Source organism: Lolium rigidum, chromosome 6 (genome assembly GCF_022539505.1).
Source record: "Lolium rigidum isolate FL_2022 chromosome 6, APGP_CSIRO_Lrig_0.1, whole genome shotgun sequence".
In the NCBI taxonomy this organism is placed as follows: domain Eukaryota; kingdom Viridiplantae; phylum Streptophyta; class Magnoliopsida; order Poales; family Poaceae; genus Lolium; species Lolium rigidum.
The window spans coordinates 343,300,663-343,444,841 of record NC_061513.1 but is presented as its reverse complement, the minus strand read 5'-3'; the positions used below and the strand labels follow the sequence as shown (position 1 = coordinate 343,444,841).

Genomic DNA, 144,179 nt, shown 5'->3' with positions numbered 1-144,179 from the left:
ATTCTGCCTTTTATTTCGCATTGCCTCTTTTGCTATGTTGGATGAATTTCTTTGATCCATTAATGTCCAGTAGCTTTATGCAATGTCCAGAAGTGTTAAGAATGATTGTGTCACCTCTGAACATGTTAATTTTTATTGTCCACTAACCCTCTAATGAGTTGTTTCGAGTTTGGTGTGGAGGAAGTTTTCAAGGGTCAAGAGAGGAGGATGATATACTATGATCAAGAAGAGTGAAAGCTCTAAGCTTGGGGATGCACCCGGTGGTTCACCCCTGCATATATCAAGAAGACTCAAGCGTCTAAGCTTGGGGATGCCCAAGGCATCCCCTTCTTCATCGACAAATTATCAGGTTCCTCCCCTGAAACTATATTTTTATTCGGCCACATCTTATGTGCTTTTTCTTGGAGCGTCTGTTTGTTTGCTTTTGTTTTTGTTTGTGTTTGAATAAATTGGATTACATCATGCTTGTGTTGGAGAGAGACACGCTCCGCTGGTTCAAATGAACACATGTGTTCTTAGCTCATAATATTCATGGCGAAGTTTCCTCTTCGTTAAATTGTTATATGGTTGGAATTGGAAAATGATACATGTAGTAATTGCTATAATGTCTTGGGTAATGTGATACTTGGCAATTGTTGTGCTCATGTTTAAGCTCTTGCATCATATACTTTGCACCTATTAGTGAAGAATACATAGAGCATGCTAAAATTTGGTTTGCATAATTGGTCTCTCTAAGGTCTAGATAATTTCTAGTAAGGTGTTTGAACAACGAGGAAGACAATGTAGAGTCTTATAATGCTTTCAATATGTCTTTTATGTGAGTTTTGCTGCACCGGTTCATCCTTGTGTTTGTTTCAAACAACCTTGCTAGCCTAAACCTTGTATCGAGAGGGAATACTTCTCATGCATCCAAATACTTGAGCCAACACTATGCCATTTGTGTCCACCATACCTACCTACTACATGGTATTTCTCCGCCATTCCAAAGTAAATTGCTTGAGTGCTACCTTTAAACAATTCAAAATTTATTACCTCTTATTTGTGTCAATGTTTTATAGCTCATGAGGAAGTATGTGGTGTTTATCTTTCAATCTTGTTGGGCAACTTTCACCAATGGACTAGTGGCTTCATCCGCTTATCCAATAATTTTGCAAAAAGAGCTGGCAATGGGATTCCCGAGTCCCAAATTAACAAACTAAAAATAGACACTCCTCCATGGTATGTGATTGTTGGACGGCACCCGAAGGATTCGGTTAGCCATGGCTTGTGTAAGCAAAGGTTGGGAGGAGTGTCATCATAATAAAACTAAAATAAAAAGGTACTCCTTCATGGTATGAGATTGTTGGCAGGCACCCGAGGATTCGGTTAGCCATGGTTTGTGAAAGAAAGGTTGGAAGGAGTGCCACCCAAAAATAAAATAAAATGGGAGCCGCTCTTTGAAGGTTTGTCTGGCAAGGGGGTTAGAGTACCCGCTATCATTCGTTGACAACAACATACACCTCTCAAAACTTTATTTTTTATGCTCTCTTTATGTTTTCAAAATAAAAGCTCTAGCACAAATATAGCAATCGATGCTTTTCCTCTATGAGGACCATTCTTTTACTTTCAATGTTGAGTCAGTTCACCTATTTCTCTCCACCTCAAGAAGCAAACACTTGTGTGAACTGTGCATTGACTCTTACATATTTGCATATTGCATTTGTTATATTGCTTTGCATTGACAATTATCCATGAGATATACATGTTACAAGTTGAAAGCAACCGCTGAAACTTAATCTTCTTTTGTGTTGCTTCAATGCCTTTACTTTGAATTATTGCTTTATGAGTTAACTCTTATGCAAGACTTATTGATGCTTGTCTTGAAGTGCTATTCATGAAAAGTCTTTGCTTTATGATTCACTTGTTTACTCATGTCATACACATTGTTTTGATCGCTGCATTCTCTACATATGCTTTACAAATAGTATGATCAAGTTTATGATGGCATGTCACTCCGTAAATTATCTTTGTTATCGTTTTACCCGCTCGGGACGAGCGGAACTAAGCTTGGGGATGCTGATACGTCTCCAACGTATCGATAATTTCTTGTGTTCCATGCCACATTATTGATGTTATCTACATGTTTTATGCACACTTTATGTCATATTCGTGCATTTTCTCGGAACTAACCTATTAACAAGATGCCGAAGTGCCGGTTCTCGTTTTCGCTGTTTTTGGTTTCGAAATCCTAGTAACGAAATATTCTCGGAATCGGACGAAATCAACGCCAAAGTTCCTATTTTCATCGGAAGCATCCGGAACACCCGGGAAGGACCGAGAGGGGGCCACAGGGCCACCAAACCCTAGGGCCGGCGCGGCCGAGAGGGGGCCGCGCCGCCCTATGGTGTGGCCCCCCGTCGGCCCTCCTCGCGCCGCCTCTTCGCCTATATAAAGCCCCTGGATCAGAAAACCCGATACCAATTGACGAAACTCCGGAAAAGTTACCGTGGCGCCGCCGCCATCGCGAAACTCCAATCCGGGGGACAGAACTGCGTTCCGGCACCCGCCGGAGCGGGGAAGTGCCCCGGAAGGTTTCTCCATCGACACCGCTGCCATCTCCATCAACACCGCTGCCATCTCCACCGCCATCTTCATCACCGCTGCTGCTCCCATGAGGAGGGAGTAGTTCTCCATCGAGGCTCGGGGCTGTACCGGTAGCTATGTGGTTCATCTCTCTTCCATGTACTTCAATACAATGATCTCATTGAGATTCATATGAGTTTGTATCACAATTTATCTATGTGTTACTCTAGTGATTTGTTATTAAAGTAGTTTATTCCTCCTGCATGTGTGCAAAGGTGACGATGCGTGCACCGTGTTAGTACTTGGTTTATGCTATGATCGTGATCTCTTGTAGATTATGGAGTTAACTATTGCTATGATAATATTGATGTGATCTATTCCTCCTACATATGCATGAAGGTGACAAGTGTGCATGCTATGCTAGTACTTGGTTTAGTAGCGTTGATCTATCTTACACTAAAGGTTACTTAAACATGAGCATTATTGTGGAGCTTGTTAACTCCGGCATTGAGGGTTCGTGTAATCCTACGCAATGTGTTCATCATCCAACAAAAGTGTAGAGTATGCATTTATCTATTCTGTTATGTGATCAATGTTGAGAGTGTCCACTAGTGAAAGTGTAATCCCTAGGCCTTGTTCCTAAATACTGCTGAGTTACTACCGCTTGTTTACTACTACTCTGCGTTACTACTCGCTGAGTTACTACTCGCTTGTTTACTTGTTTTACTTGCGTTACTACTGCTGCAATACCACCACCATCAACTACACGCCAAGCACTTTTCTCGGCATCGTTGCTACTCGCTCATACTTATTTATACCACCTCGTATTTCACTATCTCTTCGCCGAACTAGTGCACCTATTTGGTGTGTTGGGGACACAAGAGACCTCTTGCTTTGTGGTTGCAGGGTTGCATGAGAGGGATATCTTTGACCTCTTCCTCCCTGAGTTCGATAAACCTTGGGTATCCACTTAAGGGAAACTTGCTGCTGTTCTATAAACCTCTACTCTTGGAGGCCCAACACTGTCTACAGGAAAGGAGGGGGAACGTAGACATCAGGCTTCTCAAGATCGGTTCGGTGGCGGCGGTATGACATGATGGCGGTTGTTCCTGGCGGAGGGGTGGGCTGGCACGGCATGAGGCAGAGGGCGGCCACGGTGGACGGCTGCTTTTGGCGATGCAACCCTGGTTGGGACCAGGCGGGCCTCGTCCTGGGCTAGGAGGGCCTCAGTGGGGCCAACGTCGGCGGGCTCCTCCTAGTTTGAACCACATTTGGTACCAGTTCTGGGCCAGGTGGCCCCAGATCAGGCAGGCTTGGCAAAATAGTCGTGTGGTTCCTCCCCCGTTCGGGAGGGTCGAGGTAATGCTCTTGCTGCGTGCGGTAGCGGGTTCTTTGGTGCGGAAAAATTGACCGTCTTGACCGGCGACGTGGTGGCGTCAGTTTTAGCGCGGCTATGTCCGGGGGCATCACAATGGGGGTGCTTCTTTGTGGCGGTGTATTGTCTCGGCGGGGGTCGTCTTACGAGGAGTGAGGCTGCGTCGATAGGTATGGCACGGACCTGCTGGTGGATGGCGGCGGTGGGCTGGGCACAGCAGCGCTGCGTCACAGTTAATGGTGCTTGATCGAGGCCTGGCAGGCGGTGGGCATGTTCTAGCCCTACTCGGTTGTGCTAATGCATCCAAACGGCGTGTACCTCATGTGGCGGGGCGGATCCCTCTCCTCGGTTGACGTGTACTCTGCTGCTGGCTATGGTGAAGCCTTACCCTGTCCACTTCGTGTTGCGGTGTGCTGATCAAGTCATGGGCTCGAGTTTGTGGGGATGCCGAGGCAACGGCCTCGGAAGGTGGACTACACGGATGGTTCTACGGTGGGAAATGTGGCGGTGTGGTGTTGGTCTCATTCTTCGGTCATGGGGATGGTGAGGAGCGGACGATGGGGGATTCTGGTGTTGGCGGCGCTTCGGCTTTGGCACTCCTAGATCGTGTTTTGGAAGCTAATTTGGCGACAACAAGCGGCTGACTGACTTCACATATGTGGTATGCGGATGCTTCCGGATGAAAGTTCAACGTCTCGGCGCCAACGGGTGTGGTATGCGGATGCCTGCGGGTGTCGTAACCCTATTGGGGGCGTCGTTGTGGGTATCCACCCTGGGTGATAACCCTAGACTCCGCGGTCTCGATGGCGGCGGAGCAATGCGTTGTTACCGTCTTGGAGGCTTCGTCGTGGAGTCCCGACTCGACTCAGTCTCGTGTCAATGTCCTCGGAGGCAAGTTTAGGTTTGTGTGTTCTTTTTTGTTTTTATTCAATTTTCTTTATAAGATGTTCTCCTCTCCACCTCGTATCGATTTGGTTGTCGCAGCTTTATTTATCCAGCGGAGAGAAAACCTATTTCAAAAGGAACCCTTTCGGTTATATTCGATCCGTTTTGCGCCGGTATTGAAACGAAATCGAACACCCTTGCCTGGGAGTGCCGAAATTTCTCTGGCTACAATTTGATTTTTTTTTTTTTTTGAAACGTGGGCTACAGTTTGATTATCACTATTACGCCCAACCATATGTCAGCACTGGCCTATTTCTAAGACAATTTTTTTTTGGCGATTTTACGTGGCCTGACACGACCACGTCAGCTGAGATTGTTTGCTGCCCGTCTGTCTCGGGACTAGTATCTTTCAGAGGCGGCCCATGGCTAGTTAATACCTGACCATGGCCTGCACTGCAGGTGCAGGAGTAGTAAAACTGTGTGCACGGGTGAACAGTGTGGGATCGTGTGCAGCTTGTCTCGTTCGCTGCGTACACCACAGTCTAAAATTTGGCCTACTACGTCAGCTCCCTCCGTCCGTATTCTATTTCCCGCCGGGAATTAAGCCCTTGGCACGTGCCCCTGCCGCCATACACGGATCGACGCAATTGGCTTGGAGTGTTAGCAACCGCACGTCTTTACTCTACGTTTCTCCCGTCGTTTCTTCTCCTAAACGCAACGTACGTACGATCAACAATGATACGTGGCCTCATGTACGTGGCTTACTTACAACCCGACCCGCCATGTTTCGTAGCTAAAATTAGTTTGGTTAATTATGACATAGTGTGGGCAAAATCCTAGCCCAGCGACCCGCTGTAAATAGAGAAGTATGTCCGCGGTGATTCATTTGCGGCTTAAATTTGGGTTAACAATGCGTCGTTGCGGACACCGTGGCGAGGATGGGGACAAGGAGGAAGACGGAGGTCTCTTCAGCAACAACGGCAATGCTGATGGGCATGTCCATGGTGTCGTGGACCTTCAACGAACTCGGTGACGAGGACTAGGTGGCCATGGCGCACATCCTACCTAGCAAGGGATTTAATTTAGTCTACTTAATTTATGTTTTCCCCATCCCGATTTCAAATAACCGTACTATCAATAAAAAAAAATTGCATGAGGATGTTGGGGCAGCCTCGACCGAAACGGAAAGCACTTATTATATTGTGATCCAAATTCATACTAAGGGAGGCTAACTTATGACGAGCGGAGCGAGGCCCGTCGTCGGGTAGGCTTGGGACAAATCGGTACGGATCGATGCCACCGCCTATATATACCTCTTGTAAGCCGTCAGCTAGGGTTTATCAGATTATAAGATAACCCACAACGTTTGTAAATATTCTCCGATATAATGAAGTATTTGTTGGGTGGCGCTGTTATCACCAGAATTTGACCGGATCAGAGGTGGGCCGCGATTGAAGATGGGCTTGAAGAGTATACATAGAAGAAATACATGAATCGGCCTTGTATACAAAGTTTGGGCTAGTTTGCCCGTGTATCTGTAATATAGTAGGATACGTGTCGGTTAGATAGAGTTTGGGCTCGTGCCCGGTTGGGATTATTCCCACATTAGAGAGTCTACGGACTATAAATATGTATCTAGGGTTTATGAAATAAACAACAATCACGTTCACCACAAACCAATCTAGGCGCATCGCCAACTCCCTTGTCTCGAGGGTTTCTTCCGGGTAAGCATCATGCTGCCTAGATCGCATCTTGCGATCTAGGCGATGACACGTTTATTCGTTGTTCATGCGTTGCTCGTACTTGAAGCCTTTTTGATGGCGAGCAACGTAGTTATCATAGATGTGTTAGGGTTAGCATTGTTCATCGTATCATATGCTGTCGTCGTGCAACCCTTAGACGTCTAGCCGTCCTTACACCTATCTTAGGCGTAAGGGCGGCACCTCGCTTGATCATTATTTAGTAGATCCGATCCGTTATGGTTGCTCCTTGTTCGTCAAGGATTAGTTTAATATCTGCATAGTTAGGCCTTACAAACGGGTTGAAGGATCCAGTGGCGCGTAGGGTGTAGTTTGCTAGCCCTAGACGAGGATGTTCCGAGGATCAACTTCGTGTTGGTTTTTAGGCCTTGTCTAGGGTCGGTTTACGATCACCGTGCGTGGCCGCCGAGGCTCAATCACGAGTAGGATGTTCCGATTATGCGGTGAAAACCCTAAATCGTAGTAGGTCGTTTTAGCTTTATTTCGATCAAGCGGGACCACCATCCGATCGTACACCTCGTACGCATCATGGGTGGATCGGCTCTTTGAGCCGATTCACGGGACAACTCTGAGAGCCGATCGAGGCTCGTATTTAATGTTTACGTGTATGCCATGCGGGAAACTAAGCGAGGCAAATCCAACACCTTCCGACCGGGTATAGGTCAGGTGGCACGCCCTTGCACCGGCATCGGTCGTGCGTGCGCGAGTCTTTGCGGGCCATCGCTCGGAGGGACCAGGGGCCAGCCGCGATCCCGGGAGCCTCCCGGCTCTACGGTGTTGCCCGTCGCTGCCCGCCGGTGGGTTTCGACCGCAACACATTCGGCACGCCCGGTGGGACAATCTTCGACATCAACCGCATCGCCATCTACATCTGAGATGGCGGAAGGCACTCCAGTCACGTACGAGGATCTGACCGAGGAGCTCAAGAAGAAGTATGACGATGTCAAAGCAATCCTCGAAGCCGATCTCATCGGCTCTTTTCACAGAACCCGCTCACACGGCATCAGGTGGAAAGGGTTCTCACCTGAAGGCGCGCTCGATGGAGTGGACCTGTCTGCCCCGTCAGAAGAACGCACCAGGTCCCTGCGTCAGGAGATTAACTTCATGGTAGCACATTCGCTACACCGCCATTACGAGAGCCTCGGTGAACACTTTGGAGCGTGTCGCTCTTCGCGTGATCCAGGAAATCATGAGGCATCAGTACTCTCCGTCAGGACCAGCTCTAGGGACTCACCAAGGAGAGATGCCACTCCAGTCCCGTCCACCGCTGCCATTCGCATTGGCAGCACCAGAAGTGCTGAGTTCACCGGCATACGTCGTCTTCAAGATCGGTGGTGACCCCAGTGACAACCAGTTCTTGCATGAGGCGCCTAAGGAGATCCCTCACGGATACACGTGCACATACGTGCCGGAGCTGCGATGGCTCGGGCACTCACAAACCAGACTGCAACAGCAGGGATTTCTGGAACAGCAGGAGGAACTTCGGGAACAGACCTTGAGAAGCAGACGTGGCTAGCTAAGTATGCCACTCCGACAAACCTCCAGAGCCCAGCTCCTGCAGTTGGCTCAGAGCTGGAAAAGCAAACATGGCTGGCTAAGTATGCCACTCCGGCGAATCTTCAGAGTTCGATTCCTACAGCTAGCACCGCGGATCAGATTAGTACCATCTTAAAAGACCAGTTCGGCATGGTGCCGAAAAGGAGGACAATCGGCTATTCCAAGCCGTACCCCAACGAGTACGAATTGATCCCGCTACCACCCAAATATAGGCTCCCTGATTTCTCCAAGTTTAATGGATCGGATGGTTCCGGCTCCATCGAGCATGTGAGCCGATATTTGGCACAGCTGGGCACGATCTCGGCATCGGATGAGCTGCGTGTGAGGTTCTTCGCACGGTCCCTCACATGATCGGCTTTCGGGTGGTACACATCGTTGCCACCGGACTCAATCCGGACTTGGAAGCAGTTGGAAGAGCGAGTTCCACATGCGGTATCACTCAGAGGCTTCCGAGGCTGGCATTGCCGATCTAGCACAAGTACGACAGAAGCGCGGAGAAACAGTTTCAGAATACGTCCAGCGCTTCAGGACCGTTAGGAACCGATGCTATTCGGCTCGTGTGACTGAGAAAGAAGCAGTCGAGTTGGCGGTGGTGGGTCTCGCATCACCGATTAAGGACGTGGCCTCCCAAGCAGACTACCCTTCACTGGCGCACATGGTGCAAAAGCTATCGATATATGAACGGCGCCACCCGGATGTATACCGGGATAAATTCAAGCGTGCGGTGGTCCTGGTTGAGGCGGATGAAGATGAAGGCTCGCGGGAGATCAAGAGGTAGCAGTGGCTGAATGGACTCGGGGGCAAGCCCCGTGTCCCGTAAGTGGGTTAAGCCACAAGGTCCTCCAAGAGGGTTTGACTTCGATGTCACCAAGGCTGAGCAAATTTTCGACCTCTTACTTAAGGAGAAGCGACTAAAGGTACCCGAAGGCCACAAGATCCCCACGGCTCGAGGAGCTGAACGGAAAGCCATGCGCAAGTGGCATAACACGTTCACCCATGCCACCAACGACTGCAGGGTGTGGCGTCGGCGGGTCCAAATGGCGATAGAACAAGGGCGTCTAATTTTCAGCCAGTACGCCATGAAGGTCGACACACACCCCTTCCCCGCCGTTAACATGGTGGAGTGCACTTGCCCTGGAGGGTGCCAGCCAGGATTCTCGTTCAACATCAACATGGTAGGACCTGGGCACCACTCTGGTAAGGACGGAGACGAGGGCAGCTGCTCTCATAGCAAAGACAAGGAGGAAGCCGTTCCAAGCGATCGGCTCCGTCACGATGGCAAGCGCTATATCACGAGAGGGAGAAGTGAGGAACGTGAGATATCGGCGACCTCTTTCGATCACCTCCTCAACAAATATGTGAGTCAATACGACCAACGCCGACGATACAACGACGATGATGAAAGAGATCGTGCGGCTAGGGACGCCGAGGAGACACCGTCGGCATGATCGCGACGAGGAGAGATATGAGCGCCACGCCAAGGAAAAGTCGAGAGAGCAAGACGACGTGGATAGGCACCGGGACTGCCCCTTCTTCGGACACTGCTGGGATTCGGGAATGAGCCGATTGCCTGCAATCGGCAGCCGCCGAGAATGTAGACAAAAGAAGAAGGATGCGGCTAACGTGTCCGTGTTCAAACGTCTAGGGCCTCTCCCGCCTCGGAACAAGCACGCCGAGTCCTCTCCGGTAGAAGATCTCGAGGAACTAGAGGACGATGATGAAGAAGAAGATAAGTATCATCGGCCAAGGTGGTGCCCCGATGGACTCAGCCGTTCCCAAAAGCGTAGGGTTCAGCGACTACGTGGTGCGGAGGAAGCCGAAAGGTTATACCGCACACGTTAAGGAAGGCGCGGCACTGATCCGGCCGCGAAAATTCAGCGAACCACGGACGAAGAAGGTCGGCCACAAAGGAAAGAGTGGCGCCCGGACAGAGGAAAGCCGAGGATGAGACATCGGCTGGCACAAACATGGTGTTCATCCTTCCGACGGAGTTTAGTGCTCCGAGGATTAGACGAAGCACCCGTGGCACAACTTGATCTGCGGCCCACGGCCGGTTATCTTTGAGAAGCCACGAGAAAGAAGCTACGGACATCCGAAGGCCCCGTACTTGCGAGGCTATATCAATGGGCAGCCTGTCAACAAGATGTTGGTGGACACCGGAGCGGCAGTCAACATTATGCCATACTCCATGCTATGTCGGTTGGGACGCTCTAGCTCGGATCTGATCAAGACCAACGTGACACTGAGCGATTTCAACGGCCAAGCATCTGATGCACAAGGTGTTCTGAACGTGGATCTGACCGTAAGAAGGAAAACCATCCCTACGACGTTCTTTATTGTCGACAGCAAGAGCACCTATGCTGTCTTGCTAGGGAGAGATTGGATCCACGCCAACTGTTGCATTCCGTCCACGATGCACCAATGTTTAATACAGTGGGACGGAGATGAAGTAGAGGTCGTCCACGCAGATGATTCAGCCGAGATATCAACGGCTGGCATGAACGTTTGGGAGACAACATGCCAAGAGCCACTCTCAGGCATCAATTTGGACGACTGCGAGCGCATCGACGTGACAAAGGACGGGGTGAGGCTGGTCTTATCCACCGGCCTAACCGTGTAACAAGAGCAACATCTATGGACAAACGTGGCGATGCCGATCCGTGTGATCGGCCACGAAGAGCTATGGAGGAACATTACAAACCTTCATTGAGTTAGTCAATCAACATGGAGGCCGATTCCAGCAATCGGCCAAAATTATCCTCACAATACGTTTTGCCTGTGTTCAACGTCGATCTAATGGGCAGCGGATGTACGTCGGCTGATGAGCTGGAAGAAGTCAACATTGGTCCTAACGGAGCCGACGTTCAAATACAGTGCCTTGGCTAGCTACAGAGCCGATATCCGCAGTTACCTGGCAGATTCGGCTCGGGGGGCACCTAATCGGATGAACATATGCGATACATGTGCAGTGAGATATCATGTGCAGTGAGATATTGGGGGCCGATAGAAAAATCGGCCAGTAAATTTTTTTTTTCTCATGAGGTGTCTCATGATGTATAGCCGATGCACGGACATCGACTTTAGAGCTAAGGAACAAAGCCGATGCGCAGCCATCGACTCTGGCACAAATTCCATGGGATCTACCAGTTGCGTGTTCAAGACACGAGGACCTCCAACTCTGTGCGCAAGGTTGCCAGTTCAGCAGTGATGTCAGAGGAGTTTTGGCGTACAAGACAACCTTGTCAGAAGAATTTTGGCTCATTAAGCCGTTGGTGATCATCTGCAACATCGGCTTTCAACGGAAGGAAGGTGTTCGGCTTTGGCTGGCTCTGCATGGTGGTTTTTTCTGATTTGCTCGAGCTCGGGTCCATTGGTCTGAATTGTGTGTCCTCACCACCGTTTTCGCCTTGGCCGAGGCTCGGGGGCAGCTGACCTGGCAGATGATCTGCTTTTAGAAGCCGATTGGGGTGTCATCGGCTGACCCTGCGTCATAACCTTCTTCGAAGGCGATGAGTTGTTGCAAAAGAAGACCACCAGAACTGCTGAAAGGAGCCTGAAAGGGAAGCCGTCATCATCTACAGGGTCAGAGCCGTTTCTGTTGGCTTTGCTCGCGTTTCATGGCAAGGTCCGATGCGCTGCCATCGGCTCTTGATTTGCTAACTTATTTTAGCAATCGGCAAAATTGGTAAAAGGGCAAAATCAGCTGAGGAAATTCTTCTTCATTAATAAGGGGGTTTTTTACAATGAAGAGCCGACTGCTCAAGAAAGGAAGAACAAAAGAAGAGCCGATTGCTCAGGAGCTACTAGTCCTACATTACTAATCCTCGCTGGCCTCGTCGTCGGCATCGTAGCTGCCGTCGGCGCTGCTTCCGGAGAGTCCCTCGTCGCTGCTGCCCCAGCCCTCGACCGGGGCCTCTTCTTCCTCGTCATCATCATCATCCTCGCTGTCCGCCCAAGCGCGGAAGCGCTTCGCCGGCGGATACCCAGCGGAGGAGGAGGAATCATCCTCCTCCTCTTCTTCTTCTTCCTCTACTTCTTTTTCTTCCTCCTCCTCGTCGGAGGAGGTGAGGTTCGCCCAGGAGTAGAGGTCGTCTTCGCTCTTGCTCTTTAGCTCCCCTTCGATGAGGAACTCGAGGTCGTCCTCCCCATCGGTCAGAGGTAAGTCACCATCTGACCCGACGAGTGCTTCTGGTGGGCCGTCTGGCACGTGGTCGAAGTTCCACTCCTGCTCGCTCGAGGAGGAAGATTGGAAAGAGAGGCCTGAGGAGATGGAGGAAGAGGAAGACATTGCTACAGGGAAAGAGGGTTTTTTAGGTGCCGATGGCCGGAACAGAGCAAGAGGATGAAGTGGCGAATCGTTCGACACGGTTAAATAAAAGGAGGTACAGTGGAGATTTAATGCCATTGCGGTTTCCGAGGGAGAGATGTTAAAGCTATCAAATCTTGCAAAGGAATTGAGGAGGCAAGGCATCATGATGAGGGATACTGCGACGGTTCGGCTCTGCCACGACGTGACCCGACGAAAAGCATAATGGTTTTGGAATTGTCATTTCCAAAACCAGGGGGGCATGTGTTATCACCAGAATTTGACCGGATCAGAGGTGGGCCGCGATTGAAGATGGGCTTGAAGAGTATACATAGAAGAAATACATGAATCGGCCTTGTATACAAAGTTTGGGCTAGTTTGCCCGTGTATCTGTAATATAGTAGGATACGTGTCGGTTAGATAGAGTTTGGGCTCGTGCCCGGTTGGGATTATTCCCACATTAGAGAGTCTACGGACTATAAATATGTATCTAGGGTTTATGAAATAAACAACAATCACGTTCACCACAAACCAATCTAGGCGCATCGCCAACTCCCTTGTCTCGAGGGTTTCTTCCGGGTAAGCATCATGCTGCCTAGATCGCATCTTGCGATCTAGGCGATACACGTTTATTCGTTGTTCATGCGTTGCTCGTATCGAAGCCTTTTTGATGGCGAGCAACGTAGTTATCATAGATGTGTTAGGGTTAGCATTGTTCATCGTATCATATGCTCGTCGTCGTGCAACCCTTAGACGTCTAGCCGTCCTTACACCTATCTTAGGCGTAAGGGCGGCACCTCGCTTGATCATTATTTAGTAGATCCGATCCGTTATGGTTGCTCCTTGTTCGTCAAGGATTAGTTTAATATCTGCATAGTTAGGCCTTACAAACGGGTTGAAGGATCCGAGTGGCGCGTAGGGTGTAGTTTGCTAGCCCTAGACAGGATGTTCCGAGGATCAACTTCGTGTTGGTTTTTAGGCCTTGTCTAGGGTCGGTTTACGATCACCGTGCGTGGCCGCCGGGCTCAATCACGAGTAGGATGTTCCGATTATGCGGTGAAAACCCTAAATCGTAGTAGGTCGTTTTAGCTTTATTTCGATCAAGCGGGACCACCATCCGATCGTACACCTCGTACGCATCATGGGTGGATCGGCTCTTTGAGCCGATTCACGGGACAACCCGAGAGCCGATCGAGGCTCGTATTTAATGTTTACGTGTATGCCATGCAGGAAACTAAGCGAGGCAAATCCAACACCTTCCCGACCGGTATAGGTCAGGTGGCACGCTCTTGCACCAGCATCGGACGTGCGTGCCGAGTCTTTGCGGGCCGTCGCTCGGAGGGACCAGGGCCAGCCGCAGTCCTGGGAGCCTCCCGGCTCTACAGTGTTGCCCGTCGCTGCCCGCCGGTGGGTTTCTGACCGCAACAGGCGCTCATGGTTTTTCGCCCTCGGTGTTAGAGGGGTTTTTCACGTTAAATCTTGTATCTCCTCGGCAATTTCTTTTTTGTCCTTCGTTATTTGTTTGTCGCGTTTATAACAACGCTTATGTTTGACTCCTTTAGTGTCCAAGGTTCGATGTAAACAGATATATTTGGTATCGAAAATGGATCAGACCGCTGAAGATGCTCTTACAACGGGGAAGGAAAGACAGCTAAGGTCAGCTCTATTGCCTAGAGTATCATCTTCCACTGATGGAAGATGGAGTACATATTGCTATTTCTACAAAGGATTTGACAAATTACATTATTTCCATTATCAGAACTTTTGCATGGCTGTATACCAGCTACGTTGCGTTTGCGTACCAAGTGAGAATGATGCCCATTTTGTCATATCGATCATTGCCCGCAAAGCGGCCATTAGGGTTGCAAGTTAGTGGTGACGTCCCCCTCCATTACCCACCCCCCACCTCGGCACTTGAATATGTTATCTTGCTGCCATAGAATAATCGGCTTCCGAGCATGATTATACGTCAATCATGTGCGTGCGCGGTGATCACTAGTTAATTTTCGCACCAAAGAGGAACATCACATCAGGACAAAATAGAAGCAGGATTTTAAACAAGTGAGCTCAGCAAATTAACAGTGGTTTCAAACAGCTAGCAGCTGCTAGTAGGAGTACTGGAGGAGTAGAGAGTCCTAAGTAAAGTAATAATCACATTTAGGCCCAGCCCTTTAATTTGTCTTGAAATTAAACCCACCTATATAGTTCATGCTTGACTCCTCTAAAGCTTGGCAGAAACTGCAGTACACAACTTATATATCGTGTAGTTTCTTACTCCATGGCTCCTCTAAAGTTTGCAAATTACAGAACTCGACAGTGGTTTTCATCATATGTACATACAGAAAAGATCGATGAAGCGTGCGCGCGCACGTGCGCGCGAGAGAGATGCGCGGGAGGGAGGGGATCGAGGCTTAGCGAGATGGAGCTTGCGCTAGACGTAGAGTGCGCCGACCTCCCTGAGGCGCGGGACGAGGCGGCCGCTGAGGTGGAGCCCCATGAGGCCCTCGAGTCCGCCGACGGGCGCGCCGCCGACGAAGAGCGCCGGCACGGCCGCGTTCTGGCCCCCGGCCTCCGCCGCCGCGAGCTCCTCCGCGGCGCCCTCCAGCTCGATGACGGTGGCGTGGGCGCCCACGGCTGCCAGCAGGCTCTTCATGACGTGAGCCATGTAGCAGCCGCGGCGCGCGAAGATCACCACGGGGCTCTCCCGGACCAGGCGCCCGAACCGCTCCGCCGGGGCCTCCTCCTCCCCGGCCGGGTCGATGGTCAGCCCCCGCCGGATGCTCGCCACCGCTTGCATGCTCGACCCACCGACGCTGCCGTGAAGATGGATGGGATTAGTTAAGGACGGCCGGCGATCCCAAAGGGAACGGTGTGTGAGACAGGGCGGCCCCGCCGTGAATATGGGTGGATCCGGAGGAGGTGGAGGGAGACGGGAGAGGCGAGCTTGGCTCGGCGGGTTTATATATAGAGGAGGCCGGAGCGGCACATGGGCCGGGGTGGGGAGGTGACGTCAGGCGAGCGCGCGGTGACAGGGTAGCGGCGGGGCCTGAGAGGTTGCGTCACCACGTGGCTGGAGACGGACAGCGAGCGGGCATTAAATTCTAGCTAGCCGGAGTACGAAAGAATCCGAGCTAGCTGACGACGGTACCACGGCAACGGTGAAAGGAAATTGCTCCTATTCTTCTCCGGCTCCGACCTCCGAGATAGCAGCAGCAGTACGAATTCCAAGTGGCATTTTCTTCGGTTTTGTAACTTGCGATGGAATCCGTTTTGCACAGGTTCGACGTGCGATATTTTTGGGGGGCTGGGTTGGTGAGTGGGATATCCGGGGCAACGCGAACCACCCGTCGGTAGCTACGAGCTAGGAAGATTCTGCGCCAAGGCTGCCCGGACCCGGAGATGCCGGCATCGGAACTCTCCACGGTACGATCCATCCTCCTCCGTCGATGCCGGCTTCGTCAAACAAGAACACAGTGGCACTGCGTGACGTGGTGTCAAGTGTGAAAAACGGCTCCATAATTGCGACGACGAAGACGGGAAGAGTTTCTGACGCCGGAGCTGGCGTCACCAGCCATCGCGTGGCCGACGCACGCGACAGTGTCGCGGTTAGGGCATCTCCAGCGCCCGCCGCGAAATGGACACTAAGAGATGTCCAGTCGTGTCCCCAAACCGTCCCACAAACAGCACTAATTGAGCGTTTGGGACGTGTTTTGTTCGTGCAGCGATGTCGCTCCCCAGCCGTATCCTCCAAACGCCGCCTCCAAAACTTAAAAGTAATTTTAATAGATAGAAGAAAACTCTTTACTAATATTCAAATCGGTGCACCATAAATAAATTACATATAAAACTTCGAAAAAACATAATCAAATTACATATAAATTATTTTAAACTACTACTTCTTCTTCTTTGATGATGGCCCCGTCTCGTCGTCCTCATCACGGTGGCGCTTCCTACTTGTCACCTCTTCCGAATAGGCGGTGTCGGTCGACGCGTCGGAGGAACTTGTGTCCTCCTCGTCGTCGCCGGTGCTCGCCGGTTGCGCCTCGGCCTTGGCCTTCGCTTTCGCGTCCGCCTCCGCCTTCGCACGGGCCGCCGCCACCTCCTCAGACCCTTCCTCCTCCGCTTCCTCCTCCACGGCCTGTCATTCCTCCGCGCTGTCAAGTGGCGGCGGGGAATCATCACCGCTGCTAGGCGTCCGGACTCTGTCCCACCAATGGCGCCATCCTGGAGGCTTGCCCTCGCTGGAGGTGTCAGATGGAAGATCGGAGATGTAGCTCATCGTGAGGAGAAGCTTGGATGAATGGTGGCCGGTTGAAGATCCGAAAGCGCCTACGTACGGGCCTTATTGAGCGCGGATGAACGGCGGCGCAGAAGTCGAAGAGAGCGGCGGTTGCTCTTCTGAGGAGTTTGCGCTCCATTCCGGCGGTTGGCGCGTCGGTTGACGCGGTTGCTAATGCGACGGTTCCACTTCCCGGTAACTTCACCGTCGCTACGTAGGCGGCGGTTGAGCGTCCGAGCCGCTGACGCATCGGGCCCGCGCCTCCTCGCCTCTCATTTCGTTTTGTCCGGCGTGCCGGAGCGTCCCCTGTGTAGCGGGGATGGGCTTGATACGTCTCAAACGTATCCATAATTTCTTATGTTCCATGCTACTTTTATGATGATACTCACATGTTTTATACACATTATATGTCATTATTATGCATTTTCCGGCACTAACCTATTGACGAGATGCCGAAGAGCCGATTCTGTCGTTTTCTGCTATTTTTGGTTTCAGAAATCCTAGTAAGGAAATATTCTCGGAATTGGACGAAATCAACGCCCGGGGGCTTATTTTTCCACGAAGCTTCCGGAAGACCGAGGAGAAACGAAGTGGGGCCACGGGGCGCCGCCACACTAGGGCGGCGCGGCCTGAGGGGGCCCGCGCGGCCCTAGCGTGTGGGGCCCCGATGGCGTGTATTTCACACGTTCGTTGGGCAACCCCAAGAGGAAGGTATGATGCGCACAGCGAGCAAGTTTTCCCTCGGAAAGAAACCAAGGTTTATCGAACCGAGGAGGAGCCAAGAAGCACGTTGAAGGTTGATGGCGGCGAGATGTAGTGCGGCGCAACACCGGGGATTCCGGCGCCAACGTGGAACCCGCACAACACAACCAAAGTACTTTGCCCCAACGAAACGCTGAGGTTGTCAATCTCACCGGCTTGCCGTAACAGAGGATTAACCGTATTGTGTGGAAGATGATTGTTTGCGGAAAACAGTAGAACAAGTATTGCAGTAGATTGTATTTCAGTAAAGAGAATTGGACCGGGGTCCACAGTTCACTAGAGGTGTCTCTCCCATAAGACGAACAGCATGTTGGGTGAACAAATTACAGTTGGGCAATTGACAAATAAAGAGAGCATGACCATGCACATACATATTATGATGAGTATTGTGAGATTTAATTGGGCATTACGACAAAGTACATAGACCGCCATCCAACCGCATCTATGCCTAAAAGTCCACCTTCAGGTTATCATCCGAACCCCTCCGAGTATTAAGTTGCTAACAACGAGACAATTGCATTAAGTATTGCGCGTAATGTAACTAGTGACTACATCCTTGAACATAGCACTAATGTTTTATCCCTAGTGGCAACAAGCACATCCATAACCTTAGTGGTTCTTGTCACTCCTCCAGATTCACAGAGGCATGAACCCACTATCGAGCATAAATACTCCCTCTTGGAGTTACTAGCATCAACTTGGCCAAAGCATCTACTAATAACGGAGAGCATGCAAGATCATAAACAACACATAGACATAGCTTTGATAATCAACATAACAAGTATTCTCTATTCATCGGATCCCAACAAACGCAACATATAGAATTACGGATAGATGATCTTGATCATGTTAGGCAGCTCACAAGATCCGACAATGATAGCACAATGGGGAGAAGACAACCATCTAGCTACTGCTATGGACCCATAGTCCAGGGGTAGACTACTCACACATCACACCGGAGGCGACCATGGCGGCGTAGAGTCCTCCGGGAGATGATTCCCCTCTCCGGCGGGGTGCGGGAGGCGATCTCCTGGATCCCCCGAGATGGGATCGGCGGCGCCGGCGTCTCCGGGAAGGTTTTCCGTATCGTGGTTCTCGGTGCCGGGGGTTTCGTCACGGAGGCTTTAAGTAGGCGGAAGGGCAAGTCGAGAGGGGGCACAGGGGCCCCAGATGACGGGGCGGCGCGGCCAAGGGGGGCCGCGCCGCCCTAGGGTTTGGCTCCCCTGTGGCCCCACTTCGTTTCGTCTTCGGACTTCTGGAAGCTTCGTGGAAAAATAGGCCCCTGGGCTTTGATTTCGTCTAATTCCGAGAATATTTCCTTACTAGGATTTCTGAAACCAAAAACAGCAGAAAACAGCAACTGGCACTTCGGCATCTTGTTAATAGGTTAGTTCCAGAAAATGCACGAATATGACATAAAGTGTGCATAAAACATGTAGATAACATCAATAATGTGGCATGGAACACAAGAAATTATCGATACGTCGGAGACGTATCAGCATCCCCAAGCTTAGTTCCGCTCGTCCCGAGCAGGTAAAACGATAACACGAGATAATTTCGGAGTGACATGCCATCATAATCTTGATCATACTATTTGTAAAGCATATGTAGTGAATGCAGCGATCAAAACAATATGTATGACATGAGTAAACAAGTGAATCATAAAGCAAAGACTTTTCATGAATAGCACTTCAAGACAAGCATCAATAAGTCTTGCATAAGAGTTAACTCATAAAGCAATAATTCAAAGTAAAGGCATTGAAGCAACACAAAAGAAGATTAAGTTTCAGCGGTTGCTTTCAACTTGTAACATGTATATCTCATGGATATTGTCAACATAGAGTAATATAATAAGTGCAATAAGCAAGTATGTAGGAATCAATGCACAGTTCACACAAGTGTTTGCTTCTTGAGGTGGATAGAAATAGGTGAACTGACTCAACATTGAAAGTAAAAGAATGGTCCTCATAGAGGAAAAGCATCGATTGCTATATTTGTGCTAGAGCTTTGATTTTGAAAACATGAAACAATTTTGTCAACGGTAGTAATAAAGCATATGCATCATGTAAATTATATCTTATAAGTTGCAAGCCTCATGCATAGTGTACCAATAGTGCCCGCACCTTGTCCTAATTAGCTTGGACTACCCGGATTATCACCGCAATACATATGCTTTAACCAAGTTTCACAAAGGGGTACCTCTATGCCGCTTGTACAAAGGTCTAAGGAGAAAGCTCGCATTTGGATTTCTCGCTTTTGATTATTCTCAACTTAGACATCCATACCGGGACAACATAGACAACGGATAATGGACTCCTCTTTTAATGCTTTAAGCATTTGACAACAATTAATTATTTTCTCATTAGAGATTTGAGGATGTTTGTCCAAAACTGAAACTTCCACCATGGATCATGGCTTTAGTTAGCGGCCCAATGTTCTTCTCTCACAATATGCATGCTCAAACCATTCAACTCGAGTGTAGATCGCCCTTACTTCGGACAAGACGAACATGCATAGCAACTCACATGAAATTCAACAATGAGTTGATGGCGTTCCCCGATAAACATGGTTATCGCACAACAAGCAACTTAATAAGAGATAAAGTGCATAATTACATATTCAATACCACAATAGTTTTTAAGCTATTTGTCCCATGAGCTATATATTGCAAAGGTGAATGATGGAATTTTAAAGGTAGCACTCAAGCAATTTACTTTGGAATGGCGGGAAAATACCATGTAGTATAGGTAGGTATGGTGGACACAAATGGCATAGTGGTTGGCTCAAGTATTTTGGATGCATGAGAAGTATTCCCTCTCGATACAAGGTTTAGGCTAGCAAGGCTTATTTGAAACAAACACAAGGATGAACCGGTGCAGCAAAACTCACATAAAAGACATATTGAAAACATTATAAGACTCTACACCGTCTTCCTTGTTGTTCAAACTCAATACTAGAAATTATCTAGACCTTAGAGAAACCAAATATGCAAACCAAATTTTAGCATGCTCTATGTATTTCTTCATTAATGGGTGCAAAGCATATGATGCAAGAGCTTAAACATGAGCACAACAATTGCCAAGTATCACATTACCCAAGACATTTATAGCGATTACTACATGTATCATTTTCCAATTCCAACCATATAACAATTTAACGAAGAAGAAACTTCGCCATGAATACTATGAGTAGAAACCAAGGACATATTTGTCCATATGCTACAGCGGAGCGTGTATCTCTCCCATAAAGTGAATGCTAGGATCCATTTTATTCAAACAAAACAAAAACAAAAACAAACCGACGCTCCAAGAAAAAGCACATAAGATGTGGCCGAATAAAAATGTAGTTTCAGGGGAGGAACCGGATAATTTGTTGATGAAGAAGGGGATGCCTTGGGCATCCCCAAGCTTAGACGCTTGAGTCTTCTTGATATATGCAGGGGTGAACCACCGGGTGCATCCCCAAGCTTAGAGCTTTCACTCTCCTTAATCATGTTGCATCATACTCCTCTCTTGATCCTTGAAAACTTCCTCCACACCAAACTCGAAACAACTCATTAGAGGGTTAGTGCACAATATAAATTGACATATTCAGAGGTGACACAATCATTCTTAACACTTCTGGACATTGCATAATGCTACTGGACATTAGTGGATCAAAGAAATTCATCCAACATAGCAAAAGAGGCAATGCGAAATAAAAGGCAGAATCTGTCAAAACAGAACAGTTCGTATTGACGAATTTTAAAATGGCACCAGACTTGCTCAAATGAAAATGCTCAAATTGAATGAAAGTTGTGTACATATCTGAGGATCATGCACGTAAATTGGCATAATTTTCTGAGTTACCTACAGGGAGGTGGACCCAGATTCGTGACAGCAAAGAAATCTGGAACTGTGCAGTAATCCAAATCTAGTACTTACTTTTCTATCAACGGCTTAACTTGGCACAACAAAACTCAAAACTAAGATAAGGAGAGGTTGCTACAGTAGTAAACAACTTCCAAGACACAAAATAAAAACAAAGTACTGTAGGTAAAAACATGGGTTGTCTCCCATAAGCGCTTTTCTTTAACGCCTTTCAGCCTAGGCGCGAGAAAGTGTGTCAAGTATTATCGAAGGGTGATGCATTCTCAGCGGGGTGTGGAGTTTTCTCAACTAGGCATAGTATATTGGATACATAAGTTTCAGCATCTCCCTTTTCATTAGTCTTAGGCGTGCTACTCTCATCAAACAAATTTTCAGGAACTAGCCAAGCATAGTTATTTTCTAATGCATCATTCATAGCTAAGAGCTTACATGGTATTGGTGCTTTGATCTCCCCTCCATCATCAATATTATTAGTGTATCTTATTCTATCCATATCCATCTTTTCAAGGAGACTAACAAAATTAGTTGGAGAACCAAGCATATTAAATTTAGCAAACACCTTTCTAGCTTCTCTTGCTAGACCACCAAATTCTCTAAGAAGGGTTTCTAATATAAAATCTTTCTTTTCCCCTTCTTCCATATCACCAAGTGTGAAGAACATGTGTTGGATTATAGGATTAAGATTAACAAATTTAGTTTCCAACAAGCGAACTAAATGCGCAGCAGCAATTTCATAAGTAGGTGCAAGGTCTACCAAGTGTCTATCTTCAAAATTTTCAATTGTACTAACATGATTGAAAAATTCTTCTATATTATTTCTCCCAACTATAGACCCATGTCCTACTGGTATGCTTTTTGTGGTAAAATTAAAAGGAAACATGATGAATAAAGTAAATGCAAGTAAACTAATTTTTTTTGTGTTTTCGATATAGCAAACAAGATAACAAGTAAAGTAAAACTAGCAACTAATTTTTTTTTTTTTGTATTTTGATTTAGTGCAGCAAACAAAGTAGTAAATAAAACTAAGCAAGACAAAAACAAAGTAAAGAGATTGAGAAGTGGAGACTCCCCTTGCAGCGTGTCTTGATCTCCCCGGCAACGGCGCCAGAAAATTTATGCTTGATGGCGTGTATTTCACACGTTCGTTGGGCAACCCCAAGAGGAAGGTATGATGCGCACAGCAGCAAGTTTTCCCTCAGAAAGAAACCAAGGTTTATCGAACCAGGAGGAGCCAAGAAGCACGTTGAAGGTTGATGGCGGCGAGATGTAGTGCGGCGCAACACCGGGGATTCCGGCGCCAACGTGGAACCCGCACAACACAACCAAAGTACTTTGCCCCAACGAAACGAGTGAGGTTGTCAATCTCACCGGCTTGCTGTAACAAAGGATTAACCGTATTGTGTGGAAGATGATTGTTTGCGAGAAAACAGTAGAACAAGTATTGCAGTAGATTGTATTTCAGTAAAGAGAATTGGACCGGGGTCCACAGTTCACTAGAGGTGTCTCTCCCATAAGACGAACGAGCATGTTGGGTGAACAAATTACAGCTTGGGCAATTGACAAATAAAGAGAGCATGACCATGCACATACATATTATGATGAGTATTGTGAGATTTAATTGGGCATTACGACAAAGTACATAGACCGCCATCCAACTGCATCTATGCCTAAAAAGTCCACCTTCGAGGTTATCATCCGAACCCCTCCAGTATTAAGTTGCTAACAACGGACAATTGCATTAAGTATTGCGCGTAATGTAACTAGTGACTACATCCTTGAACATAGCACTAATGTTTTATCCCTAGTGGCAACAGACATCCATAACCTTAGTGGTTCTTGTCACTCCTCCGGATTCACGGAGGCATGAACCCACTATCGAGCATAAATACTCCCTCTTGGAGTTACTAGCATCAACTTGGCCAAAGCATCTACTAATAACGGAGAGCATGCAAGATCATAAACAACACATAGACATAGCTTTGATAATCAACATAACAAGTATTCTCTATTCATCGGATCCCAACAAACGCAACATATAGAATTACAGATAGATGATCTTGATCATGTTAGGCAGCTCACAAGATCCGACAATGATAGCACAATGGGGAGAAGACAACCATCTAGCTACTGCTATGGACCCATAGTCCAGGGGTAGACTACTCACACATCACACCGGAGGCGACCATGGCGGCGTAGAGTCCTCCGGGAGATGATTCCCCTCTCCGGCAGGGTGCCGGAGGCGATCTCCTGGATCCCCCGAGATGGGATCGGCGGCGACGGCGTCTCTGGAAGGTTTTCCGTATCGTGGTTCTCGGTACTGGGGGTTTCGTCACGGAGGCTTTAAGTAGGCGGAAGGGCAAGTCGAGAGGGGGCACAGGGGCCCCAGATGACAGGGCGGCGCGGCCAAGGGGGGGGCCGCGCCGCCCTAGGGTTTGGCTCCCCTGTGGCCCCACTTCGTTTCGTCTTCGGACTTCTGGAAGCTTCGTGGAAAAATAGGCCCCTGGGCTTTGATTTCGTCTAATTCCGAGAATATTTCCTTACTAGGATTTCTGAAACCAAAAACAGCGAAAACAAGCAATCGGCACTTCGGCATCTTGTTAATAGGTTAGTTCCAGAAAATGCACGAATATGACATAAAGTGTGCATAAAACATGTAGATAACATCAATAATGTGGCATGGAACACAAGAAATTATCGATACGTCGGAGACGTATCAGGCCCCCGTGACTCCTCCGACTCCGCCCTTCCGCCTACTTAAAGCCTTCGTCGCGAAACCCTCTGTACCGAGAGCCACGATACGGAAAACCATCCAGAGACGCCGCCGCCGCCAATCCCATCTCGGGGGATTCAGGAGATCGCCTCCGGCACCCTGCCGGAGAGGGGAATCATCTCCCGGAGGGCCCTTCATCGCCATGATCGCCTCCGGATCGATGTGTGAGTAGTTCACCCCTGGACTATGGGTCCATAGCAGTAGCTAGATGGTTGTCTTCTCCTCATTGTGCTATCATGTTAGATCTTGTGAGCTGCCTATCATGATCAAGATCATCTATCTGTAATGCTACATGTTGTGTTTGTTGGGATCCGATGAATATTGAATACTATGTCAAGTTGATTATCAATCTATCATATATGTTGTTTATGTTCTTGCATGCTCTCCGTTGCTAGTAGAGGCTCGGCCAAGTTGATACTTGTAACTCCAAGAGGGAGTATTTCTGCTCGATAGTGGGTTCATGCCTCCATTGAATCCGGGACGATGTGATGTAAAGTTCTAAGGTTGTGGATGTGCTCGTTGCTACTAGGGATAAAACATCGATGCTTTGTCTAAGGATATTTGTGTTGATTACATTACGCACCATACTTAATGCAATTGTCTGTTGTTTACAACTTAATACCGAAAGGGGTTCGGATGATAACCTGAAAGTGGACTATTTAGGCATAGATGCATGCTGGGATAGCGGTCTATGTACTTTGTCGTAATGCCCCGATTAAATCTCATAGTACTCATCATGATATATGTATGTGCATTGTTATGCCTTCTTTATTTGTCAATTGCCCAACCGTAATTTGTTCACCCAACATGCTATTTATCTTATGGGAGAGACACCACTAGTGAACTGTGGACCCCGGTCCATTCTTTACATCTGAAATACAATTTACTCGCAATTGTTCTTTATCGTTCTTCGCAAACAAACATCATCTTCCACACTATACAATTAATCCTTTGTTTACGAGCAAGCCGGTGAGATTGACAACCTCAGCTGTTACGTTGGGGCAAAGTACTTTGATTGTGTTGTGCGGGTTCCACGTTGGCGCCGAAATCCCTGGTGTTGCGCCGCACTACACTTCGCCGCCATCAACCTTCAACGTGCTTCTTGGCTCCTACCGGTTCGATAAGCCTTGATTTCTTGCGAGGGAAAACTTGCTATCGTACGCATCACACCTTCCTCTTGGGGTTCCCAACGGACGTGTGTTAACTCGCACGCATCAAGCTCTTTTTTTGGCGCCGTTGCCGGGAGATCAAGACACACTCTGCAAGGGGAGTCTCCACTTCCAATCTCTTTACTTTGTTTTTGTCTTGCTTTATTTTATTTACTACTTTGTTTGCTGCACTAAAACAAAACACACAAAAAAATTAGTTGCTAGCTTTACTTTATTTTGTTTACTTCCTATATTAAAAACACAAAAAAAATTAGTTACTTGCATTTACCTTATCTAGTTTGCTTTATTTACTACTGTTAAAAAGAATACTCCTGAAAACACTAAGTTGTGTGACTTCACTAGCACAAATAATAATGATTTCCTATGCACACCTATTGCTCCACACTCTCTGCAGCAGAATTCTTTGAAATTAAACCTGCTTTACTAAATCTTGTCATGAGAGAGCAATTTTCCGGTGTTAGTTCTGATGATGCTGCTGCCCATCTCTGAAGTTATAAAGTTATTACAAAAACTTGCTAGAAGTCCCAATGCTAGTGCTATAAATTTGGCCTTTACAAAACATATTACAAATGCTCTCATAAAAGCTAGAGAGGAGAAACTAAAACTTGAAACTTCTATTCCTAGGAAGTTAGAAGATGGTTGGGAGCCCATCATTAAGATGAGGGTCAATGATTTTGATTGTAATGCTTTATGTGATCTTGGTGCAAGTATTTACGTTATGCCTAAGAAAATCTATGATATGCTTGACTTGCCACCATTGAAAAATTGTTATTTGGATGTTAATCTTGCTGATAATGCTATAAAGAAACCTTTGGGGAGGATTGATAATGTTCGTATTATGGTTAACAATAACCTTGTTCCCGTTGATTTTGTTGTCTTGGATATTGAATGCAATGCATCTTGTCCCATTATACTGGGAAGACCTTTTCTTCGAACTGTTGGTGCTACCATTGATATGAAGGAAGGTAATATTAAATATCAATTTCCTCTCAAGAAAAGTATGGAACACTTCCCTAGAAAGAGAATGAAGTTACCTTATGATTCTATTATTAGAACAAATTATGATGTTGATGCTTCATCTCTTGATAATACTTGATTCACATTTTCTGCGCCTAGCTGAAAGGCGTTAAAGAAAAGCGTTTATGGGAGAAAACCCATTATTTTACTTCTGCACTTTGTTTTATATTTGAGTCTTGGAAGTTTTTACTACTGTAGCAACCTCTCCTTATCTTTATTTTATTGCATTGTTGTGCCAAGTAAAGTCTTTGATAGTAAAGTCAATACTAGATTTGGATTACTGCGCGTAAACAGTATTTCTTGTCTGTCACGAATTTGGGCAGGGTTCTCTCGTAGGTAACTCGGAAAAATCTGCCAATTTACGTGCGTGATCCTCGGATATGTACGCAACTTTCATTCAATTTGAGCATTTTCATCTGAGCAAGTTAAGTGCCCCTGAAAAATTCGTCTTTACGGATCGTTCTGTTTTGATAGATTCTGCCTTTTATTTCGCATTGCCTCGTTTTGCTATGTTTGATGGATTTCTTTGTTCCATTAACTTTCAGTAGTTTTGTGCAATGTCCAGAAGTGTTAAGAATGATTATGTCACCTCTGAATATATGAATTTTCAATTATGCACTAACCCTCTAATGAGTTTGTTTCGAGTTTGGTGTGGAGGAAGTTTTCAAGGGTCAAGAGAGGAGGATGATACAATATGATCAAGAAGAGTGAAAAGTCTAAGCTTGGGGATGCCCCCGTGGTTCATCCCCGCATATTTTAAGAAGACTCAAGCATCTAAGCTTGGGGATGCCCAAGGCATCCCCTTCTTCATCGACAACTTATCAGGTCACCTCTAGTGAAACTATATTTTTATTCAGTCACATCTTATGCGCTTTACTTGGAGCGTCTGTTTTTTTTTGTTTTGTTTGAATAAAATCGGATCCTAGCATTATTTGTGTGGGAGAGAGACACGCTCCGCTGTTGCATATGAACACATGTGTTCTTAGCTTTATTCTTAATGTTCATTGCGAAGGTTGAACTACTTCGTTCATTGATATATGGTTGGAAACGGAAAATGCCGCATGTGGTAAATGGTATAATGTCTTGAATAATTTGATACTTGGCAATTGTTGTGCTCATATAGATCATGTTTAAGCTCTTGCATCATGTACCTTGCACCTATTAATGAAGAACTACATAGAGCTTGTTAAAATTTGGTTTGCATGATTGGTCTCTAGAGTCTAGATGTTTTCTGGTTAAGGTGTTTGAACAACAAGGAGACGATGTAAAGTCTTATAATACTTACAATATGTTCATATGTGAGTCTTGCTGCACCATTTTATACTTGAGTTTGCTTCAAACAACCTTGCTAGCCTAGCCTTGTATTTAGAGGGATTCTTCTCGTGCATCCAAATCCTTGAGCCAAAAACTATGCCATTTGTGTCCACCATACCTACCTACCACATGGTATTTCTCTGCCATTCCAAAGTACATTACTTGAGTGCTACCTTTAAACTTCTATTCTTTGCCCTTACAATATATAGCTCATGGGAAAATAGCCTTAAAAACTATTGTGGTGAAGAATATGTACTTATGTATCTTATTTCTTAATAAGTTGCTTGTTGAGCGGTAACCATGTTTCGGGGATGCCATCAACTTTTACCTTTGTTGAATATCATGTGAGTTGCTATGCATGTTCGTCTTGTCTGAAGTAAGGGCGATTTTCATGATCAAATGGTTTGAGTATGCATATTGTTAGAGAACAACATTGGGCCGCTAACTAAAGCCATGAATCATGGTGGAAGTTTCAGTTTGGACACAAATCCTCAATCTCTTATGAGAATATTATCTGTTGTTGAATGCTTAAGCATTAAAAGAGGAGTCCATTATCTGTTGTCTATGTTGTCCCGGTATGGATGTCTAAGTTGAGAATAATCAAAAGCGAGAAATCCAATGCGAACTTTCTCCTTAGACCTCCGTACGAGGCGGCATAGAGGTACCCCTTTGTGACACTTGGTTGAAACATAGGATATGCAATGATAATCCGTGTTAATCCAAGCTAATTAGGACAAGGTGCGAGCACTATTAGTATTCTATGCATGAGGCTTGCAACTTATAGGATATCTTATACATAACACATATGATTTATTACTACCGTTGACAAAATTGTTTCTATGTTTTCAAAATGAAAAGCTCTAGCACAAATATAGTAATCCATGCTTCCCTCTGCGAAGGGCCATTCTTCTACTTTATTGTTGAGTCGGTTTACCTATTCCTTCTATATTAGAAGCAAACACTTGTGTAAACCGTGTGCATTGATTCCTACATGTTTACCTATTGCACTTGTTATATTACTTTGTGTTGACAATTATCCATGAGATATACATGTTGAAGTTGAAAGCAACCGCTGAAACTTATATCTTCCTTTGTGTTGTTTCAAAGCTTTCTACTAAGAATTTATTGCTTTATGAGTAACTCTTATGCAAGTCTTATTGATGCTTGTCTTGAAAGTATTATTCATGAAAAGTCTTTGTTATATGATTCATTTGTTTACTCATTGTCTTCATCATTGCTTCGAATCGCTGCATTCATCTCATATGCTTTACAATAGTATTGATCAAGATTATGATAGCATGTCACTTCACAAATTATCCTTGTTATCGTTTACCTACTCGAGGGCGAGTAAGAACTAAGCTTGGGGATGCTTGATACGTCTCAAACGTATCCATAATTTCTTATGTTCCATGCTACTTTTATGATGATACTCACATGTTTTATACACATTATATGTCATTATTATGCATTTTTCGGCACTAACCTATTGACGAGATGCCGAAGAGTCAGTTCTTGTTTTCTGCTGTTTTTGGTTTCAGAAATCCTAGTAAGGAAATATTCTCGGAATTGGACGAAATCAACGCCCAGGGGCTTATTTTTCCACGAAGCTTCCAGAAGACCGAGGGAGAAACGAAGTGGGGCCACGGGCGCCGCCACACTAGGGCGGCGCGGCCTAAGGGGGCCCGCGCGGCCCTAGCGTGTGGGGCCCCCGTGACTCCTCCGACTCCGCCCTTCCGCCTACTTAAAGCCTTCGTCGCGAAACCCTCTGTACCGAGAGCCACGATACGGAAAACCTTCCGCAGACGCCGCCGCCGCCAATCCCATCTCGGGGGATTCGGGAGATCGCCTCCGGCACCCTCGCCGGAGAGGGGAATCATCTCCCGGAGGGCTCTTCATCGCCATGATCGCCTCCGGATTGATGTGTGAGTAGTTCACCCCTGGACTATGGGTCCATAGCAGTAGCTAGATGGTTGTCTTCTCCTCATTGTGCTATCATGTTAGATCTTGTGAGCTGCCTATCATGATCAAGATCATCTATCTGTAATGCTACATGTTGTGTTTGTTGGGATCCGATGAATATTGAATACTATGTCAAGTTGATTATCAATCTATCATATATGTTGTTTATGTTCTTGCATGCTCTCCGTTGCTAGTAGAGGCTCTGGCCAAGTTGATACTTGTAACTCCAAGAGGGAGTATTTATGCTCGATAGTGGGTTCATGCCTCCATTGAATCCGGGACGAGTGACGGAAAGTTCTAAGGTTGTGGATGTGCTTGTTGCTACTAGGGATAAAACATCGATGCTTTGTCTAAGGATATTTGTGTTGATTACATTACGCACCATACTTAATGCAATTGTCTCGTTGTTTACAACTTAATACCGGAAGGGGTTCGGATGATAACCTCGAAAGTGGACTATTTAGGCATAGATGCATGTCTGGATAGCGGTCTATGTACTTTGTCGTAATGCCCCGATTAAATCTCATAGTACTCATCATGATATATGTATGTGCATTGTTATGCCTTCTTTATTTGTCAATTGCCCAACTGTAATTTGTTCACCCAACATGCTATTTATCTTATGGGAGAGACACTACTAGTGAACTGTGGACCCCGGTCCATTATTTACATCTGAAATACAATCTACTGCAATTGTTCTTTACTGTTCTTCGCAAACAAACATCATCTTCCACACTATACAATTAATCCTTTGTTTACAGCAAGCCGGTGAGATTGACAACCTCACTCGTTACGTTGGGGCAAAGTACTTTGATTGTGTTGTGCAGGTTCCACGTTGGCGCCGGAATCCCCGGTGTTGCGCCGCACTACACTTCGCCGCCATCAACCTTCAACGTGCTTCTTGGCTCCCTACTCGGTTCGATAAACCTTGGTTTCTTACTGAGGGAAAACTTGCTACTGTACGCATCACACCTTCCTCTTGGGGTTCCCAACGGACGTGTGTTAACTGCACGCATCAGGGCTCGGGGCGCCGGACACCGTATTGGGCCGCGCCGGACAAAAATGGCCTTTGGGGTGGGCGGCTGGGAACGTTTTTTTTGTCCGGCGCATCCCAAATACCTTTGGGGGACGGTTTGGGGGACGCGGCTGGAGATGCTCTAAGAGCATCTCTAGCAGAGCCCGTAAAAGGGGCCGAGGCTGAATAACTCCGGCGAGAATAGGGGTTCGGGCCGAAACTGGGGCTAAACGGAGCCCAAACTCACGGCCTGGCCCGTATAACGAGTTCGGGCCCCCGAGAAACTGCGCGGCCGCCCCGTATTAAAAGGGGCCGCAGAGGGGAATTCGATTTCCAAACCCTACTCCCCTCCGCCGCTGCCGCCGCTCCGCCGCCTCGCTCCGCCAGCTCCGACGAGAAATTCTCGCGTCGCCAGCGCCACATCGCCGCCCATCGAGCTCCGCATGGCTAGCCGCGGAAGCTCCGCTAGGGGAGGTGGTAGTTTGGGCGACGGGGACTCACCACCGCGCCCACCCGTATTCCGCACGGAGGAGGGCAGCGCAAATGGGTCCGGTCGGAGGGCGCCCGCAAGAGCAACGCCCGCCGGTGGACCAACTAGGGGCTCACGCCCCCGGGGAAGCTTGCGCGGTACGTGAACGGACGCGGGGGGTCGTCCTCCGGTGGTTCGCGCCGCCCCCCCTCGCCCTCCGGTGTACGATAGTTCATCTGAGGATGAGGACGCGGCGCCGGCGAGGACGCTCCTGTCCGCCGATGACAACGTCCACGATGACAAGGAGGAGGAGGCCATCGTCGCGTAGTTGGTGGTTGTGTCCGATGCGGAGGCACGAGCACGCTGGCGCCGGGAAGAGGCCGACGCTGTGTGGTGACCCGGCATACCACTGCATGGTGTAGTATGCAAGTCTGACATAACACCAATGAAACACTGTTTCACTAGTATTACATCGCTCATAGTGGTACAACAGAAACATATGCGGGTCCAAGGCATGTCTATAGAATTATATACAGACTCTGTTACAGAAGATTAGCATAGCCTCCTACTTTACAATGAGGTAAATCTGCCAATAAACTCCAGAAGAACGACTCATGGTCTAATTCTATCACGAACTCTATTTGTAGAGTATTTGACTAGCTAAAGAGGTTATGAATAGATTCTAACTAAATAGGAGCTAGGTTTAGGAATCTAATTCCCTTTTACTCCTAGTCTAGGTTTACTCCTTGTTGGATGTGGTATCTGACTCCTCTAACAGGGTCCTGTCTCTTGAAGTAGTTGTTGACTCCTCGGCCTTTGAGTTGCACTTTAGATTCTCCTTCGATGCCTCCATATCTAAGCAGGGGATTTAAGAGTGGGATGAGTACGAGCGTACTCAACAAGTTCATTATAGGAAAGAGGTGTTTAATGCACTAGCTATGGCATTAGACCAGAAAGTCTAATACCAATGCAGGTTTTCATAATCATTTCTTCAAAAGGTTGCTTTTATTCAGAAGAACTATGTCCGTCAGCCTTCACTAGTTTACTAGAACTTCATGGAGTTCCTTTCCGGCAGTGTTCGTAGTTCCAAAACCCGGAACAGGGAGTGACAGGTCATGATTCATTACACTCTGCAGAGGTGTGTTGCTTTACCCATAAGAGATCTAAACCTTGTTGCCAACCGGGCGTACTTTCCCGTCCACACTATCGTGGTGTGAGGCCCGGTATAAGGTCTTAGCCAATTGTACTCCTCCGCTACCTCGAACACCCACCCTTTGTTGCAATCCCGATGTGTTTACACCAATTAAGGATAGCCCCCGACCACGACGATAATTCAGGGCTCTACCATAAATTCCTTCGCCGGTAGATGCAACCCATCATAGACCGCATTACCGTGGGGACTTTAACGGGTTCCCCACCTTACCGCTTGTCCTTAACTGGATCAAGTGTCTATGGTAAGCGCATTCGTTGATGAACGAGAGGTGGAACTACATTGCACTACTCCGTCCCACTCCAGATCTTATGGTTAACACGAGTTTTACGGCACAACAATCACTGGACGACATTTGTTGTTTAATCCTAGATGGATATAAACCCTTGCAATGGAACCTCCACCATATCAACACATACCATGGTTTCATTGCCCACCACATAGTCATATTCATAGTTATGAAAATAGCATTTTTGTTTTTTATGCAAGAGTGATAAGTATAGTACTTTGCAAGTAACACTACAACAGGACAGAGCTTTGGTAACACAGTCATGTAACACATAGTAAAATTTGTGACAGGTAAAATTACGGTAACACATAATTTGTGTTCCAACTACCGATAGTAACACAAACTATATAAGACCCATAATTGTGTTACAAAGATGTCAACGCTGTAACATGTAAATATGTGTGGGAGGTAATGTGATACTAGTTTATTGACATAGTAACAAAGAGATATGTGTTAGGAGGAGTGTGTTACACACTTCAGTGCGAGTAACACATAATCATGTGTTGACCAATAACGTTACAAGCTCTATTATTAGGGTCAATCCTGAGTCTCTTGGGGTCCGCACGAAACTAGAACGGGGATGCAACACGGATTTCACAATGTCACTTTTGGTCATACAACAAACCTTCTCATAAGGCATCTAAAACCAGGTAGGAATCTTAGATGCAATTTCAAGACTAATTTGGCTTTGAATAGCAGGTCGACGTTGTGGGCAACCCTCTGTTTCATCATAAAATAGATTGTATCCTCCGATGAAAGGTTCTTGATGGCTCTTTATACATTTTTCGAAGAGATTCGCCAAAAATGACATGTAGGGTACGTGTGGCACTTGGGCGCGGCAATAACCAAATGACTCGTGTTGCCCTGGATTTTGAAATTAAATTCTACATGGCTATACAAATCCACAAAAGTATACGACCATATAAATCCCTAAAGTTGATAGTTCTTAAGTTATAATAGTCTTGCTCTAATTAATAAATAAATAAATAAATAATATATTCTATTTTCTGTGACACACTTCTATTATTTATTTCTTTTTAAAACTGTTGGTTGTACAATGTGAAAATCGCATATTATACCATTTCCTTGTACCTCTCGCAAAATTTCACTCAAGTTATCTATGTATAAATTACATCCTGGCGAAAGGGGACAATCAGCCACCAGAGATTTCGATGGTTTTTCCCGTTAGAGGTAGCTATTGTGCTGATAAGTACTCCCTCCGGTCTCTTTTAATTGTTTCAGATTTAGTATAATTTTATACTAAATTTGAGTTAACTAAAAAAGACCGGAGAGAATAGATTTAAGGTCATTTTTGCAAAAAAATAAAATTGCGCTGCCAATGTGGTTATTTTGGCTGAGATGAAAAACCAGACGAGGGAAAAATTTAGTCCTTTCCGCGAATGTACGTTTTTCCCTCCATTAATAGCTCCTATTTATTGAGCCATTCTGATTGATCAGCGCGAAACCAATTCGCCGCAATTATCTGATCTACACGCGCGGACTCGCCCACCACTGTGCGCTCCTCGCCGCCGCCCCCATCGCCCTCCCCATCACCGCACCGCCCCGCATCGCCTCCCTGGCTCCCTATCCACCACTGCGCCGCCCTGGCCCTCGTACTCACCACCGCGCCGCCCCACCACCACCGTGCGTTCCTTCGCGTCATGCCGGCCGCTCCGTTGTGTCGTTCCCCGTCGGGCCGGCCACCCCGCTAGCTGCTCCCTGTCAGATCGATCTGCTCGCGGTCGTGTCTTCTTGCCAAGGTCTGTCCACCCTCCTAGCACGTACATGAATTTTTCAGGCCCCTGCACCAGTAGGTAAATCGACAACCACCGAGTGCTCCCTCTGATTGATGCTTGAAGTTGATTTGGAACATCTTCAGTAATTGCAATATTGGATAACCTGCACGAGGACTTTCCTCTAGGCTAGCGCCTCTGTTATTGTTGCTGTGATGACATTACTTACCTGTCTTTATTGGTAAACTAGAAATATCGGTTTGGGACATTTTGGGGACCCCATCACTTTGGTAATTGCATTTCTAGAAGTCTGAAAATAGGAAAAACTATCAATTATTTTTGTTCCTAACATTGCCATAGAATAGGACAAAATCAGTAGAAGCAACCTGGAGCTATACCTTTGGGTTCCATTTGTTCAGTTAACTACTACTGACAGGAAATTTGCATCTGCCTTTTAACTGCTCTAAAAAATTATGGATCGGATGAACTCTTTCTTTGTTGTGCAATTCGATTAACCAAGCATACAAGTCAGGCACTCTTTCTCAAGCAGTCAGATTAGTTCTAAGCTATTAGGAGTAGTAACTTAGGCATCTTTGTTCAGTCAACAAGAAAATTTATAAGCTAATAGGTAGCTCTCAGACTATATTGGTTAGCTTTAGCAAATTAAAAATAAATTCTAATCTGATACCTTCCGATGTTTGCATCTATTGCAAACTGTGCAGTGGCACGGGCCCAATATATACATGAAATTTACATAGATAATTCAGAGCATATGTTCTACAGTAAGTAAATATGTTCAATACTAGGTTTGTATATAAAAGCCTTTTGAGATTCCAACTTGTTGGTACTGCACACATGCATGCTACTTAGAAGTCAGTCTTAATATGTTCTCCAAAACTTATTTTAGCAAAAATGCTATTGTCTGTGGTTCTGACATTGGCACTCTTATGCATCTTAAATTTGGATTGACAGGTGATAGGAATAAAATAGAGAGATTGACACCCACTGTCCTATCTTATATTTACCAATTGTTGTCTTGTCTGTTCACGATCTATCTGAAGACTGGGACTAAACTTGTGAATTCTGTAGGAAAATCTCAAATCAAACGATAATGTTATTTCTCGGTTACCACTACTACATGGTAAAACAAAGGTAATGTCAATACATGGATATATCATTGCTTGTCACTTGAAAATATAATACTAACATTTCAGTTTGTAGAGAGTCCAATGCGGTGGACCTGTTGGAGCACGCTTGTCTATGCAACATGATATGTCTGAGGATAATATTTTACTTCTTTCACGTGAACAGGTTATAAGTTATCTTACTCATGTGGAAAATATAAAATATAGAATAATTACTTGCTTAATATTGCCGTGTCAAACCAGGATGGCGAGCATGATAATGTCAATGAAACAAGACTGTTTTATTTATTATGTGCTTGAGGTAATATTTGTATGCTTTTGAGTTTTGAAATTGAAGCTTTCTATAGCTCCAGGAAATGAATATCATTCCATCGCATGTACTATTATTTTCTCTTTGTAGGTGAGGAAACGACTAATCAGACAGGCAAATGATCTATTGCAAGATTAGACCAACAGGAGACTACCTAAAAAAGAAGTTGTACTTCACTGAAGGTTAATATCTGCTCTAGCTTATTTAGTTCTTTGTGAACATATGCTAGGTTGGGACATCACGGTCAGGCCTAACATGCCCATGCACACGGCTAACAACTCAGATGCAGATAACTAAATAACGTATTTATTCTCTTAGCTCTAACGCATCGTCCACGGTCTGGCTTTGGCCTCACTCACCTTGCCGCTTCACACGACCCTTTTGGATCTGAGAGCACGCAGCATCATGTCTTGCATGTCGCATCGCACATCAGCTTGACATCTCGCTTTCCGTGGGCCTTAGCTGCAATCTCGCCGCACAAGAACCCCCTAAACGAATTAAGCTACATGCAGGATGCAATAAACATATAGAAATATCGTGGATTTTTCATGCAGCTAGAGCATGTTCAGATCATGTTGACGTAGCTGATTGTTAGTCTCGATTTCTAATCTTGCTTGGTCGCGCCAGTGAGTAGTACAAGTGACACATGAGTACTCTTCAGAGTTAGCATCAACTAGTGATGTTGCATGTTAATCGGTGGAGTATTAATTGTTGGTTTTTTTCCTAAAAAAACAGTGCATGCATGTGTATCCGTAATGAAGTGAATGGTCGTCACATTCTTCCTTAACTACGATCATGTGTATCAGTGGCATATTGATCATGCAAAATATATCATTGTTTTCGTCAAACTCTAATATTGATCATTATATAGGTTGGTTCCAAAATATTCAGAGTACCGATCCTGCAACTAAGCCAGCTGGTACAGAGTTAGGTGCTGAGTTTGCGCGTATGGACATAGATGAACTTATTCTGGATAACTCTGGATTCGGTCAGGAAAGTATGTGATTGCGAGATAATTGGTGATGCTTTTACTAAAGGATATTTAATTGCTCGGCCTTCAGATTTTATAAGTTAATTTTTTTCTTTCGTATTCTAAAATGAAATTTGTGTATGTTTAATCATATAACTAAAAGTCCAATTTTCTTCTACAGATTCATAAGAAGCATGATTGAGTTGCAGCCGAAGTCTCCGGTAGGATCAAGAATCAAAAAAAAATTGAAGCATCTTCTTAGCAGTAATTAGTTTACATTTATATATTGGAGAATGTAATATTATTCACAAGATATTTTTATTTCGTCGAACGATGCAAACACTATGGTGTAATATTCTTCACTATTGTATTTTCTCTAGTCCTATGTGATGTTCTTGCACAAATTGTATTTGTATTAATTTATTGTAATGCACATGTATGATACACACTTGTATATTCATAATAAAATATCTCGATATTTTCAATTTATGATGTGACATGCTTCAATAAAATTATTAATTATTTTATCATGTGTAGTTATTGTATTCATCAAATGTATATTCCACAAATTTGGGTACCTAATTACGTGTTTTTAATAAAAAACGAAATGCATTAATTATGTTGTGATACTAGGATAGTAGTGTTACTATGGTGTTACTATAGTTATAAAACTTGTTACTAGGTTAGTTGACAACTATTAATTATAGTGTTACAACAATTGGCTATTATGTTACTAAGTATGTTACTATAGTTACAAAAATATGTTACCACCCATGTTCTTTGTCTACGAAAATGTGTTATTATTGGTGTTACTATGTTTTCAAAAATGTGTTACCGGCGTATGCAGTAACACGTATTATGCATGTTACTACAACACAAATGGTAACACAATTTTGAAGGTATGGTAACAATTACGATATGTGACTAGGGACACCACTTAGTAACACGGCCTAATGGAACACATTTCAAAATATGTTACTATATGGCCTAGTAACACTATTTTGGACCTGTAGTAACACAAGACTGTGTTACCAAAGCTCTGTCCTGTTGTAGTGTAATTTGGTAAAAATACTCAAATGACATGAGCAAGCGATGAACTTGCCTTTCTTGACTGCAAGATTATGCAGGCAAGGTCTTCGATACGTAATAACTCCTAATTCTGAAATAGCATCATCGTCCGGCAAGGACGATGTTTAAAAGATTGGCAAAGATGCAATAATGCATAAGTATGAGATGCAATCGCTCTAAGCGTGACCTAACCCCGATGATTTAGGATTAGTGAGTTGTAATGATTAGTTTCGGGTGTGTTGCACTTTTAGAGTGATTCACAAACAAGGTTCTTATTAGGATTTTGTTGTCTTAGAATCATAAACAAGTAATGCAATATATTATAACAACAGTATTAATAGCACAAAACAATAAGATTTAGTATAATCCTAATATGTAATGAACAGTTGTTGGTTTTAGCACTATATGGCATGGTTAATGATTAATTATCATATACTTCAAAAGGATAACTTTTGAAGAACATGTTCTTTAATAAAGAACAAGTATGATAATTAGGGTTGTGGAGTTTTATGATTGACTATGGTTTCATCTAGTTTCTGGAGTAAGTATCAGATGGATCACAACAGAGTTGGATTCATCAATAGCTAGAACTTGTAAAGGTTGAGTTAAGCCTAAGCATCTTAAGCAATTTATTACACATGGGTGCTATCAAGGTTGGTTATATCTTACTGGTGATAGATGGCTATTGTCTATAGGTCCTATTAGGCAGGGTTGATGGCTTTTCCTTATTTACCTCAAAAGAGTAACTTCTGAAGAACATACTTCTTAAATAATAAGAAGTGTTTCAATTAAGGTTGAGGTTATCTAGGGTTTGTTATTGGATCCACTAAGTAAGGACTAATTGGCTTCTAAATAGGATGGTTCATAATTTATGAAGTACTTGTAGGGTTTAGTGGACTATGGTTATGTAATGACACATATTGGGCATAGATGCTATTGGAGTTCATCACAATGGTGTGATGCTAATTAAGGTTAATAAGGATGAGATCCTTGGTGATAGGGACTAGGTTTGATCCTACTTGAGCATCTAGATTCTATTAGGAAATACATGGAATACCATTTTATTAGTGATAGGTCTCTATTATTTTATGAAGACATGACAAGTATTTAGTTGCCATTATGGTTCTATGATTGAAAAGAAAGTATCATGATTACATGATCTAACCTAGGGTTTAAGTTAGAAGCAAATTAGGGTTCACATGAAATAGTGGAGCTAGGGTTCCCAAATGGAATTAGGGTTTTAGGTTTCACATGAGATTATGAACCTATAACTTTATTTTTAATGGAACTAGGGTTTCCTAATAACCATTTAGTTCTTAGGTTAATAACTTCATTATAAAGTTGAAGTTATTAATAACTTTGAAATAAAAATAATATTGGATTTGGCATTTAAAGATTTTAATAATTAAGGTAATTATTAATCAAGGTTTAAATCCCTCTAATAAGGACTTAACAAAATAATAAATAAAGAAAAATAATTTTAATGTTTTCTTTATTTACTTAATAGTTTTTACTAAATTTAGAAGTTTTTCCTAATTGTTGAATTTTAATTGAGTTTAGAATTAGGAATAAAGGCTTAATTAATAAGTATTAAATAATTAAATTTTTATTAAAATAAATTTCATATTATATTTTTATTTCATAGATTTCATTTTTAGGAGCATTTTGATATCTCATATATATTTTTCTGAGTTAATATGAATTTTCTATAATTTGGAAAAGCTACGACAATTTTCTGAAATTGAATTAAAATGAAAAATACTAAATGCACCCGGCTGAATCTACCCATAGCCACTGATTGGTGGGGCTATCTCCACGTCACCTGCCACGCAGCATTGACCGTGGTCAAAATTGCTGGCGTGGCAAGGTTCACGGTGACCGACGGTCTGAGGGCGATGGTCGCCGGAGTTAAGCTCTCCCCGCGGGCAAACTACTTACTCCACGAGACTCAGCACGCCAAGGTGAACATATTGGTACTGGCGCCGCTCCGAAATGGTCGCCGGAGCGTGGCCGTCGGCGAGGTGCTGCGGCGGCGCACGGTGGTCGATGGTGACAGGGCTCTACGGCGCGACCTAGGGCTCGATAGGATGCTCAAAAGATGCGCAAGATCACCTGGATGCTTCCTGTAGGGTCGTCGGTGTTGATTGGAGACGGAGGCGTCGCGGCGGTCGCCGTTTCCTTCGCAGTACCGCGAAAGGGAACGGACGAAATCTTCATCCTCCGAGCTCCCCTCGGCCTGTGACTTCACCAGACGAACGAGGACATCGAGGCGCTCCTCCTGAGCTCAACGGCGGGCTCTGGGGTGGTCGGAATCGCCGGGGCGAGATCGTGGCCGGCGAGTTAGGGTTTCGGAAATTAGAAGAAAAAGAAGAACGCGAGCGGCGAAGACTGTGGCGGGGTATATATAGGGTCTCCGTCGATCGTCACTGCTCGTTCGGTCCACATTGGCGGCCGAGACGTGGAGCTCGTCGTCGGCGTGGCGGTCTCCTGCGCGTCGAGGGGAGGAGACGAAGACGACAACGTCTCCCTCATCTTTATCCACGCGAAGGGGTACGGGCCGGTGTTGGGCTGCTATTTTGGGGCTGGATCTTGGGCTCCTATTGGGCTGCCACGGCCAGATGAGTCCAGGTAAGGTTTTTCTCCTCTTTTCCTTTTTCTGTTTTTATTTTCTGCTTTCAATTTCTATTTTGAATTCAGTTTTGAATTCAATTCTGTTTGCAGATATTTGTACATATTTTTAACTTGGCAATTACCTCATAATTAATACTTCTATTTGAGACATGTTATTTTGATTTTTAGTATAATGATATTTTCGGCATATACAATATTTCAAATAGGTATGTGGATAATTAGGATTTCCATTCTCTTTCTTTTGGAATTCAAAATATCTTTATAATACTTATAATACTATTTAAGAATAGGTGATATGTTTACTTTATTTTATCTTACAAGAATTGACCAATGAAGTATGTTCTTAATGTTTAATTTCCTATTTTGAAATAGGATCTCAAAGGTGTGGTTTCATTTGTCCTAAATTTTATAATTCAAGATGATCAGCTAATGACATGATTTCATGTACCTAAGTATTTCTAAGGATTTAATCACTTATTAGATAATGTGATCACTTGCATATGATTTTATGTGAGCACTTATTTGTTAAGATCTTGTAGGGTTTATTATAACCCTATTTCAAGGGTAGCACTAGGATTATATTTAATAGCACCTTGAAATATAGACACTACTCTCCTCATGGTTTGGTCTAGTTATAAGGATAATTGGTTGATCACCTCACATGGTTTTAATTATAGGATTTAGCTAGTGAGAAATTCTAAAGTTCTAATGATATTCACCTAATGGCATATGGTTTGGAACTCAATTGTGAACTAGGTTTATAGTTGTGATACACAAACTAATATTGGGATATAGGTTAGGGTTTTACTTGTGATCATCAAATAATTCACAAGTTAGTTTGAGACATGGGAATAGGTTCTATATGGGATTTAACACCACATTACTTTGGCTAGGGTTGCTCTTCCTCACCACTCATAGGATGATTCAATCCAATATCATTTAGATGGATCTAGGGTTGAACTATACAAAGGTTTGTTACTATTTAGTTGTTTCTTCAATTAACATATTCGAAATGGTTTTAGGGTTGCTAGTGGTTCCCCTATGATTTCATGTACTGAATTATATCTGCTTAACCCACTGAGGTTTAACTAGTAATGATACACCTCCAAAGCATGGTCATGGATTAGGCATGATCAACTTGTTCTTAATATCTTCTACCTCAAGTTCTAAGGGTTTATGATCATTACCCAATTTATGATGATCAAGGTTTGGCTTCCTAAGTATCTCTCATTAAATGGGGTTCTCACTTCCATGATCAAGCATTGTCTTGATCAACTAAGGTATATCACTCATATTTTACTTTCAAGGATGGGCATACTATGGTTGCCTCAATAGTTTGTATCCCAGGAGAATGCCTCAGATATTCTGTTAGGGTTCTACTTAAACAATGATGATATAATCATCTGGGTATATGGATAATTCTCTCCCTTCCAAGTGTTGCCTCAACTAACTTGAGTGTAACACCATAGCTTCAGCTCTCTCATATAGGAATAGTTATTCTAGGGTTTAGGGTGTACTCACAAGATCTCTTTAGGTATCTAGGCTAAGACTCCACTTGGCTATCTTGGTTGGTTTAGTCTCCTCCTTACTTTATCAATTCGTGGTTATAATCTTATTCCATGTGATATCAGGTTATCGCACCACTCCAAGGGAAAATGGTTTACAACCTAATACTTTAGTTCAATGGTTGTCCTTTATTCTACAATAGGTAAGGCTAAGATTGGTATGAATGGTCTTTCTCATTTGGGAAGGACTTCAATTGCTAACCTAAGGTTAGGCTCCATAGAGAATGATGTGATCATCAATATCTATGTTTAACATAAATGAGTTCTCTCTCTAGGGATTGTCTTAAATAATATCCCAGGGTTTTCTCTTAAAGATAATGATTTGGATACATGGATGCATATCCAAAGTTTGTCATTGATGTTCTAATAAGTAATATAGAACTCTCACTTCTCTAGGTTTGATGTATAATAAATTGGAATAGAGAAGAATATATATTTCTAGAGTTGATCTCCTTGTCATGTTTCCAAGAATGAAGTAAAATGAATACCATGAGGTTCATGGTAGGATCATGGATTGATTTAAGACATGGAAAACATAAGTCAAGAATAGTTTCCCATTTTAATGTTACTTGATTTACAATCAAATAGATGTTCATATGTTATGGCAAGGATTACCATATTATGATCTTTTATAAGATCAAGTAATTGATCATTGATTAAAGTGTTGTTATGTGAGTTTTTAATTCCATTTGATCTAACCCCTTAGATCAAATCATCTCTACCCAAAACAAAGTTTTATCAAAGGTCACATTGAGGTTTATAGCGCTTGACTTGATGAGCTACTTCAATTCCACCAAGGTCAAGTGAAACTTCATTTACTGTGACTGTTTTACTTTAAAGCGCGAAAATTCCCCGGATTTTCTATACATGAATGCAATGCACACATCTGTTTCCTCTATTTTTGTAACCCCATATCCTCGGATATTACACGCCGTCCGCCAGGTCCGCGAATACGAGGCGGCACGCCGGGAGGAACGCGTCCACCACATGAAGCTGGAGATCGTCGAGCTCGACGTGGAGTAGGAACTCCATGCGTCCGCCGCCTCTCCTTCCTCCGCCACCACCTCCACCGCCGCGCGTAGAGGCCCCCGCGGCCAAATTTTGAGCAAAATTAGCTCGCGCTGCTGTGGATTATAGTTAATTTAGGTTATTAGTTCGAATTATGTAAAGTTTGGTGCTCAATCAGAGCAACAACTATCGTCTATATGTGTTCATCGATGAATTCTCCCGTAAGAATTTTAATTTCGTGTTTTCATTTCCTATTTTACGTTTTCTGTTCTGTGCGACTGCTAAAATCGAACAAACTAACGTTTTCGGGAGACTGAATTACTGTTTTTCGGTTTTCACTTTTTTGGTTACTACTAGAGATGCTCTAAGAGTGACTCCGCGTTCGTTTACACAGAGTGGCGGATATCAAAATAGTCGCCACGTTATGATTGTCCGTTTGCGTCGGGGTTAGCTCCAGCGGCCAGACACATTTTTAGTTTGTAAAAAAAATCATTGCTTTTGGTTGCAAGATAGATACATTTACATATATTTTGGTACATAATTTTTAACATTGCAAAACGAGGGAGCCTAACTAGCCTGTGTGATGGCTCTCGGTTTTTTCGCTGCGAATAAATAACACCGAGTCACCCAAACTATAGTTCTGGGCGTCCACACCTTCTTCGCTGCGATGGATGAACATGCAGAAACCTAAACTGGTGGCTTCAACTCGCACTTGCCATCTTCGCTACAACGAAAAAACAGCAAGAAACCTACTGCTGGTCGTTGTTGTCTTCCTTGCATTCGTCGGAGTCGTCGATGTGGTAGTGCCCGCGGCAGGATGAGTCGTTGGATACATTGACGCGCATATCACCATCGCCTTCATACCGGCTCAGCGGGCATCCGACCTACAGGCTGTGGGAGCAGGCAAGCTTCTCGAAGCCAGCGTCAATGCACATCCTGCCTTGTCCGTCGAACATGATCTCGACGGGCCACCGTCACGGCCCGTAGCTGCATTCCCGGCCGGCGAGAAACTCCGTGAACTTGCCCGCGAGTCTCTATCTGCCGAGAGGGTCCTCGGTGATGTGGACGTCGAACTTGAAGTACATGGCGTGCGAGCGAGCATGCAGGCGCGGGAGATCTAGTACGACTGCCCCTACCCCTACCTTGGCCTTGGTAGCTGATACGTCTCAAACGTATCTATAATTTCTTATGTTCCATGCTACTTTTATGATGATACACACATGTTTTATACACACTTTATGTCATTATTATGCATTTTCCGGAACTAACCTATTGACGAGATGCCGAAGTGCCAGTTCCTGTTTTCTGCTGTTTTTGGTTTCAGAAATCCTAGTAAGGAAATATTCTCGGAATCGGACGAAATCAACGCCCAACATCTTAGAATTCCACGAAGCTTCCAGAACACCCGAGAGCCACCAGAGGAGAGCCACAGGGGGCCCACACATGGGGCTGGCGCGGCCCAAGGGGGGGCGTGCCGCCCTATTGTGTGGCGGCTCCGTACCCCCTCCGACTCCGCCTCTTCGCCTATTTAAAGGTCCCTGACCTAAATCTTCGATACGAAAAAGCCACGGTACGAGAAACCTTCCAGAGCCGCCGCCATCGCGAAGCCAAGATCTGGGGGACAGGAGTCTCTGTTCCGCACGCCGCCGGGACGGGGAAGTGCCCCCGGAAGGCTTCTCCATCGACACCACCGCCATCTTCATCACCGCTGCTGTCTCCCATGAGGAGGGAGTAGTTCTCCATCGAGGCTAAGGGCTGTACCGGTAGCTATGTGGTTAATCTCTCTCCTATGTACTTCAATACAATGATCTCATGAGCTGCCTTACATGATTGAGATTCATATGAGCTTTGTATCAGTATTAGTCTATGTGCTACTCTTGTGATGTTATTAAAGTAGTCTATTCCTCCTTCACGGTGTAATGGTGATAGTGTGTGCATCGTGTAGTTCTTGGCGTAGGTTATGATCATAATCTCTTGTAGGTTATGGAGTTAATTATTACTATGATAGTATTGATGTGATTTATTCCCCTTCATAGTGTAAAGGTGACAAGTGTGTATGCTATGTTAGTACTCGGTTTAAATTGCAAAGATCTATTATGCTCTAAAGGTTACTTAAATATGAATGCCGAATGTTGTGGAGCTTGTTAACTCCGGCATTGAGGTGCTCTTGTAGCCCTACACAACGAATGGTGTTCATTATCAAACAAGAGTATATGTAGCACAAAGGAAGAGAACTTATTTATTTATGTGATCAATGTTGAAAGTGTCCACTAGTGAAAGTATGATCCCTAGGCCTTGTTTCCAAATACCGCAATCATCGCTTGTTTACTGTTTTATCGCATCTTTACTTCCTGCAATATTACTACCATCAACTGCACGCCAGCAAGCACTTTTCTCGCGCCGTTACTACTGCTCATATTCATTTGTACTACTTGTATTTCACTATCTCTTCGCCGAACTAGTGCACCTATACATCTGACAAGTGTATTAGGTGTGTTGGGGACACAAGAGACTTCTTGTATCGTGATTGCAGTGGTTGCTTGAGAGGGATATCTTTGACCTCTTCCTCCCCGAGTTCGATAAACCTTGGGTGATCCACTTAAGGGAAACTTGCTGCTGTTCTACAAACCTCTGCTCTTGGAGGCCCAACACTCGTCTACAAGAATAGAAGCACCCGTAGACATCAAGCACTTTTCCGGCGCCGTTGCCGGGGAGGAAAGGTAAAAGGCACTCATACTCCGGTCCCAGGTAACTAAGTACTTTTCTGTTGCCGTTGTGTGTGTGTGCTCGAAGCTATTTCCTTTAGATCCTGCAATTGCATCTTTTTGTTTCTTGTTTTACACTAGTTAGGCTTAATGGAAAACAACAACAAAATGAGAGATCTTTATGAACTTTATCTTGAATTAGGACATGATGTGTTTGAAGAGAGAATTAGAAAACCCATGGAACTTTCTATGCATGCTAATGGGAATGTTATTAGTATGAATGCTTTGAACACCATTGTTGCTAATGCTATGGAAAATTCTAAGCTTGGGGAAGCTGGTTTTGATGAGCATGATATCTTTAGTCCCCCAAGTTTTGAGGAGAAAATTTACTTTGATGATACTTTGCCTCCTATTTATGATGATTACAATGATAGTGGTCTTTTGGTGCCGCGTACTATGGAGGATAAAGGTTATTATGATTATACCATGCCTGCAATTTATGATGATTACAATGATGGTTATGGTAGTTTTACTCCCACTATTACTAATAAAATTGATTATGCTTGTGTGGAGAGTAATAATTTTATGCATATAGCTCATGATAAGAATGTTTTATGTGATACTTATATTGTTGAGTTTATTCATGATGCCACTGAAAGTTATTATGAGAGAGGGAAACATGGTTATATGCATCTTAATAATATTAAGTTTCCCCTCTTTATGTTGAGAATCTTGAAATTGCGCTTGTGTTGCCTTTCTATGCTTGTTGCATTATGATTCATGAATTTGTTTATTTACAAGATTCCTTTTCATAGGAAGTGGGTTAGGCTTAAATGTGTTTTGAATTTGCTTCTTGATGCTCTCTTTTGCTTGAACTCTTATTTCTTGCGCGAACATCATTAAAATTGCTGAGCCCATCTTAATGGCTATAAAGAAAGAACTTCTTGGGAGATAACCCATGTGTTTATTTTACTACCGTACTTTTGTTTTATATTTGAGTCTTGGAAGTTGTTACTACTGTAGCAACCTCTCCTTATCTTATTTTATTGCATTGTTGTGCCAAGTAAAGTCTTTGATAGTAGGGTTGATAATAGATTTGGATTACTGCGCAGAAACAGATTTCTTGCTGTCACGAATTTGGGCAGGGTTCTCTGTAGGTAACTCAGAAAAATCTGCCAATTTACGTGCGTGATCCTCAGATATGTACGCAACTTTCATTTAATTTGAGCATTTTCATCTGAGCAAGTCCAGTGCCTCTAAAAAATTCGTCTTTACGGACTGTTCTGTTTTGACAGATTCTGCCTTTTATTTCGCATTGCCTCTTTTGCTATGTTGGATGGATTTCTTTGTTCCATTGACTTCCAGTAGCTTTGTGCAATGTCCAGAAGTGTTAAAAATGATTGTGTCACCTCTTAACATGTGAAATTTTTGATTATGCACTAACCCTCTAATGAGTTTGTTTCGAGTTTGGTGTGGAGGAAGTTTTCAAGGGTCAAGAGAGGAGGATGATATACTATGATCAAGAAGAGTGAAGAGTCTAAGCTTGGGGATGCCCCCGTGGTTCATCCCTACATATTTCAAGAAGACTGAAGCGTCTAAGCTTGGGGATGCCCAAGGCATCCCCTTCTTCATCGACAACTTATCAGGTTCCTTCTCTTGAAACTATATTTTTATTCGGTCACATCTTATGTACTTTACTTGGAGCGTCTGTTTGTTTTTGTTTTGTTTGAATAAATTCATGCTCATGTGGGAGAGAGACACGCTCCGCTTTTTCATATGAACACTGGTGTTCTTAGTTCTATCTTTAATGTTCACGGCGAAGGTTGAAACTGCTTCGTTCATTGTTATATGGTTGGAAACAGAAAATGCTGCATGTGGTAATTGGTATAATGTCTTGAATAATTTGATACTTAGCAATTGTTGTGCTCATATAGATCATGATTAAGCTCTTGCATCATGTACTTTGCACCTATTAATGAAGAACTACATAGAGCTTGTTAAAATTTGGTTTGCATGCTTGGTCTCTAGAGTCTAGATATTTTCTGGTTAAGGTGTTTGAACAACAAGGAAGACGATGTAAAGTCTTATAATGCTTACAATATGTTCATATGTAAGTCTTGCTGCACCGTTTTATACTTGAGTTTGCTTCAAACAACCTTGCTAGCCTAGCCTTGTACTGAGAGGGAATTCTTCTCGTGCATCCAAATCCTTGAGCCAAAATCCATGCCATTTGTGTCCACCATACCCACCTACCACATGGTATTTCTCTGCCATTCCAAAGTACATTACTTGAGTGCTACCTTTAAAATTCTATTCTTTGTCTTTACAATACATAGCTCATGGTAAAATAGCCTTAAAAACAATTGTGGTATTGAATATGTTGCAATGTATCTTATTTCTTATAAGTTGCTTGTTGAGCGATAACCATGTTTCTGGGGACGCCATCAACTATTACACCTTTGTTGAATAACATGTGAGTTGCTATGTATGTTCGTCTTGTCTGAAGTAAGGGCGATTTTCATGATCATATGGTTTGAGTATGCATATTGTTAGAGAAGAACATTGGGCCGCTAACTAAAGCCATGATCCATGGTGGAAGTTTCAGTTTGGACACAAATCCTCAATCTCTTATGAGAATATTATCTGTTGTTGAATGCTTAAGCATTAAAAGAGGAGTCCATTATCTGTTGTCTATGTTGTCCTGGTATGGATGTCTAAGTTGAGAATAATCAAAAGCGAGAAATCCAATGCGAACTTTCTCCTTAGACCTTTGTACGAGCGGCATAGAGGTACCCCTTTGTGACACTTGGTTGAAACATATGTTATGCAATGATAATCCGTGTTAATCCAAGCTAATTAGGACAAGGTGCGAGCACTATTGGTATTCTATGCATGAGGCTTGCAACTTATAGGATGTCTTATACATAACACATATGAATTATTACTACCGTTGACAAAATTGCTTCTATGTTTTCAAAATAAAAGCTCTAGCACAAAAATAGTAATCAATGCTTCCCTCTGCGAATGGCCATTCTTTTACTTTATGTTGAGTCAGTTCACCCACTTCTTTCTATCTTAGAAGCAAACACTTGTGTCAACTGTGTGCATTGATTCTTACATGTTTACCTATTGCACTTGTTATATTGCTTTATGTTGACAACTATCCATGAGATATACATGTTACAAGTTGAAAGCAATTGCTGAAACTTAATCATCCTTTGTGTTGCTTCAATGCCTTTTACTTTGAATCTATTGCTTTATGAGTTAACTCTTATGCAAGACTTATTGATGCTTGTCTTGAAAGTACTATTCATGAAAAGTCTTTTCTATATGATTCATTTGTTTACTCATTGTCTTCATCATTGCTTCGAATCGCTGCATTCATCTCATATGCTTTACAATAGTATTGATCAAGATTATGTTGGTAGCATGTTACTTAAGAAATTATCCTTGTTATCGTTTACCTACTCGAGGGCGAGTAGGAACTAAGCTTGGGGATGCTTGATACGTCTCAAACGTATCTATAATTTCTTATGTTCCATGCTACTTTTATGATGATACACACATGTTTTATACACACTTTATGTCATTATTATGCATTTTCCGGAACTAACCTATTGACGAGATGCCGAAGTGCCAGTTGCTGTTTTCTGCTGTTTTTGGTTTCAGAAATCCTAGTAAGGAAATATTCTCGGAATCGGACGAAATCAACGCCCAGCATCTTAGAATTCCACGAAGCTTCCAGAACACCCGAGAGCCACCAGAGGAGAGCCACAGGGGGCCCACACATGGGGCTGGCGCGGCCCAAGGGGGGGCGCGCGCCCTATTGTGTGGCGGCTCCGTACCCCCTCCGGCTCCGCCTCTTCGCCTATTTAAAGGTCCCTGACCTAAATCTTTGATACGAAAAAGCCATGGTACGAGAAACCTTCCAGAGCCGCCGCCATCGCGAAGCCAAGATCTGGGGGACAGGAGTCTCTGTTCCGGCACGCCGCCGGGACGGGGAAGTGCCCCCGGAAGGCTTCTCCATCGACACCACCGCCATCTTCATCACCGCTGCTGTCTCCCATGAGGAGGGAGTAGTTCTCCATCGAGGCTAAGGGCTGTACCGGTAGCTATGTGGTTAATCTCTCTCCTATGTACTTCAATACAATGATCTCATGAGCTGCCTTACATGATTGAGATTCATATGAGCTTTGTATCACTATTAGTCTATGTGCTACTCTTGTGATGTTATTAAAGTAGTCTATTCCTCCTTCACGGTGTAATGGTGACGAGTGTGTGCATCGTGTAGTTCTTGGCGTAGGTTATGATCATAATCTCTTGTAGGTTATGGAGTTAATTATTACTATGATAGTATTGATGTGATTTATTCCCCTTCATAGTGTAAAGGTGACAAGTGTGTATGCTATGTTAGTACTCGGTTTAAATTGCAAAGATCTATTATGCTCTAAAGGTTACTTAAATATGAATGCCGAATGTTGTGGAGCTTGTTAACTCCGGCATTGAGGTGCTCTTGTAGCCCTACACAACGAATGGTGTTCATTATCAAACAAGAGTATATGTAGCACAAAGTAAGAGAACTTATTTATTTATGTGATCAATGTTGAGAGTGTCCACTAGTGAAAGTATGATCCCTAGGCCTTCTTTCCAAATACTGCAATCATCGCTTGTTTACTGTTTTACTGCATCTTTACTTCCTGCAATATTACTACCATCAACCGCACGCCAGCAAACACTTTTCCGGCGCCGTTACTACTGCTCATATTCATTCATACTACTTGTATTTCACTATCTCTTCGTCGAACTAGTGCACCTATACATCCGACAAGTGTATTAGGTGTGTTGGGGACACAAGAGACTTCTTGTATCGTGATTGCAGGGTTGCTTGAGAGGGATATCTTTGGCCTCTTCCTCCCTGAGTTCGATAAACCTTGGGTGATCCACTTAAGGGAAACTTGCTGCTGTTCTACAAACCTCTGCTCTTGGAGGCCCAACACTGTCTACAAGAATAGAAGCACCCGTAGACATCAGTAGCCACGTCCATGGCCACGGCCCCTAGAACCCACCATGGATGTAGAGAAGGTGGATGGTGGCGCTAGGGTTGGGGATTGGGCCGGCATGTAGCTAGGGTTGTGTGAGGGCACAGATGCGCCAGCACCCCATTTTATACATCGGAGGCAGCCGAGGGAGCGGTGACGCGAATTAAGGCGGGCACCCATTGCCAGGTCTGGGGAACCTACATCGTTGGGTGGCTATTAATTTCATTGGCAGGCTACGAAAGCGATGCCATCCGTGAGTAGTGCCACAAGACGCATAAGACGGATCAGATGTGGTCGTTGTCAGGTGGGTCCGACGTAGAGGGGATCGGTCACGTGCGCGTGTCCGCGCCAACGAAATCGCAACAAAATTTAGACCAGATTTACATCTTCGACATACAACTCGTCTAATTAGGGTTCGACCGCTAGGTTAAGGTGCACACCTATTTTCCATTGTACTAAGGGCATCTCCAACGGGGCAACGCATATCAGACACCCAAAAGTGGTCGCGAGCGTCCGTTTGCGTTGCCCCGCGAACATATTTTGTCCGCGCGTCCGTTTGCGTCTGGGTGTGCTCCCACTGGGGCGACCCATTTTTAGATTTGCAACATATTTAGTAAGCATAGAAAGCATTGAAAGTAGTACATTCAAACTATACAAAGTTGTTCTAGAAGCCTAGACTACTTGCTGCCTGACGGGTCGGCCCCGTCGTTGCGTCGCTCCCTCGTCTGCTTCTCCGCCGCCTCCCGTGCGGCCGCTAGGGCTCGGTGCGCCGCCTCGTCCTCTAGCAGGCACTACCGCAGCCTCGCGTTGGCGACGTCATCCTTAAGCGTCTCGAAGGACTCGACTATAGCCCTTTGCTCTGCCGCCTTCTCCTCCGGGGTAGGCGCATCAGGGTCATCAGAAGACCATGATATGTCGGAGTCCTCTGCGGCCGCGACCCTGCGATGTTCCATCTCGGCATCGAACGCCGCATGGGCCGCCCGCTCCTCCTCTGCTTCCTTCTCCGCTTCAGCCAGGGCCTCGGCGTCCCTGACCGGGTCGAGGAGGTCGGTGCTGTCGTCGTCGTCGAACTCCTCGTCGGAGCTCGAGGCCGGGGGAGGTGGAGTGGGAGGTGGAGGCGCGACAGCCTGGCCGCGGCCGGAGCTGCTCATGGTGGCTCCGGTGGAGGCTGAGCGGTAGCGGCGCTACGTTGGAGGTTGTGCGGCGGCTAGGGTTTTGTGGGGAGGAGATGAGATGCTCGCACCCCTGTTTATATAGCTCGGAGGCAGGGCGACGGTCGCGACACGCATGGCCCATTACTTCGTGCGCAGAGGTAGGCAACGGCCATGCGCCACACGAGGTATAACCATTTACGCGGCCGCGCGCCACGCGAGATATAACCATTTACGCGGCCGCAGACTGCCGAAGTGACGCCTCGGCGCCAGTACTGGCGCCGCTGAGAAGATGCATCGACGATGGGTCACTGCCAGGTGGGCCAGACGAAACATCCGCCAGACGGAGCGGACACTGCGTGTCCGCGCAGACGCATATTTGAGTTAGGTTTACATCGCCACGGACAATCCAATCACTTTGGGTCGCCCGCAAGATGATACCAGACGCATTTTTAGCCCGACGGAGCGTCCATTTGCGTCGCCTTGTTGAAGATGCCCAGCACAAACGGTCGCACCCGGCCCGTCCGTCGGACGATCGTGCGTTGTCCAAGGGCGATGGAGCTGTGGCGCGTCACCTCGGGTGGGTGGGACGCGTGGCGCGCCCGGCGGCCGGTGACGTCGCTGTACCCCCCCGCCGCTCCGGCGCCTAGTGCGCCGGCCAACGTCAGGTCGATCGAAGCAACACCACACACACACACACCGCGCACCGCTCGATCGGAGAGGCGACGGCACGGGCCAGATCTTCTGTTTGCGCTGTCGCGCGCGCTTCCATCGATTCTGTGGCTGACGACTGACCGCCCCCCGATCGACGACGGAGCTGGATCGTGCGTCCGTCGGCTACAGAGCTCTGTGTTCGGTGTTAGGCCGGCCGATCGATCCAACTGCTTGAGCTTTTCGCGGCGTGAGGTCAGGGTATACGCACGCACGCCGTCCGTACAGTGATCGGCCGGTAGAAAGCGGTGTGAAGAGACGACGCAGGTTTTACCTTGCCAGGCGTACGTACGTCAGTCCGTCGATCGATCGTCTACGCGATTTGGCAAGGAAATCGTGGAAAGAGCGCATGCTCTAACTTTGTTCGGTGATTCTTCATTAGATTAGAGTTTGCTACAGGCCAACTTCTCTTACCACCGAAAACCAACATGAGATTAGGTGGTTAAGAGCTGCTATATTAATATAGCAGAGCGAAACCCAATTTCGAGGATAGAGTTCAAACCTCAGGTTTGATATATGTATGTCTCATGAAGACGAAATATTTATTCAGTGGGAGACGATGTTTCCATCGATAGCGAGACGCATATGGTGACTTCGTTAATTTTATAATCCAATCTATCGACTCAGTCTTTTGGAGGTGCTCATAACGTTTGTATTGTGTTTCAAAAAAAAACTTCTCTAACCACCATAGCTGTTCACTTGTACAAAATTTAAGAGTATCCCACCACATTCCTTATAGGGTTGTTAGGAACAACAGGCAAAGCCGCACGTCCAAAAATCAACACATTTTCTGTTTGTCGCGGTTTAATAGCGTGTCTGGTGTTTTCAAAATGTCTCCGACAAGAGCGGCACACTACGGGTGCTACCAAAACCATGTAGGATCGCCACATCGCCCCCTCTTGCTTGAGGCCTCTCCCACCTCACGAAATCGTCACCGACCATCTCGATGCCGGCCGCACACCAACCATGTGACGCCTATGCCGATGGCACCTCCCCTCTTGTCTCTCCTCCTACTTCGGAGTTCATCGACTCCTCACAAAACCTGCAGTGACCTCGCGTGACTGGCTTGAATGAAGGGTGTTCATAGCTTTTGCCTATGTAGGCTTCATTTTCTAGTTTTTGCCTCTCTCGTTGTTGTTCAATTGTTGATAGCAACGACGAGATGACGATCCATCATCTCGTGGAATAGGGATCCAATGCTAACAATGATGACGACGAGTACTTGATGATTCTCGCTTGTCTTACTGCAATTGCAAGTGGATGAGCTGAAGAATACCGCTCCCAAACGTGGAGGTTTCAAGTTTGGGATAAAGAAAATCAAGCCAAGACACAGGCATAGGATGAAGCAACATATAACCCAAAGGATTTTCACCGATAAACAAGGAGTTATTCATTACGATGTTGGATGGTGTAAGAGAGTACGGTGACTACTTCGTGATGAAGAAAGACTGTACCAAAATAGTAGGTTTCTCGTGTATTCAGAAATGCACCGATGCAATGATGATGCTTGCATACGATGCTCGTGCAGATGCAAAAGATGTATACCTACAGATGGCTAGATCCACGATCATTGAAGATATGTACTATTTGAGAGCGCCAAATAAAAAAGACAACTCTTATGGTGACACAAAATGAAGCGACATGATTCATGAGATGTGTACCTGACATGCACTAGACATAGAAGAATTGACCACTTTGCTTGGCAAGGTTAGTATCGAGAGTGATGTGTAGTGCTTGAATGTGTGGAAGATTATGACTTTTGAATTTTACATGATTTCCTTTTTTTTACATGGCGGATTCTTACAATGATAGTAACGAGTTGCAACGCTCACCCGTGTGTGCGAGACTTATTGAATGCCATGTTCCACCTTGCAACTATGAACTGAATGACCACAAGTATATCAAAGGCTACTACCTAGCTGATGGCATCTATTAAAATGGTTGATATTTATGAAGACAATCACTGTGTGGCTAGGTAAGAAGAAGTCTCACTTTTCTTCGCGGCAGACAAGTTGTATGAAGGATGCCAAGTGGCATTTGGTGTGCTATAATCTCGATTAGCTATTGTGAGGTACCGTGGTCTTTCCTGGTTTCAATTCAAGATGATATGTTGGAGGTGATAAATGCTTGCTTGATCATGCATAACATGATAATTGAGAGTGAGCGCTTATTTCCATCATTTGACCATCATTTGTATGATCAATAGGCCCTTCTTCCCGCTGTTTATCAACATGTGTTATTGGATTTTGCTAATTTTCTTGTCATGCACGCGGAAATCCTTGACGTATATGCTTATGCGTAACTGCAAAATAATATCGTAGAGTGTATGTGGAGACTCAAAGGAGAGGGTGTGCTTGGTAAATTTTATCATTATTTTATTTAAATTTTATTAAGTATTTTGAATTATTGTAAACTATGCATTTATGTGCTACAACTTTACTAGATTACTCAGAAACATTGTTGAATTTGCAACAACAACAAAAAACTAACTAGGAAGGCCAAATAGGAACGGGGCTATCCCTAAACGTGATAACTTGCGCCGACCCTCCATTCGGCTGATCCGACGCGTTTGTGAGACGCAGGTTAGGGACGAGGATGGAGGTGCTTTAACAGGTTACCCACTACCCAGTAAAAGATCTCTGAGAAGTCTGGTTGCGAGAGGGGTGTGTGTGCTAGGAAACTAAACTTGAGGTCAGATTTTGGGTCGTCGACGCAAGCAAGATGTCGGCAGTAGAAGCAAAGGTCATATATGGTTGCCGCTATACGTTAGGTAAAGCAAGCAGACGTGCATTGGGATGCATGCTGGCCACGTCAATCAAGAGCTTGGAGTATGCGCAATGTTCTAAACAGCAATCACATGCCAATGATGCTAGCTCGCCAAAATATTTTTGTAATTAGGGGAGAGGACACATTCATGAATCATGATGCTGACTTGACAGGGTTTTTATAAGTCTGCTGGCCGGCCCGCCCTATATATGATGCTTATATATGTGTGGTAGCGCAGCTGCTGACGCATCCGGCCTTTTGGAGCTTTTTTCGGTTAACAAATCGGACGGCCAGTTTAGGTTAGCTGGTCGATCCACAGGAAGCAAAGGTCGTGAGGCGATTGACACTTGATTGGTGAAGAAATTAACAGGAAATTAAGCAGCAACTAGCGTTGCCGTCGCTCTCCAAGACTCCAGCCGTAGATGGTGGCGTGCGTGCACTGGCCCATGGTTACGCATCGCCTCCCTGAAACTAATGGCAGTAGTTTTCTTATCCCGTGGGAGGGGGATCCATACATCTATCTTTTTTCTTGGGTGGAAGTGAGTGACGATGCGTCTTTTTTTGTTTTGCTCGCAGTCGTCGCAGCACTAGCTAGCCTGATTAGATAGCTTAAGATTGCGCTAATGGACAGCAGGAAGAAGATAGGTGGTGCCAGGCGCACGTTTCACGCTCCACACGCCTCAGCCAGGCGCGCTGGCTGGATCCATGGGTTGGTGCCTTTGTCGCCACTACCAGCGACTTGACACGAATATCTGACTCGGAATCTTTCCCTGGCGACCGATGAATCTTCAATTCGTTTTCAGGGAATACTGACCTCATGAAATTAAAGTGAGCAAAGGTTTGCATATTCTCCGGTGACAGTTCACCAATAAAGGATTTCTTTTTGAAATGAGGGAAAAGAATATGCCATCTTCATCAATTAAGCAGAGGAGAGTTGTCCGGGTTAATTAGTAGGAAACTGGCCGAAGACAGGTAAAGACCGTAGACGATCGCCTGGAGGGCAACACAACCACCTTGGTTACTAAACAGAAACATCATACACACTACCAAAGACGAGGGCCGTCGTCGAGGTTCATCACTAGGGTCATCGCCACCACACCTTCATGAGCCAGCGAATCCGACTTAACCACAGAAACGACTACCTAGGAACACCTCGTCATAGCAGCCTCGTGAAGCCCAAGCTAGTTCATGCCAAACAGATGGATGTTCGCGCCGCATACTAGCAGCTCCAATTTCGAATACAAACTCTAAAGAGGAGATGGTCAAGGCCCGTACCGATGAAGATCGCCAAACCCGCACCCGCCGACCACGACCCTTGGGTTGGGGGCTCGTTTTATCATTGTTAAGCCCCAATAAAGGAAATACGACTGCATTTCTCTAGGGAGCGCGTTAACGCATGCAGGAGGAGGTGGTGGGCCAGACCCACCCATCGATGTGTGTTCTCATCTTCTTCCTGCCGCCACCACCACCCCTCTCTCTCGCCTTCCTCTCCGGCTCCGATGTCGCCCGCCCCTATGGCCGAACCACCTACTGCCGCCACCCACGACCGTCGGCGCTGGCGCGCCACCTCACCGCCCCGGCCAGCCCGAGCCATCACCTCTGCCGATCCATTGTTCCAGGGACCCCTTAAACCTCCTTTCTTCTCCACCTCCGGCGAAATCCCCGCACCACCACACGGAACTCTAAGTCGTCGAACCCGCACCCTAAACCCTAAGATTTTGGTTCATCTCCTCGAACAACATCGCGACAAACAATGTCCTCCCCGTCTCCTGTGATTTGGGTCCTTGGTCGCCCACATCTTCTTCCTCCTCGACACAATTTCTTCCTCACATACCTACGACCACTAAACTGGGCCAGCCCACCTATTGTTCGCTGAAGAACGCATTGTGTGCATCGCGACACCAACGTTCGCTACGAGCGTCAAATAGGAAATGTTTGTCCTCTAGATGATAAATCAGACCAGGTTAGGGAGTTTTTTTTTTCATACTATATATATCATGGGCTATGTGGGAGCCCTTATGCGTGATGTTGATAGCTGTGAGCATGCGACCTCTATGCCTATGATCAGGTGTTCAGCCGTCCAGTACCGTTAGAGCAATGTGCCATATTTGGAATAGATTTTATATTCTTTCTCTTACTTCGATCTGTTATCTTAGACTTATCTTTTTTTTTTGCGGGTAATCTTAGACTTATCTCACTCGTTAGTTTTTTTTGTTTCCATTAGTGTTTTGTCAAAACAAGCCTACAGTGCACCTCTCGTCCTATCAATAAAGACTTGGATCGATGAGTGAATGGGCCATTGCATTATTGCGTTTCTAGAGGTCGCCTTTCGTCACCATGCACCAGGCCATAACCATATCCTCACTCGTCATCTTCCTTTGCTTTATTTTCGTCTGCAGTCTGCTAGATTTGCAACATTCCAAAGACATAGGATAAACAATGAATTCACCCAGAAAATACAAATAGTTTATTTTATTTTTGAGAGGAAGAAACACTGAGACTTAATGCCATGAGCACGTTGTCTGTGCTTGAATCAGGAACATGCCACGTGAAATTGTCGCTCGTCTTTTTGCTAGCGGAGTCTTAGTGTTTTTTGCGCAGGCCTCAAGTCGCGTCAGTTCGGGCCCACTGGGCTAGCCGCCCAATGGATCCATTCCCTGGCCACATGTGATAATGGGCTTACCTTTCCCTTTTTGACGTGGACAATGGGCACACACGAGAGTTTGGGCAGAACGACGACGCCAAACGGACCGACTCGAAATTGTTGCGTTTGGAAAAACCTATTTCCCGCTCATTAGCGGGTGTTACCACGCGCCGCCCGCTCGCGGGTGCGTATTGGGCCAGCCCATTTCGGCGTTCGTTCATTCGTTTTTCCTCGTTCGTTGCTTCATCCTCTCGGTTTTCCGGTTTTGGGTCGGATTTTTTTCGGATTTTTGTCTGGTTTCTCGGTTCTTGTTCTTGTTCGTTTTGTTTTTTTTTTTGGCTTTTCGGTTTCTTTTATTGTTTGAAATTTTTTAACTTCAATAATTTTTGAATTTGAACAGTTTTTCAGATCTGAGCAGTTTAAAAATCTGAACATTTTTTTAACGTCGAGAAGATTTCAAATTTTTTCAAATTTCAAGTTTAAGCAAATTTCAACATATTTCCTTTTTTCATTTCATCAAATTTCGAATTTTGAGCAAATTTTGGATTTGTACAAATACTTCAAAGTTGAACATTTTTTATAATCAATTTCTTTTGCAAATCTAAATTTTTCAGAAAAAACGGAGAAGACCTACACGGAGGCGCGTGGGGGGAACCCTGTACTCCCGCACGCACGCAGGCGGGGTATAGGGAAACCCGTTGCGTTTGGCAAAATAATCCATTTTTCATCATTGAGTTGACGGCCGAAGGACTTCCGATGAGCATCTGGGCCGAAGTTGCGAATGCCATGAAGTGCGATCGAAGACCTAGTTAAGTGTTTTTTCCCTGGTGAATTCCTCTTCTTCTTTTTCGTGTGAATTCCTTATCTTATCGACATCCGTAGACGTAAAGTAGTGCATCCGTAGAGGATGACATGGAATCGGAGCTACAATGGGGTCTCCTATTTTGGATAGAGCTAGTACTGCTCCAGTTTATATGTGCGCTATGTATTTTCTCCGTTTCATAAATCATGTTATGGTTTTATTTTAAATTTAAGCTACCACCATAACAAGAATTATGGAAAAGAGGGAGTACCTATTAAAATAATGCATGTGGTGTGTTCAGTGCACTATATATGACTAGCACGGGCAATTCAACCGTTGAACTTTGTACTTAGGAACAGGATGGACATGCCACGTCATCACATAGTGTGCGTACGGTTATTTCCGTTGAACTTTGCGCTTGTAGACGGGACAGTTCATGTCATCACATATGGGTACAGATATTATTCAAGTTGAACTTTGCACTTTGAGACACGGGACCGATAGCAACGGCGTCCCTGCGTGCCGACGTGCAACGTGCTTGGATATCTATACCTAATAATAAAGGAGCTAAGGTTTCTGCCAAAATTTTCGTCCAACTTTTCATTGGACTGTTTTGCCCTCCCACCAAATCACATAATACTGCACCTGCCATGTAGGGGTAAGTCAGGTACCGTTTCATCTTTTTTTCCTTCACCCGTCACCTCCTCCGGAGATTATTTCCCCGCACTCCCGATCCAATCCGACCATGTTTTTCTCCGTTGGTTCCTCGTCTATCGGATCCGACCGAAAATTTAGCCGAGTCCTGACCAGGCACGACTCCTCTTCTTTCCTTCTAGGAGCCTTTATATATGGAGCGATCCGTGCATCAGATCGATCGGCAATCCAGATCGAAATCGCCGAGATACTCCATCAATCAGCCCAGATCTAGACGGAATCAAAATTGTGCCGGTATAGAGAGAGAGGATGACGATGAACAGCCTCGGCGGCGCGGCGCTCCGGCGGAAGACGGAGAGAAGGCACAAAAGTACCGCTGCCGCCCATGCTCGTGCTACCCAAAATCGAACATAAGGGGGTGGGGATGCGCAACGGGCCTGGAATCCGGCACCTCTATGCGAGCTCGGCGGACGGTGCACGGTGGACGGAGCCGCCAACATGGCACACTCGTCGCGCCCCTGCGCGCTGCCTGCCCGCAGAATCAAAGGCCACACGCTCGCTCAGCTCTGTGTCTGTAGCGGCGGCCGCCCTCGCAATGCCCCTGCGCGCTGCCCACAGAATCCAAGGCCACGCTTGAGGCTGGCGGTGGTGATGGCAGAGTTGGAGGGCACAACAACAGATGGCTCGCGCTCAATCTTCAGATTCGCGTGCGAGCTCCCGCGGGACGGGCTCATCTCCTCGTGCGCGCTCCAGCTCTTCGTTAGCTTCACCGTCATCGTCAGTGAAACAAACTCCAATCTAATCCAAATCGAGCCACGGCAAGGGAACCAGTCAACAAGAAGAACAGAGCCGTATGGAAAATTTTCTGGTTCCACTTCCACCTCACGGGAAGGGGATTAAGCGGTTGGCGAAAAAGGCCAAGTTTGCCCTGCTTGAGGACAATTATTTTGTCTAAGCATTGTTGTGGATTTTAGCCTGCATGAATAAAACATTAGAGGTGCTTTTTTAACACAACGGCAACAAAGCTGGAGACGAATAAAAAGTTGGAATAATTATTCTTGCGCGGTGCAGAATTACCACGGGTTAGAAACACAATTACTAGCACATATATTTTATTTTCGAGCAGGAAGAGCATGGAACCTAAAATATCTTACTACACCAAATGTTGCATTTTCGAGCAGGAAGAGCATGGAACCTAAAATATCTTACTACACCAAATGTTGCAGGTCTCACTAAGCCGATCTGATGGGCGAGTCGTCTCCGCGAAAGTATATCTGATCGACTACAACACCTATATTTTGCACCATATAACGTAGCAACGGAAGACTTCAACCGGAGGGAGGAAAGCACGCACATGGGAGAGAACTCCAGCTGGAGACGTTGGCTAGAGGGATGTAGCGGATGTTGGGCTGCTTGAGAAGGCCACACTGTTGTCGGCTCGTCATGGCAAACGACGATGGGCTGGTCATGAAGTTCACACTGCCAGCGGCTCGCCATGACAAGCGACAACAAGTGCTACGAGCCTGCTACTACGACGAAAATTTGGGCAAAGTGGGGATTGTAGCTGAACGAGGAAAATTTAGGCTACTCGAATAGGCCATGCTACGGGCGAATCACCATGGCCAAGACTAGGACGAGGAAGAATTGGAGCTGACGAGGACAAATAGGAGAAGTTTCAACGCAGAAGATTTGCTCGATTGTTTGAGTATTTTTTCCCCGGTGCAACGCACGGGCACTTTCTTAGTATATACTTAAATCTTGAACGCAATCCAATCCACGTCGGACTTCATTAATCAACTCTTATGTTGGACACAAGTTGCTCACCAAAGGCGCTTGATTCGTCGGATCATAGGAAGCTTCGTTAAACCAGCTCTAAGCCTCTAATAAACGATATTGGTCGTGATGCGAGCGCTGAGCGAAGCAATAGCGTTGGGCCGATCCTCGGCCGCCGTCCGATCGTCCTGCAAAGTCTCTCGCGTGTTGATGTAGCCGACCTTTTACGACCGTCCAGCGAGGTTGCCGGCGCTTTTGTGTTGCCAATGGTCGCCGTGCCCACGTGGATGCTTACGTGGCAAATGAGAGAACTGCTCTCAGAGAGATCAGAGCTCGTACCAGACAAGGGAGGAATCGTTTTGATATCCAACGTGAACCAAATGTGACCGGTCTTGTCCAGGTACAGGGCTGCGGAATTTGTTCAAGAATCCAAGTCACTGGGGCTCGAAAATAGGAGCACAAATCACGGCACACACACACTAGTGACGGCACATACGCACTGATGAGGACACCTGGGCCCTCTCAGCTCACCAGTGAAATATGTGAGATCGACGTTGGTATTCTACTTGGACTTTGACCTGACTTTGATCCCTTCAACCAAAGTTCCCAGCGATCCATTTCTCTCCCTTTCCGTCAAGAAACCGGAAAGGATTTGGTTACCCAATCAAATGCTGCGGTATCAAGAATTCTCAGCCTTCTTCAATAAACAAGCTTATCGTGCAAAAATCCTAGTCGGTTGAATTTAGGTTGTTTGGTTAGTCCAACCTAAACCATACATGTTTACTCCTAAAGCTTAGCATTAGAGTATTTGTAGGGATTAGTGGAGATGATACCCTAGAGTAATGGGTGAAACCCCTACCTTCACCCAATTTTCACAAAATCTCATCCCAAATTCACTAGGTAACGGTCGAGTATTGATAATTCAAAAAAAATACACTAAAATTTGAAGAAAGCGGAGATAAGCGGCCATTAAACCTGCTCAATACTCTAGTACCAAACATGCTTTTATAAATAACTGGAAATTTGGGATTTGGTGGAGATTATCTCAACTAATCCCCACAAATACTCTAGTGACAAACAAGGCCTAATCCGTGCCGTGCTCTCCCTCCGCTATAACCCCGCTTCCCAAGTCATTTGACCCAAACTTTCACTTCCTCCTCCTTTAAACTTTCATAAATATGATCAACTTTGCATTAAAATATAGGAGAGAAATCTGTTTACACTTTTATTCTTTTCCATAAATTACTCCATTTAGCATATGTTCATCTAGATTACCCTATTTGGTCGAAGCTTTTTATTCCTGTTAAGATGCTGGGAGCATTTTGTCATGGTCCCTCATGTACATGTATGTGTTCCTCATCATATTTTGTCTTATTCTTTTTCCCGCACCAGAGCCAGCTCACTTACCCTAACGTTTTTCAAGTCTTCCGACGATTTTAACAATAGTCACCACGCCATGTCGATGTTCACGTGGTTGGGATAAAAAGGACAAATCAGAAACTACACCAAAAGAAACCCATTCTAGTATTCGACTACCCACACCATTTTCTAAACATAGACAGGTAATCTATCCGTCTTAAATTAGTTTAACGCAGATCTGACCTGGACATGCATTTGTCGATCTAGATGTGTTTCAGTGGGTAGGTTCGCATGTTTTGAAAGAAAGAAAAACAGTGTTAGCTAATTTGTGACGAGGGAGTATTTCCCAAGTCGAGCTAATTGGTGGAAGTTCTTATTTACTCCTTTTACTAGCTAAGATGATGTTGGGAGCATTCTGTCACGCATACGTCGTGGCCCCTCGTGTACATGTACACGTTCCCCATCACACATTGTCTAGTTATTTTTCCTCGCCAGAGCCTGTTCACTGTTTTGTTTATTCAAGTTTTCCAATGATATTGCCAATAGTCACCACGCCATGTCGACGTTCACGTGGCTGGGACGAAAAAACACAAATCAGAAACTACTCTAAAGGAGACCAGAGCTCGTACCAGACAAGGCAAGAATCGTCTGATATCCAACGTGCACCACTGATGTGTCCTGTCCAGTGTCCAGGTGCAGGGCCAGGTGCGAAAAATTATCAAGAATCCAAGTCACTGGAGCTCGATAGAGATCACATATGCGCTGACGGGGACACATGGGTCCCCCAGCTCGGCCGGCCAGTGTGATCGACGTCGGCGTTTTTCGTTGACTTTGACCCGACTTTCTGCGATGCCTCTCCCTTTCGGCCTAGAACTGGAAGCAGCCTGTGTGTGTGCTCGCGTATTGGCCAAGCAAATCTTTCTTCAACCGGGCGAAGACGTGATGGATTTTGCCCTTTGGGCGATTGGATGAGTCGTCCCTTTCGGCTGTGATGAAACAGTGGAATAATATAGTACGTATGTTCTATTCTAGTAGTGCAGCTCGGACTGGGAGCAGAACTTGCTTGTTTCGGGCTTGTGATTGGCCACTTGTTGTGGGTTGCGGCTGATCCCCTTTGTTTCTTTTATGCTGCTCCTACTTGTACTTGTCTAAAAGTACTCCTAGTTGCTTGTTAAGTATACTTTTCTAATCTTTGACTACTTCTCAATTCAATTTTTTATTATGCTTAGGGTGTTTTGTACTTTTTGTTAACTTCTATACTAGTACATATACTAAAATAGGAAGACATGGAGTACCAAACCAAAATCAATAGATCCATCATAAGACATATTTCAACAAACATATCATTCTCGCTTTCACATCTTTCAACAAAATCAATTGTCGGCTTCCTCAAAAAATCATTCTCGCTTTGACATCTTTCAACAAAATCAATAGTCGGCTTCCTCAAAAAAATCATTCTCGCTTTGACATCTTTCAACAAAATATGTTCAGTTCTTCACGCTTTTTCTTATACAGGATGAGAGAACCTCTTGGCTTCTAAATCATTATACTCCCTCCGATTCATATTACTTAATGCTAATTAGATATATGTAGACATATTTTAGTTGTAGATACATCTATTTTAGCATCAAATAATATGGATCGGAGGGAATACTAAAAATATAACATTTTTGGTGAGTGTGGTGATATGGAGGTTGAGCTCCGGGGTAGCCTTCTTTAAAAAAATGAATTTTTTATTTAAATTTTTATTTTAAAAAAATATTTTTCACATATGCATACGTATATTTTCTATGAAACTGTTTTTTTTTGTAGAATGTGATGTTGTATTCTTTTCCTACGAAAAAACAAAACATGTGGTTCTAAATAGGAAGAAACTCGAATTGTGTCTTCAAGTTTGACTTTTTTGTGTGTAGGTTGCATGACTTGCAGATCAAATGATAATCGATGAAACTTCAAATTACACACTCCCTCTTATCTATAAAAAGTGTCGGGGCTTCAGCTAAAATTTGGACGAAAATGGACTAAAGCTCTAACACTTATTATGGATTGGAGGGAGTAGTATACATCTATATGCACTTTATTTTTACAGTTCTTTGAAGTGCAAAAATATAGGTTTGATTTTCCAAAAAACTTTCTGAAAGAAGGGCGTCCAATAGCCAGAGCACTACTAGAAGGTTTTGCATTTTGGCTCATTTTGGGACATTCTACAAAGTATAAATGGCGGATGAAACAAAGATAGAATGTCATGCTCTCTTGAATCTTATGAGCTGTGTTATGGTGATTGGGAGGTACTACCCAGTACTACCCAGTACTAGCGCCAGAATTTATTATAGCCGTCCAATCTAGCCATTTAATTTTGTATTTTAATTTAATGTTCTAAGGTATTGTGGTAACTTCGTATGGCAACTGCCCCACATCGCACGACCTGTAGCTCCATCTGCCATTCCCCTGATCCTCTCGACCTCTCCTCTGCTTCCTGGGCGATCCCTGCCGCCGCCGATCACTGCGGCCGCGGAGCACCTGCAGCCGTTCCCCTGCCGCCGCCGATCACTGCGTCCGCGGAGCACCTGCAGCCGTTCCCCTTCCGCTGCGGCAACCCATCTGCGGAGCCCCTGCAGCGACGGCGCCCACGGCCGGACACCTCTGCGCGCGGACCAGTGGCCTGCGACGGAGGTGTATTCGGAGCACCATTAGCCGCCCCTGCCGCCGCCGAACAACTTCTGCTGCGGCACTCCTTCTGCGGAACCCCTGCAGCGCCGGCGCCAACGGCCGGATACATCTGTCGCGCGTGCTGACCACCGGCCTGCGACGGAGGCAGATTCGTAGGCCTCGTGGACGCACACTTCGGCAGGTGAAACCCCGCGCCGGCGTCGCCCCTGCACCCACCGCCACCTCCGCGCCGGTGGTCTCTACCTGACAGTGAAGAGCACCTCAATCACATCTAAGGTACACATTCCACCCATATCTGCTCGATTCTTGAGTAACAGTAACCCAATTGTTTTCCAGTTGAAAGTGATTGGTATGTACTGAATGATACTGAGTGCCTCCGTTCTCCTCAAAGTAAATGGAATAGCTAGTTTTGAAAATGATTCTATCCCTGCAAGTGCAAAAATAGAAATTTCACAAGAACTTCGTAAGTCAGAGTTACAACTTTGACAAGAATAGGAGGCACAAAAGGGAAGCGACACAGTTGCTTGATTTAAACATGAAGGCAGCAGTGCAACATAGTTGACAGTACTCGGGTAGTTTTTCGTGTTATCTGTCCCGTAACAACACCAGAAGTAATCATACTTGTTCCCCAACCATGATAGCTCATCGCTTTAGACCATCCAGGGGCCTGTGGTAGCATGTAAATCATCACACCAGGATTCGTTCCTCTGTGGATCCTTACCACACCATTTATCAGCGCCCTTTCATAGACAATGTAGTTCTGCACATACGTCCTAGGGACTGAAACGATGGATGCCCAAGTCTGTAGTGAAGTAACATAAACTCATCGGTTGTAGAAATACTCATTGCGCTAAGAGCCAATGGAGTAAGTTCATTGTCAAGGTAGTAGAGACCATCACGTTCAGTTCCAGTCCCAAGAACTCTCCCTGACTTCAGGTCCTGGAATACACAGAAGGCAGGCTCAAACACAGCTCTGCAATTCAGAGATTTTGTGATGGAACTGACAGATAACAAACTCACGATAACAAACTCACGGGGAAATTTGGGACATGCGAAACTGGACTTAAAGATAGGGATGAAGTACACCTAACAATCCCACAGCCCATGATAGGAGCTGAAGATCCATCAGCTATCCTGACCCTATCCTTCCCGACCGAGGTGCGTATGATAAGAATCTCCTTGGTGAACCTGTCATGTGATTTGTAGCACCTGAGTCGATAATCCAGGGGGCTGATAAATAATTCTCACTTCCTGCACATAGTGAAAGAGAAATGTCATAAAAAAATTCATTTTCGATGAGGTATGCCTCTTGCATTGCTTCTCGTTGAACTATTCCAACCGGTGGCATGTTGCCTGATCGCGGATTTTGCAGGTTATTCATGCATATGCCGACATTAGTAATATAGAGACTGATACTACATCAGTTCTATACCCCAAAGATACCAGGAAGCTGTTACAATCATACGGGGGTACTGCTCGGGCACATGGTCCCAGCGAAAGCAATTGGCTTGCTCGTATAGCAAAAAAATGTGTGGGACGCCGAACGGTATGTGTGTTTCCTGACTTTCCTACTTCACAGACTTTCTTATTTCATAATCACAAACTACATGCAACATTTCATCTAGTCGGTCCCATCAAACTTTATTTTATTTGCATATCGAAATGCTTGCCTATACTGAGACTGCGCTAATTTTGCGGCAGGTTCGAATCCCGTTCAATGTAAACAATATGCACTGGCATCTACTTGTGTTGAATTTCGACAAAGAAGAGATTCAAGTCCTCAACTCTCTTGCGGGTCATACACTCTGAAATACATGTTGTATTGGGACGGGGAAAAGATGACCGATGATTTCACACAGGTGAGTGGAACACTAATTTTATTTTCTACCCTTTACTTACTATGCCTACGTCGCCGTGCTAACATATGCGTTGCTAGCACATTCAGGCACAAATTCATATTTTCAACTGGAAAATATGTACAAGCCTTCTACGTTCAGATTGTAACACGCTTCGACTAGAATCCTATGAGAAACCTATACTGGTTAGTCCGACACAACTGTCTTTTCAATTCAGCAAAATCTTCCATGTTTGCACAGTACAACTAACATACCGGTTTCTGCTCTACAGAAGAAGGCCTACAAAGCTAGAATGGCAAAGCTTGACAAAGGCAATGCTGCAGACGGCGACATCCAGGTAATCAGCAATCCAAATGCTGCCAGCAAAAAGGAAGAAAGCCCTCCAAATGATGCCAGCATAAAGGAAGAAAGCCCTCCAAATGATGCCAGCAAAAAGGAAATCAGCCCTCCAAGGCCAATTGGCAGCCAAAAGCGGAAACGTGGGCGTCCAAGGAAGATTGAAACTCTTAAATCTACTAATCCTGTAAAGGATCAATATAAATTAGCCACAGATGCTGTCACTGGGCTTGCGGAGGGAAGAGCACGCAGGAAATTAAATCCTGGGCCCCAACAGGTGAGCCCATACAAGGAACTATGAAACTCACAGGGAGTGGCTGTCAAGGGTAGTTTCAGATGAGCTGCTCTTATAGCATGTCACAATTTAGACACAGTCATGTCCTTCAATCTATGGCTATACTTAAGTTCTGCCATTTTCTCATATTGCTGGTAAACTTGTAATTTTAAGTTCGAACCAATCTGGAGAGTTGTTACATTTTAATGTAAGCCATTTGTTTGGCTTGACTATTCTACATGAGTACTCAATGCTGCAGTGTTGTTGGTGTGTTATTCAAAATTATCCTCGAATCTCGAGTTAAGCTTGTCATCAACCATTATGAGCTTTGGTGAAGACCCATAAGCATATCCCAATGAGCAATATACGATTACAGTGCTATATTGTATGTTTACTGCTCAGCTGCTCATTATCAGCCTTAAAACCATCGTTTAACATCCTAAAGAACAAGTTCTATAATGAAGTGGAATGTCAAAAATTAAAGAGAAACATATGCCATGCATGTCCAATAAATCAATAGATACCATTGATACACTTAGCCTAATTGTTTACTGCTAAAACTTATTCATAAAGTAGTCAATGGCAATCAAGAGGTAGTAGGATCAATTCATGCTTAACCAAGGCTTTACAGTGGTTCTATTCTTAAAGCAATTGGCATTCAGAGTACTACTGAATGTCAGCAAATGAGTTTGAAACTATATGAATCATCCCTACTGAATCTATAATTCTAGATACATGATAAATCAACAAACACTACCTCAATCCAGAACGTTGATCCATTGGCCAAGCAGTACATTTGCAACTCGGAGACGGAACCCAAAAAAAGTGCTGCACTGGACCGGACGCACCTGATCATCATGTTCAATGCCTCCAGTACCTCCGACACATCGCGCCGGCATCACACGGCGTGCCGGCCACCTGCAGCTTCGACACGGCACTTGGCGGCTACCACCGGCTCCACCTCCTCTGCCTAGGCCAGCGCCGCACCGGGACGCCTCAGAGAGGTGCTCTGCCTCCGACATGTAGCGCCGATGTCTAGTCGTCCGGCGGCCCCGAACAGACGCGGCTTCTACGGCACGCCCGGTGGCTACAGCCGGCTCCACCTCATCTGCCTCGCCCCGGCGGTCCATGGGGGGTAAATTGGAGGTCGCTCCACGCCTCACGGACGGAGAACGTCGTCCTGGGAACAAATAACGTGCGGCACGGCACAAGGTGAGGCTGCCGGCCAGCACTGTGCCGGAGTGGCAGCCGGAGAGGGACTGCCAGCAAGGGGATTTTCGGCAGGGGCTAGAGGATAGCGGTGGTGACCGCTTGCGGCGGCGACGAAGTGCTACGCCGGCGGGGAGGGGGGCGAGGCTGCCGGCGAGCACGGTGCCGGAGTGGCAGCCGGAGAGGGACTGCCGGAAAGGGGATTTTTGGCAGGGGCTAGAGGATGGCGGTGGTGACCGATTGCGGCGGAGACGAAGTGCTACGCCGGCGGGGAGGGGGGCGAGGCTGCTGGCCAGCATGGTGCCGGAGTGGCAGCCGGAGACGGACTGCCGGCAAGGGGATTTTAGGCAGGGGCTAGAGGATGGCGGTGGTGACCGAGCACGGCGGCGACGAAGAGCTACGCCGGCGGGGAGGGGGTAGCGTTGGGTGGGGAGAAGAGGGCGTAGGCGCCAGGGCGGCGCGGAGGGGACATGGTGGTGGCGGCGACATGTCTCCACGGGATGGAGACTGAAGTCAGAGAGATGGGAGATGGCATTGAAGAAATTACCTAACTACCCTTCTATCAAATTAATTTAAATCAATAATTCCAGTACTTTCATGTACTTACCGCTACTTACTTTCCAGTACTTTTTAGTACTACTCTTTTTTTCCACCGTCAGATTAAGTAGCTTGAACGGCTCCTAAATTCCCCAACCATTGTAAAAGTTGTAGAATCTTATATGATTGAGTTTTGCAGAACATTAATTTGTATCACCATGTAGGCAAAATAAAAGATATCTTCGAGAGGTTTTACTCGATGAATTTATTTCATAAATGTAGTGCATCGTGATCCTTATATTCCTTAAGGTTAAAACCATTTGGGATACCACCCAGCGACGACCCTACTGAAACAATTCTTACATATTCCAATTTTTCAAAATCCTTATGAAAATCTTTGATCGACGCGTCCTCAAAACGTTCACTTTCGTCCTTAATGGTCGGATTTCTTGTAGGTAGTAGCATAAACATGCCATGTGCTGCGTCCAAAAACAGGCTGAAACAAAATTAGCAACGAAAGTGTTCACGTTGTCGAGCTGCCTAACTCCAACGGAATCCTCGAATTCATGTCCATGCCATGTCACAATCTCAATATCTAAGCTCAAGGTTTGGTATGACCATCATGGGCACGGCAGTTGCCTGAGTTGCTTCGGCCACGAGGCTATGAGGCGTGAGCTCCTTAATATGTGGATCCCCCTGATATCAACAGACGGCGACCGTGCGGAGTAGCCGTTAGGCCAGCTTAAATTGTGACGGGTCAAACTCAAACGTCTGACCTGTGGAGTACGTACGTGCCGGAGAGGGTACACTGTCGCACGCAAGACCGGGTGGACGCCTGGCAGCCAAGTGAAAATTCTTACCTGTCTTTGTATCTGTCCAGGGAAGATGACGACCCATCCCTGCGGTCAACCATGCTTATGGTGGATAGTACGTACAACGCAAAGACGTCTTCCTGTCTTCCGAGTGATACCATTGCAGTGATCCAACTAATCAAGAGCCTAAACGAACTGCTCTGATGATAAGAAAGATAGGTTCCACCCTACTCCATTTTTTCCATGTAACTTTTACTGCGCAGTGCCGTTGTGCCTCCCAAAGATCTGGGCTCGTCTGCATATATGCTGCGATAACTTTTTCTTCTCTTGGTATCAAGCAATTTATATTCCACCAGACGTGCATTGCACACACACAACAACTAGAAGAAAAAATGAGACAAACAAACACAAATATTAAACTGCAAATTGTGTTGGAATAATACTTCTGATTTAAGGCATACGACACCTTTGATCTAATTCCAGAATTATTCAAGACCGCCGCAGAAAAATATGGCACATCTAATTTTATTTTGTATGCATAGGATTTATTGTTTTTAGTACTTGCATAACTTGATGTTTACGTTATATTTCGCGCATGACACATTTTCTTCATGTCTCTCCTCTCGAGATGTTCATGCTATAGCAGGCATAATTTTGAACAATGTTTTGAATTTAATGAATTTCCACATTTTACGTCTTAATATGCACTTTGCGACACATTTTACCACATTTAGGACAACACCATCTAAGATGCCAATCTAAGAAAATCCAGGGACGGACCTAGCATTAAAATTGAGAGGGGGCAAGAATGTGATTATTAAGGAAAAATACTTTATTAAGGGGGGAGGGGGAAACCACTGTCTAAGCTTGATATTACAAAGGGCCTTGCCAATTCCCTGGATCCGCCCATGAGCAAATCTGATCTAGTTTTCACCTATTTTAAGTTTTGGCGTGTTTTATCAAGCGAGTCACGCTATCACTGTCATGTTGCGAGTTAAATTCTTATCCAATGCGACCTGGTTAAGCTGGACTGGCTTCCACATCAGTGGCGGAGCCAGCTTGTGTTAGGGTGGGGCTTGCTCATAGCATATATTTTAGTGAGACAATGGAGAAATCTATAAAAACTAGCTCATACATACATGCAATTATCTCACTTGCCCCACCCTAAGGAAAATTTCTAGATCCGCCACTGTTCCACATGCCCAAGTCAAATGCACATTCTCCTTGGACCTGAGCTGGGGATTGAGCGACGAGCTAGGATCAGATGAGTGCATCTCCAATGTTGATCGTCTCAGATCAATATGTGTAGGCCGGTAGCTTGACTAACGACAGTACGCACCTAAGTGAAAGATGCAGAACTTAAAAGGGATAAGAACTAGTACAAGGTTATTGGAATGGTGGTCTTTCGGAGGATTTTCTGCCAAGTGTGGTAAAACATGTCACAAATTTTAGGGGGTAAAATTTTCAATTCAATCGTCTTTATTTAACAAGATATCCTACATTGATTGACATACATGTGCTCAAAATTCCGTTGCTTCTAGTATGTTTGATTTATGATCTTATTTACACTAAACATTCTTGAAATGCATGTACACCTAAATGGTTCTATATTTCCTTATAAATGAATAGTGTCCAATTTAAAAGTGGTGTTTTGGCACATGGGACTGTATGCTCCCTCTATTTTGAAATGCATGGTACACACATTTAAAAAAAATTGAAAGGAAAAATTCGCACGTATATCTTCACGTGCTACGCGCTCACAAAGTCGTTTCATAAAAAATCGACTTGTCGTGTGACGTGTGTAAAAATGACAAAATTCAGTGCTAAAATAAGGCCTTTCAGGTGAAAGTTTTTTTCTCTTTTTTACATAGACCACACAAAATATTGGTTCCTTACGAAACTAGACGAACGCAAGCATATTGTGGAGATGTTCATGTAGAATTTTTCGTCAAAAAATTTGACATTTTGAAATATAATTTTTTGGTAGAGGGAGCATATGCACCCGAGAGTCGAATTGAATTTCTCAATGTAAAAATGCATGTAAGATTATAAGAAAGTAGCTTGTACTATAGATGTATGTGAATGTACACAAGTCCGTGATACTTATTTCCAAACGGAGGAAGTAGATGTCAGTACGGCTGTTTTTTTATGTTGTGCGGTTACTAGTTCCAGTTTCAGTGGATAGTGCTAGAATGCTTAATCTCTTTTTATTGGGAGAATTTAACTTCTATTCATTGTCTAAGTATAATCCATATCTAAATTTGTTTCACATGCATGATGTCTGAGGCATCGCCAGATAAACGATGCATGTGCCCGTATCACGGATATATCCCCACGGTACAATGGTCCATTCCTCCCCCAAAATGCTTGCACAATTCTAACCTCTTTCTTCTCAGTACACAACCAGAACCTCTCCAAACACGAAATGAAGGCACTGTCTCGATGGGTGCCAAAGGGCCGTACCAAACCCCATATTTTCTGCCCGTCCTTCTGATTTGGCATCTTTCTGATCTCATACACTGAACCACGACCCTCCCATTGTGGACCAGCAGCTAGTCGCCCTATAAACAAACCAATCACAGCTCAGTTTACCATCTTGTTTAGAGAGGCTCAGTTTATCATTGGCCAGTGCTCGAAAAATCTATGCTAGCTCAGAGGAATCTAAGCATCCGGCCAATGCCGGAAGAAGGCAGGTTAGCCTGTAGCTTTAGTTAATTGCGGCTGAACATACCGAAACAATGGGCCGGCACGGTCTCGCCGACTGCATCTCCTAGCGGCTTTGCGTTTGTTTGTTTAGGGAAAACGACGTGGCTAAGCTTGGGCGATGTGCGCTAGTGTCGATTGTTTAAGACCAGCACACGCAAACGCCACGCCGGTGCACGCATCCACGATCCAACGTTGGGAACTCAACTGAGCAACAACTTGTCTTTTCTCTTTCTCTTCCCATCCGGTGTTCATATCTTCAGCGGCTCCATCGTCTGAAGATACCGGTTTGATATTTCCGAGAAGTAACTACTCAGTATTTCTATGTAGTAGCATCTACATTTCTCTAATCATGCTACTGCTTCCGATCCATAATAAGTGCATGAGATTTACTTTGAATTAGCTTAAATTAAATCTAAATCGCAACACTTACTATGGATGGGGGAGGGGGAGATATTCACTTTGGCTCATAGGTGAATCTACATTTCGAAGTGTTAAAAAATTCTAAATTAATTTTTTTCATGTACATCTACATATTTTATGTTCGTACACAAGTTTAAAAAAAATAAAAATTATGTGGCTCCTGTAAAAAAGACAAATTTTGATGCTATAACACAACTACGTACAGAACATTTTTTTTTATCTTTTTTGTACACGCCACATAAAATGTTGTTTCTCCACGAAAACTTGTGCACTAACATAGAATGTCACGTTGTACACCAAAAAATTATGTCAGAAATTTTTGACATTTTTAAATTTTTTTTTAATTATTTTGTATAATGGAAGCATTTGCTCCTACGAGCCAAAACGCGAGAAAACGGTAATTTGTTATATGAAGTTTTATTTTGACCTCTAAAGTTGATGGCGGTTCAAATTAGTATATATGAGAAAGTAATCGAAAACAGAAATTATCTACGGACTACTGAGTATCACACAACGGTGAAAGAAAATATTCTAGTATGCATGGATAAGAAGGCGATATTCTCTTTGAGCCGGCCCCTTGCAAAGTCAACGTCTCTTAAGCTCGAGGCCAACCGGTTTTACTAGTCCAACAATGTCGCGTGCCGTCTCGTCGCTCCTATCAACCCGACCAAAATTTCTCCCTCCATCGAGGCATTAAAAGTTCGTCTGATAAGACACAATGTGAACTTTGTCTTGGTTGATTTCTCCGTTTCCCATTTCAAGGGCGGTTAGGGTACGTCTAGAGCAATACCCGTTTGATGAAGTTTGGGGCATGTTTAAGACATGGTTCAAAACAATTTGAGAAAGAAAATCCAAACATTTCCACAAAACCAGGACGAGCATCAATCATGGAGTGACATTTTTTGCAAGAGTATTTCTTGCGAGGTGTACCGGATTCATGAGGGACACTTGTTATCTTTTGTCATCCCTATTTTTCTAACTGCAGTAGCAACCGAACTAAACTAACTTTTGTGATTTCTGGTTTGTACTAAATACAGTAACAACCGTGTACCTAACTAACTTTAGATACAGAATGTATGAAACACTCTGGTCAACCCTGTGATTCTGTTTGCATAAACGCAGAAATGTCGGGCCTGAACTGCAAGATGGCACTGAATCCCCACGACCGTTTACTATTGATTTGGCTACTACTTGTTCAAGTATTAAACCATCCCTTTCTCCAAGCCCTGCCTCGCTTCGACTTCCTCGCGCCTTCCACCAACTGGCCGGGCTCCCTCTCCCTCCACCGGCCGCCGCACCGGCAGCGCCAATGGAGCCTCCTCCGACCAGCCACGTCACCACCGCCTTCTCCGACTCCGACAGCGTCTCCATGGAGGTCTCCGGCGACGCGCCCGACCCGGACCTGGAGGCGCTCCGCCGCCTCTCCGACAACCTCGCCGCCGCCTTCCGCTCGCCCGAAGACTTCGCCTTCCTCGCCGACGCCAGCGTCGCCGTGCCGGGCGCGCCCGACCTGCGCGTCCACCGCTGCGTGCTCGCCGCCCGGAGCCCCTTCCTGCGCGCCGTCTTCGCGCGCCGCGCCGCCGCCTCGCCGCCCGGCGCGGAGGCGGAGGGCGTCCGGCTGGACCTCCGGGAGCTCCTCGGCGACGAGGTGGAGGTCGGGTACGAGGCGCTGCAGCTCGTGCTCGACTACCTCTACAGCGGCCGCGTCGTCCGCGACCTCCCCAAGTCGGCCTGCGCCTGCGTCGACGACGACGGCTGCCGCCACGTCGGCTGCCACCCCGCCGTCTCATTCATGGCGCAGGTCCTCTTCGCCGCCTGCACCTTCCAGGTCGTCGAGCTCACCAGCCTCTTCCAGGTCCGCATCTCACCCTCCCCTGCTCCCTACGTCGCCATGCCCATGATTTCTTCAGCTCAGACGTTTATTGTGCCTTGCTCCTGGGATGCGCATCTGCTCACGCCTTCCGTGCGCCCGAACAGCAACTTCTAATGCTGCCTTTTGCTTGCTGCGCGCGAGGACGTTTGCTGTATGCGGCAAAATGGCCTTAAATCGCTTACTGCTCTGTTGTTTTTCTTTAATTTCAGTATACTTCTACAAAATAGCGTTCAGCATTGATTGCACGTTTCGGTGCTACAAGTATATATTTCAGCCAAATGGCATAGATCCATTTCATGTTTTCTCAGCTAAAAATTATCAATTTCAATGGTTTCACAAAGCAGCTAGCAGCATTACGTTTGAGCTGAATATATTCTGACCATGAAATTGGTGAAGTTTTTCGATGGGTGTTAGCCTGCTATGTTTAGTTGCTTGGGGATCAGTACTAACGTGCAACAGCCAATCAAGACTTTTTGCTCCATGATTCCTTCTTCATTTCAATTTTGTTTTCCACGTTTATTATGCTTGCTGGGAGATGCGTACTGCTCAGACGTTCCATGTTCTGAAGCGGTGAGTTTTAACGCTGCCTTTTCTTGAGGACGTTCGAGATGTGCGGCAAAATGGGCTTGAGGTCCCTACCATTACTGCTAAATTTCTGTAGCTTTAGTGCTTCTTCAGAATAGCGTTAAACACTAGAAATACATATGCTAAATGGGGAGCTTGTTCTGATTATACCGTGATCGTGAAATTTGGTGCTAGGACATGTGCAGCTGTTTGGTGATCTCTACTAGGCTCCATCACTCACCTAGGTTCAACAATCAAGACTCACTCCCATCTCAGTTTTAATCGAGTGGAAAATAAGTCTTATCCTTGTGTTTGGTGGTGTGAATGGGATGTCTCTTTCCATTCCAAAACTGTCCGGTTGAATGTGTTCAACGTGCAAATATTACAACTGGTAGTTCGAGGTGGTGTGTCATTTCGGTGCTATTTCAATGATTGTTATGTTGATAATGTTTCTGTAGTGAAAAGGAAAGTTACCTATCAAATCATGAGTTGTGTTCAATGGTACATGTGCCAACAAGCGACAGTTCTTCCATCACCCAAAAAAAAAAAAAAAGACAACAAAAGGCAGTTCTTCCTCATGATAAAGATGCTTGGATCTTACTTCTAGGTTGCATGAATGCAGATATTTGATGTATGTTCACAAACATTAGCATATAAATGCAGCACCCTCCCCAAACAACTTTCAAGTACAGCACTGGGATATCGTGACAATAAATATCTTTGAGTTTTCCACTTAATAAAGTTTTGGATATCAGTGCGTGTAAAGTGAAATATTGGAACAGACAAATATTTAAACCACATAAGATTCTTTATAATTATGCACATATTAGTTCCACAATTTCTCATTTTCCATTAGGACCATTAAACTTTCTTTTAAGCGGGAGTATTGCGTGCCCTTCTTTAGGTAAACTAGTCATCAACTTGTTCATCTGCAGAGGTAAGAAAATTTTCATTGTAAAAGTGTTTATAACATTTATTGTATGTGACAACTAACTTGGAAGACTCAGTACTTTTGAGTTTTGATTGGTTACTTAAAAATAATTAGTGACACAGCTGTAATTACTGTTGGATTAAATGGTTGTTATGTGTATGTATTCTTAAACTAGTGTCAGATTAGACCGTTTATCTGTATACGGTTTTATTCAACCATGTTGCAGTGGTGAGACTTCAGATTTGCAAGCATTTTTTAACCAATGATGTGTTTTTCCTTCTTTTTTTCCTTTTGAGATTCTTATCTGGGATTTGTATGTTGATGGCTCTTACTTGGCTGCAGTTGAATTGTATATATATCGTGTGATGATAGTTCTTGTCGACTTGTAGCAGTTAATGCTTTATGTTTTTTGCGTTTGTAAGAAGCCAGTACTAAGCCATGTTATGTACTTTTATCATGCAGCGGCGTCTCCTTGATGTACTTGATATGGTGGAAGTGGATAACCTTCCTTTGATCTTATGTGTTGCAAACTTGTGCAATAAATCTTGCACGAAACTGCTCGAAAGATGCCTTGATATGGTGGTCCGGTCAAATCTTGACATGGTTACTCTTGAGAAAGCGTTGCCTTCAGATGTTATCAAGCAAATTACTGATTCACGGCTAAGTCTCGGATTAGTTTCACCTGAAGACAATGGATTTCCTAACAAACATGTAAGAAGGATACTCAGTGCTCTTGATTCTGATGATGTGGAGCTTGTCAGGATGCTGCTCAAGGAAGGGCACACTAATCTTGATGATGCATTTGCATTGCACTATGCTGTAGAACACTGTGATTCAAAAATCACAACAGAACTGCTGGACCTCACACTTGCAGATGTTAATCTAAGGAACCCAAGAGGTTATACCGTTCTTCATATCGCTGCCAGGCGAAGAGATCCTAAAATTGTTGTGTCCCTTTTAACAAAGGGTGCTCGGCCTTCTGATCTTACAATTGATGGAAGAAAAGCAGTTCAAATTTCTAAGAGACTCACAAAATATGGGAATCACTTTGGTATTACTGAAGAAGGAAAACCGTCTCCTAAAGACTGGTTATGCATTGAGATACTGGAGCAAGCAGAAAGAAGGGATCCACAACTTGGAGAAGCATCGGTTTCTCTTGCAATGGCTGGTGAATGTCAACGTGGAAGGTTGTTGTACCTTGAAAACCGAGGTAACATTGATCTACAAATCGTGTACTGTTCAAAATTATCTGTTTGCTATCGTTTGCACTTGCTGGTGTTTTCCCTGTGGATTGAAGTTCTCCATGGGCAAACTAGCCAATGTGTAAGTTGTTCAAAATTATTCTCTTGGAAGTTGTGTTTTCACACAACTATTTTCATGCTATGTAGTTGCTTTGGCGAGGATAATGTTTCCAATTGAGGCAAGAGTAGCAATGTACATTGCTCAAGTGGATGGTACTTTGGAATTTAACCTTGGTTCTGGTGCAAATCCACGTCCTGAGATACAAGGGGGGACTGTTGATCTAAATGAAACTCCTTTCATAATGAAGGACGAACACTTAGCTCGGATCAGAGCCCTCTCAAAAACAGGTGAGGCTCAGCTCGCTTTTGTATAACGACGGCGCTTTTATATATCTGTATTACCAATCTAATAATAGCCACTTCTTTAGCTTGTCCGCTGCAACAATCTGAGTATGAAAAATGGTTTAGCTGGAGCTGAAATCACAGATTTCATTCCCCCTCCTCTTAATATGCCTACTATTGAGTGCCTTGAAAGGTTTACATAATATTGCACATCAATGGAAGAGTATAATTCTGGGCTTAACATGTGAATGGACATTCCGCTCTTTTGTGCATTAATAATGCTAATCCATACATGATATAAAGAACTGAAGACTAAAAAATGGTCTTTAGACTAAATAGGTTCACTTGACTCGTTCTTGTGTGACATAGTTGTGCACGAACTTTTTCATCATTCAATTATGAAATGAAAATTTTACCAAGCTTATGGCTCTTGACTAACTGCAATCTGAATGTTTATACCAGTTGAACTTGGTAAGCGCTTCTTCCCACGCTGTTCCAATGTGCTGGACAAGATCATGGATGATGAAGCTGAGCTGGCTGCCCTCGGAAGAGATACATCCACATCCACTGACAAGAAGAGGAGGTTTCATGATCTACAGGACTTGCTTCTGAAGGCATTCGACGAGGACAAGGAGGAGAATGACAGGTCGGCCCTTTCATCTTCCTCATCGTCGACGACGACATCCATTGGAGCAGGGAGATTGACAGTTCGGCCTAGGAGATGAGCACCTTGGCCGCATTCTTGCCATATTTGTAGCTGATTTTCTGTCTGAAGATGGTCGTCAGGTTTTCTTATTCTTCTGTTCCTCTTTTGTGTGGAAAAGATGCTTCTTTTCCATTTAACGTACTCAAAATAGTACTACCAGTCTAGCATCATGGTCAGATAGGGTTAGTGATGATGCTGTTGGCTTGGCCCTGTAGATCTCCTAGTTATGCTCCACTTTTTGCTTGTACAGTAACAGTAGTTCAGGCAGCTCTCGCTGTGGTTGTGTAATATGGACCGCTGAAACTCCCTGAGTTCTGAATTATGGTGTACAGTATTTTGTTGATCGAACAAAATGGACTCATGCAGTAGCAGCAGATCTTGGCCTCTGACTTTGATGATTGGTGAGAAAGAGAAAATGTTTCTGCTTTATCTGATAATTCTGCAGGACTCGAAAAGTAACTTGCTCCTTTCATAAATAAAAAGGACTGAATAAGGACTAGTGCTGCCTCTGTAGTTAATGCCTGAAGCATCTAGCACTAATGTGAAAAGTACCCTGTTTTTACCCCGTTACCTGCGTCTGGCACAGTAGAACAGCCTCCATTTAACTGTTCCTTGCCAAGTGAAAAATGTCTTGTTACCGACGCAGAGCAAAGTCACCTCCAAAAACAAATAAACCATGTACCGATAATGCGATGGATGGTGGGCTAGCGGTTACTCGTCATCTCCAACGGGGCGATCTAAATTGTGATCGGGCTATTTGCGAAGACGCAAACGTGGCTTCAATATGCGTCTCGGATGCGTCTGAACGGACGCTGCGCGGTCGTACTCTCTTCTCCCACGGGCCCGCCTGGCGACCCATACCGATGCGTCTTCTCAAGCGCGCTACGCCATGTTAATAGCGATGCTTCGCCTGCCGAGCGGCCGCCGCCCACCTCTGCCAATGAATTTAATGACGTGTCGCGCCCCTCGGCAGCCTTCGGCGTATATAAAGAGGGTGCGCACTCGGCTGCCTCATCAAATCATCTCCTCCCCACAAACCCTAGCCGCACAACCTCCACCATAGCGCCGCCCCCCACAAACCTTTGAGGGAATCCATGGTTGGTCCAGGTGGCCAGCGTGGCGGTCGAGGCCCGTGGTCACCGTGACGGAGTAGCATCACCCCGCCGCGCGCCGTCGCCTGCGCCGTCATCATCCTCGCAAGAGACGGGGTGTTTTGAGTTCATCCTCCGCACCGACGAGGACCCCTCAGCATCAAGCGGCTGCCGGACAAGTTCTCCGAGTTCGTCGACGACACCGAGCCGACGGAGTTGCAGCTGCGGGAGGTCAGATGTGGCATAAGACGGGAAGGGCAAGATGTACCTGCACATCGGGTGGGACAAGTTCGCCCGCGCCCAGAACCTCGAGGCCAGCTGCCTGCTCACCTTCCTCTACGAAGAGAACGGCGAGATGATCGTCAAGGTGTTCGACAAGACATCATGCCTCATGCACTAACACACTGACGAGTCCGGCGAGGACACCGACAGCTAGTGTTATTTCAATGTTCTTTCTTGCAGCGAAGATGACTACCGACCAATTGAAACCACTTGTGTAGGTTTATGTATGTTCTTCCTGCGTATCGAAGAACAACATGGCGCTCAGAGCTAGAGTGTTCTTTCTTCGCATCGAAAACGCGAAACATGCGAAGCTAACACTAATTAGGTTTTCATATTTTGCAATATTTTAACCATGTTTCAAACTACGTAGTAGTTTGTGTACTGTTTATATCGGGAGTGATATTTGGCACACTAACACTAGTTAGGTTTTCATATTTTGCAATATTTTAACCATGTTTCAAACTACGTAGTAGTTTGTGTACTGTTTATATCGGGAGTGATATTTGGCGTATGGTCCATTTATTTTGAAATACATGTTAGACACATTTTGAAATATCAAAAAGATTGAAATAAAAATTTCGCACGTAACTCACAAAGCTGTTTCATGAAAATTCGACTTATCATGTAGCGTATGTAAAAAGTAAAAAATTTGGTGCCAAGATAAAGGCTTATCACAAGATAATTTTTTTTCTTTATCACATGGACTACAAAAAATATAGTTTTTTTCGTGAAACTTGATGAACACATATATTATGGAGATGTGCATTAAAAAGAAACTGTAAATTTTTTGACACTTTGAATTTTTTTTATGGTAGAGGGATCATACGTACTCGGGAGCCGAATTGAGTTTCTAATTTATATCCATGTTTAAATAAAAAAATAAAAAATAGTTTAAAAAAATGCGTTGCTATTAATTTGCATCGTATTGTTGGAGATACCCTGAGCTCAAGAATCCGACCATGGGTTCAAACTTCAAAGTCTAGTCATCTTGTGGCTGTCGTAGTTTTCGTCGGAAGACCTTGCCTTTACCTCAGAGAAGCCGTGTCCTGCATTTTTCTACTTCCGCTTCCCACTCCCCAGAAGCGACTCCGCGGGCGGTGTTGTGCCAGTCGAGTCGTCGGCGAGGCAGGTGACGACGGCGACCTCCCTCGTGGTGCGCTTTCTTCTCCGTTAATTCTCTTGATTTCCTTGCGGCTGTTCTTCAATCGTCAGAATCCTCACGCGAGCTGTAGATGCAAGATCGCGTTTAAACCTGGAACCAGATGGAAATTCGGGTCGTGGTTCGATGCAGCTGTCGTGAATACGGCTCTGAAATTGCTCTGTTTGAAACCTCCATTTTTTTCAAAGCCAAAGTATATCAATACCATAGTATTTCAGTGTCCGGCCAAGCAATACTTCAGTTTATTTATCCTTTCTCAGTTTTACCAAAAAAGGGAGACCCTTTTTTTCTAATACTTCAAAAAGACAGCAGTTTCGAGGATACTATGGCTTCCAAATCTGCAATATGTTCCGTTTGGCAGCGAAGTATATTTAAAGTATTTATAAAATACTGTAGTTTTAAAAAATACTGTGGTTTCAAATACTTTGTGGTGTTTGGCTGGAACAAGAAAACTGCACTTTCAATACTTCAGTATTCTCCAAAACAAAGTATTTTCACAGTATTAGAAAAAGAGATCTGGACCTCTTTTTTCCAAAACTGAGAAACGCTAGAAAAAAAAGTTCCTCCGAATCTGGTCGCTCAGGGTGCAAGTGGGACAAGATGCGGGGGCCCACAGATGTGCCGCTTGTGCCTCAATTGATAAGCAGGATGCCGCAACAGTCCACAAAATCTAAAAGCATTTAGGCGGGCCCCCGCCTAAGCCCACACAACGTACACATATCTGAAGCCTTTACTCTCTCCACGCCTTATCCTCGTCGACGGAATCTGGTACCGGGGCGAAGGTCCATCTCTCGGAGCCGGAAGAGGAGCTCTGGCGCCCGGCGCGGCGGCGCTGGCCAAGATGGCCAGGCGCGCTCCCCCATCTTCTGCACCTCCGCCAAGGCCCCCTCCCTCCACCTCCTTCTGTGGCACTCGTGCCGGCATGGGCGGCGCCGCCCACGGCCGTTCCTAGGCAGGGCGCGCCCCTGTTTGAGGAGTGAATCGACGCCTCGCTCAGCGTGGTTCGAGATAGAGGAAGGAAGAACGATGGTGGTCTCTAGCGCGCCGGGACAGCGGCCATGGCGGAAGGTCGCTGTGCTCGATACTCGGCTATGCGGGCCTGGAAGTGGGCCTTGTGATTAGCCGCTTAATTCAACATAAATAATCATGTCTACTGCGGGCGTCCGCACACGATTATTTGCCTGGCGGTTGTGGGGCGCCGCAGACGGCCCGAGTCCGCTTGCACCAGTGGTCGCATGCTTGATCCGTCGCCGGCCTATTTTTTGTGTGGATTCTCGTCGGTGTCATAGAGAAAGCAAGAGACGGGCAGACGGCAATGAAGAGAAGACAAATACCACCGATCGTGGAATAATCGATCTATTCAATAGAACAATAGGTACTGCATGGATCAAACGGGTAGCTACTAATTGATCTAGTATATTGCTACTGCAGGGAGGCTAGATCTACCAACCAGCTTGGTAGGGGCTAGGGTTCCACCGGATCTAGGCGGAGGTTGTAAGGGTGGAAGTGAGGGCGGAGAGGCTGGAAGGCTCGGCGCCGGCGGCTGGGCGCCGTCGCGGAGGAAGGAGGCGGCGGCTAGGGTTGGGTGCGGCTGGGCGCAGGGGGTCTCCCGTCTCCCTTCAGGAGACGAGACAGTATGATTAATCACGAAGGGTACATGTGTTTATATAGGAGGACGGCCTCCTCTAAACCCTAATTTGCTTGAACTAAGCCCCTAATTTACTTGGGCTAAGCCCACAACTAGCCACTAGTGGGCTTCTTGCGTGTATAGGTCAGACCAACCATAACATCTCTCCCCGCCTTCTCAAACAGCTCGTCCTCGAGCTGAACTTCTGGAAAATGCTGGCGGAGATCTTCAAGCTTCTCCCAAGTCGCCTCGTCCTCTAGCATGCCTGTCCAATGCACCAAGACGTGCCAAACACCACGTCGCTGCTGGGCCTTCATCACGCGAGCCACACTCGCCGGGGCAGGCTCGAGACGCCCATCCGAAGTAGGTGGAGGACCTGGTGGTGCAGACGGAGGGTCGCCACGGTAGGCCTTCAGGAGGCCGACGTTGAAGACATCGTGGAGGCGCGAGCCCGCGGGCAGCTCAAGACGGTAGGCGAGCGTGCCGATGCGCTCCAGCACACGGAAGGGACCGGCGTAACGAGGTCCCAACTTGCGCCTGGAGCGCGGGTCCAAGGACTGGGTCGTCCGGTGAAGAAGGCGTAGCCAGACCCAGTCGCCCACCGCAAACTCCGCCTCGCGATGGTGTGCATCATAGTACCTCCTGGCCAGCTGCTGAGCCTGAAGAAGTCGCTGGCGCGTCTCAGCCAGTATCTCGCCGCGGATACACCGTAGGTCATCCGCCGTCTCAGTACGTGCCGTGCCAGGCGCATAGGGAAGCATCGCCGGCGGTGGCCTCCCGTAGACCACCTCAAAGGGAGTGGCGTGCAGCGTGGAGTGGTAGGACGTGTTGTAGCAGTACTCGGCCCACGCCGGCCCAGTCCACCCAAGCTCGTGGACGATCCCCGGTGATGCAGCGCAGGTACATGGCGATGATCTTGTTGACGACCTCGGACTGGCCGTCCGTCTGAGGATGAAACGCCGTGCTCATGCGGTGCTTCACGCCCGCCAAACCAAAGAGGTCCCTCCAGACGTGACCCGTGAACACAGGATCACGATCACTGACGATGGAGGACGGAAACCCGTGGAGGCGAACGATGCCGTCGAAGAAGGCGCGTGCCACGGACGCCGCCGTATAGGGATGGCCGAGGGCGATGAAGTGCGCGTACTTGGAGAAGCGGTCGACCACCGTGAGGATGGCGGACTTGCCGCCAACCGTCGGCAGCCCCTCGATGAAGCCCATGGAGATGTCCGCCCACACCTGGGACGGCACGTCCAGCGGCTGCAGTAAGCCCGCCGGACGGAGCGTCTCCCTCTTGTTCCGCTGGCATGTGACACACGCCCGCACCCAGTCTCGCACCAGGGCACCATCCCCTGGAATGTAAAAATCAGCGCGGAGACGGTGCAGGGTCTTCTGGACGCCCTCGTGACTGCGGCAGAATGCGCCAAGGACAAGGCCCGGTGGCGCAGGTCTCCATGATCCGGCACGAAGATGCGGCGCCCATGGAGGAGTAGTCCCTTGTCCGGGCGCCATGGCGCGGCCAGCTCGCCGTCGGTCGGGCGCCGGCGCAGCCTGCCGCGCATCCGCGACCTCGGCAGTAGCGCGGCGAACCTCGTCGATGAAGGCGAAAGATGGCCCGGAGTGGATGCAGAGGGCCGCACCGACCGTGGGCGCGTCCACGGCATCGTCAACGTCGCGGCGGGACAGGGCGTCGGCGACTGTGTTGAGGCGGCCGGGGCGGTACTCGACGGTGAAGTCGAAGCCGAAGAGCTTGCTGATCCACTGATGCTGCGGCACTGTGGAGAGGCGCTGATCCAGTAAGAACTTCAGGCTGTAGTGGTCCGTGCGCACACGGAACATCCGGTCCCAAAGATACGCCCGCCAGTGGCGCACCGTCTGGACCAGCCCGATCAGCTCGCGCTCATATGCGGCGAGCTTGTGGTCGCGCGCGGCGAAGGGGCGACTGAAGAAAGCGAGTGGCCCCTCGCCCTGGTGAAGGACGGCGCCGAAGCCGATGCCGGAGGCGTCGCAGTCCACCACGAACGGCTTGTCGAAGTCTGGCATCTGAAGAACGGGGCCCGTCGTGAGTGCCCGCTGCAGGGCGGCGAAGGCCGTGGCCGCCTCCTCGTCCCAGGAGAAGGCGTCGCGGCGAAGCAGGCGCGTGAGAGGCGCGGCGATGAGGCCGAAGTCCTGGATGTACCGCCGGTAGTATCCTGCGAGGCCCAAAAATCCGCGAAGAGCTCGTGGCGACTGGGGCGTCGGCCGGGCGGCGACGGCGGCGACCTTCTCCGCGTCCATCGCGACACCGTCGGCGGAGATGACGTGGCCCAAGTACGCGACGGAGGTCGTGCTAAACGAGCACTTCGAGCGCTTGAGATGAAGACGATGCGCTCGAAGCTCGTTGAAGATGATGGCCACGTGCTGCAGGTGCTCTGCCCATGATGCGTTGTAGATCAAAATATCATCAAAGAAAACAAGCACAAAGCGGCGTAAGTAGGGGCTGAGCACGTCGTTCATCAGGGCCTGGAAGGTCGCCGGCGCGTTGGAGAGGCCGAACGGCATCACCAAAAACTCGTAGTGGCCATGGTGAGTGCGGAACGCCGTCTTGGCGATGTCGTCCGGTGCATGCGCACCTGATGATAGCCCGAGCGCAAGTCGAGCTTGGTGAAGAAGCGCGCGCCATGCAGCTCGTCCAGGAGCTCATCCACGATGGGGATGGGGAACTTGTCCTTGGATGTGACGGTGTTGAGGGCGCGGAAGTCGATGCAGAAGCGCCACGTGCCGTCGGCCTTGCGCACAAGGAGCACGGGGGCGCAGAACGGCGATGTCGAAATCCGAATGATGCCCTGTGCTAGCATGACCGCCACCTGGCGCTCGAGCTCGTCCTTCTGCAGCTGGGGGTACCGGTACGGCCGCACAGCGACGGGTGCCGTGTTCGGCAGCAGGTGTATGCGGTGGTCACAGGGCCGCGAGGGAGGGAGGAGCAGGTGTATGCGGTGGTCACAGGGCCGCAGGTGTATGCGGTGGTCACAGGGCCGCACAGCGACGGGTGTCGTGTTCGCCAGCAGGTGTATGCAGAGGTCGCCGTGCTGCTGCAGTAAGTCGGCCAGGAGCGGATGCGCCTCGTCAAGCGAGGCGGCCATCAGGTGGAGCTGCGGGGATGCGCCAGTGTTGCCCAAGCCCGTCCAGTGAACACGGCGGCCGCCCTCGCGCCAGAAGATGAGGGACAGCACGTCGAGGTCCCACAGGATGGGGCCTAAGGTGCTCAGGAAGTCGAGGCCGAGGATGAAGTCGTAGCAGCCCAAGTCGATGCCGACGCGAGCCGATGGAGAACAGCTCGTCGCCTACGAGCACGGGAACCTGTCGCGCCACGCCCTGACACGTAAGACGGTCCCCGTTGGCGACGGTGACGCTGTACTTCTCCGATCCCGCCGGCTGGAGAGCGAGGCGGCGCATGGCGGTGTTGGACAGGAAGTTGTGCGTCGAGCCCGTGTCCACCAGCGCAGTGAGACGCTCCTCACCGATCGTCACCGGGAGCAGCATCGTCTTTGCCGTCTTAATGCCCGCCATAGCATGAAGAGAGACGACGAAGGCGGACGCGTCGACCGGCGCGTAGGTCGTGACACCAGCCTCAGTGACGGTGGCGGCCGCGAGCTCGGCCTCCACGTCGGCGTCGTCAACGGTCTCCAGGTAGAAGAGGCGGGCGCAAGTGTGGCCCGGTGCGTACTGCTCGTCGCAGTTGAAGCACAGCCCCTTGCGGCGCCGCTCGAGCTGCTCCGCAGACGTCAGCCGCTTGAAGGGGCGAGTCGGCGCAGGAGGGCCCGCGGGCGCAGCGGCCGGCGCGGGGCGCGGCCGGGCGGTGGGCGTCGGGGCGAGTCGGAGCGCGGGACGAGCGCTGACACGTTGCGCGTAGACCTGCTGCATGGCGATGGCACGCTGCTCGTAGGCCCGTGCGTAGTACATGGCCGTCTGTAGGTCCTGAGGCTCGCGCATCTCGACGTCGACGCGGATGTAGTCGGGGAGGTCGCCGACGAAGAGATCGGCGCGCTGCCGCGCCGAGACGCCCGGGGCATGGCACGCAAGCGCCTGAAAGCGGTCGGCGAAGTCCTGGACCGTGGTGGTGAAGGCGAGGCGTCCCAGCTCGGCGAGGCAGCTGCCGCGGAGGGTCAGCCCAAACCGCTGGAGGCATAGGTCGCGGAAGCGCTCCCAGGACGGCATCCCGCCCTCGTCCTGCTCGAGGGCGTAGTACCAAGTCTGCGCGGCGCCCCGTAGGTGATAGGAGGCGATCCACGTGCGGTCGGCGCTGAGCGTCCGCTGCCCCCGAAAGAACTGCTCACACTGGTTCAGCCAGTTCAGGGGGTCGGTGGCGCCGTCGTAGGTGGCGAACTCTAGCTTGGTGAAACGGGGCGGCTGCTGCGCCAGAGGCGTGACCCCGTAGGCGCCCTCCTGGCGGCCCGGGGTGAAGGACGTGCTCTCGGCGAAGGGGGCAGCAAACCCGCCAGGACCGCCAAAGGTGTGGGCGGGCTGCTGAACCGTCGTCCGCGCCATAGTCTGAGTGTAGACGGGCGACGCGTCGATCCAGGTGGGATTGGCGAGGGCGATGGCGGCCACCACGCGGGGCGGCCCTTGCTGGCGACGGAGGCGAGCGATGTCGGGGTGGCGGACAGGGCCGGGACGGCGGCCGGTGGGGGCGGCGGGTGCTGGCCGGCTTTGATCTCCGCGAGCTCGAAGCGGATGGCGCGGAGACTGTCGGCGAGGTCCGCCAGTGTAGCGGGCAGGAGGTCGAGGCCCGTGGGGGCGGCGGCGGCGGCCTGGATGGCAGCGGCGGCGGTGGCCCCCTGGTCTCCATCGGCGGCGGCGGCGGCCCCCGCCGGCGGCTGGGCGCCTGTCATGGCGGCGGAGGTGGCGGGGGTGGTGTTGGTGGCAGCGGCGGACGTGGCGGTGATGGGTTCGATGGGGAGGCTGTTGGAGCCCATTAGACCTAGGCAATCTGATACCAAAGTGGTAGGGGCTAGGGTTCCACTGGGTCTAGGGCGGAGGTTGTAAGGGTGGAAGTGAGGGCGGAGAGGCTGGAGGGCTCGGCGCCGGCGGCTGGGCGCCATCGCGGAGGAAGGAGGCGGCGGCTAGGGTTGGGTGCGGCTGGGCGCGAGGGTCTCCCGTCTCCCTTCGGGAGACGAGACGATATGATACTGAATATTTGTCTGATTAATCACGAAGGGTACATGTGTTTATATACGAGGACGGCCTCCTCTTTTTCGATAAAGGGAATATATTAATATCAAAACGATACCAAATACACCCAGCCTCTGCAACAACACACCACCCTAATGGCACTACAGTTGCACACAACCAAGAAAAGAAAAGAAAACTGAGAAACAAAAGTCCCGCTACAGTATCTCGGGCCTAACAACATCAATACATCCACCGCCAAGACAACACCTGAAATACAGAATCTCCAAAAACGACGCCTCCAAGAAGGGAATAGTGCGCGAACAGCATCATCGCCCGATCAACGATCTTAGGTTTTCACCCTGAAGATAGTCCCCGCTCTCAAAACAATGCCTCCAACAAGGTCATTGCCAGGCACAACCGAGCTAAGGCCGGACCTTGGGTTTTCACCCCGAAAGGTAGGACTCGAACTTCACCTGTGTTGTCGCCCCCACTTTCATACCGCTGCCGTGAAGCCCGGAACACCAAGCAAGTCCCTCAACAACGCGGAGACTTGAACCTCCCTTAGCTAGTCCTCCCTCCGGCCTTCATGAACTTCTCTTCTTCCGACTTTCATCATGGATCCATAGTCACTTGATGTCAACACAGAAAAAGAGCTTCGCGCCGCTCCCTCCAGAACCAATCGGTCGGAATAAAAGCATGGGTGCGCACGACCGAATACCACCGATCCAGCAAACTCCAAGCAAAAAGCACTGTCACATTCGCCGGCGGAGCCTTCCGGAACTCAACACTCCGGCTAGATCACGAGTCCAGGCCTCCGGTAGGTCTTCCTCTTCACGCAAGAGAGACCCTAGGACCACCGCCTTTATTCAGGTCGGACCCTGTTATCACCAGAATTTGACCGGATCAGAGGTGGGCCACGATTGAAGATGGGCTTGAAGAATATACATAGAAGGAATACATGAATCGGCCTTGTATACCAAGTTTGGGCTAGTTTGCCCGTGTATCTGTAACATAGTAGGATACGTGTCGTTTAGTAGTTAGAGTTTAACCCGTGCACGGTTAGGTGCACGCCTGAATTAGAAAGTCCCCCGGACTATAAATATGTATCTAGGGTTTATGAAATAAACAACAATCACGTTCACCACAAACCAATCTAGGCGCATCGCCAACTCCCCGTCTCGAGGGTTTCTTCCGGGTAAGCACCATGCTGCCTAGATCGCATCTTGCGATCTAGGCAGCACACGTTTATTCGTCGTTCATGCGTTGCTCGTCATCGAAGCCTTTTTGATGGCGAGCAACGTAGTTATCATAGATGTTTTAGGGTTAGCATTGTTCATCACATCATATGCTATCGTCGTGCAACCCTTAGGCATCTAGCCGCCCTTACACCTATCTTGGGTGTAAGGGCGGCACCCCGCTTGATCATTGTCTAGTAGATTCGATCCGTTATGATTGCTCCTTGTTCTTCAAGGATTAGTTTAATATCTGCATTGTTAGGCCTTACAAACGGGTCGAAGGATCCGATGGCGCGTAGGGTGTAGTTTGCTAGCCCTAGACGAGATGTTCCGAGGATCAACTTTGTGTTGATTTTTAGGCCTTGTCTAGGGTCGGTTTACGATCACCGTGCGTGGCCGCCGTGCTCGATCACGAGTAGGATGTTCCGATTATGCGGTGAAAACCCCAAATCGTAGTAGGTCGCTTTAGCTTTATCTTGATCAAGCAGGACCACCATCTGATCGTACACCTCATACGTATCATGGGTGGATCGGCTCTTTGAGCCGATTCACAGGATAACCTGAGAGCCGATCGAGGCTCGTATTTAACGTTTACGTGTATGCCATGCAGGAAACTAAGCGAGGCATCATCCAACACCTTCCCGACCAGGTATAGGTCAGGTGGCACGCCCTTGCATCAGCATCGGACGTGCGTGCCGAAGGCTTTGCGGGCCGTCGCTCGGAGGGACCAGGGCCAGCCGCAGTCCCGGGAGATTCCCGGCTCTACGGTGTTGCCCGTCGCTGCCCGCCGGTGGGTTTCGACCGCAACACATTCCGGCACGCCGGTGGGACAATCTTCGACATCAACCGCGTCGCCATCTACATCCGAGATGGCGGAAGGCACTCCGGTCAAGTACGAGGATCCGACCGAGGAGCTCAAGAAGAAGCATGACGAGATCAAAGCGGTCCTCGAAGCCGACCTCATCGGCTCTTTCCACGGAACCCGCTCACATGGCATCGGGTGGAAAGGGTTCTCACCTGAAGGCGCGCTCGATGGAGTGGACCCGTCCACCCCGTCGAAGAACGCACCGAGTCGCTGCGTCGAGGAGATCAACTTCATGGTGGCTCATTCGCCGCACCGCCATTCCGAGAGCCTCGGTGAACACTTTGGAGCGTGTCGCTCGCGCGTGATCCAGGAAATCATGAGCCATCGGTATTCTCCGTCGGGACCAGCTCCGGGGACTTACCAAGGAGAGATGCCACTCCGGTCCCGTCCACCGCCGCCGTTCGCGTTGGCAGCACTCGGAAGTGCCGAGTTCATCGGCATACGTCGTCTACAAGATTGGTGGTGACCCTAGTGACTACCAATTCTTACATGAGGCGCCCAAGGAGACCCCCACGGATACACGTGCGCATACGTGCCGACCGCAATGAACTCGGGCACTCTCGAACCAGCTGCAACAGCGAGGGACTTACGGAACAGCGAGGAGGAACGTCGGGAACGGATCTTGAGAAGCGGACGTGGCTAGCTAAGTACGCCACTCCGACAAACCTCCGGAGCTCAGCTTCGCAGCTTGGCTCGGAGCTGGAAAAGCAAGCATGGCTGGCTAAATATGCCACCCCGGCGAATCTTCGAGTTCGACGCCTGCAGCCATCACCGCGGATCAGATTTGTACAATTCGAAAGACCGGTTCGGCATGATGCCGAAAAGGAGGACAATCGGCTATTCCAAGCCGTACCCCAACGAGTACGAGTTGATCCCGCTACCACCCAAATATCGGCTCCCCGACTTCACAAAGTTTAATGGATCGAGATGGTTCCAGCTCCATCGAGCATGTGAGCCGATATTTGGCACAGTCGGGCACGATCTCGAGCATCGGACGAGCTGCGTGTGAGGTTCTTCGTACAGTCCCTCACAGGATCGGCTTTCGGGTGGTACACATCGCTGCCACCAAACTCAATCCGGACTTGGAAGCAGTTGGAAGAACAGTTCCACGTGCAGTATCACTCAGAGGCTTCCGAGGCTGGCATTGCCGATCTAGCACAAGTACGACAGAAGCGCGGAGAAACAGTGGCAGAATACGTCCAGCGCTTCAGGACCGTTAGGAACCGATGCTATTCGGTTCATGTAAGTGAAAAAGAAGCAGTCGAGTTGGCGGCGGTGGGTCTCTCATCATCGATCAAGGACGTGGCCTCCCAAGCAGACTACCCTTCGCTGGCGCACATGGTGCAGAAGCTGTCAGCATATGAACAGCGCCACCCAGATGTTTACCAGGATAAATTCAAGCGTGCGGTGGTCCTGGTTGAGGCGGATGAAGATGAAGGTGCTCGCGGGAGATCAAGAGGTAGCAGTGGCTGAATGGACTCGGGGGCAAGCCCCGTGTCCCGTAAATGGGTTAAGCCACAAGGTCCTCCAAAAGGGTTTGACTTCGACGTGACCAAAGCTGAGCAGATTTTCGACCTCTTACTCAAGGAGAAGCAGCTAAAGTTACTCGAAGGCCACAAGATCCCCACGGTGCAAGAGCTGAACGGAAAGCCATACCGCAAATGGCATAACACGTTCACCCACGCCACCAACGACTGCAGGGTGTGGCGTCAACAGGTCCAAATGGCGATAGAACAAGGGCGGCTAATTTTCAGCCAGTACGCCATGAAGGTCGACACACACCCCTTCCCCGCCGTTAACATGGTGGAGTATACTTACCATGGAGGGTGCCAGCCAGATTTCTCGTGCAATATCAACATGGTAGGACCTGGGCACCACTCTGGTAAGGACGGAGATGAGGGCAGCTGCTTGTCATAGCAAGGACACGGAGGAAGCCGCTCCACGCGATCGGCTCCGTCACGATGGCAAGCGCTACATCACGGAGGGAGAAGTGAGGAACGTAAGATATCGGCGACCTCTCTGCGATCACCTCCTCAACAAGTACGTGGGTCAATACGACCAACGCCGGCGATACAACGACGATGATGAAAGAGATCGTCTGGCTAGGGACGCCAGGAGACACCGTCGGCACGATCGCGACGAGGAGCGATATGAGCGCCACGCCAAGGAAAAGTCGAGGGAGCAAGACGACGTGGATAGGCACTGGGACTGCCCCTTCTTCAGACACTGCTGGGATTCAGGAGTGAGCCGATTGCCTACAATCGGCAACTGCCCAGAATGTAAACAAAAGAAGAAGGATGCAGCTAACGTGTCCGTGTTCAAACGTCTAGGGCCTCTCCCGCCTCGGAACAGGCATGCTGAGTCCGCTCGGGTGGAAGATCTCGAGGAACTAGAGGACGATGGTGAAGAAGAAGACAAGTATCATCGCCCAAGGTGGTGCCCTGATGGGCTCAGCCGTTCCCAAAGCGAAGGGTTCAGCGTCTACGTGGGTTGGAGGAAGGCTGAAAGGTTATACCGCACACGTTGAGGAAGGCGCAGCCTGATCCGGCCGCTAAAATTCAGCGAACCCTGGACGAAGAAGGTCGGCCACAAAGGAAAGAGTGGCGCCCCAGACAAAAGAAAGCCGACGATGAGACATCGGCTGGCACAAACATGGTGTTCATCCTTCCAACGGAGTTTAGTGCTCCAGGAGTAGACGAAGCACCTGTGGCACAACTTGACTGCGGCCCACGGCCGGTCATCTTTGAGAAGCCACGAGAGAGAAGCTACAGGCATCTGAAGGCCCTGTACTTGCGAGGTTACATCAATGGGCAGCCTGTCAACAAGATGTTGGTGGACACCGGAGCGGCGATTAACATTATGCCATACTCCATGCTACGTCGGTTGGGACGCTCTAGCTCGGATCTGATCAACACCAATGTGACACTGAGCGATTTCAACGGCCAAACATCTGACGCACAAGGTGTTCTGAACGTGGATCTGACCGTAGGAAGGAAAACCGTCCCTACGACGTTCTTTATTGTCGACAGCAAGAGCTCCTATGCTGTCCTACTAGGGAGAGATTGGATCCACGCTAATCTGTTGCATTCCATCCACGATGCACCAATGCCTAATACAGTGGGATGGAGATGAAGTAGAAGTCGTCCACGCAGATGATTCAGCCGAGATTTCAACGGCTGGCATGAATGTTTGGGAGACATCAGGCCAAGATCCACTCTCAGGCATCAATTTGGACGACTGCGAGCGCATCGACGTGACAAAGGACGGGGTTAGGCTGGTTTTATCCACCGGCCTGACCGTGTAACAAGAGCAACATCTATGGACAAACATGGCGATGCCGATCCATGTGATCGGCCCCAAGGATCTATGGAGGAACATTGCAAAACCTTCATTGAGCAATTCGACATGGAGGCCGATTCCAGCAATCGGCCAAAATTATCCTCACCATTCATTCTGCCTGGGTTCAACGTCGATCTAATGGGCAATGGGTTTGCGTCGGCTGATGCGCTGGAAGAAATCCACATTGTTCCTAACAGAGCCGACGTTCACATTTTAGTGCCTTGGCTAACCACAGAGCCGATATCAGCAGTTACCTGGCAGAATCGGCTCGGGGGGCACCTAGTCAAATGAACATGTGCGATACATGTGCAGTGAAATATTGGGGGCCGATAGAAAAAATCGGCCCGTAATTTTTTTTTTTCTCATGAGGAACAAAGCCGATGCATAGCCATCGACTCTAGCACAACGACACAGGATCTACCAGTTGCGTGTTCAAGACACGAGGACCTCCAACTCTTTGTCAGAGGAGTTTTGGTTTCTAAAGCCGCCGGTGACCATCTGCAGTATCGGCTTTCAACGCAAGAGGGGTGATCGGCTCTGGCTGGCTCACTACTTTTCTCGCCTTGACTGAGACTTGGGGGGCAGCTGATATGGTCGATGCTCTGTTTCTAAAAGCCGATTGGAGTATCATCGGCTAGTCCTGCGTCGCAACCTTCTTCAAGGATGGTGAGTTTTTGCAGAGTACGATCACCGGAGCTGGTGAGAGGAATTTAAGGACCCTCGTGAAGGCAAGGGTCTTCCATGTTATCCACCAGGTCTCAAAAGTCATCAGTCGAAGAGTTGAAGGATAGATTGTGAGGGACCGATGCGTGGCCATCGGTTCATTGAGCATCGGCTGAATTAGCTTAAAGGGAATCGGCTAAATTAGCTTAAAGGAAATCGGCAAAATCAAATTGGGGGAAATTCTTCATTGATAAACAGGATTTCTTACAAAGAAAGAGCCGATTGCTCAAAGAAGGAAGAACAAAAGAAGGGTCTGTTGACCAATCTACTACTACTAGGCCTACACTAGTAGATCCTAGTCTATGGGCCGTCGCTGCCCTCGTCGTCGTCCTTGGAGCTCTCATCGGCACTACTGCCGGTGGGCTCCTCGTCGCTGCTCCCGTAGCCCTCTACGGGAGCTTCATCCTCCTCGTCATCATCGCTGTCGTCGTCGTCCCACCAGGTGCGGAGGCGTTTCGCCGGCGGGTAGCCCTCGAGGGAGTCGTCGTCGTCTTCATCCTCCTCTTCTTCAGAAGAGGGGCAGCCGTCCCAGGGGAACAAGTCATCCTCGCTTTCCGATTCCAGTTCCCCATCGGCGAGGAACTGGAGATCTTCATCTCCGCTGGTCAAGGACTTGTCGTCCTCGGACCAGACGGAGGAGGCGTGGTCCTCCTGGTCCCATTCTTCTGCTGCGTGTATGTCCTCCGGCGTCGGCTCGCGGGAGGAGGAAGACCGATAGGAAAGACCGGAAGAGGAAGAGGAGGAAGAAGACATGGTGGCACAGGAGGGCTTTTTGAGTGCTAATGCGAAGGGGATGAAGAAGCGAACTGTTTGGAACGGTTAAATAAAAGGGGATATAGTGGAGATTCAATGCCACAGCAGTTTCCGAGGAAGTGGTGCCCAACAGAAGAAAAAAAAATTGTCAGGCCACGCGGAGAAGTGGAGGAGGCAAGGCATCATGATGAAGGATACTGCGGCGGTTTTGCTCTGCCACGACATGACCCGACGAAGGAAAAGCATAATGATTTTGGAAATGTCATTTCCAAAACCAGGGGGGCATGTGTTATCACCAGAATTTGACCGGATCAGAGGTGGGCCGCGATTGAAGATGGGCTTGAAGAATATACATAGAAGGAATACATGAATCGGCCTTGTATACCAAGTTTGGGCTAGTTTGCCCGTGTATCTGTAACATAGTAGGATACATGTCGTTTAGAAGTTAGAGTTTAACCCGTGCACGGTTAGGTGCACGCCTGAATTAGAAAGTCCCCGGGACTATAAATATGTATCCAGGGTTTATGAAATAAACAACAATCACGTTCACCACAAACCAATATAGGCGCATCGCCAACTCCCCCGTCTCGAGGGTTTCTTCCGGGTAAGCACCATGCTGCCTAGATCGCATCTTGCGATCTAGGCAGCACACGTTTATTCGTCGTTCATGCGTTGCTCGTACTGAAGCCTTTTTGATGGCGAGCAACGTAGTTATCATAGATGTTTTAGGGTTAGCATTGTTCATCACATCATATGCTATCGTCGTGCAACCCTTAGGCATCTAGCCGCCCTTACACCTCTCTTGGGTGTAAGGGCGGCACCCGCTTGATCATTGTCTAGTAGATTCGATCCGTTATGATTGCTCCTTGTTCTTCAAGGATTAGTTTAATATCTGCATTGTTAGGCCTTACAAACGGGTCGAAGGATCCAGTGGCGCGTAGGGTGTAGTTTGCTAGCCCTAGACAGGATGTTCCGAGGATCAACTTTGTGTTGGTTTTTAGGCCTTGTCTAGGGTCGGTTTACGATCACCGTGCGTGGCCGCCAGGCTCGATCACGAGTAGGATGTTCCGATTATGCGGTGGAAACCCCAAATCGTAGTAGGTCGCTTTAGCTTTATCTTGATCAAGCAGGACCACCATCCGATCGTACACCTCGTACGTATCATGGGTGGATCGGCTCTTTGAGCCGATTCACGGGATAACCCGAGAGCCGATCGAGGCTCGTATTTAATGTTTACGTGTATGCCATGCAGGAAACTAAGCGAGGCATCATCCAACACCTTCCCGACCGGGTATAGGTCAGGTGGCACGCCCTTGCATCAGCATCGGACGTGCGTGCCGAAGGCTTTGCGGGCCGTCGCTCGGAGGGACCAGGGCCAGCCGCAGTCCTGGGAGATTCCCGGCTCTACGGTGTTGCCCATCGCTGCCCGCCGGTGGGTTTCTGACCGCAACAGACCCCCACGTCGGCGACCATCCCGGGCTGGCCACTCCAACCCTCCACCGGCGACTCCGTCGCCGGCTTCCAAGCGTCTCCATCTCGCCGCCGGAACGCGGTGATAGATTGATAGATCCACCACCACCAACCGCAGGCCAACTCTCTCCGGCGAAGAAGAGGGCCACCTCCACCGTCTTACCCAAGGCTGCTGCCCCGGGCGACCTCGTGTCGCGGGTGAAGCCCGGGATCGCCTCCACTCACCGGCGATAGGCGGGGGAAAATGGCGCAGGCCATGAGCCTGGCCGTCGCCCACCACCAGCCCTGTCGGAGTGCTGCGGAGAGCCGACGGGAGGAGGGAGACCGCAGCGCTGGCCGCCGCCGCCCATCCCAACCGCGCCGGCCGAGGGAGAGCCGACGGGAGAAGGGGGCGCAGCGCAGGCCGCCGCCGCCCAACCCATCCGCGCACCCGCCATGCGTCGAGGAAGGGTATCCGGCCGCCGTCCACCAGGCGTCGATGAGGAAGGGCCCCCGCCGCCGCCACGCCCCGAGGGTCTTTGCCCCGGCGGCGCTAAAGGCGGTGGCGGCGGCGGCGTTTAGGGCTGCGGAGTTACGGGAGGGCTGGGGAGTTACAGGAGGGCTGGTGAGTCAGCTCTCTCCTGATTTCGAAATAAAAAAATATCTGCGGAGTTTACCGTCTTATTTTTTTTAAAAAAAATAATAAATAGGACGGCCTCCTCTAAACCCTAATTTGCTTGGGCTAAGCCCCTAATTTACTTGGGCTAAGCCCACAACTAGCCACTAGTGGGCTTCTTGCGTGTATAGGTCAGACCGACCATAAGACAGCTAGTTTTCTATGTAGCCAACACCATCGCCTCTCATGTAGCTTCCTATGTAGACAATATTGCCTAGTTTTATGCATGCTTGCATACAATATCCCATGTGATGCCTTTTATTCATTTATGTCTCTCAATATTTCTAGTCGATTGTACTACTACACATATGCATTGATCTCATGTCTTTGCTCGAAGTATTATTTTCTATTTGTATTTAGCCTAAAAATGGTTAAGGGGAGGGTGAAACAACAGTTCCCAAACACCTTGCATTTTTTGTTAAAACTGACACTAGTGGAAAACTGCTCTTTTGCACCGGTTCAAAAGGCCCATATGCACCGGATGGCCAACCGGTGCAAACCATCCGGTGCAAAAGGCCCCCCCCTTTTGCACCGGTTCTGTTACAAACCGGTGCTAAAGGGGGCACCACGTGGCCGTCTGTGGAGAGTCCGGCGGGGGACCTTTTGCACCGGTTCGTAATACGAACCGGTGCAAAAGGTTGTGCCGCGGCAGGGTTTTGGTGCCATTCCCTGCCGCGGCGGACTCTGCCGCGGCAGGAATTTTCACTAAAACGCTGCCGCGGCGGACTCTGCCTCCATTCGAAACACGGTATAATATTAATGCAAACAATTCAAATATATATATAGGAAACCATTGTATTACATATATCGATCAAAGTGACACACGTTCATGCATATATATATATGTCTACATCAACTTTGATATTGGCGGTTGTCCACATAGTGTTCTCCATCCGGAGCTATGACTTGCTCAAGTAAGAACCCCGCCAGTTCTTCTTGAATTGCTCGTACACGCTCCGTTGCTAGAAGACCGTTCCGCAACCGTTGGATCTAATAATTTGAAGAAGCTACGGTGGTCAATATATATATGTGTGTGTATGTGAATGAAACACAAGGTGATAAAATAAAGCCACGAATGTTGTTTAATTACTTACATCAAGTTGTTCCAAAATGTCCCTCACATGATGGGTATTCTGGCGGATGAACTCGCAAACGTAGAACCCGCATAAATTATTCCCGTCCTCTTGCCTCAAGCACTTTACGAGAACAAAGTTCAATCAAAATAATATATATATAATCAAGGATGATAATAATTGTATTGAAACTAGAATCAAAGAGATGCGCGGCCTAGCCATTAGTACTTACCGGTACATGTTTTATTCGAAGTTCTTTATTCTTTAAACCCGGAGATTTGTTGGTGAACCGTTTCCAAGCCTTGTGGAGGATATCAGCCATGTCCCCCCACGCCTCAAGGGGTTTACTCTTCGAGTCCATGACTTCTACTATCCCGGTGTCGGGTTCAATGACTAGCAGGATATAGTGAAACCTGCGGACACATATATATATATATATATGCATAACTCATCAATTACACTTAACACATGGAGTAAGCGAAAAAGATTTAATGTGTGAAGAGAGTAACACTCACGCGAAGTTGTAAGGAAATAGTATTGCCCTTTTGTATGAGTTTTTCCTTAAGACATGTACCAAGTTATTCTCTCGTGTCCTTGGGAGAGTTGTCGACAGTATACCCATTCACGGTGTATGGGTCAACGAACCCAAGATCATAGATTTGCCCCTTGCGGCATTCGCGAATCTTCATTCCGCATAATACGGTGAGAGTATGGTTATATGCATGCAATAATGGACGAGCCGCGGTAGAGACTTAATTACATAAATAATACTTACGAGCAGTATGCACTCAGCAGAGATTTGTCGAGGGCGTCTTGGTTGAATAACTGAAATAATTCACAAAATTCGATGTTCATCACGTCGGTTCGCCCGTAGTGCTCATCTCTTATTGCCACCATGATCCAGGTTCGGCCGTCCTTACATGCATCCAAGTACCAATTATGTAGTCTTCGCAGTTGTGTTGATAGATTAGGCAACTCCGCAGCTCCGACAAGAGGTTCCCCGTATGTGTAATGGTATGCTAATTGGACATCGTCCGTGGCCATGAATTCGATGCGGCTTAAGTACTCGGGAATACTCATACCGGCCGCATCTGCCTCATCTTTGTATAGTTTTACCATCGTTGGATCAAGGCACGCTAGGACATCGGGATACACTTGGAGCGGGGGCACGAGTTTTTCGGGCTCCAAGCCGGGGAACTGGTTTCCCATCTACCTTACTTTTTTCCCACCGCTCTTTTGCTAACACATTTGACTTGCGAATAGACCGGTCATAGTTCGATGAAAGACTTGGCTCAGGTTGATGAAGGTTCTTCAGCAGTTTCAACTTCTTTTCCGGAGATATAGCTGGCTCCGGCTCAAGCCGGGGCTTTTTAAGTTTCAACATTTGTTGCTTGTGCTTGTTCAGCTACGATCTTGGCATTTTCCTCAACTCGTATAGTCATAAGGTCTCTTGGGAGCAACCTTAGGCACTCTTGGGAGGGGCTCTTGTTTGCGTCTCGGTGATTTGTTACGACTCAGCTGTGTCGTAGCGGTCCGCCTAATTTTCCTCTTATACTTGGGCGGCGGAGAAGGCTCACGCGGCGGCGGAGATGGCTCACGCGCCGGCGGGGAAGGCTCACGCACTGGAGACGGCTGCATCGGTGGAGAATGCTGGCTCGGTGGAGACCTTGTTGGCGCCTTCCAACCCGGAATCACAATGAATTCCTTTCGCCATAGAACCGTAGTGTTCTTGGCCTCTCCCAGCTCTAGCAAATCCCCTTCACCGGCAGGGTGGTCAAGCCTCGGCGGCCCATACCCATCCATAACTTGATCCACCCCGGCAACGGCGTATCCGGGTGGAACCGGCTTGAAGTGATATCTTTGATCGGGTACCGGCGGTAAGACATAGCCGATCGCCGCCTTGAGCGTTAAGTAGCCCATCGTTTGGAAATGTAGCTCACAAGGTGTCGACTGCGTGATAAAGTCCACGGGGTAGAGATCGAGAGGCATCTCGCGGATCCACAGGGGAGGGAGGAGCCATCTGCGGATCCACATCTGCATCATCACCAGGCAGCTCCGTGGAAGCCACGCTGCTCTTCCGCTGAGATCCCTGGCCGGTAGCATCGAATGCAACTTCTTCTATCCGCGGATTAGGTTGAGGTTGGCTGACTGTGAGTGAGCCTGACATTATCATCCTCACTTGCTCCTCTAGCTTAGCAACGCGTTCTTGAACCACATCCTTTTGCCTCTGACGGCTTCTATCGGGATATTTCTTCGTTTCTGCAGGAAACCCAATACACCACGGCTTGCCACCTGGTATGGTTCGTGTTCGTCCCGGGTGTTCGGGATTCCCAAGGGCGCGTGTGAGCTGGTCCTTCTCTCTTTCGGGACGGAACTTCCCCTCTTCAACTTCCTTTGCAGCATTTCTAAAGGCTTCGATGGGAAGTGGGTTTTCCCGATGTCTTTGTGTATATATGCGAGAACCCTTGTGCGTCCAACGTGCCCCCATGCGCGTAAAACCAATCCCTTGACCGCTGGTTCCATTTCCGTACCTCCGGCTGGATCCCGTTCTTAATTAGGTCATTCTCCCATTTCTCCCACTTAGGTCCGCCGACTTTGTAGCCTCCTCGCCCCATGGTATGGAAGTACATCTTATTAGCAGCATTTTTCTTGTTGGTGTCCGACCTTGTCTTTGCCCTCTCCGATGTCTTGTACTTCACAAATGCCTCCCGAGTGGTCTTTTATCTTCTCATAGGGGCCGTTGAAATCTGGAGTCTTCTTTTTCTTGACAAAGGAGTTGTCCAATTTCTTCTTGTAGTCGTTGAACTGCGTTGCCATCTTCTTAAGAGCCCACTTCTTGACTCTTCGTTGTATGCTATTCAGCTCGGGATCCTCAGGGTCTGGCCTTTTATTATCACTATCAGAGTCAGCTGGCTCCGGAAATGTGAAATTTACCATGAGTTTCCTAAACATGAGATCCCTGCATAACGCTCCATCCGGTCCTATACATGTTGTCTAACGCATACATGTAACGGCGAACGTGCTGGTCCTCCGCTTCAATGCGCTGAGCTACCTCCTCCGGCGGGGCCGGCTCCTCCGAAACGAACGTGGCCCATAGGACCTCCACCAGAGAATATCCGGGTCGACGACGGGACCCGGATTCCGCACCAAGGTGCGCGCCCCGGAAGATAACACCTCCCAGTGCCACCCCGGCGGAGCCCAGTCCCGGACTTCCCCCATCTGCTGCATCTCCTCTAAAACTGTCCTAGCTCCAGGACGCGGAGGCCGCGGCATCGTATGCAAACTAACAAATATAATATTGAATTTGAATAAAGTACTTATGAATATGATCTAACACATACTAAATTTTTGAATACTTATGCAAACTAACAAATATCGTATGCAAACTTATGAATAAAGTACTTATGCAAACTAACAAAAATAAAGTACTTACATATTTCATCTAATTTTTTCTAACACATACTATTTAAAATCTAACACATACTAAAATTTCCTAACACATCTAACACACTAAATTTTTTCTAACTAAAATTTCCTAACACATGTAACACCAATAACTTTTTTCTAACACACTAAATTTTTTCTAACTAAAATTTCTAACAATTTCCTAACTAAAATTTCTAACAATTTACTAACTAAACTTTCTAACAATTTCCTAACTAAAATTTCTAACAATTTCTAACTAAAATTTCTAACAATTTCTAACTAAAATTTCTAACAATTTCTAACTAAAATTTCTAACAAAAATTTCTAACAATTTCTAACTAAAATTTCTAACAATTTCTAACTAAAATTTCTAACTAAAATTTCCTAACTAAAAACTAACTAAAACAAAAAAAAGGAGGGGGCAGGGGCGGACGGCGCAACTCACCTCGAGGGCGCGTGTGCGGCGCGGCGGCCGGCGCGGAGGGAGGAGCAGGGCGGCGCGGGCGGGCGGCGGCGCGCGGGCGACGACGCGGAGGAGAGGAAGAGGAGCAGGCCGGCGCGGCGCGGTGTGGAGGAGGAAGAGGAGGAGCAGGGCGCGGCGCGGGCGGGCGGGCGGCGGGCGCGGGCGGGCGGCGACGGCGGGCGGGCGCGGGCGACGGCGGGCGACCGCGCGGACGGTGGCGGGCGACGGCGGGCGGGCGACGGCGGGCGGGCGCGGGCGACGGCGGGCGACGGCGCGGGCGGCGGCGGGCGACGGTGCGAGCGGGCGGCGGGCGACGGCGGCAGGCGCGCAAAAATTTGGCAGCCTGCCGGCGTCCGAAATCTCCTCGCGCGAATGGGGAAGAAGGAGGGGCGCGGGCAGTTAAGTAGCAGGGGTCTTTTGCACCGGTTCGTGGCTGGAACCGGTGCAAAAGACTCTTTTGCACCGGTTCCAGCCCACGAACCGGTGCAAAAGACCCAAATTTAGGCTGAAAATTTTGCGTTCTTCCCGCCTTTTTTCTCTGTTTCGCGCGGGATCGAGTTCCCGCCACGACGCTGCGCGGGTTTCCGCCACGACGCCGCGCGGGATATGTTCCCGCCACGACGCCGCGCCGGACATTTCCCGCCACGACGCTGCGCGGGTTTCCGCCAAGACGCCGCGCGGGATATTTTCCCGCCACGACGCTGCGCGGGATATGTTCCCGCCACGACGCCGCACTTGACATTTTCCCACCACGACGCGCAGCGCGGAGATTTCCCGCCTAAACGCCCTCTATAAATAGTACTCCCCCGTGTCTCCCATTTCACTCATCACTGAACCCTAGCCCATTGCACAATGCCTCCAAAGCCGCACCCACCGCCGGTGGAGGTGGACCCGCAGCTCGCGGAGATAGAGGAGTGGGAGGAGGCTGCAGCAGCAGCGCTGCGGCGGAGGCGGCAGCCGGGAGGGCAGCAGCGGATGAGGTGGACCCGCAGCTCGCGGAGATAGAGGAGTGGGAGGAGGCGGCGCTAGCGGCTACCATAGAAGCGTTTGAGAGGCGAGTCTCCAGGAGCTGCATAAGCGGCCGCGTGTGGCGGATCTGGATAGTGAGGAGATGCATAAGCGTCGTCGTGAGGAGGAGTTGCGGCAGGAGGCGACATCCAGGAGGGCAGCAGCAGATGCGCGGAAGAACTAGTAGAAGTTGTTATTGTTGAATTTCAATAAAGCAGTGTTGTCGTTGTTTTAGTTTAAGTTTAGTTAACGTATCTTGTTAAATTTCAATAAAGTCGTTGTCGTTTTATCCCGGTTAATGGCTGGAACCGGTGCTAAAGACGGTTGATTAGTTTATATACCCATTTTATCCCGGTTACTGGCTGGAACCGGTGATAAAGATGGTGGATTAGTTTATATACCCCTTTTATCCCGGTTCCTGGCTGGAACCGGTGCTAAAGATGGGGGGGCTAAATCTGGGGGAGGCTTATCTGTTATTTGCCTTATCTGGGGTGGTTTCATCTGGGGGGAGGGGATTATCTGGAGGCACACACCGCTATATATAGCCCCCTCCGGGGAGAGTAGAGAGAACAAAGAGAGAAGATATGCAACGACCAAGAAGGAAAGAGCCTCTCCGGCGAAGTTTCTCGAAGATGTCTTAGATGGCTGGCCGTCTTAGACATCTTCGGAAACTTCGCCCGAGAACTCTTCCCGCAAGCTGCTAGTATACACCCAACAAACAGTTAGCTCGGGGTAAGGAGGGGAGAGCATAGAGAGCTTCCAGGGAGCTGGTATATAACCCGACGACGGCGACCTCGAAGGAAAGAGCCTCTCCGGTGGAGTTTCTCGAAGATGTCTTAGATGGACGGCCGTCTTAGACATCTTCGGAAGCTCCGCCCGAGTAACTCTTCCCGCAAGTCCCGCTCGGAAGCTGCTACTATACACCCAACAACCGAGTAGGTGAGGATAAATTTCCAAACATGTGTATCTAGAAAAATAATAAACTTGGATCGATAATTGCATTTAGTTAAAACGACCAATGTTACGGATACATATCACAACAAACGCTTCACAATATGAGCTCAAGGTACATGATAATAATTAATACATTATGATCGCTTCGACCGTAACCATGGAGTATCTTCAGCATTTAACGCGATGGTTGGATCAATGTTCACCGTGAAGGGCGGAATTTCAGCAAACTTATTATAATCTTCCGACATGTCCGTCTTGTCCTCGACTCCCACGATGGTTCTTTTCCCTGAAAGAACTATGCGACGCTTTGGCTCATCGGATGAGCTCGTTTCCTTATGTTTTCTTTTATTCGGTCTAGAGGACATGTCCTTCACATAGAAAACCTGAGCCACATCATTGGCTAGGACGAATGGTTCGTCTCTGTAACCAAGATTGTTGGTATCCACTGTTGTCATTCCGTACGGCTGGTCTACCTTTACCCCTTTTCCATCCAGCTTGAACCATTTGCACCGAAATAAAGGGACCTTAAAAGAAGGTCCATAGTCAAGTTCCCATATCTCCTCTATGTAACCATAATATGTGTCCTTTTTGCCACTTGCTAGTGTTTGTTGCATCAATGCGGACACCACTGTTTTGGTTGGTGCTCTTTTTATCTTGGGCGAACGTGTAGAAGGTATTTCCATTTATCTCGTACCCTCGGAAAGTCACTATAGTCGAAGATGGTGACCCAGCCAACATGTACAACTGATCTACAATATTGTTGTTATTAATGAGATGTTCTCGGAGCCAACCGCCGAATGTCTACATATGTTTATGCGTAATCCGGTCTTCGGATCGCCCGGATGTTCTGAGCGCAGAATATTCTTGTGATCAGTGATATACGGGGCCACCAAGGTGGAACTTTGTAGAACTGTGTAGTGTGCTTGAGTGAAAGAAATGCCGTCCCTACATATCATTGATTTCCTTCCTAGCGTGCCTTTTCCTCTTAGTCGCCCCTCATGTCGCGATTCAGGAACACCAATCGACTTAAGGTCAGGAATGAAGTCAACACAGAACTCGATGACCTCCTCTGTTCCATAGCCCTTGGAGATGCTTCCTTCGGCCTAGCACGGTTATGAACATATTTCTTTAAGACCCCCATGAACCTCTCGAAGGGGAACATATTGTGTAGAAAGACGGGACCGAGGATGGCAATCTCTTCGACAAGGTGAACCAGGAGATGTGTCATAATATTGAAGAAAGATGGTGGAAACACCAACTCAAAGCTAACAAGACATTGCACCACATCCTTCGTAACCTTGGAAGACTAGCTGGATCGATTACCTTCCGAGATATCGCATTAAGGAATGCACATAGCTTCACAATGGGTATTCGAACATTTTCCGACAGAAGCCCCCTCGGTGCAACCGAAGCAAGCTGCGTCATAATAATGTGGCGGTCATGCGACTTCGGGTTCCGGAATGTTTTCTTCTCCATATTTATAATTCCCTTTATATTGGAGGAGAAGCCAGACGGGACCTTGATACTGTAAAGGACTTCAAAAAAGATATCCTTCTCTGCTTTGGTAAGAGCGTAGCTGGCAGGACTTAAGCGACTCCCTGTAAGCGACTCCCTGTATCCTTGTAATCCTGTTCTTGCTTGTCTTTTGGGACTTTCATACGATACTGGTCCTCCCGTGCTTCTGGTGTTTCTTTTGTCTTCCCATACACGCCAAAGAAACCTAGCAGGTTCACGCAAAGATTCTTCGTCACGTGCATCACGTCGATTGAAGAGCGGACCTCTAGGACTTTCCAATAGGGTAGATCCCAAAATATAGATTTTTTCTTCCACATGGGTGCGTGTCCGGTAACGTCGTCATTCGGAACAGATTGACCGCCGGGACCCTTTCCAAAGATTACTTTTAGGTCCTTGACCATATCAAGTAAAGCATCACCGGTACGGAGTTCGGGCTTCACCCGGCGATCCGCCTCACCTCCGAAATGATTGCCTTTCTTTCCGACGGGGTGCCTCTTTGGAAGAAATCGACGATGCCCCAGGTACACAACCTTCTTACATTTATGCAAATAGACACCTTCGGTCTCATCTAAACAAGTGCGTGCATGCATTGTATCCCTTGTTTGTCCGTCCCGAAAGGTTACTAAGAGCAAGGCCAATCATTGATGGTCACGAAAAGCAACGCTCGTAGGTTAAATGACTCCTGTTTGTACTCATCCCATGCATGTACACCTGGTTTGCTCCACAACTGTAAGAGTTCTTCAAATAATGGCTGTAGGTACACATCAATGTCGTTGCCGGGTTGCTTTGGGCCTTGGATGAGCACTCGGCATCATAATGAACTTCCGCTTCATGCACAACCAAGGCGGAAGGTTATAGATACATAGAGTTACAGGCCAGGTGCTATGACTCGCAGCTACGCTCCCCAAAAGGATTCATTCCATCTGTACTTAGACCAAACCTTAAGTTCCTTGCGTCATCTGCAAAGTCTGGGAACTCTCTCTCGATTTTTCTCCACTACGACCCATCGGCGGGGTGTCTGAATATCGCTTCTTTCTTACGGTCTTCTTTGTGCAATCGCAACAACCTGACACATGCTCTTTATTTCTAAACAATATTTTAACCATGGTATTATAGGAGCATACCACATAACATTGGCATGAACCCTCTTCCTGGGGCGCTCGCCCTCAACATCACTAGGGTCATCTCGCACTGATCTTATACCGTAGTGCGGTGCATACCGGGCATTTTTCCAAATTTTCGTACTCAGCGCGGTAGAGGATGCAGATCATTAATGCATGCATGTATCTTCAGCACCTCTAATCCTAGAGGGCGAGAGAACCTTCTTTGCTTCGTACGTACTTGTCGGGCAATTCGTTATTCTTTGGAAACCTCCTCTTCATTATTTTCGAGTAACTTCTCAAATGGCTTGTCACATATACCAGCCTCTGCCTTCCATTGCAGCAACTCCAGTGGTGGCACCGAGCTTTGTGTTGCCATCTTCGCAATTTGGGTATAACTTCTTTTTGTGATCATCTAACATGCCCTTTAACTTTCGCTTCTCGTTTCTCGTTTCGCATCTCTGTGTGCATCGGCGATGGCCCGACGAAGATCATCATCAACGGGCTCATCCGATGCCTCTTCGTCTTGATCACCTCCTCCTGCATCTTCATCTTCATCATGCCCTGTTGCGGTATCACCGTAGTTAGGGTACATATCATCATCCTCTTCTTCTTCTTCGTCGTCTTCCATCATAACCCCTCTTTCTCCATGCTTGGTCCAACAATTATAGCTGGGCATGAAACCTTTCCAAAGCGGTGTGAGTGAATGACTTGCCATTCAAGGTATTGCTTCAAGTTATGGCAATCAACACATGGACAACACATAAAACCATCCGTCTGTGGGTTTTCCTGAGCCACACGGATAAATTCTTCCAGGCCCGATCTGAACTCGGGTAGACGTCGGTCAACGTACTGAAGGAGATATGCCCTAGAGGCAATAATAAAGTGGTTATTATTTATATCTTTATGTTTATGATAAATGTTTATATATCATGCTAGAATTGTATTAACCGAAACATTAGTACATGTGTGATATGTAGACAACAAGAAGTCCCTAGTATGCCTCTTAAACTAGCTTGTTGATTAATGGATGATTAGTTTCATAATCATGAACATTGGATGTTATTAATAACAAGGTTATATCATTATATGAATGATGTAATGGACACACCCAATTAAGCGTAGCATAAGATCTCGTCATTAAGTTATTTGCTATAAGCTTTCGATTCATAGTTACCTAGTCCTTATGACCATGAGATCATGTAAATCACTTATACCGGAAAGGTACTTTGATTACATCAAACACCACTTGCGTAAATGGGTGGCTATAAAGGTGGGATTAAGTATCCGGAAAGTATGAGTTGAGGCATATGGATCAATAGTGGGATTTGTCCATCCCGATGACGGATAGATATACTCTGGGCCCTCTCGGTGGAATGTCGTCTAATGTCTTGCAAGCATATGAATGAGTTCATAAGAGACCACATACCACGGTACGAGTAAAGAGTACTTGTCAGGAGACGAGGTTGAACAAGGTATAGAGTGATACCGAAGATCAAACCTCGGATAAGTAAAATATCGCGAGACAAAGGGAATTGGTAATGTATGTGAATGGTTCATTCGATCACTAAAGTCATCGTTGAATATGTGGGAGCCATTATGGATCTCCAGATCCCGCTATTGGTTATTGGTCGGAGTGAGTACTCAACCATGTCCGCATAGTTCTCGAACCGTAGGGTGACACACTTAAAGTTGGATGTTGAAATGGTAGTTCTTGAATATGGAATGAAGTTGGAATATTTGTTCGGAGTCCCGGATGTGATCCCGGACATCACGAGGAGTTCCGGAATGGTCCGGAGAATAAGATTCATATATAGGATGTCATTTTATGTGAATAAAATGTCGCGGAAGGTTCTATGGAAGGTTCTAGAAGGTTCTAGAAAAGTCCGGAAGAAACCACCAAGGAAGGTGGAGTCCACAAGGGACTCCACCTCCATGGCCGGCCAGCCCTAGTGGGGGTGGAGTCCCAAGTGGACTCCACCATAGGGGCCGGCCACCCCACATGGGAGGTGGGAATCCCACCTTTGGGTGGGAGTCCTAGTTGGGCTAGGTTTGCCCCCTCCTATGGAAGGTTTTGGTTTCGGGTCTTATTCGAAGACTTGGACACCAACACTTGGGATCCACCTATATAATGAGGGGCCAAGGGAGGGGGCCGGCCACCCCAAGACTACAAGCTGGCCGCCCCCCATAGAGTGGCCGGCCACCCCCTCCCAAACCCTAGCTTTGCTCCTCCACTTCATATTGCCCGGTTTGCTTAGCGAAGCTCCGCCGGACTTCTACACCGCCACCGACACCACGCCGTCGTGCTGTCGGATTCAAGAGGAGCTACTACTTCCGCTGCCCGCTGGAACGGGAGGTGGACGTCGTCTTCATCAACAACCGAACGTGTGACCAAGTACGGAGGTGCTGCCCGTTCGTGGCGCCGGAACCGATCGTGATCAAGATCTTCTACGCGCTTTTGCAAGCGGCAAGTGAACGTCTACCGCAGCAACAAGAGCCTCATCTTGTAGGCTTTGGAATCTCTTCAAGGGTGAGACTCGATACCCCCTCGTTGCTACCGTCTTCTAGATTGCATCTTGGCTTGGATTGCGTGTTCGCGGTAGGAAAATTTTTGTTTTCTATGCAACGTTATCCTACGAGTGGTATCGAGCCGTGTCTATGCATAGATGGTTGCACGAGTAGAACACAATGGTTTGTGGGCGTTGATGCTCTTGTTATCTTTAGTTGAGTACTTTGCATCTTTATGGCATAGTGGGATGAAGCGGCTCGGACTAACTTTACATGACCGCGTTCATGAGACTTGTTCCTCGTTCGACATGCAACTTGTATTGCATAAGAGGCTTTGCGGGTGTCTGTCTCTCCTACTATAGTAAAGATTCAATTTACTCTTCTATTGACAACATTAGTATCAACGTTGTGGTTCATGTTCGTAGGTGGATTAGATCTATATCGAAAAACCCTAAACCACGTAAAATATGCAAACCAAATTAGAGAGCGTCTAACTTGTTTTTGCAGGGTTTGGTGATGTGATATGGCCATAATGTGATGATGAATATGTATGAGATGATCATTATTGTATTGTGGCAACCGGCAGGAGCCTTATGGTTGTCTTTAAATTTCATGTTGAGTAGTATTTCAAAGTAGTTGTAATAGTTGCTACATGGAGGACAATCATGAAGACGGCGCCATTGACCTTGGTGCTTCGCCGACGATGATGGAGTTCATGCCCGAAGATGATGGAGATCATGTCCGTGCTTTGGAGATGAAGATCAAAGGCGCAAAGACAAAATGGCCATATCATATCACATATGAACTGCATGTGATGTTAATCCTTTTATGCATCTTATTTTGCTTAGATCGCGACGGTAGCATTATAAGATGATCCCTCACTAAAATCTCAAGATAATAAAGTGTTCATCCTTAGTAGCACCGTTATCAAGTCTTGTCGTTTCGAAGCATCTCGTGATGATCGGGTGTGATAGATTCAATAAGTACATACAACGGGTGCAAGACAGTTTTGCACATGCGGATACTAAGGTGGCCTTGACGAGCCTAGCATGTACAGACATGGTCTCGGAACACATGATACCGAAAGGTAGAGCATGAATCATATGGTTGATATGATGAACATTTTGAGTGTTCGCCAATGAAATCACACCTTTTCTCGTGATGATCGGGTTTAGGTGCGGTGGATTTGGTTCGTGTGATCACTAAGACAATGCGAGGGATATTGTTTTGAGTGGGAGTTCATCTAGATTTTTAATTATGTAGAATTAAAATTTGAACTCAATTTGTCATAAACTTAGTCTAAACTATTGCAAATATATGTTGTAGAGATGGCGTCCCCAATCAATTTTAACCAGTTCCTAGAGAAAGAAAAGCTTAAGAGCAACGGTAGCAACTTCACCGACTGGTTCCGTCATGTGAGGATCTTCCTCTCCGGCGGAAATCTGCAATATGTGCTTGATGCACCGCTAGGTGACCCTCCTGCTAAACTGAAACCGATGAAGTAAAAGCTGTTTACGCGACTCGGAAAACTCGGTACTCTCAAGTTCGGTGTGCCATCTTATGCGATGCGGAATCCGATCTTCAAAAACGTTTTGAGCACCACGATCCTCATGAGTTGATGAAAGAGTTGAAGACTATTTTTGAGACTCATGCGGCCGTGGAATGCTATGAAGCATCGAAACAATTTTTCAGCTGTATGATGGAAGAAGGCAGCTCCGTTAGTGAGCACATGCTCGCCATGACCGGGCATGCGAAGAAACTCGGTGACTTGGGAATAGTGATTCCTAATAGATCGGGGATTAATCGTGTCCTTCAATCACCGCCACCAAGTTACAAGAACTTTGTGATGAACTACAATATGCGGAACATGAACAAGGAGTTACTCGAACTCTTTGGCATGCTAAAAGCTGCTGAGATTGAGATCAAGAAAGAGCACCAAGTGTTGATGGTCAACAAGACCACCAGTTTCAAGAAACAGGGCAAGTCTAAGGGAAAATTCAAGAAGGGTGGCAAGAAAGCTGCCACGCCTCCCGTGAAACCTAAGAACGGCCCTAAGCCCGATGCCGAGTGCTATTACTGCAAGGAGAAGGGACACTGGAAGCGTAATTGCTCCAAGTATCTGGCTGATCTGAAGAGCGGCCTTGTCAAGAAGAAGAAAGAAGGTATATATGATATACATGTTATAGATGTTCATTTCACTGGTTCTCGTTCTAGTACACTGGGTATTTGATACTCGGTTCGGTTGCTCATATTTGTAACTCGAAACGGGAACTAAAGAATAAACGACAACTGCTGAAGGATGAAGTGACGATGCGCGTTGGAAACGGATCCAAGGTCAATGTGATCGCGATCGGCACACTTCCTCTACATCTACCTTCGGGATTAGTTTTAAGCCTAAATAATTGTTATTATGTACCTGCGTTGAGCATGAACATTATATCCGGATCTTGTTTAATGCAAGACGGTTATTCATTCAAGTCTGAGAATAATGGTTGTTCTATTTTTATGAATAATATCTTTTATGGTCGAGCACCACAAAAGAATGGCTTATTTCGTTAGATCTCGATAGTAGTGATACGCATATACATAACATTGATGCTAAGCGAATTAAATTGAATGATAATTCTACTTATATGTGGCATCGTCGTCTTGGTCATATTGGAGTGAAACGCATGAAGAAACTCCATACTTGATGGATTACTAGAATCACTTGACTTTGAGTCACTTGATAGATGCGAAGCATGTCCGATGGGAAAAATGACTAAGACTCCATTTTCCGGTATGATGGAGCGAGCTACCGACTTATTGGAAATCATACATACCGATGTGTGCGGACCAATGAGCGTAGCATCGCGCGGTGGTTATCGTTATGTTCTAACCTTCACAGATGATCCGAGTAGATATGGGTATATCTATTTCATGAAACATAAATCCGAAACTTTCGAGAAGTTTAAGGAATTCCAAAGTGAAGTAGAAAATCAACGTAACAAGAAGATTAAATTTCTACGATCTGATCGTGGAGGTGAATATCTGAGTTATGAGTTTGGCATGCATTTAAAGAAATGCGGAATACTTTCACAATTGACACCACCGGGAACACCACAACGAAACGGTGTGTCCGAACGTCGTAATCGAACTCTCTTAGATATGGTTCGTTCTATGATGTCTCTTACCGATTTGCCGTTATCTTTTTGGAGTTATGCATTAGAGACAGCCGCATTCACTTTAAATAGAGCACCATCAAAATCCGTAGAAACGACACCGTATGAATTATGGTTTAATAAGAAACCTAAGGCTGTCGTTCTCGAAAGTTTGGGGTTGCGAAGCCTATGTAAAAAAGTTACAACCGGACAAGCTAGAACCCAAAGCGGAGAAATGCGTCTTCATAGGATACCCTAAGGAAACTATAGGGTACACTTTCTATCACAGATCCGAAGGCAAAATCTTTGTTGCTAAGAACGGAACCTTTCTTGAGAAAGAATTTCTCACTAAAGAAGTGATCTGGAAGAAAAGTAGAACTCGATGAGATTGATGAATCTATACTCGTTGATCGAGTAGCGCAGTACCGGAAGTTGTACCTGTACCGCCTACACCGGCAACGAGAGGAAGCAAATGATAATGATCATGAAACTTCGAACGAGGAAACTATCGAACCTCGCAGATCGACAAGGGAACGTACCACTCCCGATTGGTTTGATCCTTGTCTAAATGTCATGATTGTGGATAACAATGATGAGGACCCTGCGACGTATGAAGAAGCGATGATGAGCCCGTATTCCAACAAATGGCAAGAAGCCATGAAATCCGAAATGGGATCCATGTATGATAACAAAGTATGGACTTTGGTAGACTTACCCGAGAGCCGAAAGGCCGTCGAGAATAAATGGATCTTCAAGAGAAAAACAGATGCTGATGGTAATATTACTGTCTATAAAGCTCGACTTGTCGCAAAGGGTTTCCGACAAATTCAAGGAGTTGACTACGATGAGACTTTCTCACCGATAGCGAAGCTAAAATCTGTGAGGATTTTGTTAGCAATAGCTGCATTTTTCGATTATGAGATTTGGCGGATGGATGTCAAAACGGCATTCCTTAATGGAGACATTGAGGAAGAGTTGTATATGGTACAACCCAAAGGTTTTGTCGATCCTAAAAATGCCGACAAAGTATGCAAACTTCAGCGTTCAATCTATGGACCGAAGCAAGCATCAAGAAGTTGGAACCGACGCTTTGATAAGGTGATCAAAGACTTCGGGTTTATACGAGTGTCATGGAGAGGCTCGTATTTACAAGAAAGTGAGTGGGAGCTCGTAGCATTCCCGATATTATATGTAGATGACATATTATTGATCGGGAATGATATAGAACTATTAAGCAAGTGTTAAGGGTTATTTGAATAATAGTTTTTCAATGAAAGACCTTGGTGAAGCATCATATATATTAGGCATCAAGATTTATAGAGATAGATCAAGACGCCTAATAGGGCTATCACAGAGTACATATCCGGACAAGATTCTAAAGAAATTTAGAATGGACGAAAGTAAGAAAGGGTTCTTACCTATGTTACCGGGCAAGGTATTGAGTAAGACTCAAGGACCGGCTACGGCAGAAGAAAGAGAAAGGATGAATAATATCCCCTATGCCTCGGCGATAGGATCTATCATGTATGCCATGCTATGTACTAGACCGGATATAGCACATGCCGTTAGTTTGACTAGCGAGATATCAAAGTGATCCAGGAATGGAACACCGGACAGCGGTCAAGAATATCCTGAAGTACTTGAAAAGAACTAAGGATATGTTTCTTTGTTATGGAGGTGACCAAGAGCTCGTTGTAAACGGTTACACCGATGCAAGTTGGAACACCGATCCCGATGACTCTAAGTCACAATCCGGGTACGTGTTTATATTGAATGGTGCTGCGCATGAGCCGGGCAAGCTCGAAGCGAGTGCACGGTGGCGAAGTCTTCAACGGAATCGAGTACATAGCGGCTTCGGAGGCTTCATCGAAGCGGTATGGATGAAGAGGTTCATTGTAGAGCTCGGTGTGGTTCCTAGTGCATTGGACCCATTAATCATTTACTCGTGATAACATGGGTGCCATCGCCAATGCACAAGAACCAAGGTCACACAAGAGGCTGAAGCATATCAAGCTGCGTTACCACTCGATTCGCGAGTACATCGAAGATGGAGAAGTAAAGATTTGCAAAGTACACACCGATCCGAATGTAGCAGATCCGTTGACTAAAGCTCTCCCTAGGGCGAAGCATGACCAACACCAGAATGCCATGGGTGTTAGGTATATTACTATGTAATCTAGATTATTGACTCTAGTGCAAGTGGGAGACTCGAAGGAGATATGCCCTAGAGGCAATAATAAAGTGGTTATTATTTATATCTTTATGTTTATGATAAATGTTTATATATCATGCTAGAATTGTATTAACCGAAACATTAGTACATGTGTGATATGTAGACAACAAGAAGTCCCTAGTATGCCTCTTAAACTAGCTTGTTGATTAATGGATGATTAGTTTCATAATCATGAACATTGGATGTTATTAATAACAAGGTTATATCATTATATGAATGATGTAATGGACACACCCAATTAAGCGTAGCATAAGATCTCGTCATTAAGTTATTTGCTATAAGCTTTCGATTCATAGTTACCTAGTCCTTATGACCATGAGATCATGTAAATCACTTATACCGGAAAGGTACTTTGATTACATCAAACACCACTGCGTAAATGGGTGGCTATAAAGGTGGGATTAAGTATCCGGAAAGTATGAGTTGAGGCATATGGATCAATAGTGGGATTTGTCCATCCCGATGACGGATAGATATACTCCGGGCCCTCTCGGTGGAATGTCGTCTAATGTCTTGCAAGCATATGAATGAGTTCATAAGAGACCACATACCACGGTACGAGTAAAGAGTACTTGTCGAGAGACGAGGTTGAACAAGGTATAGAGTGATACCGAAGATCAAACCTCGGATAAGTAAAATATCGCGAGACAAAGGGAATTGGTAATGTATGTGAATGGTTCATTCGATCACTAAAGTCATCGTTGAATATGTGGGAGCCATTATGGATCTCCGGATCCCGCTATTGGTTATTGGTCGGAGTGAGTACTCAACCATGTCCGCATAGTTCTCGAACCGTAGGGTGACACACTTAAAGTTGGATGTTGAAATGGTAGTTCTTGAATATGGAATGAAGTTGGAATATTTGTTCGGAGTCCCGGATGTGATCCCGGACATCACGAGGAGTTCCGGAATGGTCCGGAGAATAAGATTCATATATAGGATGTCATTTTATGTGAATAAAATGTCGCGGAAGGTTCTATGGAAGGTTCTAGAAGGTTCTAGAAAAGTCCGGAAGAAACCACCAAGGAAGGTGGAGTCCACAAGGGACTCCACCTCCATGGCCGGCCAGCCCTAGTGGGGGTGGAGTCCCAAGTGGACTCCACCATAGGGGGCCGGCCACCCCCACATGGGAGGTGGGAATCCCACCTTTGGGTGGGAGTCCTAGTTGGGCTAGGTTTGCCCCCTCCTATGGAAGGTTTTGGTTTCGGGTCTTATTCGAAGACTTGGACACCAACACTTGGGATCCACCTATATAATGAGGGGCCAAGGGAGGGGGCCGGCCACCCCAAGACTACAAGCTGGCCGCCCCCATAGAGTGGCCGGCCACCCCCTCCCAAACCCTAGCTTTGCTCCTCCACTTCATATTGCCCGGTTTGCTTAGCGAAGCTCCGCCGGACTTCTACACCGCCACCGACACCACGCCGTCGTGCTGTCGGATTCAAGAGGAGCTACTACTTCCGCTGCCCGCTGGAACGGGAGGTGGACGTCGTCTTCATCAACAACCGAACGTGTGACCAAGTACGGAGGTGCTGCCCGTTCGTGGCGCCGGAACCGATCGTGATCAAGATCTTCTACGCGCTTTTGCAAGCGGCAAGTGAACGTCTACCGCAGCAACAAGAGCCTCATCTTGTAGGCTTTGGAATCTCTTCAAGGGTGAGACTCGATACCCCCTCGTTGCTACCGTCTTCTAGATTGCATCTTGGCTTGGATTGCGTGTTCGCGGTAGGAAAATTTTTGTTTTCTATGCAACGTTATCCTACACGTACATCCATTGCCGCCGGTTCATCTACATCAAATAATTAATTAAGTTTATCAATAAACAATTACAAAACATCATAATATTTATAAATAGTGGAAATTAGCACCGTACAAATGAAAGGGTTAAGTTGTTGCTTAAACCTTGATCGAGGAGGAAAGAAAGAGGAGAAAGCTTAAGTGTCGCTCCGGCACCTCATCTCATTTTTGTTGGGTGTAAAATCAAGCGGCATCACTCTCTCACACATTTCATCGAGCACCTTATGTGCATGCCAAAGAGAAGCAACTTAGCACTCAACACACACACCTTCTCCTAGCAAAAATGAAGTGAGTGGGCTGTTTGGCGAGTGTAGCTGAGCTGAAATAGGGCTGGGGACCTTTAGCACCGGTTCGTGTTACGAACCGGTGCAAATGATCTATCTTTTGCACCGGTTCGTAACACGAACCGGTGCTAAAGGTTCCTCGGCTGACACGTGCTCGGCCACGAACCTTTTGCACCGGTTTGTGTTACGAACCGGTGCAAAAGATAGATCATTTGCACCGGTTCGTAACACGAACCGGTGCAAAAGGTCCCTCGGCCGGCTGCTGCCCTCGAACCGGTGCTAATGACCCCTTTTAGCACCGGTTCGTGCCAAATCCGGTGCAAATGACATCTGGGGCAAAAAACCAAAGCCCTTGTTTCTACTAGTGTGAGGAATACTATAGTATCATGCCCTAGCACTAAAATACTTCAGTTTTAAAATACCGTGGTTTAGAAAATATGGAGCTCCCAAACGGAGCCTAACCACAACGTATGTTAAAACAGTACTTCCTTTATTTTTAGATATTTGAAAATAGACTAGATACAGACCGAAATGAGTGAACATACACACTAAAACACGTCTAGATATATGTATTTACAAAAAGTTAAAAGATCTTACCTTAGTGAACGGAGGGAGTATTTTATAATTATAAACCATAGTATTCAGGGAAAATTTTATAAGACATGGTAAAAGATTTTTTTTTCAATTCTTAAATTATTTGTTACATTCTTATATTTTGTTTTGGGTTCTCTTCTGAAGCTCTCTCGTTTTGGCTCCACGATTCATTGAGGGCACTATATATGCCACTCTGTGGAAGGAAAAGATACGTTTGCTAGCTTCTTGAAGTGTGTGTATTTCGAGCATCAAAAAATGTACGGCGAGTCTAACAAATATGATAGCCTGGAGAGCATACTGCATGATCAATGTTCAAAACCACGCGCTCTACCATTGCAGTTTTTGAAAGAGATCACAGATAACTTCTCGTATGAGCGAGTACTTGGTGAAGGTGGTACTGGCATGGTATACAAGGTAAGATTAAAGCATGTCCATTTAGTCTTTCAGGCATATGTAACCCATCCATATTAACAATAGATTTTAAACAGGGTGTACTACAAAGTGGGGAAATGATAGCTGTGAAGAGGCTAGAACCATCAATGGTGTGCGCTCAGAGCTTATTTGAGAATGAGATTCATCATCTTATGATGCTTAATCACCAAAATATTGTTCAATTTATGGGTTACTGCTATGAAACAAAGAAGTTATACGAAAATTACGAAGGGAAGATGATTTTTGCCGAGAGCTCAGAAATGTTGCTCTGCTTGGGGTATCTCCCTAAAGGAAGCCTTGATGGGTATCTTTCCGGTATGACAATTCAATGTGGGACATGTATTGTTTCTAAGTTTTTTATCTTCTTCTGAGATTGTAATTTGCGTGGTTTGAGTTGAGCTCCTTAAAACTGAATTTTGTTCACATATGCTACGAATGTTACAACTGATTAACATGTGGTGCTCATATCTGTCCATGAATGATAACATACCGTAGAAATATATAGTCCTTTCATATGTTATTTGGAGCAGAACAACTGCTGTGAAGTAAACAGCAGCGGGACAATTGCCATGTTGAAGATAGACACACGCCATGGCTGCAAGGGATTAGATAGACATATGCTTACCCGCAAAAAAAAGGATAGACTTGCTAATGATTGCGGAGGATAGATTGATTTTCTTGCTTGACTCAAAAGTAGATGCATGCCATCACTTAATATGGTTACTTTTAAGATCTTCCCTAACACAATTGGACTCTTTAATAATCATACACTTTCCTAATAGTCCCTTACAGTCTTACTATTCTTATCTCTCATGGACTCCTCCCCCGCCGCTGCCCTTGCCTTGATACAGGGGACCCACGTCCACAACAAAAATAACTACAATGTGTAAAATGCTCCCCTTTTGGCAACATATGCAGATGGATCCTCTGAACTTGATTGGCACACGCGGTACAAGATAATTCAGGGGATTTGCAATGGTTTGCACTACCTTCATGAGAAAATTGATAAGTCTATTCTTCACTTGGACCTAAAGCCTGGGAATGTATTACTTGATCACAATTTGGCACCGAAAATTTCTGATTTTGGGCTGTCCAGACTGCTTGATCATCATCAAACTATTTCTAGTCCAAATCGTGTTGGTACATTGTAAGTTTAGTACCTCTCTGTTATCTTTTTTTTGTAAGTCATCAGAAAAAATGCTTCCTCTAGTCTCTTTACCACTACAAAGTTCACTCATGCTGTAATGCAGTGGCTACATGGCACCGGAATACGTCCATGAAGGTACAATCACACCTAAGTCAGACATATTCAGCCTGGGTGTGATAATCATGGAGCTAATAATGGGAAACAGGAACTACCCAAGTGTTACTGGAACATCTTCAGAGGGCTTTACTGATCTTGTATGGGATTGGTTCCTTCTTACTTGACCATGTTATGTTTTATGTTTGCACAGTGACATTCTAGATTCTCGTTCTGATTTTGCAGGAACTTAAAAAATGGAGTAAGACGCTAGAGAAAGCACAGGGTTACACAAAGTTAGAAGTAGATTGCCAACAAATAAAAAGATGCATTCAGATAGGTCTAATATGCGTGAATCCTGACTGGACCAAAAGACCTACAACAACAAAAATTATCGAGATGCTTGAAGGATTGGAAATTTCGGATTGTAGCAAAAGCAGTGAGGCAACCTCATCAGCAGATCAGGTACGCTCTATCAAGAGTAATGCATTTGTGGAAGATGTGCTATTTTTCACTCTTTCTTGTTCTTTTAGAAAATAATATCATCATAACCCTAACACCTTAAATACACGTAGGTAATTAAGCATGTATAGTATCACATAAGCAAGTATGTTGACACAAAAAAATCGGTGGCGACATTATGTCTAATAGTAGATTGTATTACGCGTACACAGTTGATCCTCATTACTGCAACTGATATTGCTTCCTCCAGTTTCCTAGAGGTTGTCGCGTAAACAATTAAAATTTGGGCTATATCACTAGTTGAGAGATTACATACTTTAAAGTCACATGCAGAAAAATTTGTACTTTCACCGTGTATATTTTTGTTGGTTTTATAATAGTATATTTCAAGTTTTCCATATAAATTAGTAGTCAGACTTGTCCTTTTTAGACTGTCGAGGTCAAAGTTATATTTCTCTTCTCCGCATGAACTGTCAGATCTCAAAGGGGCTCAAAAAGCACAGGGATAACTTTGGGGTTACTAAAGAAGGAAATCTACCTCCTAAAAATACATTATGTATCGACATTTTTGGGCAAGCAGAAAGAACGAATCCAGAAGTTGGAGAAGCATCGATTTTTCTTGCAATGGTTGTTGACTGTCAACGCGGAAAGTTACAGTACCTTGAAAACCGAGGTAATGTTCATCTACAAGTTGTAACTGATCAAGATTATTTGTTTGCTATGGTTTGCAGTTGGTGGTGTTTTCCATGTGGAGTGAAGTTCTCCATGGGCAACCAGTCAACGTGTTACTTTTTGTTCTCTTCGAAATTGTGTTGTGACACAATTATTTTCATTGTTACTTTTATTTTCATTGTTACTTTCAATGTGACACAATGTAGTTGCTTTGGCGAGGATAATGTTTCCGAGGGAGGCCAGAGTAGCAATGGACATTGCTCATGTGGATAGTACTTTGGAATTTACCCTTGAGTCTAGTGCAAATCTGCCTCAGAGGACACAACGGCCAACCATTGATCTAAATAAAACTCCTTTCCAAATAAAGGATGAATACTTAGCTCGGATCAGAGATCTCTCGAAAACAGGTTAGGCACAGTTTCGCTTTGTATAACCATGACGCTTTTATATTATCTATTTCTTGACTCTAGTGATATTCACTTCTCTAGCTTATCTGCTTATAACATTCTTAATAAGAAAGCTGGTGTGGTTGAAGTTGAAATCCCAGATTTTCCCTCGAAAAGCTTATATAGTATTGCACGTCGAATGGAATATTATAATATTGTCGACGCAACATCAGTTTGTGAATGATGGATAATTTGGCTCTTTGTGCTCTTTATTTAGAGTGATAATCTATATAATCTGATGAAATGAAGAGTGAAGATTAGATGTTCAAAACCGAGTATGTACACTTGAGTATAGTACAAAAGGTTGATCGGGGTTGAATTGCTGATGATTAGTCTTGCTGTGTGGGTGATGGCGACCTATGGTTGCACTTGTTCATAATTTTTTCGGGATGCAATTAATGGCATTTTACAAGCTGAATGTTTATACCAGTTGAACTCGGCAAACGCTTCTTCCCACGCTGTTCCAATGTGGTGGACAAGGTGATGGATGATGAAACTGAACCAGCTTCCCTTGGAATGGGAAGAGATACACCCAGTGTGAAGAGGAAGTTTCATGATCTGCAGTACTTGCTTCTGAAGGCCTTTAAGGACGACAAGGAGGAATTTGACAGGTCGGTCCTTTTAACTTCTTTTCGATGTCCATTGGAGCAAGGAGTTTGACAGTTCGGCCTAAGATAATGTTCACCTTGGCCTCATTGTTGCCATATTGATAACTGATTTTCAGTCTGGAACTGCTGGCCTTGTATAGATCATACAGTTATACCCATCTTAGCTTGTATAGTAAAACCGTCGTACCGCTGTGCACTACTGCACTAGGTGCGGAAATCCTACAGTAGTTTGATGATCGAATTAATGGACTCCGCATAGCAGCTCTATTGGCTTGTACACTGATGAGTGGTGACAAGGAGATAGATAGTTTCTGCTCTGCTCGATCATTCCGCATGACTAAATAAAATTCTACTAGTGCATCTGTAGTTAGTCTCTCAAGCATCATGTAGCAGAGAGATGCACAGAAAAGAATGTCGTGGCTGCATCCAGCACAAAGAACCGCCCTGTTTTCACTCTCGCTTCTGGCCGAAGCAAAAAAAGTTGTCTTGTTGAACACTTGGACTGAACCACAGAGGCAGAGCAAACTGCACCACCAAAAAACCATGCGTTGTGTCATGTCATCCTGTGGATGTAAAACACCTACGGCAATGGCAAGGACTTGGTTAGAAGAGAAAAGTAACAGCCGGAGGGCCTACTTTTAGGTGTAAAGGACCAACCTGGGGCGAAGAAAGAAGGCGCAGGGCATATCTGTAAGATGCTAGGGACCAGCGCGCAAAATCTCGAAAAAATTTGGACCATTTCTCGATTTGTGCGTGTCATCCTTGCGCAGGGGCCATGCTAATCTTCTCTGTATCGTTCCAATTTTATCGGATGTCCCCGAAGGGACGATGCCTCTGCAACACCGGAGCTTATAAACCGGTAGATACTTTGGTCCCTCCCCGAGGTGGGACTAAATAAGCATCGTCCCGGAGCCAGAAACAGCGCCAGGAGCGACGGGATCCCGCCCAACAGACAATGGGCCGCATCTGCGTGAGTGGTGGATCTTCCTCCATCGGCCCAAGTAAGGAAGCGAGCTGGAAACATACGTACGGCCTGCTTCTAGACGGTGCGTCATTGCCTCACGGAGAAGCCAATCCAAACCCATTGGGAGACATTGTCATTCCAATTTCCAAGTGCAGCTCTGGCACAGGTGTGTAACATGGATCTGCCGAAATAGTTGCTGTAATCGCATTAGGATTTTTTCTTCTTCTTTTTTATCACACCTGGATGATACTTGACTCGTTTGGTCCTTTTTCGTTAACGAAATTCGATCTCTCGTTGGGTCACTTGGGGAAAAAAAATCGCATTAGGATTTGAAAAGGTTTTTTTGACACATGGATAGCCATCGTGCGATCGTGTCTATCAGAGCTGCCTTGCGAAGTTTGGTGAGCGAGATTGGTAGCCCTAGATAGATACAGGGAAAGTCCACCAATTTGCAGGGGGAACGGCTGTATCAGATCATTCCCCTGTCGGCACAGGCAATTGGTGCAATGGTGCACTTGTCCAGGTTGTAGTTCAGCCCTGATGTGTTGCCAAACACCTCCAAGAGCTCTCTAGCTGCAACAAGCTCAATTTTTCTGGCCTGATGAACATTGCTGCGTCATCTCATACCACCCTTGTTTTTTTTGCATTGCTTATGGGGCCAGTAACGTCAGTGTTCAGTTTTGGCCCTGTTTTCTGCTAATTGATTGGACACCTTTTTCTTGATTTTCCTCTGGCCTCGCTTAGTCAAAAAGAAAAGAACTCTGAAGGAGTGAAAGTTCAACTGAAAGTGACTTCAAAACGCCGAAGAAGCCCGTGTTGCTACGGCGACGAGGAGCCATCTCGACGGCAGCTGAGCTCAGAGGATTCTGTGGTGTTTTTGGATGAGAGAGTTGATGAGGAGAGAAATGTTGCTGGTGATGTTAGTGGAGAAGACATGGCTATATATAGGACGACGACGGCTGAAACGGCGGGAATACTTGGCGGGAGAAAATGGGCGCGAGAAGAATGGCGGGAAAAAAGGGCGAGAGGGAAGGAGCGGGGAAAAATGGCGGGAATGTTGGAGGAAAAATTGGCGGGAATGTTGGAGGAAAAATTGGCGGGAAGCTGTGCCGACGGCCTGGCCGTCGGCCTACATAGGAAATGGGCGCGAGAAGAATGGCGGGAAAAAGGGCGGGAAGGAGGAAAAATTGGCGGGAAGCTGTGCCGACGGCCCGGCCGACAAACCTGTGCCGACGGCCAGGCCGTCGGCACAGTTTCATGCCGTTTGCCACATGTTGACGCCGTTGTCGGTGGCTGTCGGTGGCCCTACCATCTGTCCATGTGCCGACGGCTAGGTTACGTGCCGTCGGTACAGATGGGGTTTGTGCCGACGACTGAACTGTGCCGACGGCGGCCTTCGGCTCTGGGGGTTCTGTGCCAACGGCTAAGCTGTGCCACTAGTGGAGAAGAGGCCTTTGGTCCCAAGCAAATGTCCCACTGCTGAACCAAACCGGGTCCAATGCCCCCATTGGACCCGGTTCGTTTCTGCCCAGGACGACCCCACCCACTGGCGCCTGTCTCGTAGCGGCCTTTGGACCCGGTTTGTCATACAAACCGGGTCCAAAGGGTCCACCCGCGGGCGCGGCAGGCCGTGTCAGCCTGGGGAACCCTTTAGTCCCGGTTTGTATGACAAACCGGGTCCAAAGGCCCCCTACGGCTATATAACCTTGCCCCTGCCCAAGTGTGAGCCACACTTAGCCATTTTTTCACTATCTTCACAAGAGGGGTGTATTGCTTTCCTCTCTTCTTCACATGCACAAGAGGTGTTCGATGAAATGCTTAAGAGGATTTGCCACTTGAGTTTACACAAATCAAGCCACACTTAACTTGCTTTTTTCTTCTTCATCGAGGTTAACGACTTTATCCTTTTCATCTGCAATTGATAAAATGCATGTGTATATATACATCGTGATGTTCCGTAATGGTTTTGATCAGCTTAATTATATCATGCGGATGAATCGGCAATGGATGTACATTGACCGACGGTTTGACGAGTTCACTCGCGGGCCTGGATAATTTTATGGCCGTGGCGGAGGTAAACAAACATGGTGGCTTCATGTATTGTCCATGTGTGGACTGCAAGAATATCGTAAATTACGCTCACTCGAGTCTCATTCACGGCCACCTTCTGCGATCCGGTTTCATGCCCGAGTTACTATTGTTGGACCAAGCACGGAGAAAGAGGGGTTATGATGGAAGACAATGAAGAAGAGGAAGAGGATGATGACGGTTATCCCAATTTCCCCGAATACGATGATACTGCAGAAGGCAATGAAGACAATGAAGTAGAAGATCAAGAGGCACCAGATGAGCCTGCTGATGATGATCTTGGCCGGGCCATTGCTGATGCAAGGAGAGAATGTGAAACTGAAAAGGAAAGGTTGGCCTTCGACAAGATGATAGAAGATCACAACAAATTGTTATACCCAACTTGCGAAGATGGCCATAAAAAGCTAGGCGGCACACCTGGAATTGTTGCAATGGAAGGCGAGTACGGTGTCACCGACTCGGGATTTGGAAAGTTGTCGACAATAATTAAGAGGAAGCTTCCAAGGGGTAACGAATTGCCCGCCGATACGTACGAAGCGAAGAAGATTGTCTGCCCTCTAGGATTAGATGTGCAAAAGATACATGCATGCATTAATGACTCGCATCCTCTACCGCGGTGAGTACGAGAATTTGGATGCATGTCCGGTGTGCACTGCATTGCGGTATAAGATCAGACGAGATGACCCTGGTGATGTTGAGGGCGAGCGCCCCAAGAAGAGGGTTCCTGCCAAGGTTATGTGGTATGCTCCTATATACCACGGCTGAAACGCTTGTTCAGGAATAAAGAGCACGCTAGGTTGTTGCGATGGCACAAAGAAGACCGTAAGAAAGACGTGATGTTGAGGCACCCTGCTGATGGATCCCAATGGAGAAAAATCGATAGAGAGTTCCCAAACTTTGCACATGATGCAAGGAACTTAAGGTTTGGTCTAAGTACAGATGGCATGAATCCCTTTGGAGAGCAGAGCTGCAGCCATAGCACCTGGCCTGTGACTCTTTGTATATATAACCTTCCTCCTTGGTTGTGCATGAAGCGGAAGTTCATTATGATGCCAGTGCTCATACAAGGCCCGAAGCAACCCGGGAACGACATTGATGTGTACCTGAAGCCATTAGTCGAAGAACTTCTACAGTCTGTGGTCCCTAGCGGGTGTACGTGTGTGGGACGAGCACAAGCGGGAGGAATTTGACCTAAGAGCGATGCTTTTCGTAACCATCAATGACTGGCCTGCTCTTGGTAATATTTCAGGACAGTCAAACAAGGGATACAATGCATGCACACACTGTTTACATGAGCTCGAAGGTGATTATTTGGAAAAAGGACAGAAGGTCGTGTACCTGGGGCATCGTCGATTTCTTAGGATTACCCATCCCGTAAGAAAGAAAGGCAAGCATTACGACGGTGAGGCTGATCACCGGAGGAAGCCTCCCCATCGTGATGGTGTTGATATATTTGGTATGGTCAAGGATCTAGATGTAATATTTGGAAAGGGTCCCGGCGGACGGTCCGTTCCGAATGACGTCTGCCGGACACGCGCCCATGTGGAAGAAGAAATCTATTTTTTGGGAGCTAGAATATTGGAAAGTCTTAGAAGTCCGCTCTTCAATCGATGTGATGCACGTGACGAAGAATCTTTGCGTGAACCTGCTAGGCTTTACGGGCGTGTACGGGAAGACAAAAGATACACCGAAGCACGGGAGGACCGAGCAACGTTGGAAAGACCCCAAAAATCTGCATGAGAGAGTTAAAGGACGTCATTTATCCATCTACGCTCTTACAAAAGCGAGAGAAGGAAATATTTTTTGAATGTCTTAGCGAGTATCAAGGTCCCGTCCGGCTTCTCCTCCAATATAAAGGGAATAATAAATATGGAGAAGAAAACATTCCAGAACCCGAAGTCTCATGACTGTCACGTGATAATGACACGGTTGCCTCCGATTGCATTGAGGGGCTTCTACCGGAAAATGTTCGACTGCCCATTGTGAAGCTATGTGCATTCCTCAATGCAATTTCTCGGAAGGTAATAAACCCAGAAATTCTACCGAGGTTGCGGAATGATGTGGTCCAATGTCTCGTTAGTTTTGAGCTGGTGTTCCCACCATCCTTCTTCAATATTATGACACATCTCCTCGTTCACCTGGTCGATGAGATTTCCATTCTCGGTCCTGTGTTTCTACACAATATGTTCCCCTTCGAGAGGTTCATGGGAGTCTTGAAGAAATATGTTCATAACCGTGCTAGGCCAGAAGGAAGCATCTCCAAGGGCTATGGAACGAGAGGAGGTCATTGAATTCTGTGTTGACTTTATTCCCGACCTTAAGCCGATTGGTGTTCCCGAATCGCGGCATGAAGGGAGACTAAGTGGAAAAGGCACGCTAGGAAGGAAATCAATGATATGTAGGGACGGGATTTCTTTGACTCAAGCACACTACACGGTTCTACAAAGTTCCACCATGGTGGCTCCGTATATCGGTGAGCACAAGAACTTTCTACGCTCCCGGAACCCGGGCGATCGAACGATTGGATTAGACGTGAACACATGTCGACTTTCGGCGGTTGGTTGCAAAAACATCTCCTGAATAACGAAGATATTGAAGATCAGCTGTACTTGCTGGCCCAGACACCATCTTCGACTGTAGTGACTTTCCAAGGGTACGAGATAAATGGGAATACATTTTACACGATCGCCCAAGATAAAAAGAGCACCAACCAAAACAGTGGTGTCCGCTTTGATGCAATAATGAATGAAGGCCCAAATGACACATATTATGGTTACATAGAGGATATCCGGGAACTTGAGTATGGACCTTCTTTTAAGGTCCCTTTGTTTAGGTGCAAATGGGTCAACAAAACAGGAGGCGGGGTTCGGGTAGACAAGTTGTATGGAATGACAACGAGTGGATCTCAACAATCTTGGGTATAGAGACGAACCATTCGTCCTAGCCAAGGATGTGGCCCAGGTTTTCTATGTGAAGGATATGTCTAGCAAACCAAGAAAAAGGAAACATAAGGAAACAAATACATCAAACGATGAGCCAAAGCGCCACATAGTTCTTTCGGAAAAAGAAACATCGTGGGAGTGGAGGACAAGACAGACATGTCGGAAGATTATAATAAGTTTGATGAAATTCCACCCTTCGAGTGAACATTGATCCAAGCATCAAGTTAAATGATGAAGATGCTCCATGGTTAAGGCCAAAGAAGATTAAATGATGAAGATGCTCCATGGCACAAATGAGTATCTCAACATGGCAATCAATTTCCCATTTATTTTTGTGTAATCATTTAACTGTATGTAAGATATGAAAAGTGGAGATGTGGTTGGCTTTTTGTACCATATATATAGAGGAGATGTAGTCGTTCACGGGTTTGCAGGGGAAAAATTCCGAGGCGCAGTTTCCGAAGATGCCGTAGGGCATGTGCACCAACAACATCTTCGAGAAACTGCGCCACGGAGATTTCCCAACCCTTTCCCCAACACTATTAGAGGAGATGTAGTCGTTCGGGGGCTTGCAGGAAAAAATTCCGAGGAGCAACTTCCGAAGATGCTTGTAAGGCTTGTGCACCAACGACATCTTCGAGAAGTTGCGCCACGGGAGATTTCCCAACCCTTTCCCCAACACTCGTTAGAGGAGATGTAGTCGTTCACGGGCTTGCAGGGAAAAATTCCGAGGCGCAGCTTCCGAAGATGCCGTAGGGCGTGTGCACCAACAACATCTTCGAGAAGCTGCGCCACGGGAGATTTTCCAATCCATGGGAATGAATCTCTGCTTGGCTTGTTGATCCGCTTGGCAAGCCGTATCGATGCTCCTTTTATAGGCACAGCACCGCTTCTACTCGACAGGGCGTCGTGCGCTACATGCTTTATCTCATCGAGCAGTGCGTCCACCCATGCGTTCTTATCATGCCGACATCTTTAGTCCCGGTTGTACCCACCCAGCCGGGACTAAAGGTTACCCACACGTCCTTATCCCACCGACAGTTTTGTTAGATGACAAAAAAAAGGATCTTTCGTCCCGGTTGTACCCACCAGCCGGGACTAAAGGTTACCCACACGTCTTTATCCCACCGACAGTTTTGTTAGATGACAAAAAAGGATCTTTCGTCCCGGTTGTACCCACCAGCCGGGACTAAAGGTTACCCACACGTCTTTATCCCACCGACACTTTTGTTAGATATGACAAAAAAATGATCTTTACTCCCGGTTGTACCCACCAGCCGGGACTAATGTTTTCGGTGCCACTGCGTTCCCGCCTATTTTTCTTCCCGCGCTTTCCACTGCGTTCCCGCCTATTTTTCTTCCCGCGCTTTCCACTGCTTCCCGCCTCTGTCCTCCCGCCAATTTTTTCACTATATATATATGTAGGCTTGGCCTCCATTTACATATCACATCTAGACTCATATCTCGCAAACCTCATCACTCTGTCCCATGGCTTCCATCGTATCTCTAACCCTCCGGGAGGCGGAGGCGCTTGCGCGTCGAACTACCCCTGCCCGCCGGGCTACCGTGTCCCGACCGGCTGGTTGCTGAGCGTCGAAGGCGTACCGGTCCCTCCTGTCCCTCTAGGTGTGGCGCGCGAGATGGCCATCACGAACCACTACTACTTCGAGCTCACGCCAGAGCAGCGGAGGAATCCCCAGTGGCATCCCGACTACTTCCCGACTTGGGAAAGCTTCTTCATCAATCGGCGTGAGAGGGCGCTTGCCAGGCACGAGGAGGGCGGCCCGCCTCCTTCGGACTTCAACGAGGCCGGCCGTCGGCTGTGGTGGTGCGGCCGGACTCTCCGGGCGTCATGGCCTACCGTGGCCCCCGCCTGCGCTACCCTCGGTCCCAGCCCACGCGTGCTCTCCCGTCGAGGTTCGACTACCGCGACCCCGATGCCGGCGACGATGATGACGGCGACTACGACGACTACGAGTGGCGAGTACTATAGGGCTAGGCACGAGTATGACCGAATGACTAGAACAGATCGAATCCGGTGATGTATCTTAATTAATTTTCAGTTGAGCTCTGTACTTTAATTCCATGTATGTGGCGGGAAACTTTTCTCCGAGGAGCTCGTACTTTAATTTCAGTTCAATCGTAATAAATTTCGTGTCAACCACTTTATTGAACAAAACCAACCGACATCAACTTTATAAACTAAATTTAAACTAATAGAACCGACAACGACTTTATTGAAATTACAATAAAATAGATAAATTACTAGTCTAGTCTCTACTCGTCGTCGGAGGTTGTCTCCGTCCAAATGTCCTCCCACCGAGGGTCGTTTTCGGTCCAAGTTGTATTCGGGTTCTCGAGCTCGAAGGCGGCGACGGCCCGACGGTGGCGCCCGTCGGACCTGCGTTGTGCCCTAAGGTTAGCAAAGAACGCGTCGGTGTTGTCGGCATCGTTGGGGAAGCTGCGCCCTCCACCGGCGCATCAACCGCTCGTCGCGCTCGGCGATGGCGATCCTGCGCTGCACCTGGCGGTGCCGGCGACGGTCCTCGTCGTCGACGAGGCACGGCGGCGGCGCGAGGAACTCCGCCTCCTCTAGCGATTCAACATCCGGGAAGTTCATGTCTCGCCCTGGCCGCCGAAAGCGCCACGCCGCCGCGTCGTAAGCGCGCGCCGCCAGCTCCGGCGTGTTGTACGTGCCGAGGGTGAGGCGGAAGCCACCGGCGCGTATCTCGGCGGTGAACCTACCGCTCGGACGCACTCGAACGCCACGGAAACCGGACGCCCCTCGACGACGTGGAGGCATCCCGGAGATGAATGAGCGGAGGCGGTGGCGACGTCTGGTTGCGCCCGCACTCGTCGCTCTATATAGCGCACGCGCGGCATGGCACGTGTAAGCCACGGCTACACACGTCGCACGCCGGCGTCGGCGGGGCGAGGCACGTGGAAGCGGTGGCTACACGTCGCACGACGGCGTCGACGGGTAAGCGACACGTGTGGCACGGCGGAGGGACACGTGGCACGGGGAAGGGACACGTGTGGCACGGCGGCGGTGGCCAGTACATGGCGGTGACGGTGGTGGCCAGTACACGGCGGTGGCGGTGGCGGTGGTGGCCAGTACACGGCGGTGGCGGTGGCCAGTACACGGCGGTGACGGTGGCCAGTACACGGCGGTGGCGGTGGCGGCGGTGGCCAGTACACGGCGGTGGCGGTGGCCAGTACATGGCGGCGGCGGCGGTGGCGGTGGCCAGTACACGGCGGTGGCGGTGGCCAGTACATGGCGGCGGCGGCGGTGGCGGTGGCCAGTACACGGCGGTGGCGGTGGCGGCGGTGGCCAGTACACGGCGGTGGTGGTGGCGGTGGTGGCCAGTACACGGCGGTGGCGGTGGCCAGTACACGGCGGTGACGGTGGCCAGTACACGGCGGTGGCGGTGGCGGCGGTGGCCAGTACACGGCGGTGGCGGTGGCGGTACATGGCGGCGGCGGCGGTGGCGGTGGCCAGTACACGGCGGTGGCGGTGGCCAGTACATGGCGGCGGCGGCGGTGGCGGTGGCCAGTACACGGCGGTGGCGGTGGCGGCGGTGGCCAGTACACGGCGGTGGCGGCGGTGGCCAGTACATGGCGGAGGCGGCGGTGGACACGTGTGGCATGGCGGTGGCCAGTACGTGTTTTTTTTTGATTTAAAATAAGGCGGGAATGAAATTTTTTAAAAAAATTGGCCTTTGGACCCGGTTTGTAATACAAACCGGGACTAAAGGCCTTTTTTGCGCGCGCAGCGAAAACGCAGCAAAAATGGCCTTTAGTCCCGGTTTGTATTACAAACCGGGTCCAAAGGGGGGCCTTTGGACCCGGTTGGTGCCACGAACCGGGACCAAAGGGTCCTCCACTATATAAGCCAACACTTCGTCTCCGCGGAGATCAATCCCGCGGAGACGAAGCAGTTGGACGCCGCCAGGCTGCCCGACTGCGCCGCGCCCGCCGCTCGCCGTCGCCGTGCGCCACCACCTCCGCCGCCGCGTGCGCCACCGCCTCCACCGCAGCCTCCGCCGCCGCCCCCTCCTGCCGCCGCCTCCCTCTCCGTCCGGCCCGCCACCATCTCCCGGCCCGCGCGCGCGCCCCGTGCTCCCGCGCCCTCCGCGCGTGTCGGCCGCCGTCCTCCTCGACCACCGCCGCCGCCCGCGCGCCACCGCGCGCGCCTCCTCGATCGACCACCGCCGCACGACGCCGCCGGCCCCTCCTCTCCTCTCCGCGGCAAGGTGAGCCGCGCGCGCCCCGGCCCCTTTTTTTTCTTATTTATTTTTGTTAATTAATTAGTGTATTAGTATATTGTTAGTATATTATTAATTGTTCGTATAGTTAATTATAAAATTTGTTAGTATAGTTGTTAATTAGTATAGTTGTTAGTATATATTGTTAATGTGTTAGTGTGTTAGTAAAATTAGTTAGTGTGTTAGTAAAATTAGTTAGTTAGTGTTAGTAAAATTAGTTAGAGAAAAGTTATAAAATTAGTTAGTTAGTGTTAGTAAAATTAGTTAGAAAAAAGTTAGTAAAATTAGTTAGAAAAAAGTTAGAAAAATTACAAAATAGATTCATTTGTGTCGGCGCCGCCCCCGCGCGCGCCGACGACTTAGACCGTGGCGGTGCCGAGTCCGTAGCGGTGCCGCCGCGACATAGACTTAGGGTCGCGAAATAGAGAAAGAGCGAGCGAGGAGGAGCGCTGAGTCCGTGGCGGTGCCGGTACTGCCGGCGCCCCTGCCGACGCCCCTGCCGACGCCCCCAAAACAGGGTCATTCAATTCCCGCTACCGCTCCCGCTGTCGTTCCCGACCCCCGATCGATCCGGATCGATCGATCCGGGGTCGTGGAACGCGGCGTTAGTACAAAAGTAGTGAAGTTTTTTTATTTAGCACAATATCATGTTTTTTAATTCATATTAGTACATATATGATTTGTTTTCGTAGCTACGATGCCGCGACAGCCGCCGCGCAGTGGTCCGACTCTTCTAGAGGAGATGGAGCAGATGGGGGAGGTCCGGGACTGGGCTCCGCCGGGGTGGCACTGGGAGGTCTTAGCTTCCGGGTCGCGCACCTTGGTGCGGAATCCGGGTCCCGTTGTCGACCCGGATATTCTTTGGTTGAGGTCTTATGGGCCACGGTCGTTTCAGAGGGAGCCGGCCCCGCCGGAGGAGGTAGCTCAGCGCATTGAAGCGGAGGACCAGCACGTTCGCCGTTACATGTACGCGTTAGACAACATGTATAGGACCGGATGGAGCGTTATGCGGGGATCTCATGTTAGCTATGCTCCCGTTGTTGTTCCGTGGCTTTGGGGGTACACCCGGCGCGGCTCGGGACCCGGTCGGCGCCCTCTAGGACCCGGTCCGCGCGGTTGAGTGGTTGTAGTAGTGATTGATATGTATTAGGGTTAAATAAACATGAACCCGATCTATGTATGCATGTAACTGCACTATCCGCTTTCAGCACTATATTATCGATCCTTAGTTAAGAACTACATATGTACTAACTCCATTTTCAGTTTTTCGCATTATCCTTAATTTGATCATATGATGGTTCCTATATATGTATAGCTTGCAGGTCGTTGTAGAAAGCATGGATAGAGATGAATTTGAAGAAAATTTCATGGAGAACCTCATAGCAAACGGTACTGCGGATGATCGCGACGACGACGTTATTCCGGATGATGGCGGTGACGATGTCACCGCAACTTATTTGAATGACTCCGGTGAGGGAGCGGAGAATATTGAGGAAGAAGATCCTAGTGGCGCCGGTGAGGAACAAGATCATCATAATGGCTCCCGAACTGTAGTTATCACCGAGGTATATAAACTAATTAAGCCGCTGTTGATCGACTAGATGCATTAACTAATTAAATTGTACTGACTATGAATTATTTCTTTTTTAGCCCTCCGGATCGAGCACTTCTTCTGTAAAGTCGAGGAAGCGAGGCCCGGCCAAAAAGTTGGATGACGGTGTTAGGCACGACATCACCCACATCGAAAAGGATGGTAAACCGATTGCTCCGGAGAAAGGTGCAAAGGCATTTATAGCTCAATGCGGAGTGCTTGTTAGGGACCACGTCCCGATCACCGTTCGAGAATGGCACAAGCCGAAGGGACTAGTGCTGTCTGCGCAGAGGAAGAAGGTCAAGGTCTTTATATCGATGATGTAGCCAAAAACAGCATTATGGACAAGCTCATGTCACATTTCAACATAGTACCCGAAGAGGGGGTGACGCTGAAAAGGCCAAGATGGAGCAGGCCCTCCGCGAGTTTGGCAAGAAGAAGATGGCCGAACTATTCAAGAGCCACAAGAAAAGATTGCGCCGCCTTATCAAGATAAAGAAGACTCCGGACAATGAGAAGGTAAAAACTCACTGGGAAGAATTCGTGAAGTACAGCACGGAGTCAGAAGAATTTAAGAGAAGGTCGGAAATAAATAAGGCAAATGCTGCGTTGAAGCTATATCACCAAATTCCGGGTCCCGGTGGATACGGGGCTAACCGTCCTAAGTGGCAAGCAGCTGAGGCGGAACCGACCGATAAAGGGATCAGATTAGGGACACACGGTTGGATCGAACGGTGCAAGGAGTGGTTCTACGGGATTGGGGGAACGTTGCATCCGAAACAGGGAAGTGCATCTATAAGAAAGCTCATCTGAAGGTTCCCATTGATGCCCTGGAAAGAGCACATAGGGACGTGGAGGCGGGGTTGTTCCAGCCCGAAAGAGAGAACGATGAGCTGACACGCGCCCTTGGGAACAAAGAACACGGCGGACGGACACGAGGCACAGAAGGCTCCGTTCCGTGGAAGTATGGCTTTCTGCGGAAAGGAAGAGATTTCTCGATAAAAGCCATGAGAGGAGGAAGGCAAGGGAAACAGACCGCCTGGCTAACTTAGAGGAGGGTATGAGCACCATGAAAGCCCAATTAACCATGGTAACCCAAGTACTTACATCTCGGATGGCTCGGGGGCAGGCTGTAGATCCTGCATTGCTCAATGCCATCGCCCCGCTGCAATCTCAACCACACCGGAAAAGCAGCGTGGCTTCCTCTCGGCGAGGTGGATGATGATGATGATTATGACCAGGTGGTCGAGCCTCCTCGCTACCCCCCGTGCATGATCTCACCGAGAGCCGTCCTTGTGAGCTGCATGTTAAAGTTTTCAACCTATCCTTCAAGGCGGCGGTCGGCATCCTCTTACCTACAAGGTCTTACCATTGCCGTTCGGTCCAAGACGACTTTGCTGTTGTGATGGTGGATGAAGTGATGAGAGATTATGAGGGGTTGGTGCTTGAGCACCCTGCAGGTGAAGATGGGGAAATCAAAGAACTGGGAGAAGCCCGTAGAACCACCGTGCAATGGAGGAAGGAGAACATTGTGTTTCCAGGTGAGAAGCCAACAAGCATGCCACCTCCGCCTCCTCCGCCACCTGAGTCTCCTCCGCGTGATGATTCTCCTGTGCGCGATGATGATTCCCCTATCCATGACCAGTCCGCTCCGCGTGAAAATACTCCGCCGCCTCCTCCTCCTCGTCAGGAGACTCCGCCGCCTCCTCCTCCTCGTCGGGAGACTCCGCCGCCTCCACTTAAGCAAAAGAGGAAGCTGTCCGCGGCACCTCCTACAGCTCCGAAGAGATCATCAACTCCAATGAGGGCACAGACTCCAGAGTTGTTACCACATGAGCAGACTGAAGAGCAAAAGGCGTTTCTTGCGCCGAAGAAGGTGTTTATTCGACCGCAGACAGTGAAGCACTTTGCCGAGACGAGAATGAAGAGACCTGAGCTGAGAGCTGATTATGACCGCTCTCTTGGACAGTCCTCTAGAGCGAGCAAAGAAGCAAAAAAAGTCGCCCAGCTTGGACAGCAGGACATTCAGGCCGCACCCCACTTCATCGTGGAGCCATATCATGATCCAGAGACGGCATCGATGATCGAACGGGCGGCTAGAGCTCGAGGGAGCATCGGTTGAGTACGAAGATTACTATCCAACGGCTCAAGTGGTAAACACGTATAGATACGGAAAAGATCTCGTCAAACCCGGCGAGCTCGCGCGTCTAGGGACTCGGATGCGAAGGTTGCATGAATGGTACCTGAAAGCCTGTCGAAGAAGTGAAAGCTACATCACGGTGTATCTTAGAGATGAGCATTACTTCCGGGGGGAAGACGAGATAAACCTTGAGTTAGAAGAACTGTTTCAGTTATTCAATCAAGACGCCCTCGACAAAGCTGTCATCAGTTGCTACTGCCTGTAAGTGATTTATTTGTGTAATTAAGTTTGTAGCTCATTCATTTGCACTAACAATTATCCTCATTATATTCTTTGTGTACGCTATACATTTAATTATGCAGAATGAAGAAGCTGGAATACAAAAGAGGCAAGCTCGTACCAGCCGGGGTTCATAGACCCAAACACAGTTCATGAAGTTACGGTTCGACGGTACCCCAAGGACACGGAGGACAACATCGTAATGTTTTTAGAGAAGCAAGCGGACAAAGAGGATATATTCTTTCCCTACAACTTCAAGTGAGTGTTATATATAACATACATTATGCTTGTGCACCTTCCACTTTATTCTCGTAATCATTGAGCTATGCTTGTGCAGTTTCCACTTTATTCTCCTAATCATTGATCTTCACCTTGGAGTCGTAAACGTCATGGACTCGAAACGTAAAGAATATGCGGAATGGGCGGACATGGCTGCCATCCTCCGGAGGTAGTTTCAATCAATTTCGTATTGGCATCTTCATCTGCTCTAATTCGAAGATATCATCAACTAATCAATTACTCATTTACTCATTATTTTTTGCCGGGCAGGGCTTGGAAACGGTTCATCAATACTGTTCCGGGTGAATGGAAACCGGAGCTTACATTTAGAGATTACCCTGTAAGTAGTACTATATATATAGCTATGTCCGTGAAACTTTATATATGATATTTACTTTCAATACGATGCTTGATTATTAGTTTGATCGAACTATTTTTTCGTAAAGTGTATGAGGCAGGAACAAGGGAATAACTTATGTGGATACTACGTCCGCACCTTCATGCGTGACATGTCCTGTCCCAAGGGTGGGGATGCCCAAATACACCACACTCGTGTACGATAACAAATTTTCACAATTAATCTTAATTAGTACCATCTATTGTATTGAGTTCCATTCATATATTGATCTCTTTTTTTAAATATAGATGACACGCCTGCGGGACACTCTCATAACAGCGGATCAAATAAAAGCAATTCAAGAGGAAATCGCGGGATTCTTTATTACCGAGGTCCTTACCCCAGGTGGAGAGCACTATCGGCGGATCGTGACGGGGAACGAAATCCGTCGAGGACATGTTGTATTGTAAATATGCATGCATTACGTGTACTGTTGACGATGTCGTGTACTGTTGACGGTGTCTATATATATTCATGACGATTTTTTGTGGTTTCTTGAATGATATATATGCATTGCTGAAACTCTGCCGTGGCAGAGAAACGCTCTGTTTCTCTGCCGCGGCAGAGAACGCTGGTACAGCCTAAACCCGTGCCGCAGCAGAGAAATAGCAATTCTCCGCCGCGGCAGAGGAACCTAGGCCCGGTTCGTACCACGAACCGGGACCAAAGGCCTTCCACCGCGAGCTCCCTGGCCGCACCACGTGTCGAGGCCTTTAGGCCCGGTTTATCTTTGAACCGGGACTAAAGGGTACCCCCTTTAGTCCCGCCTAGTTGGTCCCGGTTCGGGAACCGGGTCTAAAGGCCCAAATGGACCGGGCCTATTGCCCCGTTTTCCACTAGTGTGCCGACGGCCACTTTACTGGGCTGACGGGGAGTGAGGCTGCACAGATTCTTGCCATCGGCACGTCGGCGGGTTCCCGTAGTGAAAACCAAATCTTTTTGCGTAGCACTAGGCCTCCGGTTGCTAGACTTGGAAAGGCCCCACGATATCTTGGGTCGAAGGTCAGGTCCAAAGACCGTGGCAGGTCAGTGGAATGCCGCGAAGGCAAAATAATCCGTACCAATCATGACTCGTGAACCCAACATGTCAATTGTCCATCAAACTAGAGATTGGGGTGCTGTGTTAGTACCCAAACAAAGGGCAAATAATATTTATCTTCTACATGTGGTCTGCACATTTCACTCCTAGAATAACTCCTTTCTAATTTTATTTGAACAACATTAAATCTTGTGTGAAACAAGGAACAAGTGGTTCAAGGTCAGTTCAGACTACGCATGGTTCTTCCCCGCAAAAAAAGAAGACTATGCATGGTTCTACTCAACTTCTTCCTCGGAAACTCCCGAGAACATCCAAGTTACACAAATTTAATTCAATGAACTTGAAAAAATAATTATATTAGAATTATTGATTAATGCATCATCAATTCTAAATTAGATGTCACAGATTTATTTAAATTTATATGTATCTATACACTAAAACGCTTCTAGATACATGCATATCTATATAAATCTGTGACAAGTAATTAGGAATAGAGGGAGTAGCTTTTTTTAAAATAAATTCTAGTTTTACCACCTAGTTATGCATTTGTTACACCAACTTGAAGAATGTAATTTCCTTTGTCGTAATTTCGTAGAAGTGAGTTTTGCTCATTCATTGCCCTAGGGAAGCCAATATAGCTGCTGATACTTTAGCTACACATACTGAAGGGCCCATGTCGATTGTGTGGCATGAGAAACCTCCTGATTTCTTGGTATCGGTGCTCGCAGACAATGTAACTGTTATTCCCAATGAATAAAACCGACATGATGGCTTTTCCTTAAAAAAAACCACTACTGAAAATTCGTCTCCGTTAGCCCTTTTTAGAAACTTTTAACCCTCCTTTCCTGATGCATGTCTATTGGGCAAGATCTAGGGTAATCATTGAGGTTAGAAAATGTCACGCAGTCACCGAGGAGAGTGAATCAAATGAATATAACATGCCGGTTTTATCTAACAAACCATGCAAAAAATGCTAAAATAAAGTAAAATTGTGTTCAAACGGGTCTTAGATGAAGTATTTCGGTAGAACCTTCACTAAAAAGATGTAATAATAAGTCCCACGAATGCATAATTATAATGTAAAAAAGGTGGAATTCACTTCTTTTAAAGAAATGTGTCTCACACACGCATGTAACACTCCGACTAGAATCACGGAGCTTAGAGATGTTGTCTCTCACCATTTTAACATAATAATCCATATAACAAAACACCGAAGCGTTAAATTATTTTTTTGATAAAGTAATACTCCGTATATTAATATCGTGAAGATATTAATTACCTAGCTGCCACGCCCACACGCCGGCAAACAGAATTGTGGCAGACAATCAGTGACCACAACGGTAATGACGGCCATGGCGGGGGCGCAGTAGCCGCATCTTCGACCCCGTGCCGCCATGCATCGTCGGAGCAAACTGCTCCTCCACCGCCTCCCTCCAACATGTTGGGCGCAACGCCATACCCGACGCACCCTAGCAGCTGCCGCCCCTCCGTCCCGAAGCGTCGCCCGCAAAGCACCCTCCCTACCCTCCACCTTTGGCGAGACAGGCGTCACCACCACTGCTAGTGCCGGCAGCGGCAACGCGGCCAGGGGAGATCAGATAGGAGGTGGCTAGGGTTGGACGAGAACAGGGTCCACCGGAACCGCTCGAGGGAGTGGGAGGAATCTTCGGTCGTCCGGTATAGTACTATTTATGTAACTAGCAAGATGACCCTCGCAAATGCGAGGGCATTATTGTAGTGTTTGTGTGAAAATAAGTCTATATGTTATGTGTATCATCTTTAGTATGTAACTATTTTCTGAATAGAAAAGAAAAGTAATTTATTCATGATTAAATTAATAGTAAATAACTTGTCATCTATTAATAGGTAGGACAACTAAGTAATGAGAAATGTTATTTCTCCGTGTGTAATTTTATTTGTATCATTTATATACCAGTTTAAAATGCATGACAATCTTCTAAAAATATATGGTATATTCTAAATATGAACGCTTACTTCATGTCCCAATTGGTAATTGGTGCATTGTTTTGTGAATATTTATATTAGACTAAAGGTAATAAACACAAATAGAAGTAGAAATTAACTTAAGCTTAATTTGCATTTTTCATTATATTGGTAGCTAATTAATATACCGATGATTACATTTTTAGAAAATTTAGGAACCCCTCCAAGGCAGAACTTTTCATCGGCAAATAGGAATGTTTCGTTTCGAGTCAAGACTCACCTACAGAAATTGATCCGTTAAGATCATTTGAGTATAGTGGCAGCAAGTCTTCAAATCTTGGATACGACAAAATATTTTTGAAAATGTATTTTCGAAACAACGGTATCCCTTTGCATGTTTTGTACTAAACTAAAAAATGTGTTTTTTCGCGACTATAGTTTGTATACTCATCCATGGATACATATATGTATAAAGCATACTCAACTTCATAGGATTCACGCATTAATTTATACTTAAGATCGTATCATAGATTTTTCATCACCTTCAACCTAGTTAGCTTTTTTTGGGTGAAGCTAGCATGTACCTATAGCGCACATACTTTTTTGACCGATGGAGATAGCAAGGCTCAATCTAACGTAAAAAACCTAGAGACAAAATATGTTCCACTAATCTAGCCGATATTTCAAAGATTCGTATGCACGTGTGTAGGAGGAGACAGAGGAAATCAAAACCACGTGTCGCTCAAAACTGGAAGCGGTTGTAGATGTTTTTTATTTTTGATTTTTGGAGTTTGTTTCTTTGATTTCAGAAATTTTTTTTGTTTCCATCGAGTGGAGCTGATGCCATATAGGCGAAACTTTATTTTCCATCTGTCTGTGTCGTGGATTTGGTAATTGGTTAGGAATTCGTTGGATTTATGTACTTAATTAACATTTAGAACAATTCTTGCAATTTAGATCTGGAATGTGTTGGAATTTCCTTTTTAGTATGTTATGATTTTCTTTCCAGATCTTGTGCAAAACGTGAGTAACCAAATTTTGTAGATCTAGCTGGGCACGTCCCTAGGTGCCATGGGATATTTTTAATTGCATGTATCTGGGTAGGTCTGTCTCGTACGTGACCGGGAAACCATTCAATTGCATTACAAAAATTTGGCGAGGAACCGATCGGGAGAAACCGACCCGCCGGCCGGTATGTTATGGATTTTCTTATTTCTATAGAACGTCTATACCATTACGTGCCATAAATTCACTTATGTGCATGTACAATATTGTACGTAACACTTTTTATTTTTAATCTCAGACGTTCAAATAAATATCACCGGTTTAAAAAAATTAAGCATATGTGGATTAACCAGGTGCCTCGAAAAACACCCTTATTTTGCTTTTAGTATATAATAGAAATAGATAGACTCTGTAAGCGTAAGCGTCAAACTATGATTTCATATTTTTATCTCCAGTGGACCCAAGGTACAATCATCACCTATCTAAATATCCACCACGGCTCTAAAATTTCATTTAAGAAACCCGCTTGTCATCTTGTGGCTGTCGCGGCTTTCAACAAAGTTTTGCTCATACGAACTACCCTTTACCTGCTAAATCGTCACGTACTGATCTTCCCAAGTCAAAGAAAGAAGCCGCGCGCGTCCTGCAAATTTCCACTTCCCACTCCGCCACCGTAAGATTCAAGCACCAGCGCGCTATTTTGCCAAGCGACTCCGCCGGCGGTGGTGTGTGGCAGCACGAGGCAAGGGCGGCGGCGACCGCGCCGCGACGCCAGGTGATGGCGACGACGACCTTCCTCATCGTGCGCTCTCTTCTCCTTTAGTTCTCTTGGTTTTCTTGCGGCTGTTCTTGAACAGTGCGAATCTTCATGCGATTTATATGATAAATTGCGTTTTCTTTTGCCGAAGATGGTAAATCGCGTTTATACCTTGAACCAGATGGATCAATCGGGATAGCGGTTATACGGAGGTTGCCCTGAAATCTGAATCGGCTCTGAAATTACTTATTTTTCAAATCTGAAATTACTTCTTACATTTTATATTTGTTTTGGGGGTTTCCTCTGCAGTTGTCTTGTTTTGACTTCACGACTTGTTGAGAGTGTGTGTGTGTATTTAGAAAATAATAATAAATGTCCGGCGAGTCTAGCAACTATGATAACCTCGAGTGCATACTACATGATCAAAGCTCGAAACCGGAAGCTATACCTTTGAGACATTTGCGAAAGATCACAAACAACTTCTCTGACAAGCGACTGCTCGGTAAAGGTGGTACTGGTGATGTATATAAGGTAAGATTAAAGCATGCCCATTTAGTTTTTCAAATATGTGTAACCTATACTAACAAAGATGTTAAACAGGGTGTGCTACAGAGTGGGGCAATAATCGCTGTAAAGAGGCTAGAGCCATCAATGGTGCGCGCTCAGAGTTTATTTGAGAACGAGGTTCATCATCTTATGAGGCTTAAGCACCCAAATATTGTGCGATTTATGGGCTACTGCTATGAAACAAAGAAGTCTTATGAAGAATACGAAGGGAAAATGGTTTTTGCCGAGAGCTCAGAAATGTTGCTCTGCTTGGAGTATCTCCCTAACGGAAGCCTTGATGGGTATCTTTCAGGTATGAAAATCAATATGGGACATGTAGTGTTTCTCAGTTTGTTCTTCCACTGAGAATGTTGTTTGAGTGGTTTGAGCGGAGCTCCTAAAAACCGAACTTTATTCACATGTGTTAATACTTACAACTGATTAATTAATATCTGGTGTGATATCTGTATATGAATAAATGAGAACATACAACAGAAATGTATAGTCCTTTCATACGCTATCTAGAGCAAAGCAACTGTTTTAAAGAAAAACAAAAGCGGGATAATTTCCATGTTGAAGATAGATAGACGCCATGTGTAAAGGATTACATAGAAATATACTAGACGTGAGAATAATTATTCTTTCTTGACTCAAAAGTAGAAATATGACATCTCCAAAAAAATTTGCACTTTCTAGATCTTTCCATAACACAATTGGACTCTTTAATAATCCTAAACTTTCCTAACTCGCGTGCAGCCTTACTATTTCTTCTCTCTCATGGACTCCTTACCCCCGCTGCCCTTGCTTTGATAAAGTGGACCCATGTTCAAAACAACAACAACAACAGCAACATCAGTATAGGTTTTCAAATAACGTAAGTAAAATGCTCTCCTTTTGGTAACAGATGCAGATGGATCCTCACTTGATTGGCACAAGCGGTACAAAATTATTGAGGGGATTTGCAATGGTTTGCACTACCTTCATGAGCAAATTGATAAGTCTATTCTTCACTTGGACCTAAAGCCTGGGAACGTATTGCTTGATGACAATTTGGAACCAAAAATTTCTGATTTTGGGCTGTCAAGATTGCTTGATCAGCATCAAACTATTTCCAGTCCAAATCGTGTCGGTACATTGTAAGTTCAGTGTCACTCTGTAATCCATTTTTGTAAGTCATCATAAAAATACCACTAGAAAGTTCACTCAGGCTGTAATGCAGTGGCTACATGGCACCGGAATACATCCATGAAGGTACAATTACACCTAAGTCGGACATATTCAGTCTGGGTGTGATAATCTTGGAGCTAATAATGGGACACAGGGACTACCCAGGCAATGCTGAAACATCTTCACAAAGCTTTATTGAGCTTGTATGGGAATTCTATTTCAGTTCTCATAATCAATTCCTTTTTAGTTGACCATGTTATGTCTTATATTTGCACAGTGACATTCTAGATTGTCGTTCTGATTTTCAGGAACTTAAGAAATGGAGAAATACACTAGAGAAAGCACAGGGTCACACAAAACTAGAAATAGATTGCCAAGAAATAAAAAGGTGTATTCAGATAGGTCTAATCTGTGTGAACCCTGAGTGGACCAAAAGACCTACAATAACAAACATTATCAAGATGCTTCGAGGATTGGAAAGCTTGGATTGTACCATTAGCAATGAGGCAATGCCATCAGCAAATCAGGTACTGTCAGTTGATGCATTTGTGGAATATATTATTTCTTAGTCTTTTTCTTATAGAAAATATCATTATAATTCATAAGCTCTTAAAGTGCACAAAACATTGTATATGTATATATCTATAATATTAGAAACCCTACCAAATACTACTGCAGCTCCAATGTATTATAAGACATAACATGGTCAAGTATCTTTTCTGCTGAAAGTTTTACAACCTTTTATTAGGTCCCTTTAAGAGTTAAGGTCCTACGTAGTTTCATGTTTTCTTTATTCCGGTGCTTGATCCTGGTATTGGCATTTGATCTTTGGTGTCGAATAGAGTCAGACTACCATCACAATGATCTGACGGCCATGATGATGATGGTCGTGGCATTTTGGGCAAATTCCTTGCCCGACTTATGTCGATGCTAGCACTCTCTAGCGACATCCCTTCTTGTAGGTGTCGTCCGGGCTCCCCCAACCCCTAGATTCCCATTCTCTAGATGAAAACACAGATCCGGCTATTTGGGTCATATAATGGCTGCGTCTTTCATGGCGCACCATTGTTGGAGGCGTCATTTAGGAGAAAGGACTCACTTGACGCTGCGGTAGCAACATTATCTGTTGGGATTCCGATGGATTTTGGTGAGTCTTGTGGGTGAGTGGTGCTAACTCACGGTCACGGATTCATTGTATTCTTGGAGTTTTAGTGGCTCCCAATCCCGCTTCTTTTCGGTTCTAGTTTCTCTCTCTGGTGTCCGGGAGCTAGTTGTTGTCGTGCCCCGGCGGCTATCTGACCTAGTTTAGCTAGGTAGTGTATCGTGGAGTTGTGTTTTTTGCTCAGTTTTTCTCAATTAACCGAGTTTTGTGATGCATGATTTTGGGTCTGATTTC

General features: G+C 46.8%; 3 protein-coding genes, 2 long non-coding RNA genes and 1 other non-coding gene across 10 annotated transcripts; 3 read left to right on the top strand and 3 right to left on the bottom strand.

Annotated features, from left to right (window-relative positions):
* Positions 1-14,585: 14,585 nt before the first annotated feature.
* Positions 14,586-15,365, bottom strand: LOC124667745 (monothiol glutaredoxin-S2-like). Its single transcript, XM_047204998.1, has one exon. The coding sequence runs from the start codon at positions 15,240-15,242 to the stop codon at positions 14,877-14,879; it is 366 nt and encodes a 121-aa protein (XP_047060954.1). The 5' UTR covers positions 15,243-15,365; the 3' UTR covers positions 14,586-14,876.
* An 18,851-nt stretch (positions 15,366-34,216) lies between these two features.
* Positions 34,217-37,129, top strand: LOC124665993. 3 transcript variants are annotated; one of them, XR_006990766.1, is made up of 7 exons: positions 34,217-34,327; positions 35,390-35,452; positions 35,522-35,611; positions 35,689-35,746; positions 35,846-35,937; positions 36,627-36,752; positions 36,907-37,129. It is a non-coding gene; the product is annotated as an uncharacterized LOC124665993 (long non-coding RNA). The 3 variants fall into 3 exon arrangements; XR_006990768.1 differs by having other exon boundaries at positions 36,627-36,774; XR_006990767.1 differs by lacking the exon at positions 36,627-36,752.
* Positions 37,130-65,779: 28,650 nt separating this feature from the next.
* Positions 65,780-68,690, bottom strand: LOC124667009. 2 transcript variants are annotated; one of them, XR_006991128.1, is made up of 3 exons: positions 68,495-68,690; positions 66,306-66,522; positions 65,780-66,210 (listed from the first exon to the last, which is right to left on the bottom strand). It is a non-coding gene; the product is annotated as an uncharacterized LOC124667009 (long non-coding RNA). The 2 variants fall into 2 exon arrangements; XR_006991127.1 differs by having other exon boundaries at positions 66,306-68,690.
* Positions 68,691-74,727: 6,037 nt separating this feature from the next.
* Positions 74,728-79,358, top strand: LOC124667320 (BTB/POZ domain and ankyrin repeat-containing protein NPR1-like). The gene is made up of 4 exons (XM_047204623.1): positions 74,728-75,276; positions 77,252-77,999; positions 78,178-78,378; positions 78,835-79,358. The coding sequence occupies exons 1-4, from the start codon at positions 74,731-74,733 to the stop codon at positions 79,095-79,097; spliced, it is 1,758 nt and encodes a 585-aa protein (XP_047060579.1). The 5' UTR covers positions 74,728-74,730; the 3' UTR covers positions 79,098-79,358.
* A 2,071-nt stretch (positions 79,359-81,429) lies between these two features.
* On the top strand, positions 81,430-119,800 carry LOC124667300 (cysteine-rich receptor-like protein kinase 26). Of its 2 annotated transcripts, none has more exons than XM_047204605.1 (6): positions 81,430-81,580; positions 117,665-117,934; positions 118,009-118,267; positions 118,871-119,099; positions 119,203-119,353; positions 119,439-119,800. In XM_047204605.1, the coding sequence occupies exons 2-6, from the start codon at positions 117,776-117,778 to the stop codon at positions 119,730-119,732; spliced, it is 1,092 nt and encodes a 363-aa protein (XP_047060561.1). In that variant the 5' UTR covers positions 81,430-81,580; positions 117,665-117,775; the 3' UTR covers positions 119,733-119,800. The 2 variants fall into 2 exon arrangements, with proteins under 2 accessions (XP_047060561.1, XP_047060560.1); XM_047204604.1 differs by having other exon boundaries at positions 81,430-81,604.
* A 2,304-nt stretch (positions 119,801-122,104) lies between these two features.
* Positions 122,105-122,207, bottom strand: LOC124668722. The gene has a single exon (XR_006991816.1). It is a non-coding gene; the product is annotated as a U6 spliceosomal RNA (small nuclear RNA).
* Between the last annotated feature and the right edge of the window lie 21,972 nt (positions 122,208-144,179).

Coding starts and splice junctions, on each gene's coding strand:
- LOC124667745 (XM_047204998.1), bottom strand. CDS start 15,242: ATGCAAGCGGTGGCGAGCATCCGGCGGGGGCTGACCATCGACCCGGCC.
- LOC124667320 (XM_047204623.1), top strand. CDS start 74,731: ATGGAGCCTCCTCCGACCAGCCACGTCACCACCGCCTTCTCCGACTCC. Junction 75,277..77,251: donor AGCTCACCAGCCTCTTCCAG/GTCCGCATCTCA, acceptor TTTATCATGCAG/CGGCGTCTCCTTGATGTACT. Junction 78,000..78,177: donor GTTGTACCTTGAAAACCGAG/GTAACATTGATC, acceptor CATGCTATGTAG/TTGCTTTGGCGAGGATAATG.
- LOC124667300 (XM_047204605.1), top strand. CDS start 117,776: ATGTACGGCGAGTCTAACAAATATGATAGCCTGGAGAGCATACTGCAT. Junction 118,268..118,870: donor CCTTGATGGGTATCTTTCCG/GTATGACAATTC, acceptor CAACATATGCAG/ATGGATCCTCTGAACTTGAT. Junction 119,354..119,438: donor CAGAGGGCTTTACTGATCTT/GTATGGGATTGG, acceptor CTGATTTTGCAG/GAACTTAAAAAATGGAGTAA.